Source organism: Lepidochelys kempii, chromosome 6 (assembly GCF_965140285.1).
Source record: "Lepidochelys kempii isolate rLepKem1 chromosome 6, rLepKem1.hap1, whole genome shotgun sequence".
NCBI classification, from domain to species: Eukaryota; Metazoa; Chordata; order Testudines; family Cheloniidae; genus Lepidochelys; species Lepidochelys kempii.
In genome coordinates, this window is record NC_136385.1 from 116,612,411 (window position 1) to 116,756,589 (window position 144,179).

The following is a 144,179-nucleotide window of genomic DNA, read 5'->3' on the forward strand; positions in this document are numbered from 1 at the left end:
TGGCCAGGGCATCACCCCTGGCATATAGTCAAAGCAGCATCGCTGGCTGTTAAATCTGCTGCCATGTGTGGCACTGACTCTGTGCCTTTGGTTCAGCCTCTGTTACCTCTTTTGTGATAGAAACACCTTATCCGGGAGGGGAGTGGTGGACTAGAGGATGGACCCAATGATGGGGTATGGAAGTCCTGCCTTGACTGCAATGGGGCCAGGATTTTGCCTAGTGTTTTTAAAACCTTAATGTATTGTGGGCTCAATCCTGCAAGACGCAAGCAATTCCTGGGTATACTAAGCCCCCTCAGCACCCACTGAAGTCAATGGGAGTTCAGGGTACTCAGCACACCTTGTTACTTGGCACCTTGCAGGGTTGGGCCCTCAGAGCTTGTGCAAAGTGCAATAAGAGTTGACGTTATTGAAGTAAACCTGCTGGAACATCTCACATGGACACTGCATTGAAGATCAATTACTCCCCCTAACATAGCCTTTCTCTGTAGCCTTTCAGCCTTTCAGATTTGATCCTGCACCACTGAAGCCAATGGAAATTTTGCCATTTAATTCAACAGCAGCAGGGCCCTAGGGGCTGTTTGGAAAGCAACTTCAGTGGAAGCTATGCTAATTTACACCAGTTCAGGATTGGGCACCCGAACCCGAGGTGTCACTCGGATAGGCAGAGCCAGACAGTGACTTGGGATCTCTATCTATTTATGAGCTTTGTGACACTCCCACCCTGAAGAGGAAGTTATCTACAGCAAAAAGCAAATGTGAAAGGGGGCAGGAGGGACAAATGTGTTGCAGGAGATTTTGTCTGCTGGCTGCCAGAACAGCAGCTGTGAGCCTGATCAAAAGAAGGCAGAGCATTTTCACAGCAGACAGTTTGCCAAGATGGTAAGTACTTTGAAGGATTATGCTGTCATCTTGTATTTTTGGGAAACAGGGAGATGAATGCACCTTACTAATTTGAGGCACATAAAACAGCTTCTATCTGTTTTATCTGGGGAGGGTGTTTTATTCTAGAGAAAAGAAAAGGAGGACTTGTGGCACCTTAGAGACTAACCAATTTATTTGAGCATAAGCTTTCGTGAGCTACAGCTCACTTCATCGGATGCATTCAGTGGAAAAATGCATCCGATGAAGTGAACTGTAGCTCACGAAAGCTTATGCGCAAATAAATTTCTTAGTCTCTAAGGTGCCACAAGTACTCCTTTTCTTTTTGCGAATACAGACTAACACAACTGTTACTCTGAAACCTGTTATTCTAGAGACTCATCTTTGTAAACGTTTGAAATTCGGAATCTGAAACAGTTCATTTCTCATGGAGAAAAAAACTCACCAGAAGCCCAAGTTGCGGCTCTTTTGTTGCTGTTACTATTTAACAGTCCCTTTATACGACACCATCAAAAGGGATTTTTGAGGAGAAAAACCCAACCCACCTCTATATGACGATTAAATGCCCCAACCTATGTATATCCAGGTAGTCTAATATTAGCCTGCCTGTTGAAATCTGATGAACAAAATTAAATAAGACTTTTGTTCTTTGCACTTTGTCAGTTACTTTCAGCGACTAAAGCCCACCAAAGTCAAACAAAGCTGTTAACGAGTTGTGGTTCCTTATTGGGCTACGACTTCTGCTTTTCTTTTAAGAGTTCTGTTTGATTCCACAATGTATTCCTTTTTTTTTTTTTAATTAAACTTTGGGGCCACATCCTCAGCTTGTGTAAGTAGGTATAGTTCGATTGACTTCAATGCATCCGAGTCAGTGGTACACAGAATTCCCTAATTTGAACAAAATGGGGGTTTTATTCCATGTGCTTTTTATGGCGAGTGGGAGGCTGTTCAGATAATATGTAAAACAGAAATGCTGCTGTCCAAACCCATCTTGTAACTGTTACTGGAAAAGAGAAGTGAAACATGATAATTACTGCTTTTGCAAGTTCTAGATGTTAAGGCATAATGTATCTGTAGGCGCATATAACAGGGCTGCAGTTCTTTCAAGGCATCCTGCCGGCATCAAACAATATGCGGCAAAGAAGCATTTAACGTGGGGGAGTGGGATGTGCTAGATGGCACCTCACAGGGCTTTCCTATATCTGAGTTCTCTGATTCCACCAAGTCCACTCAGAATGGAAGGTTTCTCACCAAGTGCTCTAGCCAGAAGCAGCAGCTGCTCGGATTGCTGCCCTGGGTGGAGGGGGGAAAATGGGGCCTAGCCAGGGCAGCCCCTCTCCCCAGTACCCCATCCCAGACCCAGAACTGTGCAGGGGAGCCCCCCTCCCATTTTGGAGGGACTAAGACCCAGGTGCAGCTGCAAAAACTGCCCCAGCAGGGACCTCTGGACATTCAGAGAACTTTCTACACGCTTGACTGGACTTTCTTTACCCTGTGCTGACTGGCTGCTTGCTCCAGGGCTCCTCCTCTGTTCCAGCTGGGGCTACGGAGTGCCATTTAAAGAGGGGGGAGACATTGCCCTTTCTCCCTCCCTCCCCCACCTGAACCTCTTCTTCCCCTCTCAGGTACATCACCTACCCCACCATCAGCCTGCCCATCCCTTCCCCCAGGCCAATGAGCCCCTACAACCGTCACCTACCAGGAGCCAGAGGCTGAGCCCTTGGGGGACTCTCCCAACTGTCCCCTCCCAAGAGCCCCTGCCACCCCCACTCCACTCCTTACTTTACCCCTCCCTGATGGCAATCCTCGCCTTCGGGTAACAGGTCCCTCCCTCTTCCAGTCCCGTGCCCAGCACTAGGCGGACCTGCGTGGTTTCAGCAGCTGGCAGGGGAGGGCCAGGCATGCGGCACGCTGCCCACTGTGCATGCAGATTGGGACGTAGGGGCCAGCTGCAGCGTGCTCCCAGCCGTGACGTGCACAGCCACTCATTACGAGAGCCTCCCCGCTCATGGCTGCACGTGTGCGCAGCCAAATCCCCAGCAGATTACCTCTCTTGACTGGCAACCGGCACGAGAACAGAAAACCAGCCAGGTGGCAGCCTTTTTTCCCGTGTACCTGCTTACAAATGGTGAGGCCGTAGCCTGGGCAGCGCCCCTCCCCCCAGCTTCGCAGCATATGCCTTGCAATCTCTTCCCTTCAGCCTCACTCCACACTGGCCTGCTTACCCTCTTTTCATCTGGCCTGTCCCCCACACCACCCTTCCTTTCAATGGCCCCTTCCCCTTTTCTTTCCATTTCGGTGACTGCCTCCTAACTAAACCCATGTCCCAAACAATGTGGTGGAACTAAGGTGGCGTTTGCCACCATCACATTGGTCACTCTATATCCCTTCCCCGACGCGGTGTCTGTCTTGTCTATTTAGACCGTAAGCCCTTCAGGGCAGAGATTGCTCAATACTCTGTGTTTGTACAGTGCCTAGCCCAAAGGGGCCCCATTCTTGGTTGGTCTTTAGCTGCTACTGTAATAAACATGATTAAAAATAATAATAACCAGTCCCATAGATGGAATCACAGCTTTCTCTCCTGTGCATGTGTGGGGTGTTGTTTATTATGCGTGGTTGTATTCACTCATTTTATCCTGTCATCTTTTCTTCCTCTTCTGTGTTTCTTGCTCTAGCTTCTCTACCCTTTCATCTTGCATTCTCTTCTTTCATCTGAGTCTCTTCCCTTCCCCAAATCTACATTTCAGCATCATTGCTCCTTGATTTCCCACTGCTTCCTGAGATCTTCTCCTCCTCTTTCCTTCACTCCATCCAGCTCTTGTGAATCAGTCCCTACAGGCAATCAGTGTTGCAGATACTTTATGGCTCAGGGACAGAGGCAGAGGAGTAGAAAGGAGATACAGGGCCAGGATAGGTGCTCATGCCATATTGGTCCCCCTTGCCACTATCATAGCTGAATCTGCCCTTCCTCAGAATGTGCTCTTTGCTTCTGAATACATACAAATGCCTAATATCCCCGTGAAGGCCAAATTCATCCCTGAGGTAACTACAGTGACCTCGGGAGTGAGTTTGACCCTTAGGCATGTGAAGTGATTGGAAAGGCAGGGGTGGATGTGGCCTCCCGACTCCATGGATGCACTATACCGAGTGGGGAGGGCAAAGAGGGCCCAGGCCTGTGGGCTTGTTGCCTTCCTCATGAGGATGAGGAGCTGGGAATGGGATGGGGGCTCACAGAGGGGTCAAGCCTCTGGGGTCACTGCCCTTCTGCAGGGATGGGGAGGGCTCTGCCCTGAGTGCAGACAGGGCACTGTTCCCTGTCCTGCCTCTTCCTGAGCTCCAGCCCCACCACGATGATGCCAACTACAGCAACGGTTGGAGCTGGCCCCGGTTGGGGCGGGTGAGTCACTCCCCACACTACTGACAGTGGGCGCCAAACCTGAGTGGTGCTGCAACCAGATTGCATGCCAGCCACTGCCAGACCAAACCTGAACAGCACTATATGTTCTGTGCGTGCAGCTGAGCCCATGCTAAAGCACCTAGGTGGAAAGGCAACTCCCAGTGTGGCCCCTAACGATTCTTACCCTGCCTTCTGGTGTGAGCTTCAGTGAGTCTAGGGGATATGGTTCTGTTACCAAAGCATCAGGTACCCAACCATGTTTCCACTCCTTTCTGTGACTCCTGGGGGTTGCCTCTGCTAGGCTGGGAACAGCACTACAGCAGGGACACTCTGTGGCTGGAGACCTTGATGACGCTTGCATCTGGGGACAGCATAGCCTGAGCTGTGGGGTTAGCTAGTTTCCTGGAGCATGGCTGCAATGGAGAGAAGAGACTTGCAGATTTCAGCAGACCTACTTGGTCCGTGTCCCAGTCTCTGACTTGAAGAGTTTACAATCTAAGAAGACAACCCCAGTGCACAAGGTAGGGAAGAAGGACAAAATATACAGTCAAAATGTTAGACAATTTAGATTTGAAAAAGATCCACTGTCTCCTCTAGCTTCTGTACTTTGGCATTATTAGTTGGCCAATTTATTTGTAGGCACCATGGTAGAAGTGGGTCTTGAGGAGAGATCTGAAGAATGAGAGAGTCATTTCCTTGCAAATTAGTTACAGGGAATGCATTCCATTTGCAAAGACTGGGCCATGTCATTTTGGTAATGTCACCAAAGTTCCATAGTACGATGATTGTTCTGTACACTTGTCATTTCCAGAACTCCATAAAGTACAACTGCAGTAACCTGGTTTTCTGTGCGTAACAGGCTTTATACAAATGTTGCCATAGTACTTAATTCAGTTTTTTATTTTCCCTCCCGTACATATGTTTCTGTTTTGCAGATTGGAAAAAATGCTTTTAAAAAATCCCTGCTGTTAAATGAGTATTCCTATGTGAAATTAAACTCAAATGACCAAAAAGGCATCAAAATGGTAGGTATTCAAACACACTGTGATGTAGTGAATGAGAACTGAGAATATGTACATTGTAGCAAGATCACTGGGGAAAAAAAAGCAATTTAATATTTTTATTATATGGGTTAGAATTACAAGTTGGCTTTGAGCCTGTTTGCAGCAAAGTCAGTGGCCAAAATCCTCATTAACTTAACCGGGGCCCTGATCGGCCCCACAGTGTGTGACAATATAGAGACCAGTCCTGCAGCCTTTGCTTGTGAGAGTATCGCCCACTCATGCAAGCAGTGCCATGTACTTCATTGGTGCTCAGGTCCGGCAGTGACAGGAGGCAAATAGATAAACAGACAAATTTAGTGGGCCACATCTCCAGCTGGTGTATATCACCCCAGCTCCACTGAAGTCAATGGAGCCCTGTCAGTTTACTCACCAGCTGAGGATCTGGGCCACTGACTTCAGTGAAATTACGTGGATTTACCCTTTAAAATGGCCTACGTAATACAGCGGATGAAATTCATCCGCAAGGCCGATGTACCACTTGGATACTATTTTAAGGGATTAAGCAATTTGTAGAGCCTTGTGTGTATATGTGTCTTAGAATCATAGTCCAGTCCCCTGCACTCATGGCAGGACTAAGTATTCTCTACACTGGGGTGAATGTACTCGGGTGAATGTTCCCCCTGATTTATGTTCCCCCTGTCACCAAGTAACAATCCATTAGAATTATTTTATCCACTCAAACTTGCTCCCAGCACTGTGGCATAGGGGTGCTAAGCCCAGGTTGTCTTCAACGTGGATTTCTTCCCTTGCAAACCCATATTACAATATAACCCATGCCATTCACATTCATAGGGTGGAATCCTCACCCTGTTCAAATCAATGGGAATTTTGCAACTGACTTCAATGAGAGTGGGAATGGACTGTGAGTCACACCATTCCTAAATTAGATGATCTGTCTCTAATCTGTTAGCATTGTTACAGGTCAAAATGCTCATTTTAGGTCGGTTTGTTTTATACAGAGGTTCACCCTTCAACTGATGGTAGCGTCGCAAACATTAGAGAATTTACACAAAAATTAAAACCAAACAGATATTTACACTACAAGTGGTATTTTTAGCTGTTTTCTTAGAGTGTTTAAAATCTAAGATGGAAGTTTAGTAATTGTGCTTATTTCTATTATTTACAATTATTTTTGTTTGTTCACATTTACATCTAGGGCTTATCAGGCATTTTCAAATGAATAAGAAAGGAAGGTCCACACCCTGGAGGTTTTAGAGCCCAGAGATGTTGAATGCCTTCCACAAGGCACCAAACATTCCCAGCTCCTAAGAGTTGCAAGAGGTACTCTCTAGAGTTGAAATCAGTGGGAGTTAGGTGCCTAAATACCTTTGAGGGTCTGGGCATGAGTAGGTAAAAATGATCCTAACATTTATAATTATTGCTCCATTGCTCGATCTCCTTAATATAGGAAAGTCATATAGAGGTCAGTATTATGTTGTAAGTTTCATAATGAGTGTATGGACTGTACCTGTATATAAATAAGTTCTCCAGACATTCTGGTTATGAAAGACACAGAAAACGGGAAACACCAAGCTGTTAGACCAAAATGAAACCAGAAAGAGGAACACTATCGATGTCATGTACTAATGGTTTGCTAAGTTCCACTTTCCAAAGTGACATTTGAACTATAGAAGTCTAAAAACAAACAACTGCCTGAAACCAAAAAATAGCTTTATGTTTCTGACTTGTATTTATATAACTGCAAAACTGCCTGTTGTTTTTTTTCCAAGTTTATAAATATACAAATTATGATTATGACTCCATATTTCAGGCTGCATTACAGATGAATATCTGCTATTCTTGTGTTAAAGAAAAATGAAACATGTCAAATAAAGTTTGGGTAAAGAGAGGATTTTTGGTGTATTGGTATAAAATAAAATTTAAAAAGTAAAATCAGCCCCAAGCTCAGGGTTCTTGATCTGAATGACATATGTGGTGCAAATGAACTGTTTGATAGTAGCTGAAAGCAGAATTAACATTCAGGTACTTGTTTGTAAAGTGATAGGTACCTGGTACAGTATTAATGGCTCTTGGAAGGCTTTTCAGCTATGACAAACCATCTCTAACATGAACTCTCTTCTAGTTTCAGTCTGTACTGGTGATTTCAATAGTTGGGTTTGTTGTCCTGATGGCTATTTACATCATAAAACCAGTCACCATAGATTTTCCAGAGGACAAAGAAACCATTATCAGCAGTTACCAGCAGATGGAGGAGCAAGGACTCTTTGGAGATATCTTGGAAGACAAGATGATTAATGAAGACAATGTCAATAGATGTAATGATTCATGCAAGTAAGCCAGATCTGATGGTTTGTAGAAAGAGAGAGAGGGTATGTCTACACTACGAAATTAGGTCGAATTTATAGAAGTAGGTTTTGTAGAAAGCGGTTTTATACAGTTGATTGTGTGCGTCCCCACAAAAGTGCTCTAAGTGCATGTAGTCGGCGGAGAGTGTCCACAGTACCGAGGCAACAGTCGACTTCCGGAGTGTTGCACTGTGGGTGGCTATCCCACAGTTCCCGCAGTCTCCGCCGACCATCTGAATTCTGGGTAGAAAACCCAGTGCCTGATGGGGCTAAAATATTCTCGTGGGTGGTTCCGGATACATATCGTCAGGCCCCCGTTCTCTCCCTCCCTCCGTGAAAACAAGGGCAGACAATCGTTTTGCGCCTTTTTTCTTGAGTTAGCTGTGCAGATGCCATACCACGGCAAGCATGGAGCCCGCTCAGCTCACTGTCACCATATGTCTCCTGGGTGCTGGCAGACGTGGTACTGCATTGCTACACAGCAGCAGTTAATTGCCTTTTGGCAGCAGACAGTGCAGTATGACTGGTAGCCGTCATCGACGTAGTCCTGGGTGCTCTTTTAATCGGGTGCCTGGGCAAACATGGGAGTGACTCAGCCAGGTCATTTCCCTTGTTTCGTCTCGTGGCGATTCAGTCCTACCGGCAGTGCACTGTCTTTTAACCTCCAGCCAGCAGAAGATGATGGCTAGTCGTCATACTGCACCGTCTTCTGCCGAGCACCCAGGAGATGATGACGGCTAGCGGTCGTACTGCACAGTCTGCTGCCAGCAAGATGTATAAAAATAGATGAAGTGGCTCAAAACAAGATATAGACCAGATTTGTTTTGTATGCATTTTCTCTTCCCTCCCTCCTTCCCTCTGTGAAATCAACGGCCTGCCAAACCCAGTTTTGAGTTCTATCCTTGAGGGGGCCATTCAGTTTCTCGCAAAGCCACCCCCTTTGTTGATTTTAATTCCCTGTAAGCCAACCCTGTAAGCCATGTCTTCAGTTGCCCCTCCCTCCGTCAGGGCAACGGCAGACAATCATTCCACGCCTTTTTTCTGTGCAGACGCCATACCACGGCAAGCATGGAGCCCGCTCAGATCACTTTGGCAATTAGGAGCACGTTAAACACCACACGCATTATCCAGCAGTATATGCAGCACCAGAACCTGGCAAAGCGATACTGGGCGAGTAAGCAACGTCAGCGTGGTGACGTGAGTGATGAGGACATGGACACAACTTCTCTCAAAGCAGGGGCCCTGGCAATGTGGGCATCATGGTGCTAATGGGCCAGGTTCATGCGGTGGAACGCAGATTCTGGGCTCAGGAAACAAGCATAGTCTGGTGGGACCGCATAGTGTTGCAGGTCTGGGATGATTCCCAGTGGTTGCGAAACTTTTGCATGCGTAAGGGCACGTTCATGGAACTTTGTGACTTGCTTTCCCCTGCCCTGAAGTGCAATAATACCAAGATGAGAGCAGCCCTCACAGTTGAGAAGCGAGTGGCAATAGCCCTGTGGAAGCTTGCAACGCCAGACAGCTACCTGTCAGTTTGGAGTGGGCAAATCTACTGTTGGGGCTGCTGTGATGCAAGTAGCCAACGCAATCAAAGATCTGCTGATATCAAGGGTAGTGACCCTGGGAAATGTGCAGGTCATAGTGGATGGCTTTGCTGCAATGGGATTCCCTAACTGTGGTGGGGCCATAGACGGAACCCATATCCCTATCTTGGCACCGGAGCACCAAGCCGGCGAGTACATAAACCGCAAGGGGTACTTTTCAATAGTGCTGCAAGCACTGGTGGATCACAAGGGACGTTTCACCAACATCAACATGGGATGGCCGGGAAAGGTACATGACGCTCGCATCTTCAGGAACTCTGGTCTGTTTCAAAAGCTGCAAGAAGGGTCTTTATTCCCAGACCAGAAAATAACCGTTGGGGACGTTGAAATGCCTATAGTTATCCTTGGGGACCCAGCCTACCCCTTAATGCCATGGCTCATGAAGCCGTACACAGGCAGCCTGGACAGTAGTCAGGAGCTGTTCAACTACAGGCTGAGCAAGTGCAGAATGGTGGTAGAATGTGCATTTGGATGTTTAAAAGTGCTCTGGCGCGGTTTACTGACTCAGACCTCAGTGAAACCAATATTCCCACTGTTATTACTGCTTGCTGTGCGCTCCACAATATCTGTGAGAGTAAGGGGGAGACGTTTATGGCGGGGTGGGAGGTTGAGGCAAATCGCCTGGCTGCTGGTTTCGCACAGCCAGACACCAGGGCAGTTAGAAGAGCACAGGAGGGCGGTGCACAGCAGAGAAGCTTTGAAAACCAGTTTCATGACTGGCCAGGCTACGGTGTGAAAGTTCTGTTTGTTTCTCCATGATGAAACTCACCGCCCCTTGGTTCACTCTACTTCCCTGTAAGCTAACCACCCTCCTCTCCTCCCTTTGATCACCGCTGTCAGAGGCAATAAAGTCATTGTTGCTTCACATTCATGCATTCTTTATTCATTCATCACACAAATAGGGGGATAACTACCAAGGTAGACCAGGAGGGGTGGTGGAGGAGAGAAGCACTAGGAGGGGTGGTGGAGGAGGGAAGGACAAGGCCACACAGCACTTTAAAAGTTTAAAACTTTAAAACTTATTGAATGCCAGCCTTCTGTTGCTTGGGCAATCCTCTGGGGTGGAGTGGCTGGGTGGCCGGAGGTTCCCCCACCGCGTTCTTGGGTGTCTCGGTGTGGAGGCTATGGAATTTGGGGAGGAGAGCGGTTGGTTACACAGGGGCTGTAGCGGCAGTTTGTGCTCCAGCTGCCTTTGCTACAGCTCAACCATACACTGGAGCATATTGGTTTGATCCTCCAGCAGCCTCAGCACTGAATCCTGCCTCCTCTCATCACGCTGCCACCACCTTTCAGCTTCAGCCCTCTCCACTTACTCTCTTCAGCCCGCCACTTACTCTCTTCAGCCCGCCACCTCTCCTTCCGGTCATTTTGTGCTTTCCTGCACTCTGACATTGTCTGCCTCCACGCAGTCGTCTGTGCTCTGTCAGTGTGGGAGGACAGCATGAGCTCAGAGAACATTTCATCGCGAGTGCGGGTTTTTTTCGCCCTCTGATCTTCACTAGCCTCTGGGACGGAGAAGATCCTGTGATCATTGAAACACATGCAGCTGGTGGAGAAAAAAAAGAGGCAGTGGTATTTAAAAAGACACATTTTCTAGAACAATGGCTATACCCTCCCCATGGCTAACAGCGGGGAACATTTCTGTTCAGCCACAGGCAAACAGCCCAGCAGGAACGGGCACCTTTGCATGTCCCCTTAAGAAAAGCACCCTATTTCAACCAGGTGACCATGAATGATATCACTCTCCTGAGGATAACACAGAGAGATAAAGAACGGATGTTGTTTGAATGCCAGCAAACATACACTGCAATGCTTTCTTCTACAATGATTCCCGAGTACTTGCTACTGGCCTGGTGTGGTAAAGTGTCCTACCATGGAGGACACAATAAGGCTGCCCTCCCCAGAAACCTTTTGCAAAGGCTTTGGGAGTACATCCAGGAGAGCCGCAAATGCCAGGGCAAATTAATCATTAAACATGCTTGCTTTTAAACCATGTATAGTATTTTGAAAGGTACACTTACCAGAGGTCCCTTCTCCACCTGGCTGGTCCAGGAGGCAGCCTTGGGTGGGTCCGGGGGGGACTGCCTCCAGGTCCAGGGTGAGAAACAGTTCCTGGCTGTCAGGAAAACCGGTTTCTCTGCTTGCTTGTTGTGAGCTATCTACAACCTCATCAGCATCATCTTCCTCGTCCCCAAAACCTGCTTCTGTGTTGCCTCCATCTCCATTGAAGGAGTCAAACAACACAGCTGGGGTAGTGGTGGCTGAACGCCCTAAAATGGCATGTAGCTCATCATAGAAGCAGCATGTTTTGGGCTCTGACCCAGAGTGGCCGTTCGCCTTTCTGGTAGGCTTGCCTCAGCTCCTTAAGTTTCACTCGGCATTGCTTTGGGTCCCTGTTATGGTCTCTGTCCTTCATGCCCTGGGAGATTTTGACAAATGTTTTGGCATTTCGAAAACTGGAACGGAGTTCTGATAGCACGGATTCCTCTCCCCATACAGCGATCAGATCCCGTACCTCCTGTTCGGTCCATGCTGGAGCTCTTTTGCGGTTCTGGGACTCCATCATGGTCACCTCTGCTGATGAGCTCTGCATGGTCACCTCTGCTGATGAGCTCTGGCCAGTGTGGCAAGCTGCAGGTGACCATGCAAACAGGAAATTGAAATTCAAAAGTTCACTGGCCTTTTCCTGTCTACCTGGCCGGTGCATCTGAGTTGAGAGTGCTGTCCAGAGCAGTCACAATAGAGCACTCTGGGATAGCTCCCGGAGGCCAATACCATCTAATTGCGTCCACAGTACCCCAAATTTGACCCGGCAAGGCCGATTTAAGTGCTAATCCACTTGTCAGAGGAGGATTAAAGAAATCGATTTTAAGAGCCCTTTAAGTTGAAAAAAAGGGCTTCGTCGTGTGGACGGGTGCAGGTGTACATCGATTTAACGCTGCTAAATTCGACCTAAACTCCTAGTGTAGACCAGGGCAGAGTTAATTAACTGATAGAGAAATAGTCATAATGTTAACAACCTCAAAAGGAGGAAGATAGCAAAGCAACATACTGGAACCATTTATAAAGCATCACTATTTTGGGAACATAATTAAATCTTCTGATTACACATCTCATAGGATTACAGAAGCTAGAGCCAGCAAACACTCTCCAGTCATCTTGCCCAGCCCTTGGGGTTCTAATTTAGAATTGTCCATTACAGCATATAGAGAGGCATATTCTTCAGTGTCCTGCATGAATGACTCTCAGTTCATGAATGTTTGCCTCATGATATGCAATTGCCATTGCAGTTTTGAACTTGTGGAAAGTATTCCTTATGACATGCCTTATGAGAAAAATAGCACCACTGTGAAACCCTTATACCAAGCCTGGATGGGTCTCCTCAACATGGCACAGGAAAGAATTCACGTGGCTTCTTACTACTGGTCTCTCACAGGAGAAGATATAAATGTAAATGACTCATCATCTGAACTGGTAAGAGAAAAACAGGAATAAGCTCACATATGATCAATAGAGCAGTATACCTACCCGGTCTGGCTCCAGGACCCTCCATTGCCACAGTTTACCCTCATCTCATACCATTCTCTTGGCCTTTGGAGCTTGACATGACAGAGGCGGCTTAGCCCGCCAGCCAAATCACAAGAAAGCCACGCCTTCTGGGGTACCAAAGTCCAAGCAAACACAAAACCAAAAGAGTCTTCCACCCTGATCTTCCTTTCCAAGAGTCTCTCTTCTCTTCCAAAGCTGCCCTTCCCCTGGGCTCAGCTTTGCCTTCTCCTGTCCTCTATTCCAGTGCTTCTCAAGCTATCTGATGTGGGGGACCAGCAATTTTTTTTCCCAATGTGCACACAGACCGGCAGCCAATGGCTCGCAGACTGGCACCGGTCTGCGGACCACCACTTTGAGTAGGACTGCTATATTCAGTCTTTATTTGCTTGCCCTTGTTTGCAGGGATCACTGCTTCACCTCACTAGGTGGCAGTGTAGGAGAAACCCTTGCTCACCCTTTTCTATGGGTTTCCAGCCTTCAGAACCTGACACAATAGGGCTTTCCACTATCCCGGCTGCCCTGCCACTCCTTCCCATGTCCTCTTCCTATACTATCTGACATCCCAGTACTTCTCTCTCTCTCCTCATGACCCACAGGCTGCTCTTATCCCTTCCTCCTATGATCTTCCTGTCATATGATTTTGCTCATTTCCTTCACCTGGGAGAAGAGACAAGTGGGGCAGAGGTGCAGCTGAGCCCCTACCCTCTTAAAGGGCCAGCTCATCCTGTTATAATCCCTACTACTTTCATCCTCAAATAAAAATGATTCAGAAAATCAATTTGATGTATCAGCAGCCAATAGATTTTGTTGCTGTTTGCATTTCATCTTTGAACTCCAGAAATATTTCAGTTCTAGTGGTTTCTGTGTTTGGCTGTAATGATCTTACAGCAAATGATATTAATTGATAGGAAGCAAAATTGTATTTATAAACTGGTTCAAGATCTTTATTTTGTGTCTTTAGTCCATCTCTAGCTGAAACTCACTTAAAGATAAAACATTCCCATCCTTGTATTGTGTGTGTTTCTTTCAAATGAAGGTCCATATATTTAGAAGGTCCATGCTGTTTATTGTCATAGGGTGAAGATATTCTGAAGAAGTTTGAAAGTTTACTTATGGAGAATGTCTCAGTGTATATTGCAACAAGCCTGCCAACTTTAGCTGTAAATTCAACTGATCTTAAGGTTTTGAAGAAAAAAGGTAACTATGTAATTCACAAGGCCTCTATAGTTCTGCAGTGTTGTAAACATGGACCCAAGTAAACAATGTTGTAAACAAGGACCCAAGGATCCAATCCAGCTCATGTTTAATTTGCAATCAATGAGACGACTCACAAGGTTAAAGATAAGCATGAGTTTAAGTGCTTTGCTGGATTGGATCCTTTGTGTATATTGATATACATTTAACTTTCTGAAAGTTAAGCTTTAGCAAGTATACATATATTATACAAATACTAGAAATCCATATTATACAAGTACTAGAAATCCATACAGGTTCTGGTCACAACAAGAATGATACAGATTATACTCCATTTTCATGTTAATATTAAAATTAAAAACTGTGTTGGGAATTACTTTAGCTAAATCATATTTGTTTACCGCCCCACTTACTCAATATCTTTCCTTAGGGGCTCATGTGAGAAGGGTCAATTTTGGACATTTGACCAAAGGTGTGCTGCATTCCAAATTCTGGATTGTAGACATGAAACACATGTATATTGGCAGTGCAAATATGGACTGGAGGTCATTTTCTCAGGTCAGATGTACTTTATACTGCTAAACATAAACTCACCTCGATACACATGGTAGAGATGATATCCATGGGATACATTTCAGTGGCGTGTGAGAAACGTATTTATCGTTCACATATTTTATTATATTTCTCAATGCAAGCACATGACAGTAATATAAAATATGGGCACATCAGAAAAACAATGTGGGGTGAAGAAAGCCTTTGAGGTGTAAGAGAGCGGGTTTTGACATATGTTTACTCTCTCTGCAGGTGAAAGAAGTTGGTGCTGTGATATACAACTGCAGCTGCTTAGCCAGCGATCTATGGAAAACATTTAGAACATACTGGGATCTTGGGCACGCTAAAGCCACCATTCCCTCCCCATGGCCGAGCAATTATTCCACCAAAATTAACAAGTATAGGCCTCTGGAAGTGCAGTTTAATGGAACCTTGACAACTGCCTATTTTTCTGTAAGCAGTTTAAAATATTTTTTGGTAAACTATGGTAAAACTATTTGCTGGAAATGTCTTATTCTGTATTTTTTCTCTTTCCTCGGGCTCAATTACGCCCTACTCAGGTTGAGTAGCACCTTATTCCACAAGTTTCAGTGAGCCTACTCATGGAAGAAGGTTCGATGCAACATGAGTAAGAGATATAGAACCAGGCCTTGTATCTTCAGATGGAAACATAGGGACAGATCTTCCCATAGGTCACTCACATTATGTAATAACTTACTGCTCAGGTCTTCCCATTCATTTGAATGAGACTACTTTAGGATTAATGCATTACTCAGGGTGAATAAGAGTGGCAAAATCTGGCCTGTAGTAAATAGTGTGTTGCAATTCTAGCCCATGATGGTTTTTAATCTTTCTTTTACTACCTCGTAATGGCTAGTAGATTTGAAATTCCTCATTATATTAGCTATCTGATGGACACATTGAGTATATTCTGGGATTTTGGGTCCAGTTTTCAAACCTAAAAATTGTTTACACCGTTCCCGAACCTGTAAATGAATACAACTCAGGAAATTCTGTATGTGTAATGAAAACTGAGTAGAGGTTAATATAAATCAATCAAAGTTTGTTGAAAGAAAATTTAAATAGTAGGACAGGAACAGAGAAATGTACGATGATCATCAGACTTTGTTTCCCTCCTTTACAGGCCTCTCCTCCTGCGTTTTGCCCAAAGGGTCGTACTCGTGATCTCATTTCTATTATTGATGTTATAAATGATGCAGAAGAATATGTGTATGTCTCAGTCATGGAGTATTTTCCTACAACCCGCTTCAGACACCCAACAAAGTAGGAGGTTAAACCTGGATCAGTCAGTCAACTGTATTCATAACTAAATGTCCTTTGCTTTTGCAGAAATTTGTTCTTACCAAAAATGCAGCATTTCCCCCCTTCAGATATATTAATATTATTTTTTCACCCATGGAGTGAACTGAGACTTTGGACATTCTGCAGTTATGCCATTGCAAAGTGTGTGTAAAACACTACCCTTCTGCTTTGGTAGCATTTCACATTGACTTTGCTCTCACTTCATAGCTTCATAGAAATGTATGTAGGGCTGGAAGGGAGCTCAAGGAGTCATGAAGTCCAGTCCCCTGTGCTTAGGCAGGACCAACTAAACATAGACCCTCCCTGACAGGTGTTCATTCAACCTGTTCTTAAAATCTCTCAGTCATGGGGATTCCACAGTCTCCAGTGGAAGCCTAGTTGTGTTTAACTACACTTATTGTTAGAAAGTTTACTGTAAGTAATTACACAGGCTGCAGGGCAATGAAGGATCAGGCCCTTTCCCTCCAAACCTTACTCAAGGCAAAAGCATAGCAGTTACAAGAACCTAGGGAGAGTAGATTAGCAGAAATATGTTTGGGGTAAAATTTTCAAAAGAAAACGTTGCTCCTCTTGGCATCTCTCAATGGTCTCTGGTCTCCCCTACTTCCTCCCATTATGGTTGCAGTATTAGCTGAAGATTCTTTGCTTTTTCCTCCTACTTTACAAGTACTTCTATGGGCATTCAGACTCTTCACTGAAGCTGTGAACGCCTGCAGAAGGAGCAATAAAAGAAGGGAAGTAGCCGACACTATTATGGTCAGCTAGCGCTCTGTGGACCACTAGCAAATTCTCTCTGGGTTTAGAATTATATAATGACCATGAGCTTCACTCTGAGTAATACAGAAATCTGTTGAGTCATTAGGTGTTTTTTAAAAAGCCTCAAAAACCCTCAGCTGCACTTGAATTAGGAAGTTTATATGCAGCCAACCTCTCTGAGTATTTTAAATTATATCTGTATCTAGCACTTCTGGGTTATCTTTGATAGAGATCATATGTAATTATGAGAGATCATATGTAATAATGTGTGTGTTGCTTCAAGTCTCCTGGGAGGAAGAGATTGAGCCGTGTGTTGCCATTTTAGTTTATGCATCTATCAACAGTCATATCACGTTACATGTGCTCAGGCATGATCATTGTTCCACAATGAACACATGACAGTATGTATTACCTGCAGCCCTAGGCATCTATATAGAGAGATGGGTTATAGAATCATAGAAATGTAGGGCTGAAAAGGATCTTGAGAGGTCATCTAGCCCAGCCCCCCAGCACTGAAGCAGGACCAAGTAAACCTGGACCATTTCTGACACGTTTGTCTAACTTATTCTTAAAAACAATAATGACGGGGAGTCCACAACCTCCCTTGGAAGCTTATTCCAGTGCTTAACTATCCTTTTATTTAGAAAGTTTCCCCCAATATCAAAGTATTATGCAATCACTCACCGACCGGCTGCCTCCTGATGGATAATTTTGCAAATCAGACAGTTCGGAGGAAATTCTGTTTCTATGTCATATATTTGATTTTCTGTCTTTCTCTTCTCCCATTCTTTTTCACTAAGAATATTTGCATGAAAACAGGCTCTTTTTCCCCTTAGGGGTCCATTTATTAATGTTGTGCATTCTCCATTTGAAGCCTTAATCCCCTGTTTATGTTCTCGAGGGCTCGATCTCATACAAACGGACGTTTGAGGTGGGTCCAGGGAATGCAGGACTGAGCCCTTGGACATCTTGGGCAAGTTTCTCTGTGTCAGTTTCCGCATCGGTATAACAGGGCTAATAATGCTCCCTCTCCTCTGTAAAGTGCTTTATAATATAGGGGATGAAAGTGCTACACAGGTGTTAAGAGTTAGTAATTATGGGCCATATTCTGCCCTCCATGGAAGTTGTCATCAGCCTTCCCCCACAGCGTGGCTCATACAAGTGCCAGAAAGAACAGCAGTCTCTGCACTCAGAGCAGGGTCTTTGCTCCTTTGTGGTCTTACAGCATACTAACAGGGACAGGCAGGGGTGGAGAGAAGGTGGTGCCGTGCCCTTTCCTCCATCTCCGCTGGCTGATGGAGTGGGACCAAGTATAGAGTGGGAGCAGCCTCTGTGCACACGACACATCCAGGAGTCATTCTGCAAAATGTCTCCTGGTTTATCCCCAGGGCTTCCCATTGCCTTTGACTCCAGGTAGTACCTTCAAAGGAATGATCCAGCCCTTCATTATTATTGCTATGGTTATTTTGTTATCAATGTGGTGGTAGATATTTCTTGTCTCAATTTTCTCTGAATGTATTTTTCTTTTCATTTACTTTCATTCCAATAGATACTGGCCAGACATTGACAATGCTCTGAGAGGTGTGGCATTCAACCGCAACGTACAAATCAGGCTTTTGATCAGCTGCTGGCTCCACACTGACCCATCCATGTTCCATTACTTGCAGTCACTTCGTGATCTCAGTGACCCACATACCAACATCACCATCGATGTGGTAAGCTAAGAAAACTCTTTTGACATAATGGGCCATCCTTTAAAAAAAGGCAGCTTTCAAGCAGGCAGCACAACTACTTGTGTGTATAAATGTAGACCTGTATATGCAATTGCATGTGCATACAAATTTTATTACAGACCTTGAAGCAATGTCCCTTTGAAATTTGGGCCTAGGTGATGTTATTCAACATTATTCTTAACTGAACCCAGCAACCTCTTCCACTGGTTTGGTTTCAGCAGCTTTCTTGGACATATTATTAGGGTGAAAAACCAGTGAATTATGAAGCATATTTACTAAGGAATGCCACTATATGGATAGTGATTACGTAGTTGCCAAAAGCTTTGGTGGTGTGATGTGATTGCCAGTGATAGACTGAATATACAGCTGGACCATCTTAAGGACCTAGCTCAAGACTGAGCCAGCTGGCACTTGATCTGCAAGGAATCTACTTCCCTGAGGGATTTGTCATGATGATGATGATGATGATATTCTTCTAGGAAGCAATGGCTGTACTTACCTCAAGCAGTTTGCAATATTAGTGCAGAAGCAAAGGAGTCTACAAAGAGGATAGCTGACTCATTACAATTGTTGTGGTAATTTAATTGACAAGCTCAACTTCATACCTTCTAACAACTTTCACAGCATCATCTTTCTGGTGTGGCATGGTTAAGAAATTACACTTTGTCTGATTAGTAGCACCACTTACACTTTTATGAATGGTTTCAGAGTAGCAGCCGTGTTAGTCTGTATCCACAAAAAGAAAAGGAGGACTTATGGCACCTTAGAGACTAACAAATTTATGCATCTGATAAAGTGTTCCAAGAAGGTGTTCCAAGAAGGAGGAGTGCTAGGCAGAGATGGGCTCCACTTAATGAAGAGAGGGAAGAGCATCTTCGTGAGCAGGCTGGCTAACCTAGTGAGGAGGGCTTTAAACTAGGTTCACCGGGGGAAGGAGACCAAAGCCCTGAGGTAAGTGGGGAATTGGGATACCGGGAGGAATCACGAGCAGGAGCGTGTGAGAGGGGCGGGCTCCTGCCTCATACTGAGAACAAGGGGCGAGCAGCGGGTTATCTCAAGTGCCAATATACAAATGCACAAAGCCTGGGAAACAAGCAGGGAGAACTGGAGGTCCTGGCAAAGTCAGGGAATTATGATGTGATTGGAATAACGGAGACTTGGTGGGATAACTCGCATGACTGGAGTACTGTCATGGATGGGTATAAACTGTTCAGGAAGGACAGGGAGGCCAGAAAAGGTGGGGGAGTTGCACTGTATGTAAGGGAGCAGTATGACTGCTCAGAGCTCAAGTATGAAACTGCAGAAAAACCTGAGAGTCTCTGGATTAAGTTTAGAAGCCTGATCAACAAGGGTGATGTCGTGGTGGGAGTCAGCTATAGACCACAGGACCAGGGGGATGAGGTGGACAAGGCTTTCTTCCGGCAACTCGCAGAAGCGACTAGATCGCATGCCCTGGTTCTCATGGGCGACTTCAGTCATCCTGATATCTGCTGGGAGAGCAATACAGCGGTGCACAGACAATCCAGGAAGTTTTTGGAAACTGTAGGGGACAATTTCCTGGTGCAAGTGCTGGAGGAACCAACTAGGGACGGAGCTCTTCTTGACCTGCTGCTCACAAACCGGGAAGAATTAGTAGGGGAAGCAAAAGTGGATGGGAACCTGGGAGGCAGTGACCATGAGACGGTCGAGTTCAGGATCCTGACACAAGGAAGAAAGGAAAGCAGCAGAATACGGACCCTAGACTTCAGAAAAGCAGACTTTGGCTCCCTCAGGGAACTGATGGGCAAGATCCCCTGGGAGAATAACATGAGGGGGAAAGGAGTCCAGGAGAGCTGGCTGTATTTTAAAGAATCCTTATTGAGGTTACAGGGACAAACCATCTCGATGTGTAGAAAGAATAGTAAATATGGCAGGCAACCAGCTTGGCTTAACAGTGAAATCCTTGCTGATCTTAAACACAAAAAAGAAGCTTACAAGAAGTGGAAGACTGGACAAATGACCAGGGATGAGTATATAAATATTGATCAGGCATGTAGGAATGGAATCAGGAAAGCTAAATCACACCTGGAGTTGCAGCTAGCGAGGGATGTTAAGAGTAACAAGAAGGGTTTCTTCAGGTATGTTGGCAATAAGAAGAAAGCCAAGGAAAGTGTGGGCCCCTTACTAAATGAGGGAGGCAACCTAGTGACAGAGGATGTGGAAGAAGCTAATGTACTCAATGCTTTTTTGCCTCTGTCTTCACGAACAAGGTCAGCTCCCAGACTACTGCACTGGGCAGCACAGCATGGGGAGGAGGTGGCCAGCCCTCTGTGAAGGAAGAAGTGGTTCGGGACTATTTAGAAAAACTGGACGTGCACAAGTCCATGGGGCTGGATGCGTTGCATCCGAGAGTGCTAAAGGAATTGGCGGATGTGATTGCAGAGCCATTGGCCCTTATCTTTGAAAACTCATGGTGATTGGGGGAAATCCCAGAAGATTGGAAAAAGGCTAATGTAGTGCCCATCTTTAAAAAAGGGAAGAAGGATGATCCTGGGAACTACAGGCAGGTCAGCCTCACCTCAGTCCCCGGAAAAATCATGGAGCATGTCCTCAAGGAATCAATTCTGAAGCACTTGCATGAGAGGAAAGTGATCAGGAACAATCAGCGTGGATTCACCAAGGGAAAGTCATGCCTGATTAATCTAATTGCCTTCTATGATATAACTGGTTCTGTGGATGAAGGGAAAGCAGTGGACGTGTTATTCCTCGACTTTGCATCCGAGAGTGCTGAAGGAATTGGCGGCTGTGATTGCAGAGCCACTGGCCATTATCTTTGAAAACTCGTGGCGAACCGGGGAAGTCCCGGATGACTGGAAAAAGGCTAATGTAGTGCCAATCTTTAAAAAAGGGAAGAAGGAAGATCCTGGGAACTACAGGCCAGTCAGCCTCACCTCAGTCCCTGGAAAAATCATGGAGCAGGTCCTCAAAGAATCAATCCTGAAGCACTTGCATGAGAGGAAAGTGATCAGGAACAGCCAGCATGGATTCACCAAGGGAAGGTCATGCCTGACTAATCTAATCGCCTTTTATGATGAGATTACTGGTTCTGTGGATGAAGGGAAAGCAGTGGATGTATTGTTTCTTGACTTTAGCAAAGCTTTTGACACGGTCTCCCATAGTATTCTTGTCAGCAAGTTAAGGAAGTATGGGCTGGATGAATGCACTATAAGGTGGGTAGAAAGCTGGCTAAATTGTCGGGCTCAACGGGTAGTGATCAATGGCTCCATGTCTAGTTGGCAGCCGGTATCAAGTGGAGTGCCCCAAGGGTCGGTCTTGGGGCCGGTTTTATTCAATATCTTCATAAATGATCTGGAGGATGGTGTGGATTGCACTCTCAGCAAATTTGCGGATGATACTAAACTGGGAGGAGTGGTAGATACGCTGGAGGGGAGGGATAGGATACAGAAGGACCTAGACCAATTGGAAGATTGGGCCAAAAGGAATCTGATGAGGTTCAATAAGGATAAGTGCAGGGTCCTGCACTTAGGACGGAAGAACCCAATGCACAGCTACAGACTAGGGACCGAATGGCTAGGCAGCAGTTCTGCAGAAAAGGACCTAGGGGTGACAGTGGACGAGAAGCTGGATATGAGACAGCAGTGTGCCCTTGTTGCCAAGAAGGCCAATGGCATTTTGGGATGTATAAGTAGGGGCATAGCGAGCAGATCGAGGGACGTGATCGTTCCCCTCTATTCGACATTGGTGAGGCCTCATCTGGAGTACTGTGTGCAGTTTTGGGCCCCACACTTCAAGAAGGATGTGGATAAATTGGAGAGAGTCCAGCGAAGGGCAACAAAAATGATTAGGGGTCTGGAACACATGAGTTATGAGGAGAGGCTGAGGGAGCTGGGATTGTTTAGCCTGCAGAAGAGAAGAATGAGGGGGGATTTGATAGCTGCTTTCAACTACCTGAAAGGGGGTTCCAAAGAGGATGGCTCTAGACTGTTCTCAATGGTAGCAGATGACAGAACGAGGAGTAATGGTCTCAAGTTGCAGTGGGGGAGGTTTAGATTGGATATTAGGAAAAACTTTTTCACTAAGAGGGTGGTGAAACACTGGAATGCGTTACCTAGGGAGGTGGTAGAATCTCCTTCCTTAGAGGTTTTTAAGGTCAGGCTTGACAAAGCCCTGGCTGGGATGATTTAACTGGGAATTGGTCCTGCTTCGAGCAGGGGGTTGGACTAGATGACCTTCTGGGGTCCCTTCCAACCCTGATATTCTATGATTCTATGATTTGGCAAAGCTTTTGACATGGTCTCCCACAGTATTCTTGTCAGCAAGTTAAAGAAGTACGGGCTGGATGGGTGCACTACAAGGTGGATAGAAAGTTGGCTAGATTGTCGGGCTCAACGGGTAGTGATCAATGGCTCCATGTCTAGTTGGCAGCCGGTATCTAGCGGAGTGCCCCAAGGGTCGGTCCTGGGGCTGGTTTTGTTCAATATCTTCATTAATGATCTGGAGGATGGTGTGGATTGCACCCTCAGCAAGTTTGCGGATGACACTAAACTGGGAGGAGTGGTAGATACGCTGGAGGGGAGGGATAGGATACAGACGGATCTAGACAAATTGGAGGATTGGGCCAAAAGAAATCTGATGCGGTTCAACAAGGACAAGTGCAGAGTCCTGCACTTAGGACGGAAGAATCCAATGCACTGCTACAGACTAGGGACCGAATGGCTAGGCAGCAGTTCTGTAGAAAAGGGGTTACAGTGGATGAGAATTTGGATATGAGTCAACAGTGTGCCCTTGTTGCCAAGAAGGCCAATGGCATTTTGGGTGTATAAGTAGGGGCATTGCCAGCAGATCGAGGGACGTGAACGTTCTCCTCTATTCAACATTGGTGAGGCCTCACGTGGAGAACTGTGTCCAGTTTTGGGCCCCACACTACAAGAAGGATGTGGAGAAATTGGAGAGAGTCCAGCGAAGGGCAACAAAAATGATTAGGGGACTGGAACACATGAGTTATGAGGAGAGGCTGAGGGAACTGGGATTGTTTAGTCAACGGAAGAGAAGAATGAGGGGGGATTTGATATCTGCTTTTAACTACCTGAAAGGTGGATCCAAAGAGGATGGATCTAGACTATTCTCAGTGATAGCAGATGACAGGACAAGGAGTAATGGTCTCAAGTTGCAGTGGGGGAGGTTTAGGTTGGATATTAGGAAAAACTTTTTCACTAGGAGGGTGGTGAAACACTGGAATGCGTTACCTAGGGAGGTGGTGGAATCCCCTTCCTTAGAAGTTTTTAAGGTCAGGCTTGACAAAGCCCTGGCTGGGATGATTCAGTTGGGATTGGTCCTGCTCTGGGCAGGGGGTTGGACTAGATGGATTCCAGAGATCCCTTCCAACTCTGTTATTCTATGATTCTATGATTCTATTCTAAGTGAACTGTAGCTCACAAAAGCTTATGCTCAAATAAATTTGTTAGTCTCTAAGGTGCCACAAGTCCTCCTTTACTTTTATGAATGGGACTCCTTGCTAGTGACCTCTCTGCAAATACACCGAGGTGGTTAGTAGGGTGAAAGTCCTGGCTAGGCGGGGGGGTGCCCATCTTAGTGCAGATAGATGGATAGAGGAGAATAATAGAATCAAGATGGATGGATTTTTAGCAGGGAAGATAACAAATAATGATTTGAAATGTAATTTTTAATTAAAGTAAAAAAATTATAAGGCACTGTTGCTCTTTGCAATACAACTCCCTGTCTGGGATCAGCCCATTCAACTGTACAGTAATGCTCACAATCAATGATGAATGCAGAATAGTAAGACTATTAAACATCTGTCTAAAACTGTATTTAGTTGTCTTTACTGTAATATGATAGCTCTTTCACAGATGGAACATTGTGAAGTACACATTATCCTTACCTGATCGCACTGTCTTAATCCAGTTTTGCTCGCAGTAGTATCACCAGTTTGTCCAAGTTAGTTTTCTTGACTAATAGCAAAATCTGTCTTATAAACCATCTAAAGCTGGAGCTTTTGAAAACATTGTCCTATTCTATTCCATATAGACTTTTATTTGAAAACAAAGAAAGTTTGCAGCATCCAATAATATAATCTATGCTTCACTCCAGTAATTCTATGTATGCATTGTAATTATTTTCCATCCAGAAAATCTTCATTGTTCCAGTTCTGAATCACACAAACATCCCTTTCGGGAGAGTGAACCACAATAAATATATGGTCACTGATAAAGTGGCGTATATTGGTAAGTGTCCTGTTTTGAATATGTATAGTTTAAGACATGATCAGGACTACAGGGTTGGGACAGAGCTGAAATGGGATTGGGTGTCATATCAAATGCTGGCTAAATTTACCATGAAGAGGGCAGAAACATATAGTGGATAGCTTTAGCAAAATATTTGCACTGGATAGAAGAGTAAAGACATGACGGGGGAAAATAATGTAGGGCAAATTCAGCAAGAGATTATTTTGTTGGATTCAGAGTAACAGCCGTGTTAGTCTGTATTCGCAAAAAGAAAAGGAGTACTTGTGGCACCTTAGAGACTTACCAATTTATCTGAGCATAAGCTTTCGAAGTGAGCTGTAGCTCACGAAAGCTTATGCTCAAATAAATTGGTTAGTCTCTAAGGTGCCACAAGTACTCCTTTTCTTTTTGTTGGATTGTGAACCATTAAGAATGAAGTACATGGCCCTGAATGAGCGGAGATTAGTATTATTTTCAAGCACTCGCAGTAATCTCATAAATTGTGTGTTTAGATTCATGCAATGACACTTAGTATTCCAGGGGGAAAAAACGTTATTTTGCTTTAACAAAAGCTTAATGTGAGAAATCCATTGACCAGTTGTTTGTTAAGCAGTATTTCAGGAGTGGAGTGGAGGATATAGGGGCCTCAGACACCCTAAATTATTAACCACCATGTTGGCATTGATGTCTCATTCTCGTATTAGAATCCTAGATGAGAGTAAGTGATGGAAGAGGTCACCAAGTTCACCACCCTGTCAGTGTGGGTTTGTGTCCTATTGAATTATCTTCAGAAGATAGAGGTGCAGTTAGTTACAAAGATAATTTATTTTCTACCCAAAGCACCCGTTGGAATGAATGGGAGATTTGTCTGAGTCAGACCACCTGCCACAGAAACCCTCCGTGCTTAAATTTGGATTTATTCACAGTGCTCAATGCTTTGTGTTATGGTAGCTGTTGACAGAGCTTCAGAAATCACATTCAGCTAGATCCCTATCTTGATGTGGGACATCTAGTTAATAGCATTGACACTTGCAAGTATAGGACACAGTGGTTGTAGGTGTTGTATTCAGCTAGACCCTGTTTTCTTGTAACAAGTAAAGTTCAGCTTCAAACCTTATTTTTGTTTAGTCTTTTTCTTCTGATAGTTTAAAAGCTTTGCAGAGTTTGCATTGTCACTGAGATAGCTAAGGCACTGCGGCCCTGAAAACGGAGAGAGAGAGAGTGCAGAGTGAAATAAATTTACTAGATATGGACCTGAACCAAAATATCAGACCTGGAAACCCCTCCCTCCCAATCCAAACTTTGTGGCTTGCTCCTATTTCTATAATGGGTACATTCAGTGCATCTCTGCCACAGTCTCCATTGTATTAGACTCCTAAAGAGCCTCCAGTTGACACTTAAAGTTGCTTGTCTATATTGGAGCCCTCAGATGAGAAACAGCTGGCCTGATTTTCAAAGATGCTGATGACTTGCAGCTCCCATTGAGTTTAATGGCATTTGTGGTTGTACCACATTTCTGAAAATCAGTCCACTTATATTTAGGTGCCTTAAATATGTATTGAAGAGTCTAACATTAGGCCCCAGGCTTGAAAATTCATCCAATGTCATGTTTCCCATTTGCCTCTCTGCCCAACAAAATATTTGACATAAAATTGTTCTTCCTTGTTAACCATCAATGTTTCTATCCTGTAGGGACTTCCAATTGGTCAAAAGATTACTTTAGTAATACAGCTGGAGTTGGGTTGATTGTCAACCAGACTTCAACAGATCCTCAAAGAAAGAAGCCCGTTATACAGGAACAATTAAAAAATCTTTTTGAACGAGACTGGAATTCCAAATATTCAGTAAATATGGAAGATCTGCATGGGCAGAAAGACTGTTCCTGGGAAGAGGGATTAAGTTACTTATAAAGTTCAACATTTTGCTTTCTGTTTGAAATGTAATATACATGAATACATAGTTTATTTTTTATTATTTGTCAAAGAAATCATTTCTTACTGGTATGGCCCACTACTTAATGTTCTGGGAGCATAGTTCAATGTACCTGTATAATCAAATAATTTGTGGCAGTTAATATGTGAATTATGTGTATGCTGCACATGGTTAATCCATCTTTGTCAAATAAACATTTACCCAGTTTTATGTGAGGCTGTCCAGTATTGTGAGCGATTGTGAAAGAAATAACCTGATCCTAATAGTAGAGATGCAAAGGGAGACAGTTACATTTCCATGGGATCTTTAACTCTAAGTTGCCTGACTGTTGGAGGTTTTACACATGAACATTAATGTTCCACTAATATATGGTTTTCTTGTATGTGTTTAAATATTTGTATTAAAGTCTGGACAGCATTAGGCATGGGCCACATAAGCAGCAACCCAGGGCACAATAAGGACCAGATTTAATCACCTAAAGATGCAGATTCATAGATTACAAGGTCAGAAGGGACCATTGTGATCATCTAGTCTGACCTCCTGTAACACACAGGCCACAGAGCTTCGCCAGAATAATTCGCAGAGTAGATGTTTTAGAAAAATATCCAATCTTTATTTTAAAATTGTCATTGATGGAGAATCCCCCACGACCCTTCAGAATCCCCCACAACCCTTCAGAAATTGTTGCAATGATTAATTACTCTTACCATTAAAATTTTACACCATATTTCCAATCTGAATTTGTCTAGCTTCAGCTTCCAGCCACTGGATCCTGTTATACCTTTTCTCTGCTAGTTTGAAGAGCCCATTATTAAATATTTGTTCCCCATGTAAGTACTTACAGATTGTAATCAAATCACCCATTCAGCTTCTCTTTGTTATGTTAAATAGCTTGAGCACTTTGAGTCTCACTCACTATAAGGCATGTTTTCTAATCCTTTAATCATTCTCCTGGCTCTTTTGTGAATCTTTATCAATTTATCTTCAATTGTGGGCACCAGATCTGAACACAGTATTCCAGCAGCAGTCACACTGGTGCCAAACATAGAGGTAAAATAACCTCTCTACTCCTACTTTAGCTTCTCCTGTTTATGCATCCCAAGCTCACATTAGCTGTTTAGCTTCAGTGTCACACTGGGAGCTCATGTTCAGCTGATTATCCACCATGATCCTCAAATCTTTTTTGCAGTCACTGCTTCCCAGGACAGAGTGCTCTATTGTGTAAGTATGGACTTCATTCTTAATTCCTAGATTTAGGCATATTAAAATACATATTGTTTGCTTACACCCACATTAATGGTCCAGCAAGCTTCTCAGGCAGTTCTTTTAAAACTCTTGGATGCAAGTTATCTGGACCTGCTGATTTAAAAATGTCTAACTCTTGTAGGTGCTTTTTAACATCTTCCCGAGTTACAGTTGGAATGGAAGGTATTTCATCATCATCATCATCCTGTGGGATGACTATATCATCTCTTTTACCCCCAAATATAGAACAGAAATATGTATTGATTACTTCTGCCTTTTCTGCATTATTATTGATAATTCTACCATTTCCATCTAGTACTGGAGCAGTACCATTGTCAGGATATTTTTTGTTCCCAATATACTTTTAAAACTCTTTCCTATTGTCCTTAATTCTGCCAGCCATAGATTTTTGCTTGTGGCCCTTTGCTTTCCTTAACAATTTTCTGCAACTGTGATTTCAAAATTGCCAGTGATGGAACAGTGGTGATGATCTACAATGGATGTGTCATGGGTTCTTTCCTGCTGGAAGCCAGAAGGGACACAAGTAGTGATGGCTGTGCTGGAGGAAAAGAGTCTTGGATGGGTGGGGCATGTAGAGATGCTTCTGAGGAGTTCAAAGACAGCAAGGTTCAGGAAACGTCAGTTCCCCAGCTTCAGGAAAGAAAGGAGCTGGCTATGAAGGAGTCAGAGAGACAGGAAATCAAAGAGAGGAGGCCTGGCAGTTCATAACCACTGGTAGCAATCGATCACATTGGCATTCCTCACAGCTGGAGACAGATGAGGATAGGCAGGCTGTGACCGACCACCAGATAGATAGAAGTTTTCAGTCTATACCAGATAGGCACCTAGAGGCATTTGAAAATCCCACTAGGTGCCTATTTGCATCTTTGAGCACCTAAATACCTTTAAAAATCTGGCCCTACATTTTTAGAGCTGGCTTCAGTCCAGCTACTCCATGCACCTCAGTAGCTAGGACAGCTTGGAGGGGTCTGTACTTTTCAGGGCACCCTTCATACCATTAGGAGGGCAGCTCAGGCCAGGAGTTGATGCAGGTATGGCACAGCTGCCCCACTTCCAGCTCTGAACCCAGCTATGGGATGTGGGGAAGCTTATCCCTTTAAGAAGATCCCCTCTACTACATTGTCCGGCAGCAGAAACCTAAACAGCAAATATTTGTTGTGCTGGTCCTGATTAAAGTAAGACCACATTTACAATGAAACATTGACAGCTACATTTGTTTACTAATGTGTGTTGTGTTAAAGAGCCATCTTTTGCCTTGAATTAGTGTTGGGAACTGATACATCGTATGAGTGATAAGGACTCAGAGAAGCAGATTCAGATCTTAGTAAAACTAGTGAAAAAATTAGTAACTCAGCTGAAATCTGGAGCTACTCCTGTTTTGTCTGAGTGTAAGTGAGCTCTGGATCTGGCCCAAAGAATCATAGAATCATAGAAGATTAGGGTTGGAAGAGACCTCAGGAGGTCATCTAGTCCAATCCCCTGCTCAAAGCAGGACCAATACCAACTAAATCATCCCAGCCAAGGCTTTGTCAAGCTTTGTAAAAACCTCTAAGGATGTCCACCACCTCCCTAGGTAACTCATTCCAGTGCTTCACCACCCTCCTGGTGAAATAGTGTTTCCTAATATCCAACCTAGACCTCTCCCACTGCAACTTGAGACCATTACTCCTTGTTCTGTCATCTACCACCACTGAGAACAGCTGAGCTCCATCCTCTTTGGAACCTCCCTTCAGGTAGCTGAAGGCAGCTATCAAATCCCCCCTCACTCTTCTCTTCTGCAGACTAAATAAGCCCAGTTCCCTCAGCCTCTCCTTGTAAATCATGTGCCCCAGCCCCCTAATCATTTTTGTTGCCCTCCGCTAGACTCTCTCCAAAGAACCTATTTCAGGGCCTAATCCTGCAGGGTTCTGGGTACTCTCAGTTCCCACTGATGTCAAGAGGTGGGAATCAACAGGGATTGTGGGTGCCCTGCACCTTCTAATCTGAAGCCTTGAAAAGGAATATCAATTCACCGTTTGTTTGAATCACAACTGTTCACACATACAACACAATCAAGGAGCACATCAGTAACTTTCTGACAAGCAAAATATTTCCAGTTATGGGGTGTAAAGTCTCAAGACTGCCATTAGACAGTTGTATAAAAATCAGCTGCCCGGTGGTTCCTTTGATAGAAAAGAGTGTTAAACCTGGGGAGGATGCTTTTGTTTGTTTAGAGTCTGGTCGTTTGAAAACTTAATCATTAGCTGGAATTTAATAACTGGATTATTAATAATTTGGTTGGCAGATTCTCACTCAGCCATGCAGTAGCGTGGCCAAGTGTCGCCCTAACATGTGCTTGCCTGCATCCAAGCTACCATCTGCCAGACGAATTGTAGGGCGGCAACTGCACTTGCTCCCTCAGGACACTGAGGGGTGCAGTGATGCCCGGCTCACGGAAGCTAGGCCAGAGGCCAGCCAGTGGAGGGGTTGGTGGATGGGAGGTGAGGGGAGAAGTGGGGGGGCTGGAGGGGACAGGGCAGAGGAGGACACAAGGGGGCAGGTGCTAGGGTGGAGCACAGTAGGGGTAGAGCTGGGGAGGTTAATGAGGTGTGAGGCAGAGTGAGGAAGCCTGCCCCAAATCACTCCCCAGGCTCCTGGCTCCTACTGCCCCACAACAGCCCCCTCCCCAGGCTGTATTCCCCCTCTGCCCACCAAGCCCTCTCCACACCACCAGTCCCTCCACCAGGCTCCTTCCCACACCAGCCACCACTGCTGTCGGCCCCTGACTCCCTCCACTGCCCAGCTCTCTCATGGCTTCCGATTCCCCTGAGTTCCCCAGCACCCCTTGTGCTCCAGGCTCCTCCAAGCCCTCCTTGCATCTGGGGCATTCAGGGACAGTAGATACTGGGTTAACAATGGTGCCAGTGGTGCCATGGGGCCAGGCCCATACTCAAAAGGGGGCCCGGCCCGGCCCACTCCACTTGCGCTGTGCCCCGAGCCTCTGGCTCCTCTCCGCTTCCTGGCCCCTCTCCCACCCACTGCTCGCTCCTCTCGACTGGTGGCCTGGCCAGATGGGGGCGGAGAAGAGCCCTCAGCCGCTGCTGCTCCAAGCCAATGACCGTACACTTCAGGCACCCCGGGCGCGGGGCCCGCCTGTCCCTGCCGCTTTGCAGAAGCAGGGGGCTGGGGAAGTCGGTGCGCTGCCCCCACAGCCCTTGCAAGGAAACTGCTCCTCCGCCCTGGGCACCACCAGCACCAGGCAGGCAGAGCTGGCTGGGAGACGAGGCCACTCTCTGCTCCCAAGCTTCAGCTGTCCTGCCCCCTAGCACTGTGCTGGGTCCTTGCTCTGCACTGGCTCAGCAGGGCTGGTGAGTGCAGCGGGGTGGAGGTGGGGACAGGGCGTGGGGGAGCGGGTGTCTGGGGCTTCTGGGTGTGTGTGTGTGTGCTGGGCAGTGAGGGACGTTTTTGTGTTTTGGGGTGCTAGGCAGTGTGGGGTCTGGTGGGGAGGAGCTGGCCGATGGGGGAGGTCTGTGTGAGTTGGGGTGCTGGGCAGTGGGGGGTCTGGGTGGGGTGATGGGCACTTGTGGTGGGGCTGTGGCTCCAGGGGCACTGGGCAGGGATGGTGGTGTGCAGGGCGCTGTGCATTTGTGGTGGGGGGCTGTCACAGGAGTGCTGGGCATAGTGGGTCTGGGGTGGCACTGGTATAGGGAGTCAGGGGGTGTTGGGCATGGGGGCTGTGTGGCGCGGCATGGGCCCACCCTCAAGGGGAAGGAGCACACTGGCAACACAGGGCCGGGCAGGCCAGTGTGCGTCTGGCGACTGCCAGTTTGTAAACAGCGCCATGCCCATGAATATGTTTGGAGCTGGGCCCAGAAAAGGTTAATCCGGCCCTGTTCAGGGAATAGGACCCTGCCTTCTCACTCCGACTGACACCTTTCAGGGGACCCTGAAGGGGTCCCCAGTGGCTTTTCCCTACTGTTTGGTAATGCCACACGTGGAACAGCACAAAACGTGGCAGCTCTGTGATTGGACCATCCCACGTCACATGAATAATGGTTCCTTTAGGGCCAGACTGATGTTATCCCAGAACATCTTGTTTAAGCTTCGTTTTAAATGATGTGAATGATATGGCATAAATTCTCTGAAGTGTCTTATATATAGGTAAGGTAGGTGATTTCAGAGACAAGGGACAAGAGACAAGGGAATTAACTCCAGCTGAGGTTCTATTTTTGCAGTGGAATCTATGGGCTGAGTTCTACCCTTCATTACCTATCATGGGCATTGCACAGGTGAAAGCAACTGCAGAATTTTGCCCTGTATGGCTGGTCATAGATCCCAAAGCTAATTCCGCCGCTGTACTAAAGGATTATGTTGTAGCTCCAACGTACCACAAGGTGACAGTGTTTGAGAATAATAATTCTGCCCTCAGAAGGCTACATGTTTATGGTTATGCCGTCAGAGCTTTGTTCGTAAGAGATTTATGGTGAGGTTAATGGTGATACAACACAGAGAGTGAAGATGTGATGAAAGGTTAGTTGTTCAAATAAGTGTGGGTTGAATCAAGAATTTAACTTGTCTATAGCTTTTGGGATCCACCTGTCAGAAACTGAGAAGGCTCCAATTTAATTTAGCTTCCCCTCCCAACATGAAAGCTCCTTGAACTCGGCAAAATTCCAGCACTGTCTGTCGTCACACACACTATACAGCAGCTTCATATAAGCCTATAGGTAATGGTGCTGAGTCCATAAAAGTTCACTTTCCTTGCCAAACGGCAGTCAAACTTTTCATATTGTGAAATGAGGGAAACTGGTCTGCTAGATGACACTACTGTCAGTGTCACACATGAGTCCAGCTTTCAGCAGGGCTGAAAGGGCACCAGTGGAAAATGCTCAAGTCCTTTAAAACAGCATTTTAGCCCTGGTCTACACTAGGAGTTTAGGTCGAATTTAGCAGCGTTAAATCGATGTAAACCTGCACCCGTCCACACGATGAAGCCCTTTATTTCGACTTAAAGGGCTCTTAAAATCGATTTCCTTACTCCACCCCTGACAAGTGGATTAGCGCTTAAATCGGCCTTGCCGGGTCGAATTTGGGGTACTGTGGACACAATTCGATGGTATTGGCCTCCAGGAGCTATCCCAGAGTGCTCCATTGTGACCGCTCTGGACAGCACTCTCAACTCAGATGCACTAGCCAGGTAGACAGGAAAAGAACAGCGAACTTTTGAATCTCATTTCCTGTTTGGCCAGCGTGGCAAGCTGCAGGTGACCATGCAGAGCTCATCTGCAGAGGTGACCATGATGGAGTCCCAGAATCGCAAAAGAGCTCCAGCATGGACTGAACGGGAGGTACGGGATCTGATCGCTGTTTGGGGAGAGGAATCCGTGCTATCAGAACTCCGTTCCAGTTTTTGAAATGCCAAAGCCTTTGTCAAAATCTCCCAGGGCATGAAGGCCAGAGGCCATAACAGGGACCCGAAGCAGTGCCGCGTGAAATTTAACGAGCTGAGGCAAGCCTACCAGAAAACCAGAGAGGTGAACGGCCGCTCCGGGTCAGAGCCCCAAACATGCCGCTTCTATGATGAGCTGCATGCCATTTTAGGGGGTTCAGCCACCACTACCCCAGCCGTGTTATTTGACTCCTTCAATGGAGATGGAGGCAACACAGAAGCAGGTTTTGGGGACGAAGAAGATGATGATGATGATGAGGTTGTAGATAGCTCACAGCAAGCAAGCGGAGAAACCGGTTTTCCCGACAGCCAGGAACTGTTTCTCACCTTGGACCTGGAGCCAGTCCCCCTGAACCCACCCAAGGCTGCCTCCTGGACCCAGCAGGCGGAGAAGGGACCTCCAGTGAGTGTACCTTTTAAAATACTATACATGGTTTAAAAGCAAGCATGTGAAAGGATTACTTTCCCCTGGCATTCGCGGCTCTCCTGGATGTACTCCCAAAGCCTTTGCAAAAGGTTTCTGGGGAGGGCAGCCTTATTGCGTCCTTCATGGTAGGACACTTTATCACTCCAGGCCAGTAACACGTACTCGGGAATCACTGTACAACAAAGCATTGCAGTGTATGTTTGCTGGCGTTCAAACAACATCCGTTCTTTATCTCTCTGTGTTATCCTCAAGAGAGTGAGATATAATTCATGGTCACCTGGTTGAAATAGAGTGCTTTTCTTCAGGGGACACTCAGAGGAGCCCATTCCCACTGGGCTGTTTGCCTGTGGCTAAACAGAAATGTTCTCCGCTGTTAGCCACGGGGAGGGGGGAAGGTTGAGGGGGTAGCCACGCGGTGGGGGGAGGCAAAATGCGACCTTGTAACGAAAGCACATGTGCTATGTATGTAATGTTAACAGCAAGGTTTACCCTGAAAGAGTGTAGCCACTGTTTTATAAAATGTGTCTTTTTAAATATCGCTGTCCCTTTTTTTTTCTCCACCAGCTGCATGTGTTTCAAGGATCACAGGATCTTCTCCTTCCCAGAGGCTAGTGAAGATTAGAAAGAAAAAAAAACACACTCGAGATGAAATGTTCTCCGAGCTCATGCTGTCCTCCCACACTGACAGAGCACAGACGAATGCGTGGAGGCAAATAATGTCAGAGTGCAGAAAAGCACAAAATGACCGGAAGGAGAGGTGGCGGGCTGAAGAGAGTAAGTGGCGGGCTGAAGACAGGGTTGAAGCTCAAATGTTTCGGCAGCATGATGACAGGAGGCAGGATTCAATGCTGAGGCTGCTGGAGGACCAAACCAGTATGCTCCAGTGTATGGTTGAGCTGCAGCAAAGGCAGCTGGAGCACAGACTGCCACTACAGCCCCTGTGCAACCAACCACCCTCCTCCCCAAGTTCCATAGCCTCCTCACCCAGACGCCCAAGAACGCAGTGGGGGGGGGCCACCGGCCAACCAGCCACACCGCCACAGAGGATTGCCCAAAAAAAAGAAGGCTGGCATTCAATAAATTTTAAAGTTGTAAACTTTTAAAGTGCTGTGTGGCATTTTCCTTCCCTCCTCCACCACCCCTCCTGGGCTACCTTGGTAGTCATCCCCCTATTTGTGTGATGAATGAATAAAGAATGCATGAATGTGAAGCAACAATGACTTTATTGCCTCTGCAAGCGGTGATCGAAGGAAGGAGGGGCGGGTGGTTAGCTTACAGGGAAGTAGAGTGAACCAAGGGGCAGGGGGTTTCATCAAGGAGAAACAAACAGAACTTTCACACCGTAGCCTGGCCAGTCATGAAACTGGTTTTCAAAGCTTCTCTGATGCGTACCGCGCCCTCCTGTGCTCTTCTAACTGCCCTGGTGTCTGGCTGCGCGTAACCAGCAGCCAGGCGATTTGCCTCAACCTCCCACCCCGCCATAAACGTCTCCCCCTTACTCTCACAGATATTGTGGAGCACACAGCAAGCAGTAATAACAATGGGAATATTGGTTTCGCTGAGGTCTAAACAAGTCAGTAAACTGCGCCAGTGCGCCTTTAAACGTCCAAATGCACATTCTATCACCATTCTGCACTTGCTCAGCCTGTAGCTGAACAGCTCCCGACTACTGTCCAGGCTGCCTGTGTACGGCTTCATGAGCCATGGCATTAAGGGGTAGGCTGGGTCCCCAAGGATACATATAGGCAATTCAACATCCCCAACAGTTATTTTCTGGTCTGGGAATAAAGTCCCTTCCTGCAGCTTTTGAAACAGACCAGAGCTCCTGAAGATGCGAGCGTCATGTACCTTTCCCGGCATCCCACGTTGATGTTGGTGAAACGTCCCTTGTGATCCACCAGAGCTTGCAGCACTATTGAAAAGTATCCCTTGCGGTTTATGTACTCGCCGGCTTGGTGCTCCGGTGCCAAGATAGGGATATGGGTTCCGTCTATGGCCCCACCACAGTTAGGGAATCCCATTGCAGCAAAGCCATCCACTATGACCTGCACATTTCCCAGGGTCACTACCCTTGATATCAGCAGATCTTTGATTGCGTGGGCTACTTGCATCACAGCAGCCCCAACAGTAGATTTGCCCACTCCAAATTGATTCCCAACTGACCGGTAGCTGTCTGGCGTTGCAAGCTTCCACAGGGCTATCGCCACTCGCTTCTCAATTGTGAGGGCTGCTCTCATCTTGGTATTCATGCGCTTCAGGGCAGGGGAAAGCAAGTCACAAAGTTCCATGAAAGTGCCCTTACGCATGCGAAAGTTTCGCAGCCACTGGGAATCGTCCCAGACCTGCAACACTATGCGGTCCCACCAGTCTGTGCTTGTTTCCCGAGCCCAGAATCGGCATTCCACAGCATGAACCTGCCCCATTAGCACCATGATGCATGCATTGGCAGGGCCCATGCTTTCAGAGAAATCTGTGTCCATGTCCTGATCACTCACATGACCGCGCTGACGTTGCCTCCTCGCCCGGTATCGCTTTGCCAGATTCTGGTGCTGCATATACTGCTGGATAATGCGTGTGGTGTTGAATGTGTTCCTAATTGCCAAAGTGAACTGAGCGGCCTCCATGCTTGCCTTGGTATGGCGTCCACACAGAAAAAAGGCGCGGAACGATTGTCTGCCGTTGCTCTGACGGAGGGAGGGGCGACAGATGACATGGCTTACAGGGTTGGCTTCAGGGAGCTAAAATCAACAAAGGGGGTGGCTTTACATCAAGGAGTATTTCAGGCAGGACTTCACGGAGGGTTCCAATAAGAAATGGTGCACCTAAGTTATTGTTCTTATTGGAACAAGGAGGTTAGTCTGGCCTCAGATTGATAAAATGGCTAGATTTACCTTGCTGCACCTTCTCTGTGAGTGACTACAGTGTGACCTAGAGGAATGAGTCCTCTAGACAGGGGAGGGGGGGGAAGCAAATGAGTACAAAACAAATCTGGTCTATTTCTTGTTTTGATCCACTCCATCTATCTTTTACATTTTTGGCTGGCAGCAGACGGTTCAGAAGGACTGCGTGCCGTCCACATCTCATAGCTGCTCGGCAGAAGATGGTACAATACGACTGCTAGCCATCCTCATCTCTTGCCTGCCCTGCAGAAGATGGTACAGTACGACTGCTAGCAATCCGTATCACCTGCCTGCTCACCATAAGACGGTTCAATAGGACTGACTGCAGGACTAAAGAGAATGACCTGGTCAAGTCACTCCAAATTTAGTCCCTGCGCCCATGTCTGCCCAGGCGCTCCCAGCCGACGTGGCCAGGAGCACCTCGGACACGACGATGACGGCTACCAGTCGTATCGCGCACCGTCTGCTGCCAGAAGGCAATGGGTTGCTGCTACTGTGTAGCAATGCTGTACCGCGTCTGCCAGCACCCAGGAGACATACGGTGACGGTTACCTGAGCGGGCTCCATGCTTGCCGTGGTATGGCGTCTGCACAGGTAACTCAGGAAAAAGGCGCGAAACGATTGTCTGCCCTTGCTTTCACGGAGGGAGGGAGGGAAGGGGGGCCTGACGATATGTACCCAGAACCACCCGCGACAATGTTTTAGCCCCATCAGGCATTGGGATCTCAACCCAGAATTCCAATGGGCAGCAGAGACTGCGGGAACTGTGGGATAGCTACCCACAGTGCAATGCTCCGGAAGTCGACTCTAGCCTCTGTACTGTGGAAGCGCTCCGCCGAGTTAATGCACTTAATGCACTTAGAGCATTTTCTGTGGGGACACACACACTTGAATATATAAAACTGATTTCTAAAAAACCGACTTCTATAAATTCGACCTTATTCCGTAGTGTAGACATACCCTTAGTGTTTGTGCTGATTGAGAGCCCAGGAAACTGAAGTCCTCTAACCACAGACAAGGCACTGCCTGGACAGAGACAATGAGAGGCTTCCCCAAAAAGCCCTGGAGAGTTCGCAAGGTAGTTCATTTTCCATTGCTATTCAGGCCTTGGCCTCTGCTGATAATGCCAACAAAGGGACCAGTTATGATGGTGGTTTTTGTGTAAACGCTCTTCCACTTGCACAAGAATGAGACCCCTAACTCATTTCAGATAAGCTACCAAACAGCATTGCATGGTACATTTTCCAGTCACTTTCAATCAGATGCTTGAAGGTGAAGCGCTCCATAACTCATTACCCAACCCTCTGGGCCATCGAGTAACCTTGAAGGCACTCATTTTTCTATACAACTTTATTTTGAAATACAGGTTTGTGTTTAATAAATGTGAGGAAGCTTTAGTGTCATGTAAAAATTTATGTAGATTCCTTAGAAAATAAGAGACAAACAGATAAACGACTTCAACCAGGTTTCACTCCAACTTTTGCTGCTACTACTGCTGCAGTTATCTATGAGCATATTGAGAACAGTCATCTTAACAATTCTGGAGAAATCTTCACTATACTGAAAAGATGCTTTTCTTTGCCTCTTGCTGGAATGGTCACTATTGATGTGACTTATACATCACCTCTCGCTGCTGTTTCTTACTCTATTTTAAAATATTTCTAGGGCATTGTCTGCCTGTAAACCTATCTTTTGAGCTACACAATTGTACTGGAATACACCAGTTTTAACATGTGGAAGGGAAGGGATGCAGTTTCTTCTGGATTTAACAGTTTGGGGGAGTGAAGCGTGGCTGTTGAAGCTGCACCTGCTCTGGTTTTGATGTAATATATTTCATATTTGGGCTTGCGTTCCTCCATTTCCTTTTAATTTTTGCTGAACCACGCATTCTTCTTTTCTGTTTGTTCATTTTAACCCCTGAAACTGCATTTCATTTATCACTGGGTCATACGTTTCTCACAAAGCAGATACCAGACTTCATTGGCTTCCCTGAGCTCTAACTCTCAAATGCTGTCACATTGCAGATGTGTTTTGTTTTCCCTAGCCAACCACTGCATTTGACCATGGGACAGACGCAGGTCTGGCGCGCGTAGGAGCAACTATGCTGAATTCTCTATTGGCCTGGTTTTCAAAAGTGCTCAGCACCAGCTTTCTGAATGGGAGCTTCTGGGCGCTGAGGTTTTTTTTACTGAACTTCCCTTCCTCCCTTAAAAGGAGAAGAGCTCCTTTGAAGATGTGGGTCCATAGCAGGGGTGGGCAAAATACAGCCTGCAAGCTGTTTTAAGCTGGCCCACAAGCTGCACCATGTGGCTCAGCCCCGCTTTGGCGGGAGGACTGGGTCGGAGGATGCACCACATGGCTCAGCCCCGCTCCAGCTGGGGTGCTGGGTCGGAGACTGCACCAGTGGCTTGGCCCCGCTCTGGCCAGGGCGCTGGGTTGGGGGATGCACCATGCGGCTCTCAGAAGCCGCAGCATGGCACTGATCCAGCTCCTACGTGCTCCAATGGCCCCCTCCAGCGCACCAATGGGAGTGCCTGCGGATGGGGCAGCATGCAGAGACGCCTGGCCGCGCCACCGCATAGGAGCCGGAGAAGGGACGTGCCACTGCTTCCGGGAGCTGCTTGAGGTAAGCGCCACCCGAAGCCTGAAGCCCTGAGCCTCTCCACACGCCCCAACCCTCTGCCCCAGCCCTGATCCCCCTCCCATTCTACAAACCACTCGATCGCAGCCTGGAGCACCCTCCTGCACCCCAAACCTCTCATCCCCAGCCCCACCCCAGAGTCCACACCCCCAGCCAAAACCTGCACCCCTTCCCACACCCCTGCCCCAGTCCTGATCCTTCTCCCTCCCTCCCTCCCTCCGAACCCCTCGGTCCCAGCCCAGAGCACCTTCCTACACCCCAAACTCCTCATCCCCAGCCCCACCCCAGAGCCTGCACCCCCTCAAGCACCATAACCCCAACCCCAATTTTGTGAGCATTCGTAGCCTGCCATACAATTTCTTTTCCCCAATGTGGCCCTCGGGCCAAAAAGTTTGCCCACCCCTGGGCCATAGGTTTAATAGACAAGAGTATTTTATCCCCTGTATTTGCTCCACTAGGTGGCACCCAAAACTAAATTTTAATTCCTTGAAATACATTATTTTTATTGGATTAGCAGAAATAAGAACAGGAAAACTGTCTCTTTTACTTGTGAACCTGCCCCTATTGGTTATCAGTTTTATTGTGCCAGCTGAATCGAACTGTTGTAGGAAGTCACGGTCAGAAAGAAAGAAGAGATCTCTTGGGCCAATCTCTGGATGATTTGAAATATCAGGGCAGACCTTGAACTGGATTCTCTTCACTGGGGAACCAGTGCAGAAAGCAGAGTCACCAGGATGATATGTTCACAGCCACCGGCGTTGCTAACCAGAAAAGTTCCTGTGCTTTGTACACAAGCTTTTTAAGGGTGTTGCTTCATTTCTAGACAGAAGTTGCTTTACTACTCAAGCTTGAAGGCCATGACTGCATATCTCACTCTTGCCAGAACTGTGTGTAGTGGGATGGGGCACAACTGTTCAGCAACTCCCAGAAAGAAGTGAGAGTCTTTTGCCAGCGCAGCTATTTAGCGGCGAGGGCTCCCAAAGGCTGCTGAGGCTGCAGATTCATTTAATGACGGAAGTGCCAATGACAACGGCGGATGTTCTAGAGAAGGCACTACCCTTTTCTCTGCCAGCATTGCCAGTGCCTTACCAGGGTTTAGCTTTTGTACTCTGCTTTTTAGCCAAGAGGAAAGACGGTTTTGTGATTAGTGGCTTGGGTCTCAGTGGATCTGGGTTTGTTTTGCAGCTCTGCCATGCACTCCCTATGTGATCTTTGACACATCACATCGGGCCTGGGTCTCGTTTACACTAAGGCTCCTTTGCCATGCAAAAGCAGGGTAGAGTGACCTTGGTGTAAAAAGAAAATTGGGCCCTTAATCTCTGCCTGAGTCCCCCATTGGTGAGATGGAGGTGAGGATAATAATCCTTTCTCCCACCCTTTGCCTACCCTCTCCATTTAGACTGTGATCTCCTCAGGGCAAGAAGTGTCACTCACGATGTGTATGTGCAGTGCTTGGAACAGTGGGGCCACGGCCATTATTGCAGCTGGCGCTTCGAGGGCCTCTACTATAAATAATAATTCATGCAGGGGTTGATGTTGCACTGGTGTTGTGAAAACTTCCCACCTGTCAATAATGTCAGCCTTGACATTCCAAATATCTCCATGTTTTCCTGCAGGCAGCCCCTGAGGGCTAGGATACCTGCCCCAAACCTCTTCATGGCCTCATTCGAAGCCCACCTAAATATTAATTTCTGCTGCCTCACCTACGAGAAGTCGGGGGGTAAGGTTAAACCATTAAAACAGCACAAATAATCAAACCATACAGATCTGTGCATGTCTTACTGAGTGACTGTGTGATCTTTTGGGAGAGACACCCATTTCCTCTCTCTTCTCTTTTCTGTGTGTTTATGACTCTCATTCACTGTGGGGTGTCAAATCAAGATTGTACGTTCTTCAGGGCAGATTGCATTTTCTCTTGTTTTGCCAAGAACTTTTTGGGGTCTTTCAGATAATAACTGAAAAAGACCATGATTTTAATAACAACTGTAGAGTCGGAATCAGTATGCAGCTCGCACTGGAGCTGAAACAGCCTTCTCAAACCTTCCTGATGGGAAGGACAATCTCTTTTGCCTCTTTATTGTTTAGACAATATCTTTCTGTTCTCTAGGTTTGTGCCCCTCTTCTGTACACTGCCTAATGAACTCTTATGCTGGCCATCCCCATTTTCAGTCTCCTTTAGACTGTCACATTAATCTAACTGCTTTCTCTCAAATCCTCCATTTTCTTTTTGTCGAGACTCTCTGTGGGCTTTTCTTTTCTTTACGCTTCACGACTATTCTTCTCCAATCCAATATATTCATTTTTGCTATGCAGCCAGTACTGCCTCATATTGGAAGAGATGGTTCAAGGTCTGGAGCAACAGGTATCGACCCTGCGTTGCATAAGAGAAACTGAAGATTTCCTGAACAGACATCAGGATATGCTTCTATGGGCACAATGTTCTGAAGATTCAGAGCAGGCTGCGCAGTGGGGACAGGAGGACGGTGAAGAAATTTGGCAGCATGTGACCTCCAGAAGAAGAAAGGGGAGCATCCATGTACCAGCAGCGCAGATACAGGTAAGCAACCATTTTCATGTTCTCTCCACAGGTACTAATGCGGAGAGTGGACTAGATGATACATCTGAGGGAAGGGAACAAAAGGAGACTCCGCTGATTGGAAGGCATGAGATGCACTGTCCTAGGGATGGGGGTTCCACGACCACTGCTCCCAAGAGAAGGAGGCGGGTGGTGGTGGTCGGGGACTCTCTTCTCAGGGGGACTGAGTCATCTATCTGCTGCCCCGACTGGAAAAACCGAGAAGTCTGCTGCTTGCCAGGAGCTAGGATTCACGATGGGACCATGGGATGGTGTTCCAAGAAGGAGGAGTGCTAGGCAAAAAGATGGGCTCCACCCAACGAAGAGACAGAAGAGCATCTTCGGAAGCAGGCTGGCTAACCTAGTGATGAGGGCTTTAAACTAGGTTCACCAAGGGAAGGAGACCAAAGCCCTGAGGTAAGTGGGGGCATGGGATACTGGGAGGAAGCACGAGCAGGAGAATGCGAAAGGGGAGGGCTTTCTGCCTCACACTAAGAAAGCAGGACAAACAGCAAGTTATCTCGAGTGCCTATGTACAAATGCAAGAAGCCTGGGAAACAAACAGGGAGAACTGGAAGTCCTGGCACAGTCAAGAAATTATGATATGATTGGAATAACAGAGACTTGGTGGGATAACTCACATGACTGGAGTACTGTCATGGATAGATATAAACTATTCAGGTAGAACGGGCAGGGCAGAAAAGGTGGGGGAGTTACACTGTATGTAAGAGAGCAGTATGACTGCTCAGAGCTCCGGTATGAAACTGCAGAAAAACCTGAGTGTCTCTGGATTAAGTTTAGAAGCGTGAGCAATAAAGGTGATGTCGTGGTGGGAGTCTGCTATAGACCACCGGACCAGGGGAATGAGGTGGACGAGGCTTTCTTCCAGCAACTAACGGAAGTTACTAGATCGCAGGCCCTGATTCTCATGGGAGACTTCAATCACCCCGATATCTGCTGGGAGAGCAATACAGCGGCGCACAGACAATCTAGGAAGTTTTTGGAAAGTGTAGGGGATAATTTCTTGGTCCAAGTGCTGGAGGAATCAACTAGGGGCAGAGCTCTTCTTGACCTGCTGCTCACAAACTGGGAAGAATTAGTAGGGGAAGCAAAAGTGGATGGGAACCTGGGAGGCAGTGACCATGAGATGGTCGAGTTCAGGATCCTGACACAGGGAAGAAAGGAGAGCAGCAGAATACAGACCCTGGACTTCAGAAAAGCAGACTTTGACAACCTCAGGGATCTGATGGGCAAGATCCCCTGGGAGAATAACATGAATGGGAAAGGAGTCCAGGAGAGCTGGCTGTATTTTAAAGAATCCTTATTGAGGTTACAGGGACAAACCATCTCGATGTGTAGAAAGAATAGTAAATATGGCAGGCGACCAGCTTGGCTTAACAGTGAAATCCTTGCTGACCTTAAACACAAAAAAGAAGCTTACAAGAAGTGGAAGATTGGACAAATGACCAGGGAAGAGTATAAAAATATTGCTCGGGCACGAAGGAGTGAAATCAGGAAGGCCAAATCACACCTGGAGGTGCAGCTAGCAAGAGATGTTAAGAGTAACAAGAAGGGTTTCTTCAGGTATGTTTGCAACAAGAAGAAAGTCAAGGAAAGTGTGGGCCCCTTACTAAATGAGGGAGGCAACCTAATGACAGAGGATGTGGAAAAAGCTAATGTACTCAATGCTTTTTTTGCCTCTGTCTTCACAAACAAGGCAGCACTGGGCAGCATAGCATGGGGAGGAGGTGACCAGCCCTCTGGGAAGAAAGAAGTGGTTTGGGACTGTTTAGAAAAGCTGGACAAGCACAAGTCCATGGGGACAGATGCGCGGCATCCGAGAGTGCTAAAGGAGTTGGCGGATGCGATTGCAGAGCCATTGCCCATTATCTCTGAAAACTCATGGAGATCCAGGGAAGTCCCGATGACTGGAAAAAGGCTAATGTGTGCCCTTGTTGCCAAGAAGGCCAATGGCATTTTGGGATGTATAAGTAGGGGCATAGTGAGCAGATTGAGGGACGTGATCGTTCCCCTCTATTCGACATTGGTGAGGCCTCATCTGGAGTACTGTGTCCAGTTTTGGGCCCCACACTACAAGAAGGATGTGGATAAATTGGAGAGAGTCCAGCGAAGGGCAACAAAAATGATTAGGGGTCTAGAACACATGACTTATGAGGAGAGGCTGAGGGAGCTGGGATTGTTTAGTCTGCAGAAGAGAAGAATGAGGGGGATTTGATAGCTGCTTTCAACTACCTGAAAGGGGGTTCCAAAGAGGATGGCTCTAGACTGTTCTCAATGGTAGCAGATGACAGAACGAGGAGTAATGGTCTCAAGTTGCAGTGGGGGAGGTTTAGATTGGATATTAGGAAAAACTTTTTCACTATGAGGGTGGTGAAACACTGGAATGCGTTACCTAGGGAGGTGGTAGAATCTCCTTCCTTAGAGGTTTTTAAGGTCAGGCTTGACAAAGCCCTGGCTAGGATGATTTAACTGGGAATTGGTCCTGCTTCGAGCAGCGGGTTGGACTAGATGACCTTCTGGGGTCCCTTCCAACCCTGATATTCTATGATTCTATGATTCTAATGTAGTGCCCATCTTTAAAAAAGGGAAGAAGAAGGATTCTGGGAACTACAGGCCACTCAGCCTCACGTCAGGCCCTGGAAAAATCATGGAGCAGGTCCTCAAGGAATCAATTCTGAAGCACTTAGAGGAGAGGAAAGTGATCAGGAACAGTCAGCATGGATTCACCAAGGGCAAGTCATGCCTGACTAATCTAATTGCCTTCTATGACGAGATAACTGGCTCTGTGGATGAGGGGAAAGAGGTGGATGTGTTGTTCCTTGACTTTAGCAAAGCTTTTGACATGGTCTCCCACAGTATTCTTGCCAGTAAGTTAAAGAAGTATGGGCTGGATGAATGGATGATAAGGTGGATAGAAAGCTGGCTAGATCGTCGGGTTGAACGGGTAGTGATCAATGGCTCCTTGTCTAGTTGGCAGCCGGTATCAAGTGGAGTGCCCCAAGGGTCGGTCCTGGGGCTGGTTTTGTTCAATATCTTCATAAATGATCTGGAGGATGGTGTGGATTGCACCCTCAGCAAGTTTGCAGATGACACTAAACTGGGAGGAGAGGTAGATACGCTGGAGGGTAGGGATAGGATACAGAGGGACCTAGACAAATTAGAGGATTGGGCCAAAAGAAATCTGATGAGGTTCAACAAGGACAAATGCAGAGTCCTGCACTTAGGATGGAAGAATCCCATGCACTGCTACAGACTAGGGACCAAATGGCTAGGCAGCAATTCTGCAGAAAAGGACCTTACAGTGGATGAGAAGCTGGATATGAGCCAACAGTTTGCCCTTGTTGCCAAGAAGGCCAATGGCATTTTGGGATGTGTATGTAGGGGCATTGCCAGCAGATTGAGGGACGTGATCGTTCCCCTCTATTCGACATTGGTGAGGCCTCATCTGGAGTACTGTGTCCAGTTTTGGACCCCACACTACAAGAAGGATGTGGAAAAATTGGAAAACGTCCAGCGGAGGGCAACAAAAATGATTAGGGGACTGGAACACATGACTTATGAGGAGAGGCTGAGGGAACTGGGATTATTTAGTCTGCTGAAGAGAAGAATGAGGGGGGATTTGATAACTGCTTTCAACTATCTGAAAGGGGGTTCCAAAGAGGATGGATCTTCTCGACTATTCTCAGTGGTAGCAGATGACAGAACGAGGAGTAAAGGTCTCAAGTTGCAGTGGAGAAGGTTTAGGTTGGATACTAGGAAAAACTTTTTCACTAGGAGGGTGGTGAAACACTGGAATGCGTTACCTAGGGAGGTGGTGGAATCTCCTTCCTTAGAAGTTTTTAAGGTCAGGCTTGACAAAGCCCTGGCTGGGATGATTTGGTTGGGGATTGGTCTTGCTTTGAGAAGGGGGTTGGACTAGATGAGTCCAACCCTGATATTCTATGATTCTATACTGCATTTTCAAGGATTTCACTCTCTGCTTTCTAACAGTCTCACATGTGTAGTGCTATTCAATTCCCATGGGGGCTGCTTAGAGCATTTCATTTTGTGGGGCTAAGAGAGTGCATACAACCCTGGGAGTATTTTTAATGTATTTATTGTTAACTATAATTCTCTGTGAGCTTGAAATAAGCCTTGAGATCATTGTCTCCTTCTATTTGAATTGCTGTAAAGCAGGATGTCCTTTTTTTTCCAGCATCACAGTGGTCATCATTTCTGATTCTCTGGTCTGTCCATGATACTCTTCCTTAGCTCTGTTCTAAGCTGTGCGCCCCTGCCTATGGCCATTCCATCAGCCAGGGATCACTGAAGAAAGCAACTTGAATGGTCCCTTGGGGCTGTGTGAGCAGCCAGACACAACTTAAAGAAGCCCCAACGAAGTCCAGCTTGTCCTGAAATAATATGGGTTGTCCAGTACCTCTGTGTGGAAACTGTTGAGAAATGATGGACTTTGTATTGGTGACTGCAGTATGTGTGGAATTCTCCTTTGGGACAGTTGAGAACTCGAGGAGGAGGGGATGAAGAATGTGTTAATTTAGCAAGATATGACTTTGGACTCACCAAATACACTCTAGTACATTCCAGTTTTTTCTTCTGATGCATTTACTTAGACCCTACTAAATTGAATAGGTGGGAACAAAAAAATAATATAAAGAAACTGGGATAAAGATGTGTGAGTGAATATGTGAAAATACAATATGCAGAATTACAATGGTGATTAGTCATTGGCCAGTACCAATGTCTCTTAAAAAAAAAGTTCTCCCCCCCTAACTGAAGTTGCAGCTACATCAGCTTCATCAGAAAGTTAGGGTTACCCCAACCTTTCAAGCAATATTGTATTGTAGTTTTCATAATCAAAAAATGATTACAATAATAATGTTGTTGCATTTATTATCAATACAGTGACTGTACTGTGAAGTGAGAATACATTCAACATTCTAGTAATACATGTACAGTGATGGCTAACATATATGGTATTACCTTTTTGGTCATGTACTTAAGAGAAGCACTGATATAAACAAAAGGTAAATAACTAACTATTTACATCTTATTTCTCTGGAAAAACCTTCCCAGTGATTTCACTCACATATGCGCCCCATTCTATGCATTAACTATTCTGATAAATATATACATAGTGAACTTTCTTACCCCAATTTTTTTTATTCTTCCTCTCAGTTGCCATATTTTATTTTTGTATTTTGAATATGTGAATCAGCAGTATATATTTTTCAGGAATCTGGAGCATTTCCTGAAGTTTTATTTTTTTAAGGCTAAATATTATCCACGCTACTAACTGGGGGGTGGGGGGGGGGGGAAGGATTGTCATATCTACAGTATTATTTCTGTTTGTTCTACATTTTAAAATGATCATGGAATACAAATATTGCTCTATCTAAGATAAAGAAAATATATTTTTATAAGAAAGCAACATCAAGGCAGAAATATATTTAATAAAATAAAATCTAAACAGTTATGTATATTTCTAGTCCTCATAGCACTAGCTTTATATTCATTTTTGCAAATAATCTATAACCTAAACACAACCGGCATGTTATAGAGAATTATATTTAATAAAATCTTTTCACTATCTTTGCTCCATTCAACACTTTATTTTGCATGGTTAGGAGAATTTTATCAGACTTTGATAAAAGTGTGAATGCCTCCTTTTCCTCAGTAGTTGTGTGTTTCTTCTTGGGTACATCTCATGAAGCAAATGTTTCATTGGGACTTACAGTATGTTCATGTGTTTGCAAATGCCAGTGTGGTGAGGAATGATCCACAGACTGTTTTCATCAATGTCAGTTTTAAGTTCTGTTCCACTTTCATTTCTTCTGGAAAACTCTCTGGGAAGACAGCATTTTCCGGCATATGTTTTTCTCTTAGTTTGTTCTACATTCAGATTTTCCATATATGTATAGATCAGAAAAAAATACTCATTTGGTGGTCTTTTCAAGAATACTTTGCTGGCTAGCTCTTTCCCTGTCCAACAAGATTAATTCAGTTCTTGCTGATGATGTCACTATAGCACCAGAAACTTGGACATTAGATGAGGTCCCTGTGTTTTCATTTTCTTCACCCTTAATTGTTTCTTCTTTAGGTGATAAATTTTCTTCTGCATCAAAAAATGTTTCAGGTTTCTCTGATGGACTTTCATCATCTGAAGTTTTCATTTCTTTTAGATTTGTCTCTTCTTCTTTGTCAATGTTCTTAGCCTTTTTTGAAGGGGATGAAAAGCCTAATTTGGGAAATCTAAACCATCCAGTTTTTTCAGTTTGTTTAGAAGAGTCAGTATCTGATGCAGAAGAGTCAACAGGTTGGGTTTCTTCTGGAACTGATTTTTGGACTTCAGGTTTGGAATCTGAGCCTGTGTCATCAATGGAGGAAGAAAACCCAATACTTGGAAGCCAAAATTTGAATCTGCCAGAAGATCTTTTACTGTCAGTTTTTTCTTTTTGATCCTTCATATCTTTTTCTTTATTTTCTGGTATTTTAGCTATTTCACCATCTTTAGAGAGAGGAGATACAGCTATTTCCTCTGGTTGCTTATCAGATTGAGTGTCTCCAAGTTTACTGGAAGGCTGTACTTCAACTGTAAATGTTTTCAGTTTTGGCAAACTGACACTGGAAGATACGACATCATTAGATTCATCAGTTTCACTTTGTGGTTTGCCAGATAATTTAAACTCAGCAGTGTCACTCTTTTGTATTGCTATCCCTAAATTTTCATCAGAAAGTTTAGGTTGGTGAACTTCACTCTCAGACACCTCATGATTATATTCTGAATAAGACTGCAGTTTGACTGGCATGTCTAGTTTAACATGTGACTCAGGTATCTTCACTTTGAGAAGTGAAAATCCAAAAGTAGCAGTTTTAATTTCTGATGAAGGAATCTCAGATTCTTTCACTATCTGAGAGGAGTAAGTCTCATGTGTTTCGATATCAACATGTCCAGATTCAACTTCACCTTGTGTCTTTATTTCTTTACCCTCTGCAAGTGGTCCCTGAATTTGTAGTGCTGCTTTTGAAACCGAAGAGTCTGTGGATGGGAGCTTAACATATTCCTGTGGGGTTTTAATGTCACGGTCAGCCAATGTTGGAATTTTGACTGATGGCCTTTGGATATTACCACCCGCAAGTTCTGGTCTTTCTTTAGGGATCTTAGTGCTTACTTCCAGTTTTGGTGCTTCAATGTCAGTACCAGCACCTTTCAAGTCTGTTGCCACTTTTGATGTTGAAACGTCAGTTTCAGCTGTGGGTGCATTGTAAGTGAAGGCTGGTATTTTTAACTTGGGAATTTTAATATTTACCTCTACACTTTCAGTTTGTTTGTCTGCCTTGTCCTCTGAAATCCTGGTTGATGATTCCATAACGTCTGAACTTGGACTTTGCAGGTCAATGGAGCCATCTGCTTTTTTAAACTGGATTTCCACTATGCCTAGTTCAGTTTTAGGCAGTGAAACATCAGCCTCTAACTTTGGGAGAAAGACATCAACTTCAGAACCCTTTGCTTTTGAATGTAACACTCCAAACTTTGGCATCTTAAATTTAGATGTTTTTATTTTGCTTGCTTCATCTCCATCTTCTGCTTTCACCCTGACTCCTGCAGAAATAGCCTTTTCAACACTTTCAGCTGGAAATTCTATTTCATGGTCTACAACACTTATTTCAGTATCCATTTTAATTCCCGGAGCACCTATCTTGGTCTCTTCAAGGTTGGTTTTAACATCAGCAACATCTCCTGTTCCCTTTGTGGCAGGCCATCCAAATGAGGGTACACTGAATTTTGGCATTTTTAATTTACTTTCTCTTCCTTGAACATCCTTTCCTGTAGATTTTATCACACCCCCTAGCTTTTCAGTTTTAACTCCTTCACCTGCGTGTAGAATGTCCAGCTCTACTTTTGGGAGGACATCTAATTTCTTCTGTGTTCCATCCAAAGCAATTTCAACAGATGGTGCTTTGGCGCCTATTTCTGGACTCTTCAGCTCAATGGAATGTTCTGCTGTTGGAACCTCTACACACTGTGATTTGGCTTTTTGTTCTTGAAGGGTCAGATCACATTTAGGGAGTGTAATGTCAGCTTTTGGTAAGCTGATGTCCACCCCAGTTTTTGAAGCACTAATTTCTGATGTAGAGAGTTCTACCTTAGGTATCATGATTTTTGGAGTATGTGTTTTCAATTGTTGTCCTTCAGCACCGCGTTTAACTACATCAGCATAAGTTTCCATTTCAGGAATGCTCACTTTAATGACTGCTTTTTCTGGAGGTAGTGAAACTTCTGCTTCAAACTTTGGTGAGGTAACATCAGAACTTTTACCTTTGTGGAGAGAAACTCCCACTTTTGGAATCTCTGCTTTAGCAGATTTGATTTTACCTTCCAAAACATCCTTTCCAGCAGCAGATTCAGTGTCCACATGTGGCAATGATGTTGCATATTCAGGAGCTTCTATTTCAGTTTGCATTTCAGCAGAAGGAGCACTTACTTGCGGCTTTTCCAGGCTCCCTTCACTATCAATGTCATCTCTTTTTCCCTTAGAAGATGACCGACCAAATATTGGCATTCTAAATTTTGGCATTTTAAACCAGCTCTGATGTTCTTCAGTCTGAATTTCTCCAGACTTCATTTCATGTTCTCCTTGCACTTTCATATCCTCCACCTCAGGGCTTTGAAAGGCCACCTCTGTGGTTGAAAGAGAAATGGATGGGAGACTAACATCCATCTCTGGAGCTTTAATGTCAGTGATAGAAACTTGAGGCATTTTCATTTTCCCAGTTGAAACCTCTATTTCTGCATCAGAGACATCAGATTTAACTTCTAGTATTGGAGCTTCCACAGCAATGTCAGCAATATCTGTTGTCATTGTAAGCTGGGGAACTCCAGCTTCCATTTTGGGTAAGCTGATCTCACTTTCTGGTCTTTTTCCTTTTGGAAGTGAAATTCCAAACTTTGGCTTTTGGAATTTAGGCATTGTCATCTTCCCCTCAAGACCTTCAACTTTCACTTCTGCTCCATCTACCGCCAATGGTCCTTCGATTCCTGTTTCTGGACTCTTCAGCTCAATGGAAGCTTCTGCTGTGGGAAATTTAATACCCATGGACAAGCTGACATCATCACCAGCAGACCCTGATTTGAGGTCAGCTTGTTGAAGACTCACATCATCTGTAGAAAAGGTGGCATCAACCTTAGGTAGGCTAATGTCCATGTCTGATTTGGGAACTTTGATTTCTGGTTTGGAAAATTCCAAAGTAGGAATCTGAACTTTTGGCATTTTTATGCTTATTTGTGCTCCCTCTTCTATGCTTTTGGTATGACTGCTTTCTATATCAGGTATCTGCACTAAGTCTTCTCCATCTCTTTCTGGTTTAGGAACAGTAACATCAGCTTCCACTTTTGGCAGATTCACCTGAGATTTAGGAACCTTAATTTTGGAGAATGAAATTTTAGGTATGATAAATTGAGGCTTTTTAATTTGGCTTTTTTGTTCTTTTTTTCCTGTAGATATTTCAATAGCAAGATCCATGCTTGGACCCTGATCCTCAGTTACAGTTTCTGCTAGTTTTGTGTCTGTTTTGCCTGATGATACAGTAATTTTAGGCTCTTCGAGAAGTTCTTCAAAATCGGCTTTAATGCTTGCTTCTTTTTTTGGTGACCAACTAAATGATGGCAATTTGAATTTTGGCAACTTGAAATGTCCTTCTTTCCCTTCCATATCTGTATCTCCAGGTTTTATTTCTCCCTCAACTATTGTTGCTTTAGATGCCATATTTGAATCTTGAATACCAATCTCTGCCATTGGAACAGAAACATTGGATTGGAGGTTAATGTCAACTTTGGGTGTCTTGATATCAGCTTCAGGTATTTTGGGCATTTTGATTTTCCAGCCTGAAGATTCTGTTTCTGCATTAGGGATGGCAGATTCAACTTCTACTGTTGGTGCTTCCACAGCAACGTCAATAATATCTGTCATCACTTTTAGCTGGGGAATATCAGCTTCCATTTTGGGTAAGCTGATCTCACTCTCTGGCACTTTCCCTTTACGACGTGAAATTCCAAACTTTGGCTTTTGGAATTTGGGCACTTTAATCTTCCCTTCAAGACCTTCAGCTTTCAGCTCTGCTCCATCCACAACAATTCCAGCTGATATTCCTTCAACTCCTGTTTCTGGACTTTGCAACTCTATGGACCCTTCCGATGTTGGAATCTTAATATCTGGGGCTGACAGGCTGACATCAGCACCAGCAGACATCAGTTTTAAGTCAGCTTGTTGAATAGTCACATCATATGTAGGAAGCTTGACATCAACCGTAGGTAAGCTAACATCCACATCCGTTTTGGGAGCTTTGATTTCTGGTTTTGAAAATTCTGAAGTAGAGATATTAACCTCTCCATCTCCACCGCTTCCTTTCTCTGATATCTGCACTGAAACATCTCCTTCATTTTCTGGTTTAGGACCACTAACATCACTTTCCAATTTTGGCAGAGAGACCTGTGCTTTGTGACCCTTCATTTTAGGAAGTGATATCTTTGGCATGCTGAACTGAGGCTTTTTAATTTTCTCCTTCTCACCTATAGGCATATCACTTTCGAGATCCACACTTGGGCACCAAACCTCAGCTACAGTTAATGTTAATTCAGCTTCTGTTTCTCCTAAAGAAGAGGCCAAAGTAGGCTCCTCAAGGATTGCTTCAGTATCACATGTAACAACTGCTTCTTTCTTTGGTGACCAACGAAATGATGGGAGTTTGAATTTTGGCATTTTGAACTTGCTTTCTTTCCCTTCAATGTCTTTTTCTCCAGATTTTATTTCACTCTCAGTCTTTACCACTTTACTTTCTAAATCTGGGCCTCGAATGTCTACTTTTGTTGTTGGCATGGTAACATCAACTGATGGGAGGCTGATGTCCACCTTTGGTGCTCCATCAGCTTTAGGTATTTGAGGCATTTTGAGCGATGGCAGTTGCATTTTTAAGCCTGACACTTCTGTTCTTGCATCAGAGACTTCACATTTAACATCAAAAGATGAAGTTTCAATAGCAATCTCAGTAACCTCAGCTATCTCTTTTGGTTTGGAAATGTCAGCTTCCATTTTGGGTGTGCTGATCTCAGTCTCTGGAATTTTTCCCTTAGGCAGTGAAATTCCAAACTTCATCTTTTGGAATTTAGGCATTTTAGTCTTCCCTTCGAAACCATCAAGGTTCACTTCTCCTCTATCTATAGCAACGTCAACAGATGGTATTTTAGCAACTATTTCTGGACTCTTCAGCTCAGTGGAACTTTCTGTCACTGCAACTTTAATATCTGTCTCTGGAATGCTTACATCACCAACAGCAGACCCAGATATCACTTTGGGTTCTTGAATACTCATGTGATACTTAGAAAGAGTGACATCATCTTTCAGTAAGTTTGCATCCTGGTCAGCTATACGGGCACTGAGATCAACTTTGGAAAAACCCAAATCAGGAATCCAAATTTTTGGTAAATTAACACTTTTGACCCTTGCATCTTCTCCACACTCAGGAAGGTCCACGCTACTCTCAGGGCCTGAAAACCTCAATGGTATTCCTTCAGCTATTACATTAGCTTCAGTTATAGGGTCAAAAACATCAGCCTGCAATTTGGGATCACTAATTTCAGATATTGGTATCTTAGAAATTGAAACCTTTGGAATTTTAAAATGAGGCATTTTAGATGTCCCCTTAACACTATCTTTTCCAGAACTACTTGGAATTTCAAGTCCAACACTTGGAGCCTGGATTACAGGTCCTGACAGTGTTATCTCTCCTTCTGCCCCAGCTGACGGCACTGTCACCTGGGGCTCCTTGAGGCTTGATTCAACATCTGCTATGCCACCACTGGTCTCTTTTGTGGTGGACCAGCCAAATGAAGGCATGCCGAATTTTGGCATTTTGAACTTCCTTTCTTTTCCCTTAGCATCTTTCTCTGTGGCTTTTATTTCACCTTCTATCTTTACCGCTTGAGCTGTTGCTTCTGGGCCTTGAATGTCCACCTCGACCTTTGGAAGAGAAACGTCTACTGATGGGAGGATGATGTCCACCTTTGGTGCTTGAAGGTCTGCTTTAGGCATTTTGGGCATTTTGAGTGATGGCATTTGGATTTTCCAGGCGGAAGCTTCAGTCTCTAGGTCAGGAACATCAGCTTCCACTGCTAGCGTCGGGGTTTCCACGCCGATTGCACCCACTTGGCCTTTGACTTTTGGCTTGGGAATGTCAGCTTCCATTTTGGGTAAGCTGATCTCGCCTTCTGGCACTTTGCCTTTTGGAAGTGAAACTCCAAACTTTGGCTTTTCAAATTTAGGCATTTGAATTTTCCCTTCCAAACCGGCAGTTTTCACCTCTGCTCCCTCCACCGCAATTTCAGCTGATGGTGCTTTCGCTTCAATTCCTGGACCCTTCAGCTCAAAGGAACCTTCTATTTTGGGAATCTTGACTCCAGGTGCTGAGATTTTGACATCTGCAGGAACGGAGGCTGCTTTCAGGTCAGCTTCTTGAAGACTGACATCACATGTGGGAAGTGAGACATCGACTTTGGGTAAAGTAACATCCACGTCTACTTTGGGAGCTTTGATTTCAGGTTTAGAAAATCCCGTAGAAGGCATCTTGATTTTTGGCATGTGTATTTGCATCCCTGTTGCCTCTGCTTTCCCTGTCTCAACTTCAATACTGCTTTCCATGGTGGGAACTTTCACTTCAAATCCCGCCTCTTTCATTTCGGCTCGTGATTTGGGAAGGGAAATATCTGCCTCTACCTTTGGCAGACTGACCTGTACCTGGGGAGCCTTGACTTTGGGAAGCTTCACACTCGGCAGCTTAACATCAGGCATTTTAAGTTTCCCCTGCTCACCATCTTTTCCTGCAGAAGTCCCGATTTCCAGTTCAGCACTTGGAGCCTGGATTGCGGGTCCTGACAGTGTTATCTCTCCTTCTGCCCCAGCTGACGGCACTGTCACCTGGGGCTCTTTGAGGCTTGCTTCAACATCTGCTACGCCACCACTGGTCTCTTTTGTGGTGGACCAGCCAAATAAAGGCATGCCGAATTTTGGCATTTTGAACTTCCTTTCTTTTCCTTTCGCATCTTTCTCTGTGGCTTTTATTTCACCTTCTATCTTTACCGCTTGAGCTGTTGCTTCTGGGCCTTGAATGTCCACCTCGGCCTTTGGAAGAGAAACGTCTACTGATGGGAGGGTGATGTCCACCTTTGGTGCATGAAGGTCTGCTTTAGGCATTTTGGGCATTTTGAGTGATGGCATTTGGATTTTCCAGCCGGAAGCTTCAGTCTCGAGGTCAGGAACATCAGCTTCCACTGCTAGCGTCGGGGTTTCCACGCCGATTGCACCCACTTGGCCTTTGACTTTTGGCTTGGGAATGTCAGCTTCCATTTTGGGTAAGCTGATCTCACCTTCTGGCACTTTGCCTTTTGGAAGTGAAACTCCAAACTTTGGCTTTTCAAATTTAGGCATTTGAATTTTCCCTTCCAAACCGGCAGTTTTCACCTCAGCTCCCTCCACCGCAATTTCAGCTGATGGTGCTTTCGCTTCAATTCCTGGACCCTTCAGCTCAAAGGAACCTTCTATTTTGGGAATCTTGACTCCAGGTGCTGAGATTTTGACATCTGGAGGAACGGAGGCTGCTTTCAGGTCAGCTTCTTGAAGACTGACATCACATGTGGGAAGTGAGACATCGACTTTGGGTAAAGTAACATCCACGTCTACTTTGGGAGCTTTGATTTCAGGTTTAGAAAATCCCGTAGAAGGCATCTTGATTTTTGGCATGTGTATTTGCATCCCTGTTGCCTCTGCTTTCCCTGTCTCAACTTCAATACTGCTTTCCATGGTGGGAACTTTCACTTCAAATCCCGCCTCTTTCATTTCGGCTCGTGATTTGGGAAGGGAAATATCTGCCTCTACCTTTGGCAGACTGACCTGTACCTGGGGAGCCTTGACTTTGGGAAGCTTCACACTCGGCAGCTTAACATCAGGCATTTTAAGTTTCCCCTGCTCACCATCTTTTCCTGCAGAAGTCCCGATTTCCAGTTCAGCACTTGGAGCCTGGATTGCGGGTCCTGACAGTGTTATCTCTCCTTCTGCCCCAGCTGACGGCACTGTCACCTGGGGCTCTTTGAGGCTTGCTTCAACATCTCCTACGCCACCACTGGTCTCTTTTGTGGTGGACCAGCCAAATGAAGGCATGCCGAATTTTGGCATTTTGAACTTCCTTTCTTTTCCTTTCGCATCTTTCTCTGTGGCTTTTATTTCACCTTCTATCTTTACCGCTTGAGCTGTTGCTTCTGGGCCTTGAATGTCCACCTCGGCCTTTGGAAGAGAAACGTCTACTGATGGGAGGGTGATGTCCACCTTTGGTGCTTGAAGGTCTGCTTTAGGCATTTTGGGCATTTTGAGTGATGGCATTTGGATTTTCCAGCCGGAAGCTTCAGTCTCTAGGTCAGGAACATCAGCTTCCACTGCTAGCGTCGGGGTTTCCACGCCGATTGCACCCACTTGGCCTTTGACTTTTGGCTTGGGAATGTCAGCTTCCATTTTGGGTAAGCTGATCTCGCCTTCTGGCACTTTGCCTTTTGGAAGTGAAACTCCAAACTTTGGCTTTTCAAATTTAGGCATTTGAATTTTCCCTTCCAAACCGGCAGTTTTCACCTCAGCTCCCTCCACCGCAATTTCAGCTGATGGTGCCTTCGCTTCAATTCCTGGACCCTTCAGCTCAAAGGAACCTTCTATTTTGGGAATCTTGACTCCAGGTGCTGAGATTTTGACATCTGCAGGAACGGAGGCTGCTTTCAGGTCAGCTTCTTGAAGACTGACATCACACGTGGGAAGTGAGACATCGGCTTTGGGTAAAGTAACATCCACGTCTACTTTGGGAGCTTTGATTTCAGGTTTAGAAAATCCCGTAGAAGGCATCTTGACTTTTGGCATGCGTATTTGCATCCCTGTTGCCTCTGCTTTCCCTGTCTCAACTTCAATACTGCTTTCCATGGTGGGAACTTTCACTTCAAATCCCGCCTCTTTCATTTCGGCTCGTGATTTGGGAAGGGAAATATCTGCCTCTACCTTTGGCAGACTGACCTGTACCTGGGGAGCTTTGACTTTGGGAAGCTTCACACTCGGCAGCTTAACATCAGGCATTTTAAGTTTCCCTTGCTCACCATCTTTTCCTGCAGAAGTCCCGATTTCCAGTTCAGCACTTGGAGCCTGGATTGCGGGTCCTGACAGTGTTATCTCTCCTTCTGCCCCAGCTGACGGCACTGTCACCTGGGGCTCTTTGAGGCTTGCTTCAACATCTCCTACGCCACCACTGGTCTCTTTTGTGGTGGACCAGCCAAATGAAGGCATGCCGAATTTTGGCATTTTGAACTTCCTTTCTTTTCCTTTCGCATCTTTCTCTGTGGCTTTTATTTCACCTTCTATCTTTACCGCTTGAGCTGTTGCTTCTGGGCCTTGAATGTCCACCTCGGCCTTTGGAAGAGAAACGTCTACTGATGGGAGGGTGATGTCCACCTTTGGTGCTTGAAGGTCTGCTTTAGGCATTTTGGGCATTTTGAGTGATGGCATTTGGATTTTCCAGCCGGAAGCTTCAGTCTCTAGGTCAGGAACATCAGCTTCCACTGCTAGCGTCGGGGTTTCCACGCCGATTGCACCCACTTGGCCTTTGACTTTTGGCTTGGGAATGTCAGCTTCCATTTTGGGTAAGCTGATCTCGCCTTCTGGCACTTTGCCTTTTGGAAGTGAAACTCCAAACTTTGGCTTTTCAAATTTAGGCATTTGAATTTTCCCTTCCAAACCGGCAGTTTTCACCTCAGCTCCCTCCACCGCAATTTCAGCTGATGGTGCTTTCGCTTCAATTCCTGGACCCTTCAGCTCAAAGGAACCTTCTATTTTGGGAATCTTGACTCCAGGTGCTGAGATTTTGACATCTGCAGGAACGGAGGCTGCTTTCAGGTCAGCTTCTTGAAGACTGACATCACACGTGGGAAGTGAGACAACGGCTTTGGGTAAAGTAACATCCACGTCTACTTTGGGAGCTTTGATTTCAGGTTTAGAAAATCCCGTAGAAGGCATCTTGACTTTTGGCATGTGTATTTGCATCCCTGTTGCCTCTGCTTTCCCTGTCTCAACTTCAATACTGCTTTCCATGGTGGGAACTTTCACTTCAAATCCCGCCTCTTTCATTTCGGCTCGTGATTTGGGAAGGGAAATATCTGCCTCTACCTTTGGCAGACTGACCTGTACCTGGGGAGCTTTGACTATGGGAAGCTTCACACTCGGCAGCTTAACATCAGGCATTTTAAGTTTCCCTAGCTCACCATCTTTTCCTGCAGAAGTCCCGATTTCCAGTTCAGCACTTGGAGCCTGGATTGCGGGTCCTGACAGTGTTATCTCTCCTTCTGCCCCAGCTGACGGCACTGTCACCTGGGGCTCTTTGAGGCTTGCTTCAACATCTCCTACGCCACCACTGGTCTCTTTTGTGGTGGACCAGCCAAATGAAGGCATGCCGAATTTTGGCATTTTGAACTTCCTTTCTTTTCCTTTCGCATCTTTCTCTGTGGCTTTTATTTCACCTTCTATCTTTACCGCTTGAGCTGTTGCTTCTGGGCCTTGAATGTCCACCTCGGCCTTTGGAAGAGAAACGTCTACTGATGGGAGGGTGATGTCCACCTTTGGTGCTTGAAGGTCTGCTTTAGGCATTTTGGGCATTTTGAGTGATGGCATTTGGATTTTCCAGCCGGAAGCTTCAGTCTCTAGGTCAGGAACATCAGCTTCCACTGCTAGCGTCGGGGTTTCCACGCCGATTGCACCCACTTGGCCTTTGACTTTTGGCTTGGGAATGTCAGCTTCCATTTTGGGTAAGCTGATCTCACCTTCTGGCACTTTGCCTTTTGGAAGTGAAACTCCAAACTTTGGCTTTTCAAATTTAGGCATTTGAATTTTCCCTTCCAAACCGGCAGTTTTCACCTCTGCTCCCTCCACCGCAATTTCAGCTGATGGTGCTTTCGCTTCAATTCCTGGACCCTTCAGCTCAAAGGAACCTTCTATTTTGGGAATCTTGACTCCAGGTGCTGAGATTTTGACATCTGCAGGAACGGAGGCTGCTTTCAGGTCAGCTTCTTGAAGACTGACATCACACGTGGGAAGTGAGACATCGGCTTTGGGTAAAGTAACATCCACGTCTACTTTGGGAGCTTTGATTTCAGGTTTAGAAAATCCCGTAGAAGGCATCTTGACTTTTGGCATGCGTATTTGCATCCCTGTTGCCTCTGCTTTCCCTGTCTCAACTTCAATACTGCTTTCCATGGTGGGAACTTTCACTTCAAATCCCGCCTCTTTCATTTCGGCTCGTGATTTGGGAAGGGAAATATCTGCCTCTACCTTTGGCAGACTGACCTGTACCTGGGGAGCTTTGACTTTGGGAAGCTTCACACTCGGCAGCTTAACATCAGGCATTTTAAGTTTCCCCTGCTCACCATCTTTTCCTGCAGAAGTCCCGATTTCCAGTTCAGCACTTGGAGCCTGGATTGCGGGTCCTGACAGTGTTATCTCTCCTTCTGCCCCAGCTGACGGCACTGTCACCTGGGGCTCTTTGAGGCTTGCTTCAACATCTGCTACGCCACCACTGGTCTCTTTTGTGGTGGACCAGCCAAATGAAGGCATGCCGAATTTTGGCATTTTGAACTTACTTTCTTTTCCTTTTGCATCTTTCTCTGTGGCTTTTATTTCACCTTCTATCTTTACCGCTTGAGCTGTTGCTTCTGGGCCTTGAATGTCCACCTCGGCCTTTGGAAGAGAAACGTCTACTGATGGGAGGGTGATGTCCACCTTTGGTGCTTGAAGGTCTGCTTTAGGCATTTTGGGCATTTTGAGTGATGGCATTTGGATTTTCCAGCCGGAAGCTTCAGTCTCTAGGTCAGGAACATCAGCTTCCACTGCTAGCGTCGGGGTTTCCACGCCGATTGCACCCACTTGGCCTTTGACTTTTGGCTTGGGAATGTCAGCTTCCATTTTGGGTAAGCTGATCTCGCCTTCTGGCACTTTGCCTTTTGGAAGTGAAACTCCAAACTTTGGCTTTTCAAATTTAGGCATTTGAATTTTCCCTTCCAAACCGGCAGTTTTCACCTCTGCTCCCTCCACCGCAATTTCAGCTGATGGTGCTTTCGCTTCAATTCCTGGACCCTTCAGCTCAAAGGAACCTTCTATTTTGGGAATCTTGACTCCAGGTGCTGAGATTTTGACATCTGCAGGAACGGAGGCTGCTTTCAGGTCAGCTTCTTGAAGACTGACATCACACGTGGGAAGTGAGACATCGGCTTTGGGTAAAGTAACATCCACGTCTACTTTGGGAGCTTTGATTTCAGGTTTAGAAAATCCCGTAGAAGGCATCTTGACTTTTGGCATGCGTATTTGCATCCCTGTTGCCTCTGCTTTCCCTGTCTCAACTTCAATACTGCTTTCCATGGTGGGAACTTTCACTTCAAATCCCGCCTCTTTCATTTCGGCTTGTGATTTGGGAAGGGAAATATCTGCCTCTACCTTTGGCAGACTGACCTGTACCTGGGGAGCCTTGACTTTGGGAAGCTTCACACTCGGCAGCTTAACATCAGGCATTTTAAGTTTCCCCTGCTCACCATCTTTTCCTGCAGAAATCCCGATTTCCAGTTCAGCACTTGGAGCCTGGATTGCGGGTCCTGACAGTGTTATCTCTCCTTCTGCCCCAGCTGACGGCACTGTCACCTGGGGCTCTTTGAGGCTTGCTTCAACATCTGCTACGCCACCACTGGTCTCTTTTGTGGTGGACCAGCCAAATGAAGGCATGCCGAATTTTGGCATTTTGAACTTCCTTTCTTTTCCTTTTGCATCTTTCTCTGTGGCTTTTATTTCACCTTCTATCTTTACCGCTTGAGCTGTTGCTTCTGGGCCTTGAATGTCCACCTCGGCCTTTGGAAGAGAAACGTCTACTGATGGGAGGGTGATGTCCACCTTTGGTGCTTGAAGGTCTGCTTTAGGCATTTTGGGCATTTTGAGTGATGGCATTTGGATTTTCCAGCCGGAAGCTTCAGTCTCTAGGTCAGGAACATCAGCTTCCACTGCTAGCGTCGGGGTTTCCACGCCGATTGCACCCACTTGGCCTTTGACTTTTGGCTTGGGAATGTCAGCTTCCATTTTGGGTAAGCTGATCTCGCCTTCTGGCACTTTGCCTTTTGGAAGTGAAACTCCAAACTTTGGCTTTTCAAATTTAGGCATTTGAATTTTCCCTTCCAAACCGGCAGTTTTCACCTCTGCTCCCTCCACCGCAATTTCAGCTGATGGTGCTTTCGCTTCAATTCCTGGACCCTTCAGCTCAAAGGAACCTTCTATTTTGGGAATCTTGACTCCAGGTGCTGAGATTTTGACATCTGCAGGAACGGAGGCTGCTTTCAGGTCAGCTTCTTGAAGACTGACATCACACGTGGGAAGTGAGACATCGGCTTTGGGTAAAGTAACATCCACGTCTACTTTGGGAGCTTTGATTTCAGGTTTAGAAAATCCCGTAGAAGGCATCTTGACTTTTGGCATGCGTATTTGCATCCCTGTTGCCTCTGCTTTCCCTGTCTCAACTTCAATACTGCTTTCCATGGTGGGAACTTTCACTTCAAATCCCGCCTCTTTCATTTCGGCTCGTGATTTGGAAAGGGAAATATCTGCCTCTACCTTTGGCAGACTGACCTGTACCTGGGGAGCTTTGACTTTGGGAAGCTTCACACTCGGCAGCTTAACATCAGGCATTTTAAGTTTCCCTTGCTCACCATCTTTTCCTGCAGAAGTCCCGATTTCCAGTTCAGCACTTGGAGCCTGGATTGCGGGTCCTGACAGTGTTATCTCTCCTTCTGCCCCAGCTGACGGCACTGTCACCTGGGGCTCTTTGAGGCTTGCTTCAACATCTGCTACGCCACCACTGGTCTCTTTTGTGGTGGACCAGCCAAATGAAGGCATGCCGAATTTTGGCATTTTGAACTTACTTTCTTTTCCTTTTGCATCTTTCTCTGTGGCTTTTATTTCACCTTCTATCTTTACCGCTTGAGCTGTTGCTTCTGGGCCTTGAATGTCCACCTCGGCCTTTGGAAGAGAAACGTCTACTGATGGGAGGGTGATGTCCACCTTTGGTGCTTGAAGGTCTGCTTTAGGCATTTTGGGCATTTTGAGTGATGGCATTTGGATTTTCCAGCCGGAAGCTTCAGTCTCTAGGTCAGGAACATCAGCTTCCACTGCTAGCGTCGGGGTTTCCACGCCGATTGCACCCACTTGGCCTTTGACTTTTGGCTTGGGAATGTCAGCTTCCATTTTGGGTAAGCTGATCTCGCCTTCTGGCACTTTGCCTTTTGGAATTGAAACTCCAAACTTTGGCTTTTCAAATTTAGGCATTTGAATTTTCCCTTCCAAACCGGCAGTTTTCACCTCTGCTCCCTCCACCGCAATTTCAGCTGATGGTGCTTTCGCTTCAATTCCTGGACCCTTCAGCTCAAAGGAACCTTCTATTTTGGGAATCTTGACTCCAGGTGCTGAGATTTTGACATCTGCAGGAACGGAGGCTGCTTTCAGGTCAGCTTCTTGAAGACTGACATCACACGTGGGAAGTGAGACATCGGCTTTGGGTAAAGTAACATCCACGTCTACTTTGGGAGCTTTGATTTCAGGTTTAGAAAATCCCGTAGAAGGCATCTTGACTTTTGGCATGCGTATTTGCATCCCTGTTGCCTCTGCTTTCCCTGTCTCAACTTCAATACTGCTTTCCATGGTGGGAACTTTCACTTCAAATCCCGCCTCTTTCATTTCGGCTTGTGATTTGGGAAGGGAAATATCTGCCTCTACCTTTGGCAGACTGACCTGTACCTGGGGAGCCTTGACTTTGGGAAGCTTCACACTCGGCAGCTTAACATCAGGCATTTTAAGTTTCCCCTGCTCACCATCTTTTCCTGCAGAAATCCCGATTTCCAGTTCAGCACTTGGAGCCTGGATTGCGGGTCCTGACAGTGTTATCTCTCCTTCTGCCCCAGCTGACGGCACTGTCACCTGGGGCTCTTTGAGGCTTGCTTCAACATCTGCTACGCCACCACTGGTCTCTTTTGTGGTGGACCAGCCAAATGAAGGCATGCCGAATTTTGGCAGTTTGAACTTACTTTCTTTTCCTTTTGCATCTTTCTCTGTGGCTTTTATTTCACCTTCTATCTTTACGGCTTGAGCTGTTGCTTCTGGGCCTTGAATGTCCACCTCGACCTTTGGAAGAGAAACGTCTACTGATGGGAGGGTGATGTCCACCTTTGGTGCTTGAAGGTCTGCTTTAGGCATTTTGGGCATTTTGAGTGATGGCATTTGGATTTTCCAGCCGGAAGCTTCAGTCTCTAGGTCAGGAACATCAGCTTCCACTGCTAGCGTCGGGGTTTCCACGCCGATTGCACCCACTTGGCCTTTGACTTTTGGCTTGGGAATGTCAGCTTCCATTTTGGGTAAGCTGATCTCACCTTCTGGCACTTTGCCTTTTGGAAGTGAAACTCCAAACTTTGGCTTTTCAAATTTAGGCATTTGAATTTTCCCTTCCAAACCGGCAGTTTTCACCTCTGCTCCCTCCACCGCAATTTCAGCTGATGGTGCTTTTGCTTCAATTCCTGGACCCTTCAGCTCAAAGGAACCTTCTATTTTGGGAATCTTGACTCCAGGTGCTGAGATTTTGACATCTGCAGGAACGGAGGCTGCTTTCAGGTCAGCTTCTTGAAGACTGACATCACACGTGGGAAGTGAGACATCGGCTTTGGGTAAAGTAACATCCACGTCTACTTTGGGAGCTTTGATTTCAGGTTTAGAAAATCCCGTAGAAGGCATCTTGACTTTTGGCATGCGTATTTGCATCCCTGTTGCCTCTGCTTTCCCTGTCTCAACTTCAATACTGCTTTCCATGGTGGGAACTTTCACTTCAAATCCCGCCTCTTTCATTTCGGCTCGTGATTTGGGAAGGGAAATATCTGCCTCTACCTTTGGCAGACTGACCTGTACCTGGGGAGCTTTGACTTTGGGAAGCTTCACACTCGGCAGCTTAACATCAGGCATTTTAAGTTTCCCCTGCTCACCATCTTTTCCTGCAGAAATCCCGATTTCCAGTTCAGCAGTTGGAGCCTGGATTGCGGGTCCTGACAGTGTTATCTCTCCTTCTGCCCCAGCTGACGGCACTGTCACCTGGGGCTCTTTGAGGCTTGCTTCAACATCTCCTACGCCACCACTGGTCTCTTTTGTGGTGGACCAGCCAAATGAAGGCATGCCGAATTTTGGCATTTTGAACTTCCTTTCTTTTCCTTTTGCATCTTTCTCTGTGGCTTTTATTTCACCTTCTATCTTTACCGCTTGAGCTGTTGCTTCTGGGCCTTGAATGTCCACCTCGGCCTTTGGAAGAGAAACGTCTACTGATGGGAGGGTGATGTCCACCTTTGGTGCTTGAAGGTCTGCTTTAGGCATTTTGGGCATTTTGAGTGATGGCATTTGGATTTTCCAGCCGGAAGCTTCAGTCTCTAGGTCAGGAACATCAGCTTCCACTGCTAGCGTCGGGGTTTCCACGCCGATTGCACCCACTTGGCCTTTGACTTTTGGCTTGGGAATGTCAGCTTCCATTTTGGGTAAGCTGATCTCGCCTTCTGGCACTTTGCCTTTTGGAAGTGAAACTCCAAACTTTGGCTTTTCAAATTTAGGCATTTGAATTTTCCCTTCCAAACCGGCAGTTTTCACCTCTGCTCCCTCCACCGCAATTTCAGCTGATGGTGCTTTCGCTTCAATTCCTGGACCCTTCAGCTCAAAGGAACCTTCTATTTTGGGAATCTTGACTCCAGGTGCTGAGATTTTGACATCTGCAGGAACGGAGGCTGCTTTCAGGTCAGCTTCTTGAAGACTGACATCACACGTGGGAAGTGAGACATCGGCTTTGGGTAAAGTAACATCCACGTCTACTTTGGGAGCTTTGATTTCAGGTTTAGAAAATCCCGTAGAAGGCATCTTGACTTTTGGCATGCGTATTTGCATCCCTGTTGCCTCTGCTTTCCCTGTCTCAACTTCAATACTGCTTTCCATGGTGGGAACTTTCACTTCAAATCCCGCCTCTTTCATTTCGGCTCGTGATTTGGGAAGGGAAATATCTGCCTCTACCTTTGGCAGACTGACCTGTACCTGGGGAGCTTTGACTTTGGGAAGCTTCACACTCGGCAGCTTAACATCAGGCATTTTAAGTTTCCCCTGCTCACCATCTTTTCCTGCAGAAGTCCCGATTTCCAGTTCAGCACTTGGAGCCTGGATTGCGGGTCCTGACAGTGTTATCTCTCCTTCTGCCCCAGCTGACGGCACTGTCACCTGGGGCTCTTTGAGGCTTGCTTCAACATCTGCTACGCCACCACTGGTCTCTTTTGTGGTGGACCAGCCAAATGAAGGCATGCCGAATTTTGGCATTTTGAACTTCCTTTCTTTTCCTTTTGCATCTTTCTCTGTGGCTTTTATTTCACCTTCTATCTTTACCGCTTGAGCTGTTGCTTCTGGGCCTTGAATGTCCACCTCGGCCTTTGGAAGAGAAACGTCTACTGATGGGAGGGTGATGTCCACCTTTGGTGCTTGAAGGTCTGCTTTAGGCATTTTGGGCATTTTGAGTGATGGCATTTGGATTTTCCAGCCGGAAGCTTCAGTCTCTAGGTCAGGAACATCAGCTTCCACTGCTAGCGTCGGGGTTTCCACGCCGATTGCACCCACTTGGCCTTTGACTTTTGGCTTGGGAATGTCAGCTTCCATTTTGGGTAAGCTGATCTCGCCTTCTGGCACTTTGCCTTTTGGAAGTGAAACTCCAAACTTTGGCTTTTCAAATTTAGGCATTTGAATTTTCCCTTCCAAACCGGCAGTTTTCACCTCTGCTCCCTCCACCGCAATTTCAGCTGATGGTGCTTTCGCTTCAATTCCTGGACCCTTCAGCTCAAAGGAACCTTCTATTTTGGGAATCTTGACTCCAGGTGCTGAGATTTTGACATCTGCAGGAACGGAGGCTGCTTTCAGGTCAGCTTCTTGAAGACTGACATCACACGTGGGAAGTGAGACATCGGCTTTGGGTAAAGTAACATCCACGTCTACTTTGGGAGCTTTGATTTCAGGTTTAGAAAATCCCGTAGAAGGCATCTTGACTTTTGGCATGCGTATTTGCATCCCTGTTGCCTCTGCTTTCCCTGTCTCAACTTCAATACTGCTTTCCATGGTGGGAACTTTCACTTCAAATCCCGCCTCTTTCATTTCGGCTCGTGATTTGGAAAGGGAAATATCTGCCTCTACCTTTGGCAGACTGACCTGTACCTGGGGAGCTTTGACTTTGGGAAGCTTCACACTCGGCAGCTTAACATCAGGCATTTTAAGTTTCCCTTGCTCACCATCTTTTCCTGCAGAAGTCCCGATTTCCAGTTCAGCACTTGGAGCCTGGATTGCGGGTCCTGACAGTGTTATCTCTCCTTCTGCCCCAGCTGACGGCACTGTCACCTGGGGCTCTTTGAGGCTTGCTTCAACATCTGCTACGCCACCACTGGTCTCTTTTGTGGTGGACCAGCCAAATGAAGGCATGCCGAATTTTGGCATTTTGAACTTACTTTCTTTTCCTTTTGCATCTTTCTCTGTGGCTTTTATTTCACCTTCTATCTTTACCGCTTGAGCTGTTGCTTCTGGGCCTTGAATGTCCACCTCGGCCTTTGGAAGAGAAACGTCTACTGATGGGAGGGTGATGTCCACCTTTGGTGCTTGAAGGTCTGCTTTAGGCATTTTGGGCATTTTGAGTGATGGCATTTGGATTTTCCAGCCGGAAGCTTCAGTCTCTAGGTCAGGAACATCAGCTTCCACTGCTAGCGTCGGGGTTTCCACGCCGATTGCACCCACTTGGCCTTTGACTTTTGGCTTGGGAATGTCAGCTTCCATTTTGGGTAAGCTGATCTCGCCTTCTGGCACTTTGCCTTTTGGAATTGAAACTCCAAACTTTGGCTTTTCAAATTTAGGCATTTGAATTTTCCCTTCCAAACCGGCAGTTTTCACCTCTGCTCCCTCCACCGCAATTTCAGCTGATGGTGCTTTCGCTTCAATTCCTGGACCCTTCAGCTCAAAGGAACCTTCTATTTTGGGAATCTTGACTCCAGGTGCTGAGATTTTGACATCTGCAGGAACGGAGGCTGCTTTCAGGTCAGCTTCTTGAAGACTGACATCACACGTGGGAAGTGAGACATCGGCTTTGGGTAAAGTAACATCCACGTCTACTTTGGGAGCTTTGATTTCAGGTTTAGAAAATCCCGTAGAAGGCATCTTGACTTTTGGCATGCGTATTTGCATCCCTGTTGCCTCTGCTTTCCCTGTCTCAACTTCAATACTGCTTTCCATGGTGGGAACTTTCACTTCAAATCCCGCCTCTTTCATTTCGGCTTGTGATTTGGGAAGGGAAATATCTGCCTCTACCTTTGGCAGACTGACCTGTACCTGGGGAGCCTTGACTTTGGGAAGCTTCACACTCGGCAGCTTAACATCAGGCATTTTAAGTTTCCCCTGCTCACCATCTTTTCCTGCAGAAATCCCGATTTCCAGTTCAGCACTTGGAGCCTGGATTGCGGGTCCTGACAGTGTTATCTCTCCTTCTGCCCCAGCTGACGGCACTGTCACCTGGGGCTCTTTGAGGCTTGCTTCAACATCTGCTACGCCACCACTGGTCTCTTTTGTGGTGGACCAGCCAAATGAAGGCATGCCGAATTTTGGCAGTTTGAACTTACTTTCTTTTCCTTTTGCATCTTTCTCTGTGGCTTTTATTTCACCTTCTATCTTTACGGCTTGAGCTGTTGCTTCTGGGCCTTGAATGTCCACCTCGACCTTTGGAAGAGAAACGTCTACTGATGGGAGGGTGATGTCCACCTTTGGTGCTTGAAGGTCTGCTTTAGGCATTTTGGGCATTTTGAGTGATGGCATTTGGATTTTCCAGCCGGAAGCTTCAGTCTCTAGGTCAGGAACATCAGCTTCCACTGCTAGCGTCGGGGTTTCCACGCCGATTGCACCCACTTGGCCTTTGACTTTTGGCTTGGGAATGTCAGCTTCCATTTTGGGTAAGCTGATCTCACCTTCTGGCACTTTGCCTTTTGGAAGTGAAACTCCAAACTTTGGCTTTTCAAATTTAGGCATTTGAATTTTCCCTTCCAAACCGGCAGTTTTCACCTCTGCTCCCTCCACCGCAATTTCAGCTGATGGTGCTTTCGCTTCAATTCCTGGACCCTTCAGCTCAAAGGAACCTTCTATTTTGGGAATCTTGACTCCAGGTGCTGAGATTTTGACATCTGCAGGAACGGAGGCTGCTTTCAGGTCAGCTTCTTGAAGACTGACATCACACGTGGGAAGTGAGACATCGGCTTTGGGTAAAGTAACATCCACGTCTACTTTGGGAGCTTTGATTTCAGGTTTAGAAAATCCCGTAGAAGGCATCTTGACTTTTGGCATGCGTATTTGCATCCCTGTTGCCTCTGCTTTCCCTGTCTCAACTTCAATACTGCTTTCCATGGTGGGAACTTTCACTTCAAATCCCGCCTCTTTCATTTCGGCTCGTGATTTGGGAAGGGAAATATCTGCCTCTACCTTTGGCAGACTGACCTGTACCTGGGGAGCTTTGACTTTGGGAAGCTTCACACTCGGCAGCTTAACATCAGGCATTTTAAGTTTCCCCTGCTCACCATCTTTTCCTGCAGAAATCCCGATTTCCAGTTCAGCACTTGGAGCCTGGATTGCGGGTCCTGACAGTGTTATCTCTCCTTCTGCCCCAGCTGACGGCACTGTCACCTGGGGCTCTTTGAGGCTTGCTTCAACATCTGCTACGCCACCACTGGTCTCTTTTGTGGTGGACCAGCCAAATGAAGGCATGCCGAATTTTGGCATTTTGAACTTCCTTTCTTTTCCTTTTGCATCTTTCTCTGTGGCTTTTATTTCACCTTCTATCTTTACCGCTTGAGCTGTTGCTTCTGGGCCTTGAATGTCCACCTCGGCCTTTGGAAGAGAAACGTCTACTGATGGGAGGGTGATGTCCACCTTTGGTGCTTGAAGGTCTGCTTTAGGCATTTTGGGCATTTTGAGTGATGGCATTTGGATTTTCCAGCCGGAAGCTTCAGTCTCTAGGTCAGGAACATCAGCTTCCACTGCTAGCGTCGGGGTTTCCACGCCGATTGCACCCACTTGGCCTTTGACTTTTGGCTTGGGAATGTCAGCTTCCATTTTGGGTAAGCTGATCTCGCCTTCTGGCACTTTGCCTTTTGGAAGTGAAACTCCAAACTTTGGCTTTTCAAATTTAGGCATTTGAATTTTCCCTTCCAAACCGGCAGTTTTCACCTCAGCTCCCTCCACCGCAATTTCAGCTGATGGTGCTTTCGCTTCAATTCCTGGACCCTTCAGCTCAAAGGAACCTTCTATTTTGGGAATCTTGACTCCAGGTGCTGAGATTTTGACATCTGCAGGAACGGAGGCTGCTTTCAGGTCAGCTTCTTGAAGACTGACATCACACGTGGGAAGTGAGACAACGGCTTTGGGTAAAGTAACATCCACGTCTACTTTGGGAGCTTTGATTTCAGGTTTAGAAAATCCCGTAGAAGGCATCTTGACTTTTGGCATGTGTATTTGCATCCCTGTTGCCTCTGCTTTCCCTGTCTCAACTTCAATACTGCTTTCCATGGTGGGAACTTTCACTTCAAATCCCGCCTCTTTCATTTCGGCTCGTGATTTGGGAAGGGAAATATCTGCCTCTACCTTTGGCAGACTGACCTGTACCTGGGGAGCTTTGACTATGGGAAGCTTCACACTCGGCAGCTTAACATCAGGCATTTTAAGTTTCCCTAGCTCACCATCTTTTCCTGCAGAAGTCCCGATTTCCAGTTCAGCACTTGGAGCCTGGATTGCGGGTCCTGACAGTGTTATCTCTCCTTCTGCCCCAGCTGACGGCACTGTCACCTGGGGCTCTTTGAGGCTTGCTTCAACATCTCCTACGCCACCACTGGTCTCTTTTGTGGTGGACCAGCCAAATGAAGGCATGCCGAATTTTGGCATTTTGAACTTCCTTTCTTTTCCTTTCGCATCTTTCTCTGTGGCTTTTATTTCACCTTCTATCTTTACCGCTTGAGCTGTTGCTTCTGGGCCTTGAATGTCCACCTCGGCCTTTGGAAGAGAAACGTCTACTGATGGGAGGGTGATGTCCACCTTTGGTGCTTGAAGGTCTGCTTTAGGCATTTTGGGCATTTTGAGTGATGGCATTTGGATTTTCCAGCCGGAAGCTTCAGTCTCTAGGTCAGGAACATCAGCTTCCACTGCTAGCGTCGGGGTTTCCACGCCGATTGCACCCACTTGGCCTTTGACTTTTGGCTTGGGAATGTCAGCTTCCATTTTGGGTAAGCTGATCTCACCTTCTGGCACTTTGCCTTTTGGAAGTGAAACTCCAAACTTTGGCTTTTCAAATTTAGGCATTTGAATTTTCCCTTCCAAACCGGCAGTTTTCACCTCTGCTCCCTCCACCGCAATTTCAGCTGATGGTGCTTTCGCTTCAATTCCTGGACCCTTCAGCTCAAAGGAACCTTCTATTTTGGGAATCTTGACTCCAGGTGCTGAGATTTTGACATCTGCAGGAACGGAGGCTGCTTTCAGGTCAGCTTCTTGAAGACTGACATCACACGTGGGAAGTGAGACATCGGCTTTGGGTAAAGTAACATCCACGTCTACTTTGGGAGCTTTGATTTCAGGTTTAGAAAATCCCGTAGAAGGCATCTTGACTTTTGGCATGCGTATTTGCATCCCTGTTGCCTCTGCTTTCCCTGTCTCAACTTCAATACTGCTTTCCATGGTGGGAACTTTCACTTCAAATCCCGCCTCTTTCATTTCGGCTCGTGATTTGGGAAGGGAAATATCTGCCTCTACCTTTGGCAGACTGACCTGTACCTGGGGAGCTTTGACTTTGGGAAGCTTCACACTCGGCAGCTTAACATCAGGCATTTTAAGTTTCCCCTGCTCACCATCTTTTCCTGCAGAAGTCCCGATTTCCAGTTCAGCACTTGGAGCCTGGATTGCGGGTCCTGACAGTGTTATCTCTCCTTCTGCCCCAGCTGACGGCACTGTCACCTGGGGCTCTTTGAGGCTTGCTTCAACATCTGCTACGCCACCACTGGTCTCTTTTGTGGTGGACCAGCCAAATGAAGGCATGCCGAATTTTGGCATTTTGAACTTACTTTCTTTTCCTTTTGCATCTTTCTCTGTGGCTTTTATTTCACCTTCTATCTTTACCGCTTGAGCTGTTGCTTCTGGGCCTTGAATGTCCACCTCGGCCTTTGGAAGAGAAACGTCTACTGATGGGAGGGTGATGTCCACCTTTGGTGCTTGAAGGTCTGCTTTAGGCATTTTGGGCATTTTGAGTGATGGCATTTGGATTTTCCAGCCGGAAGCTTCAGTCTCTAGGTCAGGAACATCAGCTTCCACTGCTAGCGTCGGGGTTTCCACGCCGATTGCACCCACTTGGCCTTTGACTTTTGGCTTGGGAATGTCAGCTTCCATTTTGGGTAAGCTGATCTCGCCTTCTGGCACTTTGCCTTTTGGAAGTGAAACTCCAAACTTTGGCTTTTCAAATTTAGGCATTTGAATTTTCCCTTCCAAACCGGCAGTTTTCACCTCTGCTCCCTCCACCGCAATTTCAGCTGATGGTGCTTTCGCTTCAATTCCTGGACCCTTCAGCTCAAAGGAACCTTCTATTTTGGGAATCTTGACTCCAGGTGCTGAGATTTTGACATCTGCAGGAACGGAGGCTGCTTTCAGGTCAGCTTCTTGAAGACTGACATCACACGTGGGAAGTGAGACATCGGCTTTGGGTAAAGTAACATCCACGTCTACTTTGGGAGCTTTGATTTCAGGTTTAGAAAATCCCGTAGAAGGCATCTTGACTTTTGGCATGCGTATTTGCATCCCTGTTGCCTCTGCTTTCCCTGTCTCAACTTCAATACTGCTTTCCATGGTGGGAACTTTCACTTCAAATCCCGCCTCTTTCATTTCGGCTTGTGATTTGGGAAGGGAAATATCTGCCTCTACCTTTGGCAGACTGACCTGTACCTGGGGAGCCTTGACTTTGGGAAGCTTCACACTCGGCAGCTTAACATCAGGCATTTTAAGTTTCCCCTGCTCACCATCTTTTCCTGCAGAAATCCCGATTTCCAGTTCAGCACTTGGAGCCTGGATTGCGGGTCCTGACAGTGTTATCTCTCCTTCTGCCCCAGCTGACGGCACTGTCACCTGGGGCTCTTTGAGGCTTGCTTCAACATCTGCTACGCCACCACTGGTCTCTTTTGTGGTGGACCAGCCAAATGAAGGCATGCCGAATTTTGGCAGTTTGAACTTCCTTTCTTTTCCTTTTGCATCTTTCTCTGTGGCTTTTATTTCACCTTCTATCTTTACCGCTTGAGCTGTTGCTTCTGGGCCTTGAATGTCCACCTCGGCCTTTGGAAGAGAAACGTCTACTGATGGGAGGGTGATGTCCACCTTTGGTGCTTGAAGGTCTGCTTTAGGCATTTTGGGCATTTTGAGTGATGGCATTTGGATTTTCCAGCCGGAAGCTTCAGTCTCTAGGTCAGGAACATCAGCTTCCACTGCTAGCGTCGGGGTTTCCACGCCGATTGCACCCACTTGGCCTTTGACTTTTGGCTTGGGAATGTCAGCTTCCATTTTGGGTAAGCTGATCTCGCCTTCTGGCACTTTGCCTTTTGGAAGTGAAACTCCAAACTTTGGCTTTTCAAATTTAGGCATTTGAATTTTCCCTTCCAAACCGGCAGTTTTCACCTCTGCTCCCTCCACCGCAATTTCAGCTGATGGTGCTTTCGCTTCAATTCCTGGACCCTTCAGCTCAAAGGAACCTTCTATTTTGGGAATCTTGACTCCAGGTGCTGAGATTTTGACATCTGCAGGAACGGAGGCTGCTTTCAGGTCAGCTTCTTGAAGACTGACATCACACGTGGGAAGTGAGACATCGGCTTTGGGTAAAGTAACATCCACGTCTACTTTGGGAGCTTTGATTTCAGGTTTAGAAAATCCCGTAGAAGGCATCTTGACTTTTGGCATGCGTATTTGCATCCCTGTTGCCTCTGCTTTCCCTGTCTCAACTTCAATACTGCTTTCCATGGTGGGAACTTTCACTTCAAATCCCGCCTCTTTCATTTCGGCTCGTGATTTGGAAAGGGAAATATCTGCCTCTACCTTTGGCAGACTGACCTGTACCTGGGGAGCTTTGACTTTGGGAAGCTTCACACTCGGCAGCTTAACATCAGGCATTTTAAGTTTCCCTTGCTCACCATCTTTTCCTGCAGAAGTCCCGATTTCCAGTTCAGCACTTGGAGCCTGGATTGCGGGTCCTGACAGTGTTATCTCTCCTTCTGCCCCAGCTGACGGCACTGTCACCTGGGGCTCTTTGAGGCTTGCTTCAACATCTGCTACGCCACCACTGGTCTCTTTTGTGGTGGACCAGCCAAATGAAGGCATGCCGAATTTTGGCATTTTGAACTTACTTTCTTTTCCTTTTGCATCTTTCTCTGTGGCTTTTATTTCACCTTCTATCTTTACCGCTTGAGCTGTTGCTTCTGGGCCTTGAATGTCCACCTCGGCCTTTGGAAGAGAAACGTCTACTGATGGGAGGGTGATGTCCACCTTTGGTGCTTGAAGGTCTGCTTTAGGCATTTTGGGCATTTTGAGTGATGGCATTTGGATTTTCCAGCCGGAAGCTTCAGTCTCTAGGTCAGGAACATCAGCTTCCACTGCTAGCGTCGGGGTTTCCACGCCGATTGCACCCACTTGGCCTTTGACTTTTGGCTTGGGAATGTCAGCTTCCATTTTGGGTAAGCTGATCTCGCCTTCTGGCACTTTGCCTTTTGGAATTGAAACTCCAAACTTTGGCTTTTCAAATTTAGGCATTTGAATTTTCCCTTCCAAACCGGCAGTTTTCACCTCTGCTCCCTCCACCGCAATTTCAGCTGATGGTGCTTTCGCTTCAATTCCTGGACCCTTCAGCTCAAAGGAACCTTCTATTTTGGGAATCTTGACTCCAGGTGCTGAGATTTTGACATCTGCAGGAACGGAGGCTGCTTTCAGGTCAGCTTCTTGAAGACTGACATCACACGTGGGAAGTGAGACATCGGCTTTGGGTAAAGTAACATCCACGTCTACTTTGGGAGCTTTGATTTCAGGTTTAGAAAATCCCGTAGAAGGCATCTTGACTTTTGGCATGCGTATTTGCATCCCTGTTGCCTCTGCTTTCCCTGTCTCAACTTCAATACTGCTTTCCATGGTGGGAACTTTCACTTCAAATCCCGCCTCTTTCATTTCGGCTTGTGATTTGGGAAGGGAAATATCTGCCTCTACCTTTGGCAGACTGACCTGTACCTGGGGAGCCTTGACTTTGGGAAGCTTCACACTCGGCAGCTTAACATCAGGCATTTTAAGTTTCCCCTGCTCACCATCTTTTCCTGCAGAAATCCCGATTTCCAGTTCAGCACTTGGAGCCTGGATTGCGGGTCCTGACAGTGTTATCTCTCCTTCTGCCCCAGCTGACGGCACTGTCACCTGGGGCTCTTTGAGGCTTGCTTCAACATCTGCTACGCCACCACTGGTCTCTTTTGTGGTGGACCAGCCAAATGAAGGCATGCCGAATTTTGGCAGTTTGAACTTACTTTCTTTTCCTTTTGCATCTTTCTCTGTGGCTTTTATTTCACCTTCTATCTTTACGGCTTGAGCTGTTGCTTCTGGGCCTTGAATGTCCACCTCGACCTTTGGAAGAGAAACGTCTACTGATGGGAGGGTGATGTCCACCTTTGGTGCTTGAAGGTCTGCTTTAGGCATTTTGGGCATTTTGAGTGATGGCATTTGGATTTTCCAGCCGGAAGCTTCAGTCTCTAGGTCAGGAACATCAGCTTCCACTGCTAGCGTCGGGGTTTCCACGCCGATTGCACCCACTTGGCCTTTGACTTTTGGCTTGGGAATGTCAGCTTCCATTTTGGGTAAGCTGATCTCACCTTCTGGCACTTTGCCTTTTGGAAGTGAAACTCCAAACTTTGGCTTTTCAAATTTAGGCATTTGAATTTTCCCTTCCAAACCGGCAGTTTTCACCTCTGCTCCCTCCACCGCAATTTCAGCTGATGGTGCTTTCGCTTCAATTCCTGGACCCTTCAGCTCAAAGGAACCTTCTATTTTGGGAATCTTGACTCCAGGTGCTGAGATTTTGACATCTGCAGGAACGGAGGCTGCTTTCAGGTCAGCTTCTTGAAGACTGACATCACACGTGGGAAGTGAGACATCGGCTTTGGGTAAAGTAACATCCACGTCTACTTTGGGAGCTTTGATTTCAGGTTTAGAAAATCCCGTAGAAGGCATCTTGACTTTTGGCATGCGTATTTGCATCCCTGTTGCCTCTGCTTTCCCTGTCTCAACTTCAATACTGCTTTCCATGGTGGGAACTTTCACTTCAAATCCCGCCTCTTTCATTTCGGCTCGTGATTTGGGAAGGGAAATATCTGCCTCTACCTTTGGCAGACTGACCTGTACCTGGGGAGCTTTGACTTTGGGAAGCTTCACACTCGGCAGCTTAACATCAGGCATTTTAAGTTTCCCCTGCTCACCATCTTTTCCTGCAGAAATCCCGATTTCCAGTTCAGCACTTGGAGCCTGGATTGCGGGTCCTGACAGTGTTATCTCTCCTTCTGCCCCAGCTGACGGCACTGTCACCTGGGGCTCTTTGAGGCTTGCTTCAACATCTGCTACGCCACCACTGGTCTCTTTTGTGGTGGACCAGCCAAATGAAGGCATGCCGAATTTTGGCATTTTGAACTTCCTTTCTTTTCCTTTTGCATCTTTCTCTGTGGCTTTTATTTCACCTTCTATCTTTACCGCTTGAGCTGTTGCTTCTGGGCCTTGAATGTCCACCTCGGCCTTTGGAAGAGAAACGTCTACTGATGGGAGGGTGATGTCCACCTTTGGTGCTTGAAGGTCTGCTTTAGGCATTTTGGGCATTTTGAGTGATGGCATTTGGATTTTCCAGCCGGAAGCTTCAGTCTCTAGGTCAGGAACATCAGCTTCCACTGCTAGCGTCGGGGTTTCCACGCCGATTGCACCCACTTGGCCTTTGACTTTTGGCTTGGGAATGTCAGCTTCCATTTTGGGTAAGCTGATCTCGCCTTCTGGCACTTTGCCTTTTGGAAGTGAAACTCCAAACTTTGGCTTTTCAAATTTAGGCATTTGAATTTTCCCTTCCAAACCGGCAGTTTTCACCTCAGCTCCCTCCACCGCAATTTCAGCTGATGGTGCTTTCGCTTCAATTCCTGGACCCTTCAGCTCAAAGGAACCTTCTATTTTGGGAATCTTGACTCCAGGTGCTGAGATTTTGACATCTGCAGGAACGGAGGCTGCTTTCAGGTCAGCTTCTTGAAGACTGACATCACACGTGGGAAGTGAGACATCGGCTTTGGGTAAAGTAACATCCACGTCTACTTTGGGAGCTTTGATTTCAGGTTTAGAAAATCCCGTAGAAGGCATCTTGACTTTTGGCATGCGTATTTGCATCCCTGTTGCCTCTGCTTTCCCTGTCTCAACTTCAATACTGCTTTCCATGGTGGGAACTTTCACTTCAAATCCCGCCTCTTTCATTTCGGCTCGTGATTTGGGAAGGGAAATATCTGCCTCTACCTTTGGCAGACTGACCTGTACCTGGGGAGCTTTGACTTTGGGAAGCTTCACACTCGGCAGCTTAACATCAGGCATTTTAAGTTTCCCCTGCTCACCATCTTTTCCTGCAGAAATCCCGATTTCCAGTTCAGCAGTTGGAGCCTGGATTGCGGGTCCTGACAGTGTTATCTCTCCTTCTGCCCCAGCTGACGGCACTGTCACCTGGGGCTCTTTGAGGCTTGCTTCAACATCTGCTACGCCACCACTGGTCTCTTTTGTGGTGGACCAGCCAAATGAAGGCATGCCGAATTTTGGCATTTTGAACTTCCTTTCTTTTCCTTTTGCATCTTTCTCTGTGGCTTTTATTTCACCTTCTATCTTTACCGCTTGAGCTGTTGCTTCTGGGCCTTGAATGTCCACCTCGGCCTTTGGAAGAGAAACGTCTACTGATGGGAGGGTGATGTCCACCTTTGGTGCTTGAAGGTCTGCTTTAGGCATTTTGGGCATTTTGAGTGATGGCATTTGGATTTTCCAGCCGGAAGCTTCAGTCTCTAGGTCAGGAACATCAGCTTCCACTGCTAGCGTCGGGGTTTCCACGCCGATTGCACCCACTTGGCCTTTGACTTTTGGCTTGGGAATGTCAGCTTCCATTTTGGGTAAGCTGATCTCGCCTTCTGGCACTTTGCCTTTTGGAAGTGAAACTCCAAACTTTGGCTTTTCAAATTTAGGCATTTGAATTTTCCCTTCCAAACCGGCAGTTTTCACCTCTGCTCCCTCCACCGCAATTTCAGCTGATGGTGCTTTCGCTTCAATTCCTGGACCCTTCAGCTCAAAGGAACCTTCTATTTTGGGAATCTTGACTCCAGGTGCTGAGATTTTGACATCTGCAGGAACGGAGGCTGCTTTCAGGTCAGCTTCTTGAAGACTGACATCACACGTGGGAAGTGAGACATCGGCTTTGGGTAAAGTAACATCCACGTCTACTTTGGGAGCTTTGATTTCAGGTTTAGAAAATCCCGTAGAAGGCATCTTGACTTTTGGCATGCGTATTTGCATCCCTGTTGCCTCTGCTTTCCCTGTCTCAACTTCAATACTGCTTTCCATGGTGGGAACTTTCACTTCAAATCCCGCCTCTTTCATTTCGGCTCGTGATTTGGGAAGGGAAATATCTGCCTCTACCTTTGGCAGACTGACCTGTACCTGGGGAGCTTTGACTTTGGGAAGCTTCACACTCGGCAGCTTAACATCAGGCATTTTAAGTTTCCCCTGCTCACCATCTTTTCCTGCAGAAGTCCCGATTTCCAGTTCAGCACTTGGAGCCTGGATTGCGGGTCCTGACAGTGTTATCTCTCCTTCTGCCCCAGCTGACGGCACTGTCACCTGGGGCTCTTTGAGGCTTGCTTCAACATCTGCTACGCCACCACTGGTCTCTTTTGTGGTGGACCAGCCAAATGAAGGCATGCCGAATTTTGGCATTTTGAACTTCCTTTCTTTTCCTTTTGCATCTTTCTCTGTGGCTTTTATTTCACCTTCTATCTTTACCGCTTGAGCTGTTGCTTCTGGGCCTTGAATGTCCACCTCGGCCTTTGGAAGAGAAACGTCTACTGATGGGAGGGTGATGTCCACCTTTGGTGCTTGAAGGTCTGCTTTAGGCATTTTGGGCATTTTGAGTGATGGCATTTGGATTTTCCAGCCGGAAGCTTCAGTCTCTAGGTCAGGAACATCAGCTTCCACTGCTAGCGTCGGGGTTTCCACGCCGATTGCACCCACTTGGCCTTTGACTTTTGGCTTGGGAATGTCAGCTTCCATTTTGGGTAAGCTGATCTCGCCTTCTGGCACTTTGCCTTTTGGAAGTGAAACTCCAAACTTTGGCTTTTCAAATTTAGGCATTTGAATTTTCCCTTCCAAACCGGCAGTTTTCACCTCTGCTCCCTCCACCGCAATTTCAGCTGATGGTGCTTTCGCTTCAATTCCTGGACCCTTCAGCTCAAAGGAACCTTCTATTTTGGGAATCTTGACTCCAGGTGCTGAGATTTTGACATCTGCAGGAACGGAGGCTGCTTTCAGGTCAGCTTCTTGAAGACTGACATCACACGTGGGAAGTGAGACATCGGCTTTGGGTAAAGTCACATCCACGTCTACTTTGGGAGCTTTGATTTCAGGTTTAGAAAATCCCGTAGAAGGCATCTTGACTTTTGGCATGTGTATTTGCATCCCTGTTGCCTCTGCTTTCCCTGTCTCAACTTCAATACTGCTTTCCATGGTGGGAACTTTCACTTCATATCCCGCCTCTTTCATTTCGGCTCGTGATTTGGGAAGGGAAATATCTGCCTCTACCTTTGGCAGACTGACCTGTACCTGGGGAGCCTTGACTTTGGGAAGCTTCACACTCGGCAGCTTAACATCAGGCATTTTAAGTTTCCCCTGCTCACCATCTTTTCCTGCAGAAATCCCGATTTCCAGTTCAGCACTTGGAGCCTGGATTGCGGGTCCTGACAGTGTTATCTCTCCTTCTGCCCCAGCTGACGGCACTGTCACCTGGGTCTCTTTGAGGCTTGCTTCAACATCTGCTACGCCACCACTGGTCTCTTTTGTGGTGGACCAGCCAAATGAAGGCATGCCGAATTTTGGCAGTTTGAACTTCCTTTCTTTTCCTTTTGCATCTTTCTCTGTGGCTTTTATTTCACCTTCTATCTTTACCGCTTTAGCTGTTGCTTCTGGTCCTTGAATGTCCACCTCAGCCTTTGGAAGAGAAACGTCTACTGATGGGAGGGTGATGTCCACCTTTGGTGCTTGAAGGTCTGCTTTAGGCATTTTGGGCATTTTGAGTGATGGCATTTGGATTTTCCAGCCTGAGCCTTCTGTCATAGGATCAATTTGCTCTGGTGCTTTTGGGACCTCCTTATCAATTTCCAGTCCTTCCATTTTTAGTGTTTTCTTTTGCATGTCAGTTTCCATTTCGTGTAATGTGATTTCACTTTCTGGCTGCTTACCCTTATTGATGCCAATTCCAAACTTTTCTTGTTGTATATGTGATATTTGCATCTGATCCTGCTCCCATTCTTCATTTTTCTGTTTTTCTTGTTTTGTTTTTCCTGTTTCTTTTGTTGTTGTTTTTATTTCTAGACCTTTTATTTGAATAGAACTGTGTTCTAGGTGATCCCTCATTTCTTTATTTGTTATTCCTTCTCCAGGACGTTGTAGAAGAATTTTGGTGGGTTTTTGTTCTGATGAACCTTTTGGTTTCTTTTTTCTGGTCCTTGGTAATGCTTGCGGTATTTGTTTGCTTTGTGTGTCTTTGAGACCAGGTGTTTGTATTTCTGATGTAGGTTTTGATATTTGTGTTGTTATTGGTGGTATTTGTGGTGTTGTAGTAGTAGGTTTAGATATTGCTATCTGGTCCTTTTGTTTTTTAATGTTAATTTCAACTTCAGGGCACTTCTTTGTATAGATTGGTAAGCCATTTTCCATGTCTTTTAAGTCTTTTTTGACATTTTCTTGTATTTCACCTGCTTTTGTTTCATGTGCAGAAGACATAGTATATTGTACAGTTAGTATTTCTGGAGATTCCATGCTGATATCTTCTTTTCGTATTTTATCCTTTTTTGTTGGTGTCACGGTTTTTATTTCTAATCTCTGCTTCTCTTCTGTTTCTGCTTTTGTTCTATGCATTTTGAATCCAATATTAGGGAACTTCAGTTTCTTTTGGCTTCCTTTTTTCTCTTTAGCACAGAATTCTTCTTCTTGTAATTGTGACTCAGTGTCAGTGCTTGTTGGGGAAATATCTTGTATAGCATGCTCATATGCATCTGATGTACTATGAGATCTTCTGTGCCCCAAAATCTTTTTATTTTTCATTGACTGGAATTTGGGCCATGACAATCTCTCTTTTCTGGGTTGTTTTGTTCTTCCCAACCTTTTTTTTACAATTTCCTTTTCCTTGTCTTCTTCTGAAGTAATCTTTTCTGAAATCTCCAGTGTTGTTCCAGGAATTTTTTCATTAAGCTCTTTTTCCTGAAGAAGAGGTTGTTTTTTGTAAATATGAATATAAAATGTGTATAATGTTCATCTTGTTTTGGGTGCAATACAATCAAAAGTTACATGAAATGAAATTATTATATTAAGTTAATAGATGTATATAGCTACCGAAGTCTAGATTCTATAGAAAACATCCTGTCTTGTAGTCAACAGCAACTCCTAAATATATTTTATTCTGAGATTATTCAATTTGCAAAGTGAGAAATAAGATACATTTTAATCAGATGGAAACCCATGATTAGATTCTGTTGTGACAGATGTCAGTGACTAAACCAGTATTGACTATAGGTGCTCAAAAGAAAAGCCATTTTTGTTGACATTTTATATGTTGAAATATTCCAACCATGGCTAATACTGACTTCATTTGGAGCAGTCTCAGATCCCTAGGATACCTAGTTGAACTCTAAAACATTGTGACTAAAAATATCTTCTAAAAATTTGTCCTTACTGTTTGATGATTTTATATTTTCTCTATCACTAGTTTATAGTCGAAGAACCAAATCCCTTTCTCACTCTGGACCTGTTCCTGTTTCCATTCACTGAAATGGAAGCTGGGTCAGACTCTGAGTCCTCCCTTCAACAAAACTAAACTACCATCATATTCAATGTAAGTTTAGCTTGATTAAGGACTTAAGTGAAATACTCCCTTGTAGACAGGGCTTAATTTGGACTGAAGAGGTGCATAGTTTTTGTGCTGGTTTTCTGCATAGGAGCGGATTTCACCCTGAGTGTGCACTGCAGGTTTTGTCCAACAGTATCATAAAGGTAGTAAAGTGAAGCATGTGTGTGTTTGCGGGACAAGGGCCTGTATTTTCCCATCTCCAATGGTACTATATAATGGACCTTTGTAGTATTTTCCTATTCTTTCTAACATGATACAGAAATAATTTTACCTGAGTTATTTTTTCCTTCTTGGGTTGTACTGTAGAATGTATTTTTTCTTGCTCTTCTTTCCCACCAAGTTTTCTTTTGAGGCTGAATTGTACTTTGTATGGCTCGGAATATTGTAGAATCTTGAGTGCATCTTCATATTTGATATTATCAAAAAATATTGTGGTACTTAATAGCTGATCACCTGCAAATGGTACCAGACATTTTATTTTAAGATATCAGTTTGCTATATCATGCAGTTTTTCAGATCACATTTTTCTTGATGATCATATAAACATGAAGGGTCATAAACATATGATGATTATATAAAGCATATCATGATTTGTTTTAATATGTATGCTTTGGAGTTTTATTTGTTTAAATAGTATTATTTATTGTATTATTGTGTATTCATGCACATAATAGTTCATAAAAGGCTTACTGCATATTGGGCCACAGTCTTCATAGATGTAAGTTACTTTTATCTTTGAAATTTAATGAATTAATTGTGTGTATGTATATATATATGTATATAAATTACTGACTAGTTCTAGTGAAGAGTAGTGTATTCCATGATTTGTAGGAAATCCATATTTCATTATTATTTCAGGTACTGAGCCTGCAAACTGCTCCTGGGAGTAAAGTTAAACATGTGTATAGGTGTTTGCAGGACGGGGACCTATTTTTACTAGTAACTGAAAATATGATTGTGTGTGTGTACTTATACACAAACTTTGTGATTTTTATTTTTTATCAAATTTCTAGATAATAGTGTTTTTAAAAAATCCAGAATATCAGACTGTACCTTCTCTCAAACTGAATATTTTCGAAGCAGGGGATTCCTTGAGCACTTGTTTTACAAATATTCCTTCACTTCCTCCACCAGTCACACTAAAACCGCTAGCACCAGATTCCACTTCTGTTTTCAGGGTCACCTCCATAGACGCCTAGATGCCCAGAAAGATGTCATGTTAAAATTCATTGTTAATTCACACCGACCACTTGAAACTATACTGAAATCTTCCTCACACAAAAAATGAGCACCTTCGGACATACTTACCATATCTCCCTCAAGAAAGTTTGCTTAAAAATGGAAACTTATATATACAATATGGGCAAAGTGCTGAACACCTTGACTCCATTCCAGTGGGACTGTGCAAATATTTAAAGTTAAGCAGATGCTTAAGTGTTGTGTTGGATAGGGGCGAGATTGCTCAGCTTCAGTCCTGCTCGGGCAGCAGAAAGACAGAGCTTCAGGGAGGAAGGGCTGGGTCCTCTCTTTAAAGTTCATTTCATTTGCCCCAGTCCCAAGCTGTACAGGCGCCAACTTTCCAATGTGCCCGGGGGGTGCTGGACCCCTGGCTCTGCCTGGGCCCCGCCCCCTGTCCCCACTCATCCCTTCCCCCAAGGCCCCACCTCTTTCTGCCCTCACTCCACCCCCACTCCATTTGGTTCAAGTTGTGTGCATATTAGTCTCATAAAGGAATAATGGACTTAATATAACTTGTATTGTCCAGGAGCGTGCTGGGCAGTACAGAACATATATTTCTGGGGAAAATCTAAGATGGGGGTGGGCGTGTTGGGGTTACTCTGCAGTATAGTCAAAGCTGGTGCGAACCAGAGTGTCACCCACATGTAGCCAGCAGGCTACAGTTACATACACTCAGGGTGTGGCTTGCATGCTGGAAGACTGTGAGCAACCAGGTGGGAGCTACTTTAGCAAGGCATTATAAGGCTCCCAAGGTTGCAGGGCAGGGATGACACAGCTGCTCATCAGTCTGGATTGTACCCTGGTGTGTCACACACACCTGTGAAGCTTTTATACTGTAGAAAACAAAGAGCCTAACTGTAAAAAATTGCTCTGGGGTTTTTACAGAGGTGTGGTATGTAAGATCATACTCTCTCTTTACCCCACCCCATTAAGGCAGGAGCTTTACATTATAACGAAGTTCTTTCCATTGGGAAGGGGAAAATAACAGCGGTGCATACATTCCCATGATGCAGTAATTTCTTGTGACTTACACAGTATACAATATACAAAAGTATACAATAGGAATCTTATTTATTAAGCAGGTTGCCCAAACTCATCTGAATCCATTGCTCTTTCTCCTCTATTTACTCCTGCCATATTTGCACTTTCTAATGAAATTTGCTTTCTGTGTAACCTTTTAAACTCACCTGTGAATGACTCATTTTTTGTTTTTCTGTAGAATATTTTTTGTTCTCTGTCTCTTCTTGTAGCTGGAAAAGCAATTGTAATTATTTAGCGTTCGGCTAAGATAGTATTGTAAAGTTCACACAGAGATTATATGGCCTCTGCCTTGCTCAAAACAGGGCTCTTAGCCTATATTTTGGTGAGAGCTAAAATTCATAATTCACACTGAAGTCTATTACTGTTTTAAAAACCAGAAGCGGATGTCTCCATTGGAGTCTATAATGTTAATTTTCAGTTCAGTGTGTGTGGCTTTAACCACATGATAGGAGCTGTGCAGTATGTTCGGTTTGCTGGCAATTAAAAAAAATAGTTTCAGTTCAAACTGAAAACAAATTTTTTTGAATTTTTGGTGACTTAAAAAGCAAAAAAAAAAAAATCATCCTTTCAGCTCAGTCAAAACACGCCATGCTTCATTTTGTTTTTGAGAATTTTTAACATTTTTAAATATTGTAAATAAAATTAAAAGGCGTTTCAAAATGAGAAATCCTTTTACAGAATATTTTTACAACCAAGCCATTTAGATGAAACCGACAAGAATTCCCATATATTTTGATTTCACATTTTTTTGCCGGAACAAACTGTATGTCAGTCACACTGTGGATCTATCATACTTGTCTAAACATGCATGTCTGAGGTAAAAAAAAAAAAAGGGGGGGGGGGATATCTGAACTATTTTATCTGGGACAGCTACCTCAAAAAAGGGACAATCCCGGGAAACCCTGGGCATTGTGTATAACCCCACAATGTGCAAGGAGGATGAAATGAGAGCTTGTGGGCTCAATCAGCTTTGCCCCACTACACCTGCAGTAGCTGTCAAACTTAGAGGGAGGAGCTAAAAGCTCAGTGGGGTACCGACCAGGAAGGAGAGCAGATGTCTGGCTCTGATTCAGGGGCAGAAGACTGTCTGCATCCAGGTAGTTGTGTTGGCCTGCTGCTAGATAGAGCCTCCCTGAAGGAAGGCAGGATAGCTTGCAACTGGGAGTACAAGGCAGTTGTGAAGGCAAGATGGAGGAAGTGAGTTTCCCAGGCTTCTGCATGCTGGTGGAGGGACAAGAAAACTCCCACAGGGTCAGGAACTGCCCTGCTAGGGGAGTAGAGAAACTCTCCTGCAGCAAAGCCACATGAGTGGCAGAAAGTGCTAAAGCTCTGCAGTGAGCTTGTGAAAGGGGTCTAGAGACAGAGAGAGAGAGAGGCTGACAGACAATGAGCCTTGGACAAGGCTGTGGGAAAGGCTCAAGACAGGTGGAGGAAGGATGTGGTCCAAGGAGGCAGCAGGGGGTCTATGAAGACACACCTTGGCTGCTTATTAAAGGGTTCCTGGACTGGAACCCAGAGGTGAGGGAAGGTTGAGGAAGGTGTGTGGAAAGCCCCCTTACCCCAGGGTTCAGGCTAATGAATCTGGAGCTGGGTTGAAAACCCAACATGAGGTTAGTGAACTGTTGTTTGCTGGACTCTTGGGTTATCCCAAAGAGGGTCGGACTATCTATGCTCCAGCCAGAGGGCTGAGTCACAAGAAGAGGTGGCGCACCTAAATAGCCATTTGTCAGAGACAAGAGAGGGAGGATCCTGTGGCATTCCATGTGGCCACGAGAGATTGCTTCAGTGGTGAGTCACACTCGTACAGTATCACACTAATTAAATCTTTACCCTTTAATTAACCAAGAAATACAGATAATTCCAAAGACTATATTATATAAACTTGATCTTAGGCTTTTTTTTTTACAGGTTATATCTTCCAGAAAGTTGTTTCCTGATACTCTCCACCCCCCCTCCAATCAGGAAAGAATTAGGAAAAAATCCTTTAATGCTTTACATTTTCATATAGAAAACCAAATATTTTCTTAATGTAATGTATATATTACTGATCATGCTTTTTCTTCACAATGAAATGTCAGCTGAATCCTGAAACTCTCCTGCCCATAAATACAAGTAATACGCACTATTTGGTAAACTAAAAGGGCTAGGAAAGGATTGACAAGGTGAGGGTGTGGATTTCAACGTACTTTTCCATACAGGTCCAAATTCTAGTACTACGGAAGTCAATGGGATTTTTGCTAATAAGCCCCACAAGATGAGAATTTAGCTAAAAAGGAATTGAGTGTAACATGAAAACCTTATCTATGTCTTGCCTTTTTGTTAAAATATTCTTCTTCTATGGAATACTCATAAACTGGAGAGGATCCTTGTGGCCTTGGCCGTATGTTTTCTATTGTCACTTCATTGACCTGCGGGAAAGAAATGAGGGGAAATAATGGTCATCATTTAGCAACAGTAGGGAGGCAATAAATATAATATAAAATTCCTCTCTGTGCAAGCCTGATACCGGTGATGGTGGCTGCAGAATGGCCATTTGTTATTTCCTTTTGGGGCAAACATAATTCCTGTTTAAGAATTTGATGTAAACAACAGAGGATATAGTTCTTGGAAACAGAAATGATGCTTTCACAACGTCTTTCTGAACTAAGGATAATTTGAAATCCAAACAGATTAGACAGAAATAATGATCACAAGAGGTTATGACGACTTTCCCCCCTTGCTTTAGGGCTAAATTATGCCCCCAGTAGCCTCAGATGTGCAGTGGAGCCTCATAGCAGTTGGAATTCCTAGGAGGAATTTTGGCTGATTCAGCAAAATTCCTTCTGGGGTCTCTGAAGAAGATCATGCCAGTGGACAAGTTGGACCATCCTTGAAACAAAAATTCAACCACTGTGAAAACGAGAATTTGCTATATCATAGAATATAACTTTTACTGGCATGTTACAAATCTCTGAGAGGGAAAAGCCCTCCCTTTAATGCAAAGAGCCCTACTCTAATGCACGTTACACTGCCCCAAATTCTGTCCTTTGAAATTCTGTATATCTGAACATCAGTTTATCAGAAGGCCAATCCAGCTGTCATGATGTCTCCTTAACAGAAATAATGACACATCTTTGTGAAAAAAAATTGTAAATAAAATATTAATTCTCAAGCTTTCAGAAGTAAACAGTAACATTACTCACAGAATCGTCTTCTTCTGTATCAGCCTCAGCCTCAGGCTCCCCTGGTCTCAGCTGTATGCCAGAACCTGGAAACAACATATGAGCCATCAATCTAGGCGCTGGTCCATCAGCTCAGTGCACAAGGCAGTGTGTTTTACAAATACAAAGTTTACAGAGCAGTGTGGTTATGGAAAGTCACAGAATGGCCTGATATCCAATCTTTGTGGCAGGGTTTCTCAAATTTCATCCTGCTAGTCTTCCCAAAGGTACAAAAAATAGTCACACCTCCACTGATGAAAACTTTGTAAAGAGAAAAGAAGAAAGAAGTCCCAATCCTGGAAAAATACATTACAAGCTGGCAGGAACCTTTTAAATTAATGGGAAGGACTGTGGCCTAATGGCTCGAGACAGGCACTAAGCATCAGGACCTCTGAGTTCTATTCCAAGCTCTTCAATTGACTTGCACGCTCAAAGAGATAGGAAAGCATACAGAAGTCAGGTAGCCTGAAATAGTAGTTCCTGAAATGTGGGAATTGCCTCATGTCGTGGGTGTTAATGCTGAAGCTTAATGATGGCATTTTAAATATCAACATTAACTATTTTACACAAATCATTTTAGCTGAAGCATCTAGCTAATGTGCTTATTCATAATTGTTTGGTGCATTGGAGGATATTGAGACTGGGAGATGGGGGCTGGGGTTGGTTGCTGGAGTAGGAAACTTGGAGTTCCACTTTCCAAGGTGTTCAAGTCACCTCTAACCTTGTCCTCTCAGGGTGAATGAAAGAGGAAGTCCAGAACTTCCTTACTGACAACAGATTCAACTGCCTTGTGGATATGAAATCTGAAACTGCTGCCTACAGCTTCTCAAGGGTTAAAACTCTCTTTCTACCAAAGCCACCACCATTCTGATGCAGTTAGACGCTGGTGATACAAAAATCTGCTGTGAATGGAAAATTTGGGGGCATAGAATCATAGAATCATAGAATATCAGGGTTGGAAGGGACCCCAGAAGGTCATCTAGTCCAACCCCCTGCTTGAAGCAGGACCAATTCCCAGTTAAATCATCCCAGCCAGGGCTTTGTCAAGCCTGACCTTAAAAACCTCTAAGGAAGGAGATTCTACCACCTCCCTAGGTAACGCATTCCAGTGTTTCACCACCCTCTTAGTGAAAAAGTTTTTTCCTAATATCCAATCTAAACCTCCCCCACTGCAACTTGAGACCATTACTCCTCGTTCTGTCATCTGCTACCATTGAGAACAGTCTAGAGCCATCCTCTTTGGAACCCCCTTTCAGGTAGTTGAAAGCAGTTATCAAATCCCCCCTCATTCTTCTCTTCTGCAGGCTAAACAATCCCAGCTCCCTCAGCCTCTCCTCATAAGTCATATATAAAATCAGGTGACTCTAGTACCGAAATAGTTAGCACATGGAATATTATGCTGGTTGCAAGATTTATTTTTCAAATATGATACAACTAAAGCATCAGAATTTGAATTTATTTGAAGCTGCCAGAGAATTTCCAAAGTGCTGCAAATTCAGCACTGGGATATATCAGAGAACCAGGGGGCCTTGCTGTGGAATATAGGTCTAGCTTTGTGCAGAGTGCTTAGGGCCATGATAACCAAAAAGACTCAGCTGTTATTGGTCAGTATCAGGTAGCCATGGCAGGGATAGCTGAACTTATTTAGACAAAATAAAAAGCAAACTAAACCTTTGTCTGGTGGAACCAAATTTCCTAACGTTTGAAGGCTTTCCATCACTTATCCAAGGACACCAGATGTTCAGAAGTGACCAGGGATTTTGAACCCCTCAGTTTTGGGTGCCCAAACTGAAACATCTCTAAAAAGCTTGATTTTTCAGAGGCTGGGTTGTTGTCACTTCCTGAAAACCGGACCCCTTTTAGGTGCCTTGGGTTGGACACCCAAAAATTGAGATACCCAAAATCACTAGTCACTTTTGAAAATGTAGGCCTAATTGATGATAGCATGATAGAATTGCGTATTCTCTGCACATTGTTCCACTAATACTCCCCCACGAGCAAATATTCCTTTTCTTCTTGCCCTTTCTAGTCACTCCTCTTACCCCACCCCCATCAAACCTCATGCTCTATTTTTTTTTTACTTTGTGTTTTTTATGCCACATTTAGGGCCCAGTTGTCATGCATGTGAGTAGTTCTCACTCACAAATGATCCTATTAATGTCAAATAAATTTATGAGCAGTTCAGACAATGGCAAAGAGACCCACAAGCAGAATGGTCCAACTTACTAACCACTCTGAGTGAAGAATCTCCAGGTCAGATCTCCCATGTACAGTCTGATGAATGATAACCAGGATGTGTGAAGGGGCCAGCCCTACTCGTGTATGTTTAACCCTCTATATTGCTAATCTTTGTCTAAGGTGACTTTTTTGTTGCTAGCTCATCTTCATTGGGCTCTGCCCGCTGTTGTTTCGTTTTTCCTAATCTGGTTTTTCTTTGCATGTGAAAAATCATTTAGATAATATTATTGGTATGAAATAATAATACTCAGAAACAGCTAAACGATCTGATCAAGGATTAAAAGCGTCACTTAAAAGAAAACAGAGTTCTTCAAATGTAAATATCCAAAACAATTCTGGGCTAAAGGTTTCAAAGAAGGCGGGTATGCAGGTTGGGCTCCTAAGAGCCTACATCATTTCTATGGGCCTGATTTTTCAAAGCTGCTGAGCCATTATCAATCTCGCGAAAGTTAATGAGCATTGTGAAGGTTCGGCATCTTTGAACATCAATACAATTCTGTTTAAAACATAAATGTGTGTTTAGGAGCCTAAATGTGGGCACTGAAGTTTGAAAATTTTGGCCTGGGAGGGGCGGGGGTGTGGGAGCTTTTACCCACCTGTAATTCAATTAGAGTTTTGTGTGTGCCATGGCTGTAGGCCTGAGCCCCGAGCGTTTAGTTTGGTTGGCTTTTCTAAAGATGCAGCTGCAAATGCCTAGTCTTATGGCGGTTACCGTAAGCCCAAGTCTTCACTATTTTCTTGGACATTTTGTATGATTGTGTTTTCACTGGAAAACAAAAACAAAAATGCACCCACGAGCACAGGTGGCCAGCAAAGTGACTTAAGAGACTATCATTTCAGTCTGTTCGCTCACTTGCTCCTCAGACATGTCAAATGTAGCACTTGAAGTCCTGCCACGGCTAGGTTAATTATAGTGTTGAGTGTGGGTAGTTGGCAATAATGTTGTCATTTGCTACTGGAAGAGAGAAAGGAAAAAATTCTCTGTACAGTCTGTAGGGCTGATTCACCCTGCTGTTCCTCCTGTTTTACCCCAGTATGACATCAGTGATTTCAGGGAAATTACCCCTTTATCAAAAAAGGATCAATGCAGCAGGGAATCAAGTTCTCCGTTTTCAAAACCAGAATGGCCCTATAAACTGTACCTGGTCGGCTTGTTTTGCTGGGCAGAAGGCCACACCTTTTTTTGTCCTATGAGGTGACTGCATGAATTTACACTAGAAGTTCTGACTAAGGTACAATGAAACTATACAAAACATGTTAAACCACATGCTTTAAACAAAGGAAACCTATAATGACTATAGGTCTTTATCACCTGCAGGTCTAGCCTAATCCCTGTGAGGACTAGGCACTAAGACTGGGATGTTCAAAAGGCCCAAGGGAATTAGGCACCTCATTCCTACTGCGTTTCAGTGACAGTTGGGCACTTATCTCTCAACCTTGACTGCTATTTTTAATTCTGATTTTAACTGTCTGTGACTGAATTCTCAGTTCATCTCTTCTCCAGGGCAAGCACAGACAGGTGGGTGGATTGTAGCAGTGATGGAGCAAAGGGAGGTTCCTGAATTTTGCCAGCGATGGGTCAACTGGATGGAGAAACCTGATACCCACAGGTATTTTTCAAATACCTGACCAACCTACAGATGGTAGATATCACTCATCATTCTGACTCATTCAGGGGTATTGTACATCTGACAGGCAAAACCCTCACCTTTCTCTGAACATAGGGGTGTTTAGAGATTCACCAAAAGATACACCAAAATGCAGCCATGTATTTTAAGGAGCAAATCCATCCCCGAGAGTAAAAAGACCTCTTTCTTCAGTTTTGGTTAGTGAGGGAGGGAGTACCCCTGTGCATCTCTTCCTGAAGTACTGCTAAAATTATTTACTCCATGAAAAAATTAGGAAATCCAACCCCATCTCACCCATAGAGAAATGACTTGGGTGATGGAGAGAGGAGGTCTCCTGCACAAATATCCTACCTCTCAATAAACTTTGCACATCCTGCCACTGAGTGAATATGAATCTGTCCTTGCTGCCCTCTGCCTACTCATAGGCCAGTTGCCCTCCAGATCAGTTAGCCTTGTATCCAGCCTCCTTATGCAGCCATCTGGGGCTAATACGTCCCTTTCTGACACAGTAAAACTAGCCCCAAGAATTGACCCAAATTTTTCTTATTTCACAAGACACTAAATGCAAACTTATAAAAATGAGAACTATGCTGATTAGTTTTGTCTTAAGCAAAGTTCTTTTTTTTTATGTCTATAAATAACTGCGCCAAGAAACTGTGATTCATGTGTATGTCATTTTTATGCTCTACATAGCTGTTATGCCAACATTTCATAGGTTTTAATTCTTTGCATAAATCCTTGACAATCAACGCTTTGTCCAAAACGTTTTCATAAACAAAACGGAATTCATGTCTGTAACCACTTCCAATAGCTACTGGACTGATTTCAGAACAGAGGAATTTTTTTGAAAGTAGGGAGTAGGAGTTATATTGAACAGAACAAGTTCATATCATATGACTCCAAATCACATCAGCTTTTTAAAATACATTTTTCTGATGATTTCTTTCTAGTGTGGCCAGCTCAATTTGCCTGGTTTGGAAAACAAAAAAAAAAAAGCAAAACTTTAAAACCAGGTAACCATTTCAATGTTCAAATCTACCAATGTAACAATTTCTAAAAAAGCAACATTTAAATGTCAAATTAAAGTGTGACAGTATCAGCTAATCTAACAGTCAGTCATGCTTGAATTTGTCATTTACATTTAATTAAAATCTAGATTTAATTTGGAGACTGGGAAATTAATTTACAATAATATGCATGTATTTTTAAAGAAAATAAGAAAAAACAAGAAAATTCATATAAAATGTCATTAAAGGTATATTTTAAAAACTTGAATGAATTGCGTGTGTACCAGTCATCATCCTCTCTGTTTTGCTTGCATGTTGTATCTCTTGTCTTTTTAGGGCCTCATCCTGAAAACACTTTATGTATGCGAGTAATTTTGCTCATTTAAGTAGTTCAATTTATGCCTACTCACAGGGTTAAAGTTACACATGTGCGTAAAAGTTTGTACAATCAGCCTCTTTAGGCTTTGTCTTCACTGACATAAAGGTGTTTTTACCACAAGATAACAAATGTGTGATCGTTGTCTCACTGTAAAATCCTAATGGAGACAAGGCATCTGTAGTTTTTATGATGAGGTAGGTAGGTGACGTCCACACTATACTCCCTGCGTGTGGCTGACTTCACCTAGCCCTGGTCTACATTAGGAGTTTAGGTCGAATTTAGCAGCGTTAAATCGATGTAAACCTGCACCTGTCCATACGATGAAGCCCTTTTTTTCGACTTAAAGGGCTCTAAAAATCGATGATTTCCTTACTCCACCCCTGACAAGTGGATTAGCGCTTAAATCGGCCTTGCCAGATCGAATTTGGGGTACTGTGGACACAATAAGATGGTATTGGCCTCCGGGAGCTATCCCAGAGTGCTCCTTTGTGATCGCTCTGGACAGCACTCTCAACTCAGATGCACTGGCCAGGTAGACAGGAAAAGGCCCACGAACTTTTGAATTTCAATTTCCTGTTTGGCCAGCGTGGCAAGCTGCAGGTGACTATGCAGAGCTCATCAGCAGAGGTGACCATGATGGAGTCCCAGAATCGCAAAAGAGCTCCAGCATGGACTGAACGGGAGGTACGGGATCTGATTGCTGTATGGGGAGAGGAATCCGTGCTATCAGAACTCCATTCCAGTTTTTGAAATGCCAAAACATTTGTCAAAATCTCCCAGGGCATGAAGGACAGAGGCCATAACAGGGACCCGAAGCAGTGCCACGTGAAACTTAAGGAGCTGAGGCAAGCCTACCAGAAAACCAGAGAGGCAAACGGCCGCTCCGGGTCAGAGCCCCAAACATGCCGCTTCTATGATGAGCTGCATGCCATTTTAGGGGGGTCAGCCACCACTACCCCAGCTGTGTTGTTTGACTCCTTCAATGGAGATGGAGGCAACACGGAAGCAGGTTTTGGGGATGAGGAAGATGATGATGCTGATGAGGTTGTAGATAGCTCACAGCAAGCAAGCGGAGAAACCGGTCTTCCCGACAGCCAGGAACTGTTTCTCACCCTGGACCTGGAGCCAGTACCCCCCGAACCCACCCAAGGCTGCCTCCTGGACCCGGCAGATGGAGAAGGGACCTCCGGTGAGTGTACCTTTTAAAATACTATACATGGTTTAAAAGCAAGCATGTGTAATGATTAATTTGCCCTGGCATTCGTGGCTCTCCTGGATGTACTCCCAAAGCCTTTGCAAAAGGTTTCTGGGGAGGGCAGCCTTATTGCGTCCTCCATGGTAGGACACTTTACCACTCCAGGCCAGTGGCACGTACTTGGGAATCATTGTACAACAAAGCATTGCAGCGTATGTTTGCTAGCGTTCAAACAACATCCGTTCTTTATCTCTCTGTGTTATCCTCAGGAGAGTGATATCATTCATGGTCACCTGGTTGAAATAGGGTGCTTTTCTTCATGGGACACTCAGAGGTGCCTGTTCCTGCTGGGCTGTTTGTCTGTGGCTGAACAGAAATGTTCCCCGCTGCTAGCCACGGGGAGGGTGGAGGGGCTAGCCACGCCCTGGGGGGAGGCAAAATGCGACCTTGTAACGAAAGCACATGTGCTGTGTATGTAATGTTAACAGCAAGGTTTACCGTGAAAGAGTGTAGCCGTTGTTCTAGAAAATGTGTCTTTTTAAATACCACTGTCCCTTTTTTTTTCTCCACCAGCTGCATGTGTTTCAATGATCACAGGATCTTCTCCTTCCCAGAGGCTAGTGAAGATTAGAAAGAAAAAAAACCACACTCATGATGAAATGTTCTCTGAGCTCATGCTGTCCTCCCACACTGACAGAGCACAGACAAATGCGTGGAGGCAGACAATGTCAGAGTGCAGGAAAGCACAAAATGACCGGGAGGAGAGGTGGCGGGCTGAAGAGAGAAAGTGGCGGGCTGAAGAGAGTAAGTGGCGGGCTGAAGACAGGACTGAAGCTCAAATGTGGCGGCAGCGTGATGAGTGGAGGCAGGATTCAATGCTGAGGCTGCTGGAGGATCAAACCAATATGCTCCAGTGTATGGTTGAGCTGCAGCAAATGCAGCTGGAGCACAGACTGCCGCTACAGCCCCTGTGTAACCAACCGCCCTCCTCCCCAAGTTCCATAGCCTCCTCACCCAGACGCCCAAGAACGCGGTGGGGGGGCCTCCGGTCACCCAGCCACTCTACCACAGAGGATTGCCCAAAAAACAGAAGGCTGGCATTCAATAAGTTTTAAAGTTGTAAACTTTTAAAGTGCTGTGTGGCCTTGTCCTTTCCTCCTCCACCCTCAGCACCCTCCTGGTGCTTCTCTCCTCCACCACCCCTCCTGGGCTACCTTGGTAGTTATCCCCCTATTTGTGTGATGAATTAATAAAGAATGCATGAATGTGAAGCAACAATGACTTTATTGCCTCTGCAAGTGGTGATCGAAGGGTGGTGGGGTGGGTGGTTAGCTTACAGGGAAAAAGAGTGAACCAAGGGGCGGGGGGGTTCATCAAGGAGAAACAAACAGAACTTTCACACCGTAGCCTGGCCAGTCATGAAACTGGTTTTCAAAGCTTCTCTGATGCGCACCGCACCCTCTTGTGCTCTTCTAACCGCCCTGGTGTCTGGCTGTGCGAAACTAGCAGCCAGGCGATTTGCCTCAACCTCCCACCCCGCCATAAACGTCTCCCCCTTACTCTCACAGATATTGTGGAGCACACAGCAAGCAGTAATAACAGTGGGAATATTGGTCTCGCTGAGGTCTGAGTCAGTAAACTGCGCCAGCGCGCCTTTAAACGTCCAAATGCACATTCTACCACCATTCTGCACTTGCTCGGCCTGTAGTTGAACAGCTCCTGACTACTGTCCAGGCTGCCTGTGTACGGCTTCATGAGCCATGGCATTAAGGGGTAGGCTGGGTCCCCAAGGATAACTATAGGCATTTCAACGTCCCCAATGGTTATTTTCTAGTCTGGGAATAAAGTCCCTTCTTGCAGCTTTTGAAACAGACCAGAGTTCCTGAAGATGCGAGCATCATGTACCTTTCCCAGCCATCCCACGTTGATGTTGGTGAAACGTCCCTTGTGATCCACCAGAGCTTGCAGCACTATTGAAAAGTACCCCTTCCAGTTTATGTACTCGCCAGCTTGGTGCCAAGACAGGGATATGGGTTCCGTCTATTGCCCCACCACAGTTAGGGAATCCCATTGCAGCAAAGCCATCCACTATGACCTGCACATTTCCCAGGGTCACTACCCTTGATATCAGCAGATCTTTGATTGCTTTGGCTACTTGCATCACAGCAGCCCCCACAGTAGATTTGCCCACTCCAAATTGATTCCCGGTAGCTGTCTGGCGCTGCAAGCTTCCACAGGGCTATCGCCACTCGCTTCTCAACTGTGAGGGCTGCTCTCATCTTGGTATTCATGCACTTCAGGGCAGGGGAAAGCAAATCACAAAGTTCCATGGAAGTGTCCTTACGCATGCGAACGTTTCGCAGCCACTGGGAATCCTCCCAGACCTGCAACACTGTGTGGTCCCACCAGTCTATGCTTGTTTCCCAGGCCCAGAATTGGCGTTCCACGGCATGAACCTGCCCTATTAGCACCATGATGCCCACATTGGCAGGGCCCATGCTTTGAGAGAAGGTATGAGGTAGGTCAAACCTTGGCTGCTGATGAGAGAGCCCCTGAGCCAGGTCCCGGAGTAGAGGATGGGCCCAGGTCCCCCTACCAGCAGCTGATGAAGTGGCACCAGCAGGGCAGTGAGCAGGAAGACTTCCTGAGCCCATTTGCTAAGAAGTACTCTGATACCCCGGAAGTGGGGAACACATATGGTGACCTGGCCGAAGAGCCGAATCATGAAGAGGAGGCTGGAGTGAGAGAGGTCTGCAGGGTGAGAGGATGGTGGGAGAGAGACTACCAGGGTGCAATGCCTGGCCGGAACTAATCCCCAGGATGGCCAGCAGGAGGCGCCACTAGCAGTGAGTGGAGCCTGTGACAGAAGACCTGCATAATTAGCATCTCGGAACGTTTTAAACAAGCTCTTATACCAATAAGCCATTCCAAGATGTGCATTAGTAGTACACTGGTGCAAGCACCTCACATGCATTTGGCTCCATACCTTTAGTCACCCCAGATGTGTGCCTATTAACTCACACACTTGAGGGGTTGATTGCTGTCAGTGAACAACTCTGTAATTCTACATATTTTTATTTGAAAACCCTTTTTCAAAATATGATATTGTGGCAATCGGTGCAATGTATTCCTCCGCTCTGAGGAGTAGTGTCTATTAAAAGCACAAGTAAGAACAGTTAAGAAATGTTTTTAACTCCTTTTCTCCATTATTTTTAGTATATGAGCTATTTGTTATTTTTTCTCAGCCCGTTTTCTCTTTCTTTAAAGTGTCCTTCCTATGTGAACTCTTCCTTTTTCCTTCTAGAAGCCCAGAAGCCTAGCTGCGGTTTGTGGCCCAACGGCCAATTTCAATTCACTGTCTCTGACGAATTCTAAATTTAGGATATGAAACAGTTCCTAGGTTAGCTCCTGATTCAGGAAAACACTTGCGCCCACGCTGAACTTTAAGCATGTGCTTGAGTTTCACTATTGTCAATGGGATTTAAACACATGCGTAAGAGCCCTTCTTGGATAGGCAGGTTGTCCTGAATCTGGACTTTTTGTTTGTACAATAGTAAGAGGGTTAACTGTAGCTGAAAGGGCATTTTGTGGTGGAGGTTATGATAATGGCAGTTCAAACTTGCTACTTTTTCTCTTTCAGCCTTTCACCAGCCCCTTAGCTGCATCTTTTCACCCATTCCTCCAGCATTCCCTTCCTCTGCCCTTATTATCTTTATTCCCCATTAACTTAATGGGCTTAGGGATTGTTTGTGTTTCAATGGTGAGATCCTCACAGAATGCCCTTTGGGGAGTTGGTGAATAGCTGAGACAGCCTCCAGAAGGTTCATGTGGCCAATCACAACAGAGCTTTGGACAGTCAGTCAACCACCAGCCTCTACTAAACTAGTGAATTCTTGGGTTTGGTCTACCTAAAGTTCTCATAATTGGAAGTTGCCTAAATTGGAACTTTTAATTTAATTAAAAAGCATCACAAACAAACCAAACCAATGTTAAAACAACAGTGAAACAGACCAACCTCATCATCTCTCCTACTCTACCATTTTCTGAGCAAAAGCATGAATCTGCAGTATTTAAACTACTCTCAGCTCTTTGGGTTCCTTTTCTGCACATTCCAGAATCTACTGTAATAAAGATTCATGAATCAATAAGCAGAACCACTTTCTTTTCCTAATTGCATCACGTGGCTGGACTAGTCAGCATTTGCCAGTCCATCTGCTAAATATGCTGTGCAAATGGTATGTACAGCATAAAAATAGTTATCGTACTCATTGTAATCAGCTGCCTAAAATATTCCAATATTCCTCCTGGTGTTCCCCAGAGCCCACTTTCTTTTTTTTTTTTTTTTTTTTTTTTTTTGCTCAAGTTACAAATGGAAATGATGACCCATTGCTACACTGAAGAGTAAAAAAGCCAACACTTTCATAAGCTTCAAGATCTATTGTTATAAAAGAAAACCCCTGTAGCTTCCCTTAATGAAACTGCAGTCTTGAAGGGCCATGACATGACTGATTAGTGCATCTGATTCAACTGATATGAAAACATCTTAGCTACCATTCCGCTGAGAGGGTTTTTTATTTAAAGGACAATGTTGTTTGAACACAGGAACACGAACAATAAAATCTGTAACCGCAGAGTAACTCAGTGCCTGCCTGTTAGTATTTCCTCTTCCCAGTGGGATATTTTGCTTGAAAGAGAAACTGGGGAAAACTTCCTGCTTACCATGGGTGTCGTTCCCATTTTCATTAGCGGTGCTCGTGGCTATGCACTGGCATGAGCCTATGACATTCCAGTATGAATTTCCCCAAAGTTCTAGGCTGTTTGGATACACGTTTGGGTTGGGGGTGTCTTGGTTGGTCAGGTCCCCCTCCTGAGGCAGTCAGCAATCTCAGCTGTTAGGGAAACATCTTTCTAGATTCACTTGCTGAAGGTAAAATGTATTTGTGAAAAAAAACAACAACAATAAATGGCTTTTCCTGATAAAACTATAATGAGCTGTAAGCTGTATAATGTATGCTTATCTGGCTTTCATGTGGTATGTGTATGCCTGAAACTGAATACTGACAGGTTAATCGGATATTGTAATATGCGTATCTAGGAAAGCTCCGGAAATGTCTGCCAAGAACTGTGAGGCTCATTTTCAGCAGAGATTTCCTAGAAGATTCCATGTACTGTATGACTGGAGAATAGGATCTTTTTTAAAAAAAAAAAAAAAAGGGGGGGGGTGGGGGAGAAGTGATTATTAATGACCTTGAGATGGAAAGTGGGGACTGTAAGTGGGGCCGGGGGTAGGGGTATGGCCGGGGGCAGGGCTGGAGCAGGGAGGGGTTAGAGCTGGGCTAGGTGGTGCTCCCTTCCCACCCTCTGTGGAGGCTGGCCTGGGCCCTTCCACTCCCCTGGATATTCCTCTGTGCTCCAGTTTGGGGACCACTGGGTTGGACTGACCTCTGGAGGATCTTTTATTTTTATTTATTTATTTATTTATTTATGACCAATTCACCTAGGACACCCAGTCAGGACCCCTTTGTGCTAGGTGTTTTTAACAGAACAAAAAGACAGTTCCTATCCCAAAGAACGTACAGCTTATAAAACATTTTCTTTGGGCTTAACCAACTATCAGTGAAAGGTGAGATAGAAACATGGAAGTCAAAGCAGGATGGATATTCACACTACTCTAAGTACAAGATCTAACAAACCAAGGGTGGAAAGAGGGGTGGATGATTTTATTAATGATTGTGTTTTAATTGATATGCCCTCTTCACAAATAAAATCCCCAGAAAAGGCATATTGCTCATGAAAAGAACTATTGTTTGCAATGGGAACCAGGAATTTAATATGCTCACTCAGGAACGAGCTGTTTCCTGGCACAGTGGCACATCTATACTGTATTTTGGAAGATAAACTTAACAGACTTAGAGGACATTTTGGAGCACGAGAATTAATGTTCTCAGGCTGGGCTATACACAGGCTTTCTCAGTGTGAGTCATATTTTAAACAAGGACAGTATGCTAGTGCGGGTTTTTTCCGACCCCTTTTTTTTCTTTATTGTCAAAATGAAGTTTCCCAGGTCCTGGGTTAAAGTGTTTCATCAAACAATCTCTAGAACGTCCATTCCTCATCACTTGGCTGAGGAATACTGCAGCATGATTACACTTTCTCTCCTGATCTCTATAGGAAATGCAGTTTGGTGGGGCCCACAAAACTCTTATGTTTGCCAGGATGAAATCTCTGTTATTAATAGAACATTTTCAGGCTAACACCCAAAACTAAAATTGTTTTCCAGAGGTAATGTAGCCTTTGGCAACAAGTCCTTCAGCAAAAGTTTATTAAGGGAATATCCCCACATTTGCAGGACCCTCAGGAGGCTATAACCAATGAGTGAGGAGTGATATCCCAAGAGACATAAAGACCACCCAGTCATAGTAAGTCTTTGAATATGTCCCTTCTGGTTCTTCCCCTTCTCCATTGGTTTGAATACAGCTGGGAATGGCAGGATGGAGTCAATCTACCCAATGTTTTTGTGTTTTTAATGGCCACATCTCATTAATGCTAGGGCTTGTTCTGATTTCTGCTTTGTCCTAAAGGGTTAGGAATAATTTCCCTGGATAAATGGGCATCCTGTGCTCTCATGTTTTTTTGGCTTGGACATACAGGAATTTTCTATGACATTACTCAATCTTTGTATGTGATAGGATTAGGGTGACCAGATGTCCCGATTTCATAGGGACAGTCCCAATATTTGGGGCTTTTTCTTATATAGGCGCCTCTTACCCCCCACAGTCCGTCCCGATTTTTCATACTTGCTATCTGGTCACCCTAGATAAAATGGGATGTTAAAATGTGTCTTCCTTTCTGTATGAATTCTCTTGGTGTTTTATAGTATGCCATAATTATAGTGATAACCATAAGGATGTCAGGATGATCTTCTAATAAGTCAAGTTACCATCAGTTATGGTAACTTCTTTTTAAAATTATGATGCGCCCATTCTCACACCTTCACTGCCAGCATGAAAGCACTTTTATATTTGTTTCAAGTTTCAAATCATATGTCCCATCTTATGACTGGTCCAAAATTCATTGCCAAAATTTGGAAGGCCAGAAATGGATTACAGCCTTACCTCCCAAACAAGGCATATCGTGAAAATGTTCAGAATCAGTTTTACCACAGGTGATACTCAAGAGCCAGCTCTTGTGAGGGCAAACCTGGGAGATGGCTCATTTCTTGCAGGAAATCAAGCCTATATCAACTTGAACAATATAAAATTAACATGTCACACATTAAATGGATTAAATACTGGCTAACTGATGGGTCTCAAAATATAACTATAAATGGAGAATTGTCATTGAGCAGGACTGTTTCCAGTGGGGGTCCTGCAGGAATCAGTTCTTGGCCCTAAGCTATTTAAGATCTTTATAAATGACTTAGAAGAAAATATAAAATCAGCACTGATAAAGTTTGCAGATGACACAAAAATTGGGGGAGTGGTAAATAATGAAATGGACAGGTCTTTGATTTAAAGCAATCTAGATTGCTTAATAAACTTGGTGCAAGCAAACCATATGCGTTTTAATACAGCTAAATATAAATGTATACATCTGGGAACAAAGAATGTAGCCCATGCTTACAGGGGACTCTATTCTGGGAAACAGTAACTCTGAAAAAGATTTGGGAGTTGTAGTGGATAATCAGTTGAACATGAGCTCCCAGTATGGCCAAAAGAGCTAATGCAATTTTGGGATGCATAAATGGGGAATCTCCAGTAGCACTGAAGAATGTATTTTACTGCTGTATTTGGCACTTGTGTGCTCACTGCTGGAATGCTGTTGTTCTGGTGCCCATAATTCAAGAAGAATGTTGTTAAATTGGAAAGGGTTTAGAGAAGAGCCACGAGAATTATTAAAGAATTAGAAAACCTGCCTTTAGTAAGACACTCAAGGAGCTCAATCTAGTTAGTTTAACAAAGAGAAGTTTAAGGGGTGACTTGATTACAGTTTGTAAATACCTACATGGGGAACAAATATTTAATAAAGGGCTCTTCAATCTGGCAGAGAAAAGGTGTAACAAGATCCAATGGCTGGAAGGTGAAGCTAGACAAATTCAGACTGGAAACAAAGCGTGAAGTTTTAATGGTGAGAGTAATTAATCATTGGAACAATTTATGAAGGGTCGTGGTGGATTATCCAACACTGACAATTGTTAAATCAAGATGTGGAGGTTCTTCTAAAAGATCTGCTCTAGGAATTATTTTGGGGAAGTTTTATGGCCTGTGCTATACAGGAGGTCAGACTAGATGATCACAATGGTCCCTTCTGCCCGTGGAATCTATGCCTGTGATGGGATATCCATCCCACACAAGGCAGAGTAGGTTAAGTACGGTTAATTAACTTGATTGGCTTCAACTGAGGGAGAGCCAGGGATTGAAAGACTGATGGAAGATGAAGCTCAGCTGCGCAGGTGAAGGCTGGGCTGGTATAAAGCCAGAAGTTGGCAGCAGAAAGGGGTGATAGGGAAGTAGTCTGCAGTCACTCCCTGGAAGAAGGGAGATATGTCCAGGGCTATGGCATTAGGTAGTCTGCAGTTATTCCCTGAGAGGAGGGAGTTTTGGCTGATAAACTTGCAGGAGCCCAGAAGATAAGAGCAGAGAAGTAGGAAGGAGTCCAGGGAAATAGCAAGTAGGTCAGGGCACAAGCAGACTGCAGTTGCTGGACATAGGACTGGAACCCGGAGCGCAGGCCATGCCTAGGATCCCCTACCAGCTGCTGGAGAAGTGGCACAGACTGGGCAGTGGAGCCAAAGACTGCCTGGGACAGTTGTCCAATGGGACTTTGATACCTTGGAAGGGAGGATTATAGTGACCTGGCTGGAGGGCTGAGTCACAAAGAAGGAGTACACCAAGTCCTAGAGAGAGAGAGACCATGGGGTGAGGAAAGGGATATGGGACTCAAGTGGAGCTAATCACCAGATGTGGCCACAAGGAGGTGCCCAATGGTGAGTGGAACTCTGTGGCAATGCCCTATTGAGATTTTTTGTATTTTAGGCAGGCCCTCAGGGCCATGTACCCTGTGTATGAGCTTAGTGTCTTACCAGGCTTGGGAATTTTGGAATTACAAGGGAGTTATAACTTGTCAGAACAACTGACTGTCTAGTTATTTTGGTTAATTACGTTGCAGCCTTTTTTCGTTAAACTGATTCTCATTAAGCTAATCCTTGATCTGTGTCACAAACCAGTCTATCCAGGTAAAACTGAGTCTCTGCCTTTCCTTCACAATGTAGTAGAATAATTCCCTAATATACTGCCTTCTAGATAGCCGTGAATTCAGCATTACTCCTCTAGAAAGGCAGGCAGGTGGGTATCTAATGTGAAATAGGTTTCAGAGTAACAGCCGTGTTAGTCTGTATTCGCAAAAAGAAAAGGAGGACTTGTGGCACCTTAGAGACTAACCAATTTATTAGAGCATAAGCTTTCGTGAGCTACAGCTCACTTCCTCAGATGCATATCGTGGAAACTGCAGCAGGCTTTATATATACACAGAGAATATGAAACAATACCTATTCCCACCCCACTGTCCTGCTGGTAATAGCTTATCTAAAGTGATTTCCAGCACAAATCCAGGTTTTCTCACCCTCCACCCCCCCACACAATGTGAAATAAGATCCCTCAAGCTTAAGCATGTTATCTATACTGCATTGTTTTGCATCTCCAACCCACTGAGCCAAAGAATCCAGCTTTTTTTTACAGTAGATTTCCTGTTTCACTGTCAAAGCTCAGCCTGGTTCCAATTTAAATATTGATCAAATAAAAAATGAATATATTGCTTGAAGCGTACTAGATTGGTAGCCCTGGAGGCTGTAGCTCTGTCTAACTAGAGAACAAGTACAGCATGATCATGGCTTTAAGCTTCCACTGTCCTCTTAATAAGAACCTGTCCTCTTAATGTGATTCAGCACTGACCTGGAGAGGCGACAAGGTAATGCAACTCATTCTTGTCCTCTCTATGGCCATAAAACCAAATCAAACCCAACCAAGCAAACACCCTCTCTTCCCCCCGCCCCACCAGTTAACACCAGTTCTAATGGTGTTTGCTGTGGCGTGGACATTTGTCCAGTAGGAATAATACTGACAGCATCAATTCATATTGCATATGAAACCAAATGTAGCACATATGGACTTTCCATCACTGCCACCCATAACTGGATTTGAACATATTAGTCAGGTGATAATACTTTGCACACCATTGTGGTATCTGGGAACATTCCCTTTCAAAAGAGGAATGCAATCAAAACATTGTAGCTTTTGTACAACCATTTGTAAAGATTCATAAATATCTGCCCTTGGAAACTGCTTTGTTATTTGAGGAAAGCAACTTGTTTTGATCTTAAACATTACAAAAGAAAAGACTTGTAACTTAAATTATTCAATTTAAGAGCAATAATGAGAGAGTCTGAGTGTGGGGGGGAATGCAACAGAAATTTTCTATGGGAAAATATTTTATGTCACTGACAAAGTTATTAGTTTCCTAAATTTAAGTTAGATAAAAATCTTTTCTGCCAAGAGACCAAAGCTGTAGCAACATAATATTTGGCACAGAACACCTTGCTTTATCTGTATGCACTTCAATGGGGAGGAAACTCTTTTAAATTCAGAAAGTTTCCGGAAACTGTAAACTCTGGGTTCACAAAAGGGAATCCAGATTTACAGATAAATCTAGATACAGCCAGATTCATCCCTGGTACAATTCTGCTGACTTAAACAAAATTGAAGTTTGGTTGGGTTGACCTGAAGGGGGACAGATTTGCAAATACTCAGAACCCTCAATTGACACCAATCTTCAAAAAACCTCAGCTAGTATTTAGGCACCTAAATAAGCACCAAATTGTCAAAAGAGGAGAGCACTCAAAACACAGCTCTCCTGAAAAATCTTGACCATTTATTTTGGTTCCTAAATGACAGCTGATCTCTTTTGAAAATCTGGCCTAGTTACACAGGGGGTAAACTTGGCCCAGTATGTTCTAACCATGCGAGGATGTAGTTTCACAAACTCATCTTTATGTATTTGTTAAATAATCATAATCTGTTTTCTGAATTTGCAGTTACATTGTTGGAAATTAGATAATTATCTTCAAGTGATTAGAAAGTACATTTAGGATCATAAGATCATGGCTGTTACAGAGGGACAGACAGTGCTGGAGCTTGAAGATCACAAATTTAATTTATCAGTTTATTATAGTTTTTTGCAAAGTCCATGTGAAACATTGTGCGGGTATTGTAAATAATGTAATGTTCTTTACCCTGCACCTCTCCCTCCCTGCTGCCTGGACACAGTGTCAGCATCATCAATCCAGCACAGCTGGGGCACCCAAAAATAACAAACCAATGTTCACACACAACAGAGAAAAATACGGTTTAGTTAAGGAATCAGATTTCAGTTGTATGTTTCCCAAGGGTTATTATAAACAATAGTGAAAATAATTTTTAAAGCTATAAAAAAATATCTCCTTGATAGTGTCTTGGGTTTCCTTTTAAGTCTCCTATAGTAGAGAACATAATTGCACTGTACTTTCTAGCTCCAGCAGGCGGTGAATGAACTGAGAGGGGTGGAGTTGTTTCAGAAATCTAAAAAACATCATGTCTTGCCTTGCATTACTAATCCTAACACTGATGTATAATACTTCCAGCAGTACAAAGCAGTTCTATTAAGTAGAAAATAATGGCATCTTTGTCGAAATGCGTAGCTGTCTTTTTATCATGTAGCTTGGCAGGGAAGACTATTCACATGTAAAGGTTAAACACATTTTGTGAATTAAAATAACTTCAGAGTGCATTCTTCCTGGAGCTATATAGTTAACATTTTCTTCACAAAAAAATGTAGTCCCGTGTTCAGAGGTAATATATACAAGAGCTGTGATGATTTGGGGAATCTATGTACAATTCATGAATTCTGGTTGATTTTACATTACTGAATGACACCCTCTGCTACCAGGGCCATGGCATGTCTCTCCCAGACCAGGGACAATGGAGAGTCGTTAACTTGAATGGCTCCCATTCAGATGGAAGCACCTTAGGACAACACGGTGGCTGAAACTAGAACTAGTTTTCTCTAGCTTCTCTGAGGGAAGCTTGGGTTGGGAGCAGAAAAGGGGAAACAAAGAAACCAGGGTTAGTGGTAGGACCTTGTAAATAGGACCCGCTCAAATTCATGGTCCATTTTTGTAAATTTCATGGCCACAGCATTTTTAAAATCTTTAATTTCATGGTTTCAGATATTTAAATCTTAAATTTCATGGTGTTGTAACAAAACATGAATCTGTATTTAAAAATGGCAAAATATAAACATGTAAAGCCCTTAAGGCTCAGCGTCTCTCAGTCTGGGGTCCTGACCCAAAAAGGGGGTTACAAGGCTGCTTTCAGAGCTGGGAGGCTGGAGAGCAGCCGCTGCAGGCTGGGGGCCTAGCTTTGAAAGCAGCGCTGCTACCAGCAGCAGCACAGAAGTAAGGGTGGCAATATCGTGACCCTCCCCGGCCCCCCCCCCAATAACCTTGAGACCCCTCCTTTTGGGTCAGGACCCCCAGTTTAAGAAACGCTGTGTACTTTTACCCTCTGTTATCAGGTATATTTATAGTATAGGATAAAAGTACACAAAAGACCAGATTTCATGGGGGAGACCAGATTTCACGGTCCGTGATCCATTTTTTACTGCTGTGAATTTGGTAGGGTCCTACTTACAAGCACAGAAACACTCTCAGAATCAAAAAAGGAAGCTTGGGGCAAGAGGGAGGAACAAAGGGGCATGTGTTTTTGTAGCAGAGGGACTTTTCTGACTGAGGGATCAATTCAGCCCAGGGCAAGACCAAAGGAAACTGATTCGGAAAAGAAAGAGAGGGAGACTCCATGATTCAGAGAAGCCATGAGCTGCAGGAGTGGGTATCTGGACACTCTAGAGAACTCTGCCTTAATCCCAACGAACTCTCCAAAGTGGTAAGGAAACTGAGGCAGGGAAATGTGTGGACATTTCTCAGTTTGCATGAATCTGCATCTTTTTTCGGCTATCTAATGTAAAGAGTAATTGTTTTAGATTCCCTTTTTGCAAACCTGTTGGGTTATGTGAACATAAGAACAATTATTGCATGTCCCTGACGAGTTAAATGGTAAACTAGCATGTCCACAAGATTTGGTGCTCTGGGAGGGGGTGTGTGTAAGCCACTATGGTGTCTTCTGGGGCTCAGCATTCATCCTGAGAGCCTAGGGCAGCTGGACTGTGTGGCCCCATTTCCTTGAAGGGATAACAGACAGAGAGCCTGCACCCAGGGAGTGTGCTAGAAAAGTCAAAGAAAGAGACAGTGCTGGAGCCTACCCAGTCTCAGGCCTGGTTTACACTAAAAAGTTAGGTCAACCCAGCTATGTTGCTCAGGGTGTGCCCTGAACAACGTAAGTAAGCCAACCTAACCCATGAAGACCTAACCATAGGAAGAATTTTTCCATCAACCTAGCTACCACCTCTCAGTGTGGTGGGTTACCTACATCGACAGGAGAACCCCTCCTGTTGGCGTTCATAGTGTCTACACTGACGTACTACAGCAGCGGAGCTGTGCCCCTGTAGTCTTTTAAGTGTAGACAAGCCCTTAGGCAGCTTAAAGAACAGGGGGCTGGTGTGTTCGGACCCAAACACAACTTCTTGGTGAGCAGGGGGAGCTCAACCAGGAGCGTAAATTAGACTCCTTGTCCTGATTCTGATCTTGTCGTAAATCAGGATTGACTCCACTGAAGTCAATGGAGTCACACCAATGTAAGTGAAAGGAAAATCTGACCCACTTAGACTCAGACTCCTTTAGACTCCTATTTAACAGTGTGTGGGCTGGAGTTTCCACTACCTTGCACCTTATGTAGTCATTTACCCCTGTTCAAAACAGATTTACACCCACTGTGCACAGTTGTAATGACTACACTTCACTGCAAGGCAGTGGAAAATCAGGTCCTTTGAGCGGAAGAGTGGGTAATATACTCACCAAGGAACTGTAAAGTGTAGGTTATAGGAGAGGGTGGCCTACTTTAACTTCTTCCACCCTGCCTTACTCCCTGGTTTCAAGGAGGCATGATCGGCAGGCATGCGAACATAGCCATGACCGCAGCTTCCTGTTCATTAACTGCAGTGAACAGTTCCTTTCTAAAGCGAGGCACATGCTGGTCCCTCACAAAGGAGCAGCAACATGCACTAGAGGTCCTCGCTGCCAGCTGCACAGTGATGGCAAGAGGTCTGACACCCTCCTGTCACCAGCATTGCTCCTCTGTTCTCCAACCTGCAACTGATGGAGGGGAAAAACAGTCCATCCAGAAGTCACCCTTGAGCTGCTCCCTTAAGGAAGTAGAGGAGGCGCAGTCTCTGACTGATCCGTAGCTGTCTGGCGTTGCAAGCTTCCACAGGGCTATTGCCACTCGCTTCTCAACTGTGAGGGCTGCTCTCATCTTGGTATTATTGCACTTCAGGGCAGGGGAAAGCAAGTCACAAAGTTCCGTGAAAGTGCCCTTACGCATGCAAAAGTTTCGCAGCCACTGGGAATCGTCCCAGACCTGCAACACTATGCGGTCCCACCAGACTGTGCTTGTTTCCCGGGCCCAGAATCGGCGTTCCACCACATGAACCTGACCCATTAGCACCATGATGCCCACATTGCCAGGGCCCCTGCTTTGAGAGAAGTCTGTGTCCATGTCCTCATCACTCTCGTCACCGCGCTGAAGTCGCTTACTCGCCCGGTTTCACTTTGCCAGGTTCTGGTGCTGCATATACTGCTGGATAATGCATGTGGTGTTTAATGTGCTCCTAATTGCCCAAGTGATCTGAGCGGGCTCCATGCTTGCCGTGGTATGGCGTCTGCACAGAAAAAAGGCGCGGAATGATTGTCTGCCGTTGCTCTGACAGAGGGAGGGGCGACTGACGACATGGCTTACAGGGTTGGCTTACAGGGAATTAAAATCAACAAAGGAGGTGGCTTTACATCAAGGAGAAACAAAAACAATGTCACACAGTATGGCCCCCTCAAGGATTGAACTCAAAACCCTGGGTTTATCAGGCCAATGCTCAACCCACTAAGCTATCCCTCCCTCTCGTATTTCAGGCAGGACTTCATGGAAGGAGGGGGGAGCAAATGAATACAAAACAAATGTTCTTTGACCATGGGATGGTGTTCCATGAAGGAGGAGTGCTAGGCAGAGACGGGCTCCACCTTACGAAGAGAGGGAAGAGCATCTTTGCGAGCAGGCTGGCTAACCTATTGAGGAGGGCTTTAAACTAGGTTCACCGGGGGAAGGAGACCAAAGCCCTGAGGTAAGTGGGAAAGCGGGATACCGTGAGGAAGCACAGGCAGGAAGGTCTGTGAGGGGAGGGCTCCTGCCTCATACTGAGAATGAGGGGCGATCAGCAGGTTATCTCAAGTGCTTATATACGAATGCACAAAGCCTTGGAAAGAAGCAGGGAGAACTGGAGGTCCTAGTGATGTCAAGGAATTATGACGTGATTGGAATAACAGAGACTTGGTGGGATAACTCACATGACTGGAGTACTGTCATGGATGGTTATAAACTGTTCAGGAAGGACAGGCAGGGCAGAAAAGGTGGGGGAGTAGCACTGTATGTAAGGGAGCAGTATGACTGCTCAGAGCTCCGGTACAAAACTGCAGAAAAACCTGAGTGTCTCTGGATTAAGTTTAGAAGTGTGTGCAACAAGAGTGATGTAGTGGTGGGAGTCTGCTATAGACCACCGGACCAGGGGGATGAGGTGGATGAGGCTTTCTTCCGGCAGCTCACAGAAGCTACTAGATCGCACGCCCTGGTTCTCATGGGTGACTTTAATTTTCCTGATATCTGCTGGGAGAGCAATACAGCAGTGCACAGACAATCCAGGAAGTTTTTGGAAAGCGTAGGGGACAATTTCCTGGTGCAAGTGCTAGAGGAGCCAAGTAGGGAGGGAGCTTTTCTTGACCTGCTGCTCACAAACCGGGAAGAATTAGTAGGGGAAGCAAAAGTGGATGGGAATCTGGGAGGCAGTGACCATGAGTTGGTTGCGTTCAGGATCCTGACACAGGGAAGAAAGGTAAGCAGCAGGATACGGACCCTGGACTTCAGGAAAGCAGACTTCGACTCCCTCAGGGAACGGATGGGTAGGATCCCCTGGGGGACTAACATGAATGGGAAAGGAGTCCAGGAGAGCTGGCTGTATTTCAAGGAATCCCTGTTGAGGTTAAAGGGACAAACCATCCCGATGTGTCGAAAGAATAGTAAATATGGCAGGCGACCAGCTTGGCTTAACGGTGAAATCCTAGCGGATCTTAAACATAAAAAAGAAGCTTACAAGAAGTGGAAGGTTTGGACATATGACCAGGGAAGAGTATAAAAATATTGCTCGGGCATATAGGAATGAAATCAGGAGGGCCAAATAACATCTCTCGCTAGCTGCAGCTCCAGGTGCTAAGAGTAACAAGAAGGGTTTCTTCAGGTATGTTGGCAACAAGAAGAAAGCCAAGGAAAGTGTGGGCCCCTTAATGAATGAGGGAGGCAACCTAGTGACAGAGGATGTGGAAAAAGCTAATGTACTCAATGCTTTTTTTGCCTCTGTCTTCACTAAGAAGGTCAGCTCCCAGACTGCTGCGCTGGGCATCACAACATGGGGAATAGATGGCCAGCCCTCTGTGGAGAAAGAGGTGGTTAGGGACTATTTAGAAAAGCTGGACGTGCACAAGTCCATGGGGCCGGACAAGTTGCATCCGAGAGTGCTAAAGGAACTGGCGGCTGTGATTGCAGAGCCATTGGCCATTATCTTTGAACACTCGTGGCGAACGGGGGAAGTCCCGGATGACTGGAAAAAGGCTAATGTAGTGCCAATCTTTAAAAAAGGGAAGAAGGAGGATCCTGGGAACTACAGGCCAGTCAGCCTCACTTCAGTCCCCAGAAAAATCATGGAGCAGGTCCTCAAAGAATCAATCCTGAAGCACTTAGAGGAGAGGAAAGTGATCAGGAACAGTCAGCATGGATTCACCAAGGGAAGGTCATGCCTGACTAATCTAATCGCCTTCTATGATGAGATTACTGGTTCTGTGGATGAAGGGAAAGCAGTGGATGTATTGTTTCTTGACTTTAGCAGAGCTTTTGACACGGTGTCCCACAGTATTCTTGTCAGCAAGTTAAAGAAGTACGGGCTGGATGAATGCACTATAAGATGGGTAGAAAGTTGGCTAGATTGTCGGGCTCAACGGGTAGTGATCAATGGCTCCATGTCTAGTTGGCAGCCGGTATCAAGTGGAGTGCCCCAAGGGTCGGTCCTGGGACCGGTTTTGTTCAATATCTTCATAAATGATTTGGAGGATGGTGTGGATTGCACTCTCAGCAAATTTGCAGATGATACTAAACTAGGAGGAGTGGTAGATACGCTGGAGGGTAGGGATAGGATACAGAGGGACCTAGACAAATTGGAGGATTGGGCCAAAAGAAATATGATGAGGTTCAACAAGGATAAGTGCAGGGTCCTGCACTTAGGACGGAAGAACCCAATGCACAGCTACAGACTAGGGACCGAATGGCTAGGCAGCAGTTCTGCAGAAAAGGACCTAGGGGTGACAGTGGACGAGAAGCTGGATATGAGTCAGCAGTGTGCCCTTGTTGCCAAGAAGGCCAATGGCATTTTGGGATATGTAAGTAAGGGCATAGCGAGCAGATCGAGGGACGTGATCGTCCCCCTCTATTCGACATTGGTGAGGCCTCATCTGGAGTACTGTGTCCAGTTTTGGGCCCCACACTACAAGAAGGATGTGGATAAATTGGAAAGAGTCCAGCGAAGGGCAACAAAAATGATTAGGGGACTGGAACACATGACTTATGAGGAGAGGCTGAGGGAACTGGGATTGTTTAGTCTGCAGAAGAGAAGAATGAGGGGGGATTTGATAGCTACTTTCAACTATCTGAGAGGTGGTTCCAGAGAGGATGGTTCTAGACTATTCTCAGTGGTAGAAGAGGACAGAATGAGGAGTAATGGTCTCAAGTTGCAGTGGGGGAGGTTTAGGTTGGATATTAGGAAAAACTTTTTCACTAGGAGGGTGGTGAAACACTGGAATGCATTGCCTAGGGAGGTGGTGGAATCTCCTTCCTTAGAAGTTTTTAAGGTCAGGCTTGACAAAGCCCTGGCTGGGATGATTTAATTGGGGATTGGTCCTGCTTTTGAGCAGGGGGTTGGACTAGATGACCTCCTGAGGTCCCTTCCAACCCTGATATTCTATGATTCTATGAAATCTGGTCTATTTCTTGTTTTGATCCACTCCATCTATCTTTTACATCTTTGGCTGGCAGCAGACTGTGCAGAAGGACTGCAAGCCATCCACATCCCTTGGCTGCTTGTCAGAAGATGGTACAATAGGACTGCTAGCCATCCTCATCTTCTGCCTGCCCGGCAAAAGATGGTACAATAGGACTGCTAGCCATCCATATGCCTGCCTGCTCACCATAAGATGGTACAATAGGACTGCCTGCAGGACTAAAGAGAGTGACCTGGTCGAGTCACTCCTAATGTAGGCCAGGAGCACCTCGGACATGACGATGACGGCTACCAGTCCTATTGTACCGTCTGCTGCCAGAAGGCAATGGGTTGCTGCTGCTGTGTAGCAATGCAGTACCACATCTGCCAGCACCCAGGAGACATACAGTGACCGTGAGCTGAGCGGGCTCCATGCTTGCCGTGGTATGGCGTCTGCACAGGTAACTCAGGAAAAAAGGCGCGAAACGATTGTCTGCCGTTGCTTTCACAGAGGGAGGAAGGGAAGGGGGGCCTGATGACATGTATCCAGAACCACCCGCGACAAAGTTTTTTGCCCCATCAGGCATTGGGATCTCAACCCAGAATTCCAATGGGCAGCGGAGACTGCGGGAACTGTGGGATAGCTACCCACAGTGCACACTCCGGAAGTCGACGCTTGCCTGGGGATGGTGGAAGCACTCCGCCGAGTTAATGCACTTAGAGCATTTTGTGTGAGGACACACACAATCGACTATTTAAAAACAATTTCTAAAAAAACGACTTCTATAAATTCGACCTAATTTCGTAGTGTAGACATACCCTTATAGAAGTAGTGAGACCAGATGTCCCGTTTTTAAAGGGACAGTCCCATATTTAAGCCTTCCTGCAGGCGTCCTGACTTTTTCTTAAAAACAGGCAAATTGTTCCATATTTTCTGTCTCCCCCCCATCAGTACTGGTGGGTCTTGCTGCTGACCAGATCCCCGCTTGCCAGCCGCCCTGCCACCAGCAGTGATTGCAGGGTTGGGGGTCCAGTGGCCAATGATGGGGATGGGTTTGCAAAGCTGTGGTGGGGCGAAGATGCAGTGCATGGGGCTGGACACTCCTCCACTGGTCATCAGCGCAGCCCCGGCTGCGTGCCGGCTCTTGGCCAGCCGGGCCTCCCTCCCCCCACCCCACCCCAGCCTGTTTCTGGTCGGCACTTGCTGCACAGTGTGAGCTACGGTGGCCGGTGAGTGTGGGCAGGTGCCAGGCAGCAACCAGTTACATGTTGTCTCTGCTGCCCACTCATCCGCCCTTTACATGCTCCACCTCTCGCTGTCCTCTCCCTGCTTTGCCCCTTCACCCCCCAGTCCTGCTGCTCCTCCATATCCACACTGGTAGGGCATGTCCCGCTCCCAGCACTGTGAGGAGAACCAGCCCCTGGTCAGAGCACTCAGTTCACCAACAGCCTGGCCAGCAGGCTCCTTCTTTCCCCCACTGCCTCTGGCTGGGCTGGCCAGGAGAAGCCAAGCCCTGCATGTGCCAAAACCCCGCACAGAGCTGACATGAGGAAGCCTCTCTGCCCTTTAGATAAGCTGTAGAGTGGTGAGGGGTGGGGTGGGGATTTCCAGCCTGTTCATCCCTTGAACCTGCAGGCTCCACAGCAGCCCCCTCGGCCCTCTTAACCCCCTCATGCCACTCCCCCACCATGGGTCCTGCCCCCAGGGAGCAGGGAGGCTGCTCTGTACCCTGGATACCCTCTGCTGCTGAGCCACCTCTCTGTCCGAGTTCACTGAAGCCCCTGCCACCCGCCCCAGTCAGATTCCCTGGTGCACAATGCATCCTTAGTGCTTAACCCCTTCCTGCCCACGCTGTAGCTGGGAGACAGGAAGCAGTTGGGTTGTGTCGATGGCCAGCAGCAGCCTGGAGGTGTTGGCTGCCTTTTGACACTGTGCAAGTGTGTGGGCAGGAAGGGATAAGCTGCTTCCAGCCATGGGGTGGGGATGGGGGTGGGGTGCGCAGAAGCGATAAGCTCTGCAAAGACAAGAGCCAGGTCATCTTCTCCCCCCGCACCCCCACTGACTTCCCCTGCAGCTGGAAGTAGCTCACGTCCTTTCCCTCCTGCACAGCGCCGAAAGGCTGCTGCTGGCCACATTCTGGTGTGAACCCTAGCAGAAATCTGGGGAGGGGGAGCATGTGACCCTGCATACTCCCCCCACCCCCACCCCCACCCCCCACATGTTGCCTCAGGAAGATGCAGCACCAGGTACTGGTAGAGGTGGGTCCGTCCTGGGGGCCCAGCCAGGTATAGAGGGCAGAGATTGCTGGGCAGGGAGGGTCGGGTCAGTCGGTCATACTCCCCCACCTGTGTGAGAGAGGGGTGTGTGTGTGTGTGTGTGTAAGACCTCTCCCTGTCTGTGTGTGCGGGAATAGGAATTTGTGTGTCACCCCTACCTGGGTGAACCCTAAATCCTTAAGATAAGAAGATAAATAAAAAGAATCCAGCTACGCAGTATTTCTTTTTAACCGGGGCTCAGTCAACTCGATGCTAATTTGAACGTTTGTACTTCATAATTCTGATTGTTTTCCATTGAACCCACTTGAATATGAGTAATTTTACCATTTGTCCTGTATTCAGCATAGGGAAATATGGTCACCTTACTTAGAAGTAAACTTTCCAGTGGGCCTTCCTACAGCCTTCATGTGTGTGTGCAATGCATGTTGTACATATACATGTACAACACCTGCACACATGCTTGAAAAACGTTGACATCTGTGCACACACTTTGAATAGTCTACTGCAGCCGCAAGCGGGCTCAATGAGTTTTATAAGTGCACAAGGGAATGAGTTTATGAGTGCACAAACTCAATGAGTTTTATAAGTGCACAGTTTTATAACACAAGGGAACCGGTAGCTGTTAAGCTGTTGAAATTCCATGCAGAGATGTTTTCCCCATGTAGATGCATGCACACTTTTGCAACCACATGTATGAAGGGAGCAGTCTGAAAATGTACCCATCCGGTTTCCAGTTAACATGAGAATCTCCCGGCTGAACAGTTCCAGCCCAAGGATGCTGGAAGATACATTTGACATGCATGTGTTCCTTATTAAGTGAAGCTGTCAGAAAAAGGGAAAGGTTTAGATTCCAGAAGTGGTGGAGCTAAAGAGAAGATAAATGGTTGGGCTGTGGCATTACCAGAGAGACCGTCTCTAGCTAAGTCATGCTGCCCCTGCAGCTCATCATTCTTCACTTCTCACTGTAAGGCTGAAGATACTCTTTTCCAAGCATGTCTGCAGTGAGATTAAACCACCGATTGCAAACCACTTTCCTTTATACCTAATCCGTGTGCTGCAGTCAAATTAGAGAGGAGAATACAGCAAAGAAGTGGGATTAATTTCACTCGTTATGCCCCTCTCCTTGTTTAATGTGTCTAGGACCATATTCTGGTACTATGGTGTAAATTCAGACCAACTCCACTGATTTTAGTATAACAGGGTTGAATTTACATGGGTATAACAGCAGAATTTGGCCTGTGATCTTTAAGGTACAGTATCAATTAAAACCCCTTTAATTTCACTGTAGAATGTTTTTGCAAATTTTCTTTAAGATTTTTACTCAAAAAGCATAAAAAGCCCCACGAGGGTGCTGTTGTGTGGCAACAGAGTACCACATAAATTAAGCAAACTCTGGGTAATATCTCTAAAAATATGTGTTTATAGCTCCCTGCCAGTTTCTGACTAATGCTTTTGTTTGTTGCTATAGTGAACCACACATGAATCTGACAGCCAAAAGCATTCTTATGACTCACCTTCGCTCCCTGGGGGGCTGAAAAATGGAATTACAAAACAATCTGAGGAGACTGTGGGAGGAAACACATTTTTTGGCACAGGATCCACCAACATTAAAAAGAAGAATACTGAGAGTGGAAAATTAGGAAATGGGGAACGGTGTGGCTGGGTTGACTTTAACCTACAGTGATCCAAACAGAGCCTCTGTCTAAAATGAAACCTGGCAAGTTGTCTTATTTGTGCAGGGAGTAGTACTGGGAGCTCTCCCCAGGCATTACGGGATGGATCCAAAGCCTTTGGAAATCAATGGCCGCTTAGGATCAGACCCCAAGGCATTCACAGCCTGCTCACTCACTTTTATCTGATTCAATGACACATAAGCCAATGGTTTTAATTTTCTCAGTTTCTGTTATTATTATTTGTATTTTGGTAGCATCGAGAAACCTCTACCAAGATCAGAGTCCCATTGTGCTTGGCGCTGTGCAAACACAAAGTGAAAGACAGTCTCTGCCCCCAAGAGCTTACCATCGAAATGGACGAGGCACACGGCGAAAGAGGAAACGGTGCTGATGTGACTTGCTCAACACAGCAGCTCAGCGGTAGAGTCAGGGACAGAATCCTGGTGCCCTGCGTCACAGTTCAGTGAATGCATCCGATGAAGTGAGCTGTAGCTCACGAAAACTTATGCTCAAATACATTTGTTCAAATAAGGTGCCAAAAGTACTCCTTTCCTTTTCTTCCAGGCTATACAAATGTCAGGGTGAGGTATTATTGTCTATAGAAAAAAATCAACATTTTTCTATTGACATTAGATATCTGACCCCAGCCTGCATGCTGCCCCTTTGTCCAGAATGTTTCCATTATCAAAACAAAAGGTCTCATCATTTGGTGGAAAATTATCTGAGCTCCATGTATAGCTCTGTTGAGAGAGATTCCAACAGAGTCTGATCCCAAGCGGCCATTGACTTCCATGTAGACATTTGGAAGTGTCTGGTTGTTTTTTTTGTTTTTTTTTTAACTAGTGAACACAAGATAAATGGCTGGGATACAGGGTAGCACTATAATTTGAAATGTACATTTCATGGGACTTCTATGGTAGCTGCTAATCATTTAATTACATAGGACCAAATCCTCCACTACCCAGATTTCATTCTGTCGAGCAAAGCTTCATTGGACTCCTGTGAAACTGATATTATGACACGTTAAATACTAAGGGGAAGCTACATGATCATTTCCATCCTGTACCCAGTAATAACTACTGAATTTGTTTAAGGCTAGCTTTTGAATCTGTTGAATTTTTGTGAAAATATTTAAAGTTAAAGTACTTTGTTCCTTAACTCTTAATTGAATTCATTTATAGGTAGGGCCCTACCAAATTCACTGTCCATTTAAAAAATAGCATTTTAAAAAATCTTGAATCTCATGGTTTCAGATATTTAAATCTTAAATTTCACAGTGTTGTAACTGTGGGGGTCCCACCCCAAAAGAGACTGGGGGGTTGCAAGGCTATCCTGGGGTAGTGTAGGAGGCTTCGCGTAAAAGCCGCAGTACAGAAGTAAGAGCAGCAATACCCTACTTCTAATGGCAGCACTGCGTTCTGGGCTCGGTACCTGGCCAGCAGCCACCACTCTCCAGCTGCCCAGCTCTGACGGCAGCACAGAAGTAAGGGTAGTAATACTGTGGCCCCCCTACAATAGCCAGATTTCACGGGGGATGCCAGATTTCACAGTCTGTGACACATTTTTCACAGCCAAGAATTTGGTAGGGCCCTATTTATAGGGCAACTAAGATGAGACATCTGAGCCAGGTACAAAATAAAGACCAAACACCACACGCTAGAAGGCAGTGGTTTATCGAACTGTGGACTGTCGCTCACGACAGGACTCTGGAGCACTTACTGGGGGTCTGTGGAGAGCTGATCGGTCATAGGATGCTGGCTCCACCTCTCCACTTTCAGCTGCTTCTACAGGAGGCCAGGCTTTTCATTAAATGTCTGAACAAATGCCAGCCCAGCAGGCACCATGCTGGGACCGAGCATCTGAAAGCACCTTCAGGTGACTGAAGCCACCAGCATAACAATAAAAAGAGCTCAATATCCTAACTCTATTTATTTATCCACGTCAACAACTGCTGTGGTTGATGGAGGGATGCCGTATAGTCAGGTCTAGGAGGGGAGATGGTCTGTGCAATCAAAAAGGGGGTAGAGGTGGTCCACTTGTGAATGGGTGACAGGTGGTCCGCAGAACAAACTCTTGTTCCCTCCTGGAGAGAGAAGCGCAAGCAACTAGCCTAACATCACTGTTATTATTATTGTTCCTTAGATCTTATAGGGCACTTCTCATTCATAGCTCTCAAAGGGCTTTACAAAGGAAGATAAGTATCACTATCTCAGTTTTACAGTGATGGAAACTGAGGCAACGTAGTGAAGTGAATAGCACAAAGTTTCAGAAGAAATCAGTGGCAGAGCCAAGACTAGAACCCAGCTGTGTTGGAGCTCACGGCTAGCTCCAGAGGACCACACTCTCTCCCTCAGCTCATTGGGGAAAGGAAATGCTTCATATTCACTCTTCCAGGTCTTCCGCGCTCTCCCTTTGTCAACAGAAACTGTACCAACCAAGCCTTGAGAACACAATTGTTTCCAACGCTGGCAAGGAAGTCAGCTAGCATTTTTATTGAATCCAGCCCTAATAGAGAGCTAGGAAACCATCTCTTTTCCAGCTATAGAAAGAGTCCTCTAATTATATATATAAAAAACTGAAAACAATGTATTTACTCAAATAATAATTAATACCTAACTGTTATATAGCATTTTTCCTGAATAGATCGCAAAGCGCTTTACAAAGGAGGTCAGTATCATTATCCCCATTTAGAGATGGGGAAACTGAGGCACGGGCGTATCTTGCCAAAGGTCAGCCAGTGATAGAGCCAGGTATAGAACCTGGGTATTCTGAGTCCTAGTATAGTGCTCAGTCCAGCTGACCACACTGTCTCCATTACTATTAAAACATTCTTGTGGAGATTTGATGAGTTTGTGCAGCGCCTAGTACGCTGGAGTCCTGGAATATGATGAGGGTGTGACAGTAGTAATAACAATGATAAACGATAACCTTCACTAGGAGGGTGGTGAAGCACTGGAATGGGTTACCTAGGGAGGTGGTGGAATCTCCTTCCTTAGAGGTTTTTAAGCTCATGCTTGACAAAGCCCTGGCTGGGATGATTTAGTTGGGGATTGGTCCTGCTTTGAGCAGGGGACTGGACTAGAGGACCTCCTGAGGTCCCTTCCAGCCCTGATATTCTATGATGTTATCATTGATCTAGCTCCCTTTCTTTCAAATCCTACTGGATCAAGATTTGGTAACAATGCCCTAGGATTTATTATATACAATAACAAAAAATCTTCAAAGCATTTGTGTTGTACTGGCAGGGGAGGGGGGGGGCCACAGCAGTGGGGCACTGGCACTGACCTCAGTGAGGAGTTCTCCTTAAAAACTGATAGTCCAATCAGTGTTAATTTTACATCCCCTTTAAAATACAGCATAAGACACAGTGTCTGTCTAGGGGGTCACTCTCACAGCCTTCCCAGGAGCTATGGATGTGTATTTCTATTGAGACATGTTGGTATCTACTGCTTCTTCAGCGCCATACGAGATCCTCAATATATTCCTGTCTGGGTAAGCCTGGATATCTGGGTGATCATCAGCTAGGGTATTCTATTACTTGCCTCCCTTTTTTCCTTTCAGGGCAAATGTCATTTCATTGTTACTGCCAGTCACTATAAGAATCAAGAAATGCTGGACAGACAGGTTTGGTGGTGCTGCTGCTGTAACTTCATTGCCTGTAGCTCTGGCAGAAGGCTATTTCAGAGGAGCTGGTCAGTAGCTAAAAGGGCAGATGCAGGTAACAGGCATTTTATCACCCCCACCTTTTTGCTGGTGTTGACAAAAACACTTGACACTGAAAGCTGCAGATCACGTAAAATGCTTCCCTTACAAAAATCCTGCACTCCTGATTTCTCTTGAACAGAGAAGTCAGTGCTGCAGAGGTAGCCCTCGGGTCTGACATTCTGCTCTTCTATATGACAGCCCCACGTGTAGCAGGATCAGAACACTGATACTAACTTCTACTGTGTGGCTCTGAGAGGAGAAACTTGCACTAAGGGATTTACTGAATAAGTGCAGCTGTTGCTTTGCCCCAAGCAGCAGGGGCCAACGATGACTAGAAATCACTAAGCGTTCTTGGAAGCCCCACAGATAGTAAAACAAACCCAACACCTCCAGAAAAGATTTTTTCTGCTAAACCTCTATTTGCTTTTTTTTTTTATATCTCACCCTCCCATCCTCCACCTTCACCCATTTGTCTGTTTTATCCACCTTTCTGATACTGGGATGATAAATTCTGTGGGGCAGACACTGTCTTGTTATATGTCTGTACAGCATCTAACAGTATGAAGGCCTTGATCCTTGTTTGGGGCTCTGAGAGGTGCCATCATAATATAAAAAATCAGTAGAAAGATGTAATCGGAATAAGACTATAAGCAATCTGACTATTGCTTTTCTGTAAACAATAACAAGCTTACTAGACCCCAGATTTGACTCCTCCTTCCTCACAAGGACATTTTCTATCTTAGATTTTTAACCCTTTGAAGAGTCTTTATTAGTCCTTCCTTCAAAAATAGGGCTATAGTCCTGGCTCAGTGGACAGAGACTGGGGTAGGAGTCAGCAGACCTGAATTCTAGTCCTGGCTCTGCCCCTAGCCTGCACGGTAACCTTGGGTAGGTTATGTGCGTGCTCTGTGCCTCAGTTTCCATATCTGTAAAATACGATACTGACCTAATTTGTGAAGCGCTTTGAGATCGGCTGATGAAGAGCACTAGGTCAGAGGTAGGTAGTATTATTAGCACATAGGCAGGCTCTCCTAGTACCAACTCATGATGCCCAGGTTCCCTTCTTTGTGCTTGAAACTGGTGTGCTTGAAACTGACTAGACTCATATGTGTTTCCAAGCAAGCAAGTGCATCAAAATCTGATCACTGCTAATCTCAGAAGAACAGAGTCCGCACAGCCTGCTTGTTGTTGGCATGTCAGCCAGCCCAGGTGCTGGGCTGTTACAGCCATTTGTAGCCCAGTTTTGGAAGGAGTGGTGTTTGTTCACTATTATACACTTTTAAAAGAGAAAAAGGCGGGGGGAGTCAAATTTTGATTGATTTGGTGGCACCTAACACCTGTTTTGCACTCACTTTGCAGTGAGTAAATTACCCTGCAAGGTGCAGGGCAGGGGAGAATCTGCCGCACTGTGTGTATCTCTGGGAGCACTCATTGGGGCTTTGCAGTCCTCTCTCCACCCTACTCTGAGGCTGTGCTTTAAAGCATCAATACAGCTGTCAGTTGGTGTTTTAAAGCACCTGAATTTACTTGCAGTTCCCCACCCACAGGAGTGCTGGTAAGAGGCAGAGCTTTGTTTCCTTGTCCCAGTCATATGGCTCGGTCAGTGTTACAGAAGGACCACGCACCCGTCATGTGGCAGGGGTCAGTATCTGCAGGCTCCAGCGATAACTGTTACAGCTGCCATTTAAAAAAATAAATCAAATTGTAAACCAGCCAAAAAGTCCAAGCACAGCAAACGTGGCCAATTAATCAAACACAAACGGAGATGTCAGGGCAAATGACCTGAACCTCCTGACTGATGAGAGAATTATGTTGCTTCTTATTGGTCATGTGTTAGTACATATGGTCTATGAACCTCAAAGGCTCTCTGATCACATGGCCACCTCTCAACAGAGTTCCTTCTGCAATGGCTTGTCTGACTGCTGAGGTGGATCCATTGCCCATAGACTGCTGCTTGCAGGCTTTTCCAGTGTCACTGACTGGGATGTGTTGCTCCTGTCAGCATTCTCACCGTCCTCAAGAAAGAGAGACCAGAGTTATCTTTGGCTGGGTTTAGAAGTTTTCTGTTCTTCTGGGAGTGCTCCTCACAAGTAGTTATGACATGTGACTTTGGTGTGCATGAGATAGCTGCTGCTTTGGCAAGGCGCCAGATGCTTCTCTGTTTGAAAGCAAACATGCTTGCCAACTTTCAATGGGCGTAACTATTTGGCATTCTTACTGCAATGCTTATTCTCTTCTGGTTTCCTGGTACGCTCTTCTGTATCCAGCGTTAGTTGTCTTTGACTCGGGAGTTCTGTGTGCAGAACTTGCTGGATTGGGCCCATAATAACCTTCTTTTCAGATGTTGCATGAGTTTGAAATCTCCTTCAAGAGCATTGTCAGAACTGAAAAAATTGAACAACTTCTCCCCCCAAAACCACCTCGCCTCAAGTCCCCCTTATCTATCTAATTAAATCTATTTCAGAGGCATCTAATTTTATAATCTAATCCTGCTATGAGATTCTATGAGATTCCTGCATCACACATTTGCACACATAGTGAATTCCTCCTGTTGGTAACACAGCTGAAAATACATCTGCCATCCAGCGTCCTTCACTGCTGCTGCTTGATACTTTGCTGTGAAATTGTTTCTCATAGGGTTTGTGGCCCACCCTTTAGCAGGAAGGAGTGTTTTGTTTTTCAATCGGCAGATGTGTACCTTGCTGCATTCACATTTAAATTGCAGTAGTGCCCAGGAGATTTGACTAAGTTGGGGTGTCATTGTGCCAGACACTATGCAGACCTACAGTAAATGACAGTACCTACGCGCTACTGCATCTGTCATCAGCCACATTTGGTAGCAGCTGCTATGGTAAATGTCATAGATTGTAAGGCCAGAAGGGATCGTTGTGATCACCTAGTCTGACCACCTGCATAACAATGGCCAAAGAACTTCCCCAGAATTAATTCCTGCTTCAAGTCCAACAGCTGTGGTTGAACTGCAGTAAAGCTTTTAGAAAAGCATCCAGTCTTGATTTAAAGATTGCCACTGATGGAGAATCCACCACAGCCCTTACTAAGTTGTTTCAGTGATTAATTACCTAAACCGGTGTCAGTACTTCTCCTTAGAATTCAGTCTTAGGAACCTACAGATCACTGCTATTCTACAGCCATCTGTGCTGCTGTCCTGCCTCCCCTTCCTATATTGAAATGTCACCTCTCTTATTTCCATTATATGGTTTTTTATGTTCTAACATTCCCTGTATAACAGGACCTTCTAATAAGAATACCCTTTGAATGTCCACGCTCCCATCCATACTGTGCTCCTCACTGGTAACAGTATGGAAATATTGCTCCAGTCCTCTGCAGGAGGAGTCCTGTGGACTAAAATGGATTTGTGCAGCTGTGAAGTGGGTAATTCTGCTGACTCGGGATTCATAGTCCTAGGTCGGGAAGAGGAGAAAAACAAGGCAGAGAGCTCCTTTGCAAACAAAAGACTTGGCACGCCCAGTGATATTTGCTGGAAATAACTGGCTACTACAGAGCCACTTTCTGCAGTAACCTCCTCTTACAAGAGTCACATCGTTAGTAGCTGTATATAGTAGAGTCTCTATTTACTTTCCTAAAAATAAATCAGTATATGCAGGAGGTTACCCACCCCTGAAACAAATCTGCAAGTGCCAGGCTTCCTTTTGTGGCTTTTTGGTTTTCTTTTGGGTAAACAGAGTTTACATATTTGGCCCATAAAACAAAATTTACCAATTAATTTGTAATTGGTGTCATAACATTTGAGACGTCTGATTTCCTTACATCAGCCATTACAATTATTCCAATCAGCTTCTCTTAAACCTCTAAAGAGGGACAATTTTTAAAGTGAAGGTTGATCTCTCCTGAGTTAACTTTATCCAATCCATTTCGTTCATAAATTCCTGCCAGACTGACTGACGCAGTTGTTAAATCCATTATGGATATACAATCCAAATATGGATCTAACTTAACACTGGTTTACTAAGCGGTATCCCTACATTTATGCCTTCCACAATTGTCCCATGCAATGTTTCCATCCAGTTCTCAGCAAATCACCAAAGTAACTGAAATCTCCCTCTATGAATATTTTGTGTGAAATATTTCTAAACAATATCTTGTTTTCGACTGCTTACCCTATTATAATAGTTAATTAATGGTCATATTATGCCCCAGTGCAATCGTGTGTTACGAGGTTAATAGAGACATGTCACCACTCACTCTTATTTTTTCTCGCAATGAATAGCTGTCAATATGAAACCTGATTTATAAAAAGTTAGGCTCACAATTGCACACCTAATTTGCACACCACTACCACAACTGTGTAAATAGTCATGTCATTACTCAGTCTGCCAATACAATGGGGGCGGAGTAACTGTTTACTTTAGTTAGGCACAGAATTGTATGCACATTTTCCTGCACAATTACATGCCTCTTTTTTTTCATAATCAGGCCCATAATGTGCACAATGTCAACTTTAACTAGTGATAGGAGACACAGTTCAGATAAAATAATAATCAATTCAAACTTTCACCTAAAGCATGAACCACACCAAAATCTGAGCTCAGACAATGTTTAATGACATTTTTGCATGCTTCTCTAATCTGCCTACAGCTGGTATTAGAAGTAGAAATAATACAGGAAAGGCTCAGTCAGAACCAGAAAATGTTAGCCATCTCATGAGAGAGCTGCTTCTTTTGAAATTTCTGGACTGGTTTTGTTTTTTTTTCTGACCTTGGACTTTCTAATAAACTTGGGTACATTTCACATACAGATATTTTTGGATGCTTATCTGAACTAAATGGACACGTCAAACCTTTTTGAGGTTCACTTTCAACTAGTTTTAACCGCATTTGTTGGATAGAACCAATACTTAAAAATGATTAACTACTACTTCTAATTCACTTTTCATCTTCAGAATGCTGTACAGCTATTAATTAAATAGTCCTCACAATGCAGGTAAGGGACTATTACAGTTCCCACAGGATTTCAGTTCTTGCACGTGTACTTGGAGAATTCGCTTTAGTCTAAGACTCATATTCTTCACCACTGCCCTTCAAATAATTCTGATGGGGCTGGATGGCTGGAGCAGCATGAGATCCAGACATGGCAGAGGCAAGGAAAGACTGGGCATCTGGGCACTGGTGGAATGGTAAAGAACTTTAGATCAGCACTGGCTTAGGGTGAAAGGTTTGGGAGCAAGGGATTTAGTTGGGGGTTGGTCCTGGTTTGAGCAGGGGGTTGGATTAGATGACCTCCTGAGGTCTCTTCCAACCCTGATATTCTATTATTCTATGACAGTTGGAAAGAGAGCATGTGAGGGGTCCAGGGAGATTCTTAAGGAGAAGCTGAATGAGGCTGCCCTTCCAGGGCTAGTGCAGAACCACAGGGGTAGGGAGTGGGCAGGAAAATGGGTAGCTGGACTAGCTGAATACATCAGATTTCTGGAATTGTGACTGCAGCTTGCAAGGTGCTCTGGTACAGCGGGTAATACTGATGGCCATGGGCACTGTCACTACTTCATTAAGCTAATTTAGGTAGGGGGAGGTGGCCAGATTGCCTGGCTCCTGGTACTGAACAAGGAGAGAGAAAAGTTTAGCAGATTGATCCCTAACTCTGGAGGAGAGGGAGGCCAAGCTAGAACCACAATCAGAAGGCACCTCAGAGGATTCACCTCTCAACAGGAGGGTCCTTAGCTCTCAGCATGTGGAGCAAGGACGAAGGCAGAAGCAAGGTAAAGACGTACTTTAAAACCAGATAGCTGCAGTGATGACATAGCTGTTACAGTTATGCTGTTTGTATACTAAAGTTACAGCCTAATGCTACCCAAGTTAAGTGGAGGGCATATTCATTCTGCTGTGTGGACAGCAGAATGGATATTTACTATCTCCTTGGACCATTTTCTAATGTCGAGTGTTTTTCAGTTGACTTGGCAATGATATTAATCTGATTACTTTTATTTGCATTTGGGCAAAAAGATTTACTTTCTACAGAGACTGAGAAGTCTTTATTTGGCAGATGAAACCAATCCCTTTGATACACCTACTATGTCATGTGTTTGTGTTTCTGCTCTCTTAAGTTTGGCTTGCGATCACGCGCTGTCATCGTGGGCCTGAACTTGCTCTGCTAATCGTCAATGGGAGTTTTGCCATGGGGAGCAAGATAAGGCCCCGCACCAGTTCCATCCTTTATTTTTTCTGCATATGAACCAGTCTGGATTATTTTCAGCAACCATTAAAGCCATTTTTCAGAGTAGCAGCCATGTTAGTCTGTATCTGCAAAAAGAAAAGGAGGACTTGTGGCACCTTAGAGATGAACAAATTTATTTGAGCATAAGCTTTTGTGAGCTACAGCTCACTTCATTGGATGCATGCAGTGGAAAATACAGTGGGGAGATTTATATACACAGAGAACATGAAACAATGGGTGTTACCATACACACTGTAACAAGTGTGATCAGGTAAGGTTAGGTATTACCAGCAGGAGAGCAGGGGTTCGAGGGGAACCTCTTGTAGTGATAATCAAGATGGGCCATTTCCAGCAGTTGACAAGAACGTCTGAGGAACAGTGGAGGGGGGGGGGGAATAAACATGGGGAAATAGTTTTACTTTGTGTAATGACCCATCCACTCCCAGTCTTTATTTAAGCCTAAGTTAATTGTATCCAGTTTGCAAATTAATTCCAATTTAGCAGTCTCTCATTGGAGTCTGTTTTTGAAGTTTTTTTGTTGAAGAAGTGCCACTTTTAGGTCTGTAATCGAGTGAGCAAAGAGACTGAAGTGTTCTCCGACTGGTTTTTGAATGTTATAATTCTTGACATCTGATTTGTGTCCATTTATTCTTTTACGTAGAGACCGTCCAGTTTGACCAATTTACATGGCAGAGGGGCATTGCTGGCACATGATGGCATATATCACATTGGTAGATATGCAGGTGAACGAGCCTCTGATAGTGTGGCTGATGTGATTAGGCCCTATGATGGTGTCCCCTGAATAGATATGTGGACACAGTTGGCAACGGGCTTTGTTTCAAGGATAGGTTCCTGGGTTAGTGATTCTGTTGTGTGGTGTGTGGTTGCTGATGAGTATTTGCTTCAGGTTGGGGGGCTGTCTGTAAGCAAGGACTGGCCTGTCTCCCAAGATCTGTGAGAGTGATGGGTCGACCTTCAGGATAGGCTATAGATCCTTGATGATGCGTTGGAGAAGTTTTAGTTGGGGGCTGAAGGTGATGGCTAGTGGCATTCTGTTATTTTCTTTGTTCGGCCTGTCCTATAGTAGGTAACTTATGGGTACTCTTCTGGCTCTGTCCATCTGTTTCTTCACTTCAGCAGGTGGATATTGTAGTTGTTAGAATGCTTGATAGAGATCTTGTAGGTGTTTGTCTCTGTCTGAGGGATTGGAGCAAATACGGATGTATCGTAGAGCTTGGCTGTAGACAATGGATTGTGTGGTGTGGTCTGGATGAAAGCTGGAGGCATGTAGGTAGGAATAGCGGTCAGTAGGTTTCCGGTATAAGGTGATGGTTATGTGACCATCGCTTATTAGTACCATAGTGTCCAGGAAGTGGATCTATTGTGTGGACTGGTCCAGGCTGAGGTTGATGGCGGGATGGAAATTGTTGAAATCATGGTGGAATTCCTCAAGAGTTTCTTTTCCATGGATCCAAATGATGATGTCATCAATGTAGTGCAAGCAGAGTAGGGGCATTAGGGGACGAGAGCTGAGGAAGCGTTGTTCTAAGTCAGCCATAAAAATGTTGGCATACTGTGTGGCCATGCGGGTACCCATAGCAGTGCCGCTGGTTTGAAGGTATACATTGTCCCCAAATATGAAATAGTTATGGGTGAGGACAAAGTCACAAAGTTCAGCCACCAGGTTTGCCGTGACATTATTGGGGATACTGTTCCTGGTGGCTTGTAGTCCATCTTTGTGTGGAATGTTGGTGTAGAGGGCTTCTACATCCATAGTGGTGTGTGGTTGCTGATGAGTATTTGCTTCAGGTTGAGGGGCTGTCTGTAAGCAAGGACTGGCCTGTCTCCCAAGATCTGTGAGAGGGATGGGTCGACCTTCAGGATAGGCTATAGATCCTTGATGAAGCTTCAGGAAGATCACTGATGGACTGTAGTTTCCTCAGGAAGTCAGTGGTGTCTCGAAGATAGCTGGGAGTGCTGGTAGCGTAGGGCCTGAGGAGGGAGTCTACATAGCCAGACAATCCTGCTGTTAGGGTGCCAATGCCTGAGATGATGGGGCATCCAGGATTTCCAGGTTTATGGATCTTGGGTAGCAGATAGAATATCCCAGGTCGGGGTTCCAGGGGTGTGTCTGTGCGGATTTGTTCTTGTGCTTTTTCAGGGAGTTTCTTGAGCAAATGCTGTAGTTTCTTTTGGTAACCCTCAGTGGGATCAGAAGGTAATGGCTTGTAGAAAGTGGTGTTGGAGAGCTGCCTAGCAGCCTCTTGTTCATATTCCGACCTATTCATGATGACGACAGCACCTCCTTTGTCAGCCTTTTTGATTATGATGTCAGAGTTGTTTCTGAGGCTGTGGATGGCGTTGTGTTCTGCACGGCTGAGGTTATGGGGCAAGTGATGCTGCTTTTCCACAATTTCAGCCCTTGCACGTCGGCGGAAGCACTCTATGTAGAAGTCCAGTCTGCTGTCTCGACCTTCAGGAGGAGTCCACCCGGAATCCTTCTTTTTGTAGTCTTGGTAGGAAGGTCTCTATGGGTTAGTATGTTGTTCAGAGGTGTGTTGGAAATCTCCCTCTTTGGCTCACGGCTGTGGATCAGATTGTGAATGACCCCTTAGTCACTGCTTGCCCTCTGACAATAAAGTGTCGATTCCCTTGACTTCCCTTCTTGTGGCACCTTAGAGACTAACCAATTTATTTGAGCATTAGTCTCTAAAGTGCCACAAGTACTCCTTTTCTTTTTGAGAATACAGATTAACACGGCTGCTACTCTGAAAGAAGGCACTGTCCTTCCGTGACTTTATTTGCCCACCTACAGCCTTCGGTGGACACAGCTACATTTGAGCTGGGAGGGGTGCAGCTGCGTGGGCTAGTCCCTCTCCCCCCCGCAATCCAAGCCCACCTGACCCAGGGGGTATGTACTTGGCTGGCTGGCCTGAGCAGCCCCATGCTGCCACAGACATGCTATTTTTAGGTGCTAGCTTGAGCATAGCTAGTTCAGGTACGTCCAGGTGAGCTTGGTCCTGCCCCTCCCAGCTCCAGTGGAGCCAGACCCCTTTTTTGAAATAGGAAGGTCATGAAGAAGAATTTAGCACATGGAGGGCCCCGTCCTTTCCCTTGTCCTTTGTTTCCACCGCTCGCGGTAGTAAAGCCCCGCCTTACAATACCTGGAGAATAAAGTGTACCTGGCTATTGAGTGGTCTTAGGTGTCCTCCCCTCTCACACCTTCACTCTTCCTGTGTAGGGGCCAGGCACTGCTGCCGTTCACAGGAGGGATCCCTCTCCTCACTTGTCCCAAAGATGGAGCTGAAGCATCCTCCTGACCTCTTCCAACCTGCTGGGCCTCCAGGCTGAGTATCCTAATCTCCATCTGACCTAGCCTCAGAGCAGGCAGAGGGAGCTAGGTGCTACCTAGTCCCTCAGTACTAGGGCCTTTTCTGGAGGGAGAGGAAGTGTTGCAGGCATTAGGAGCTACAGGGAGGGGGATGGGCCGCTGTTGTTGGGTGGCCTGGACAGGGAAGTGGAGCTGGTACTGGGACCCAGAGAGGAAGCAAAGCATCGGAGCTCCAGTTTTCCTGCCTTCGGCATAGGTTGGTCCTGCCTGAGCTATGGGGCTATCCCTGCTTGTAGGGAATGTCGGGTCCCCACCTTCAGGCAGAGCTATCCACGCTTCTGGCTAGAGGATTTCTTGGTGGAAGGTTGCAGCATTATGGAGCCATTCTTTAAATGACCCGGTACTGTAAGGCTGAACCTGCAGCCTTAGACCCCGCAGCAGCATGCTAGGTTGGTCTTCCTGAGGGTGACAGCCCTGACTTTTCCAAAGTGCGTTTTGCTGGATATATATCATGGACTGATTTTATAGCACACAGAAATATACCTATATATGATACACTGTAGATTACTTTCCAACCTTTAAAATGCCCCCCTTTCTTCCCGGAGGGGTTATTATTTCAACTCCCTAGTGGGTTTTTTTTTGGTTCTACAGTACAACAGAGACCCCTTTTTTCAAAGTCAATACATTCAAGAACAAGAGCTTTGGTGATTCTTTAAAGACTCAAACCAAGAAGTAGAAATTCTTATTGCTTTGTGAAGAGCAGAATACTTCTTGGAATAAATAATTAAAGGCCAGGTTCTGCCAACTTTATTTACATTGAGTAATATTGTGCCTTTATAAACAATGGCACCTCTTACAGAGTGAAGCACTGACTCTATATTTCAGAGTAGCAGCCGTGTTAATCTGTATCCACAAAAAGAAAAGGAGGACTTGTGGCACCTTAGAGACTAGCAAATTTATTTGAGCATAAGCTTTCGTGAGCTACAGCTCACTTCATCGGATGCATGCCGTGGAAAATACAGTGGGGAGACTTATATACACAGAGAACATGAAACAATGGGTGTTACCATACACACTGTAACAAGAGTGATCAGGTAAGGTGAGCTATTACCAGTAGAAGAGAGGGAGGAGGGGGGGAACCTTTTGTAGTGATAATCAATGTGGGCCATTTCCAGCAGTTGACAAGAACGTCTGAGGAACAGTGGGGGCGGGGGGGGGGAATAAACATGGGGAAATAGTTTTATTTTGTGTAATGACCCATCCACTCCCAGTCTCTATTCAAGCCTAAGTTAATTGTATCCAGTTTGCAAATTAATTCCAATTCAGCAGTCTCTCATTGGAGTCTGTTTTTGAAGACCTAAAAGTGGCAATTCTTCAACAAAAAAACTTCAAAAACAGACTCCAACGAGAGACTGCTGAATTGGAATTAATTTGCATACTGGATACAATTAACTTAGGCTTAAATAAAGACTGGGAGTGGATGTGTCATTACACAAAGTAAAACTATTTCCCCATGTTTGTGTCCCCCCTCCGCCCCCACTGTTCCTCACACGTTCTTGTCAACTGCTGGAAATGGCCCACCTTGATTATCACTACAAAACGTTCCCCCCTCCACCCCTGCTCTCCGGCTGGTAATAGCTCACCTTACCATACACACTGTAACAAGAGTGATCAGGTAACACCCATTGTTTCATGTTCTCTGTGTTTATAAATCTCCGCACTGTATTTTCCACTGCATGCATCCAATGAAGTGAGCTGTAGCTCACGAAAGCTTATGCTCAAATAAATGTTAGTCTCTACGGTGCCACAAGTACTCCTTTTCTTTTTGACTCTACATTATAGACAGACAGCTGGATTTCATTGCAGTATTGAGCTCCATGTTCAGCCAAAAGTGAATAAAGGCATGTTGACCTCATTTGGGGGAATTCAGGTTGATCTCCCAAGATGATTAAAAACCTAAAATATTCATTGTCTCCAAACCTGGAGAATTATTACTAACAAACCTTACAGACATCCCTTCTGATTGAAAGACCTTGCCATCTTTCATACTAAACACAGCTGTACAGTAGACTGGAATTTAGCCATCTTCAGTGAATTACTTTTAAGTGCAGAGTATACAGTCAAACTGACTTTAATAAGATTTACACAAACCTAGTAGTTGAGTGTCCTTTACCAGAGTGCCACACCAAAAATAGTAAAATGATGAGATCAAAGAAAGTTTGTTTATGCTATTTCAGCTAAAACTCTACATTATCCAACAGAGAAGCTAAAGCCAGCATAGAATTTATGAACACTGTAGCAGGACTAGTGCTGTTCTATAGTTTAACTTTTAAGGTTATTGCAAATAAATGTTTCAATCCCGCCTGTCAGTTTAAAGAGAAGAAAAGATCAGCAGCCCAATAAAAAGTCCTCAAGCATGATGCATTTTTGTGGTGCAGATTAAATTCCTAAAACCCTGTATATACAAGGAGTATGCTAGCATAAAGTTTTGGGAGGAAACTCTCTTTAAGACTGTGAATAATTTATATATGGTTATTCTTTAGTATAACAACCTGTACAAGAAAAACAATAATTACAGTTATCATGACACCAATCATGATAATTATATGGAGTAGAATTAAATCTTCAGAGTGTCTTGTTTCACAAATCATAGAAAAGAACTGTTACTTCTGTGGTACAGGCCCATCCATCTGCTGTTTTCTAATTTGAATATTTTCTCTTTTCTATCAAAGATTTTAAAACTGCCAGATCTTTCTACCAGTAGCCACAGATGCAATGCTGCCCCACTTCAAATCCCCTGGCATTGAATTTAGCGTTATGTTAATCTGATCAAAGATCTTTAAGGTGCACAGTAACTGTGTTGATGGGACTATATAAGAACCTAGATAGGTAGACAGACAGCTCTTAGGCAGGTTTTATTTGCAGGTTTTGCTGGAGCAATCTCCCATAGGAAAGATATCTGAGATCCCATTTGCACCAGCAAGGTTGTGCATCTCTGTCTTTAAAAGCTTTGGGGTTGATTCTAGCCTCATATACTACCAATATATAGGGTGCTTAGTGCCAGGCACATATATTATGATTCTATGCTTATGGTATTTATTATATATAGTGCACATATAACAGTATCCCTCTTGTGGGAGCATATTATCTACTGTAAAATTCAACTGTATGCATACAGTGGAAACCACACATAGAAGAATCATCTTCATGATAAGACAACTTCACTTGCAAGCAAATTGCAAATTGTGGTGCACTGAAACAATATGGGAGTAGGATTTTAACTCAGTATAAACAGTTTCACTATGTCCTAGTTCACTATGAGGGGTTTCACTGTAAAGTATATAGAGTGGGGAGGAGGGAAAGAAATGTGACTGAAATACACAAGTTGTTGAATCTTAAGATGTGTGCAGGACTCAAAACTGATCATGCACTGAAAGCTTTTGATATCTATATGCATGAGTGCAAAGTCACCTGTATCAAGAAATCAGATCAGAACATTCTCAATCGTGCTGTGAACTTGCTTGCTAATTTGTAGCACGGCTTCTCCAGATGCAAGAACAAGACAAATCAGATGTGGAAGCATCTAACTCTCCATGCAGCCTCATGTGTTATATTTGGGTGCTCCTTATTTTAAGTCTCAGCTATTTTCCTCCCGCAGCATCAGCAGATTTCTGATGGTCGGTAACGTGCATGTCTGTGTATGTTTCACTGATCAAGTGCATAGCTGGTAGCATGGCAACTTTATGACCCTCATTATATCAAAGCACACACACAGCTACAATTCTAATTTAAGATCCCCTTCATTTATTGCAAACTGCATCATCAAAAGAGAGAGGGATGTTTAAACAAACTTACCAAAAATAACTGAAGTTCTCAAAAGTTGCCCTGAAGTTGAAATAGCCCAGAACACCAATCCAGAACCTTCCCCCAAGCTCTCGCTCTTTCTCCCTGTCTCTCTATTGCATTTGGAATAAGGGCAGTGCAGAAATCCAGCAAAACAATTTTCCTTCTATGTAGACTGGGGCGTTTCTCTACAGTCAGAAAGGGAGTGGCTGAGCCCCGGTGAGGCTTGTTGCCATACCCCAAGCCAAAGAGTGCAGTCGCAGATTACACAGCCTGTGAAATTCAATACCCGCTGTACTGAAGCAACAGCTGTAATGCTTCATTTAGGGCAGGACTGAACTCTGTGCTTGTTCCTTGCTAGGAACTCACACTGGGGTGTAGAAGGAAAGTGGTGTGTGGATTTCAATACATGCTCTGTCTTTGTACCACTGTGAGCCTACGACTGCAAGCACTTGTATGTATACAGGGTGGAGAGACAGCACAACTTCCTTGTGACTGAAAACACATTGGTTAAGAGAGAGAATGCAAATCAAACATCTCTTTTCCTACGATCCGTTCCCAGGCATAACTGCGTCATTAACAATACATTTGTACTAGATATAGCTTCTCATACGAGCTCAGTTCAAACACACAATTCTTTTGATATTCTTTTATTGTCAACAGCTTACTACTCTTAAAAATTGAGCACTGAAATGAACAGATCTGGCTGCATCATTTGCTTACCCCACTTATGTGGTACTGTGACTTAAAGCTAGGGAGTGCCATTATATTCTTACTGCTGTCTTGGCAATGTGTCCGGATACTAATACATGAGGAAAGTTGTTTAGCATTGGCAAAAACTGGTTTGCTCAAGTTCACAGTTCCTCCCCACTCCTCCTGTTCTCTAATTCCCCTCTCCCCAAGAGAAGTCTTCGATAACATGACAGCAACTATTACGCTTCCAGAAATCAAGGTAAAAGAAATGCAATGCATCATTGTTTCCTCCAAAGATTTGTACTAATTTTTGCATTCTCTAAAACATGTACGGGCCATGGGGATACTGCAAAATGCAAACTGGAAACAAAGAGAGAGTTGGGAGTGTCCCACAATGTGTCCAGCTACTTTGCCAACACGCCAGAGCAGAACTGGAATAGGTGAAAAATATGCTAGTGAGGGGGAAATGCTGTGTTTGCAGGGTTGCTTCATTTCACATCAGGGCAGATGCTGTACAGTTTGGCATTTTTAGAGCTTTAAAGATGTTTAAACATGAGGAATTCTCTACACTAAATATTCTTTGGACCTGAGTTTATAAAACAGAGGTGTGCCTAATCTGCACACACATTTCTTGCATCTCCATGTGGCAAATGTGAACAGGATAAAACAAATTATGTTGTTTATATAACACCGCACGTGGCACTTTATAAATCAAATAAAGGCAGAGCGCCAGGTTGTTAAAGGTATTTATGGACCAAGAGTCCCTGTCCTAACAAATTTGCCATCGAAACCAAAACCACTACAGAACGTGCAGGTAGCAAATGCAGGAAGAGTTTAAGGGAGGGGAGGACCAAGGGTGAGGCTATGTGGATGCTTGGGCAAGCAGTGCACCTGTCAGTCACACCTGTCTATTACATAGGGTATATCGCTATGATTTATAAGCCTCCCTAAAGTAATGTGTTTTTATGTGAGGCCTATGGTACAGAGGCAGCATGAAGATGGTCTCAGGCATCGGGGAGAAAGAGCATGGGCCCAAAATCTTCAAAGGTATTCACAGAATCCAGGGCCAGATGGAACCATTGTGATCATCTCGTCTGACCTCCTGTATAACACAGGCCAGAGAACTTCCCCAGAATAATTCCTAGAGGAAAAATATCCAATCTTGATTTAAAAATTGTCAGTGATGGAGAATCCTCCATGATCTTTCGTAAATTAATTACTCTCACTGTTAAAAATGTATACCTTATTTCCTGTCTGAATTTGTCTAGCTTCAACTTCCAGCCACTGGATCCTATTATACCTTTTCTCTGCTGGACTGAAAAGCCCATTATTAAATATTTGTTCCCCAGGTAGGTACTTGTAGACTATAATCAAGTCACCTCTGACTTAGTCTTTCTTAAGCTAAGTAGCTTGAGATTCTTGAGTCTATTACTATAAGGCAAGTTTTCTAACCCTTTAATCATTCTCATGGCTCTTCTCTGAACCCTCTGCAATTTATCAACATCCTTTTTGAACTGTGGATGCCAGAACTGGACACAGGATTCCAGCAGCAGTTGAGCCAGTGCCAAATATAGAGGTGAAATAACCTCTTTACTCCTACCTGAGATTCCCCTGTTTATGCAGACCAGGATTGCATTAGCTTTTTTGGCCACAGTGTCACAGTGAGAGCTCATGTTCCTCTGATTCTACACTACCACCCCCAAATCTTTTTCAGAGTCACTGCTTCCCAGGATAGAGTCCCCCATCCTGTAAGTGTGGCTACATTCTTTGTTCCCATATGTACACATTTACATTTAGCTGTGCTAAAACACAGATTGTTTGCTTGCACCCAGTTGACCAAGTGAGCCAGGTTTGAATCCGTATTTAGTTGCCTAACTCCATCTGAACTTGATAAGAGTTAGGGACCCAATACCTTTGAAGATCTGGGCAACAGAGTTTTGGTGAAGTTAGCCGAAATAACAGGAGCGAACTCTGGAAGATGAGAAATTGAACAAGGGCTCTTTAATAACTAGCTAGTTTCTTTCCTCTCCATGCCCAACACCCGAGGAAGAGCATTTGTACTGTGTCATAAGCCCAGCCCAGTTCCCACAGAAATATCCCTTTGTCTGGATACCATGCACCTACCCTTTTCTTATGGGTGGGTGAATCCGATAATATGGTTACTCGTTGGTATCGCAGGCTGAGCTGGGCATTTCAATCCTTGGCACTCGCTGTCTGGAATATGAAAATGTAACCTCTGGTGCAGCCTTTCTGACTAGCCAGTCAGGAGGGTGTTAGCATGTGACAAAGATTTCTCACATCAGACTGCAAAACTAAGAATCGCAAACTGACAGAAGTCAAAGATGGATCAGCTGGATTCAGACATTTGACTCTTTGGAGCCAACCATTATATGTTGCCTATTTTTGACCTGACTGGCTAGTCAAATTTCAAGGCCCTGGGGATGTTCTAGGTGGGAGTAAAAATGGATGGAGACTAATATGTTATTTGATGCTGTCTTGTTTATTAACAAGGAATGTACAAAATTCCTGCTTCTCTTAGTGCCGGAGGAACCAAAGGCAAAAGAAGTCATTTCTTACCTTACAGCCCCAAGTCTCTTTCACCATAGCCAGACCCAAAAGCTCTTTCTCTAGCTTTTTCCAGGATCACAATGTGCTTACAGATTGCTGCTGCTCTCTCTCTCTCTCTCTCTGACACACACACACACACACAGAGTTGAACCCTCTGCCTACATAATGCTGGTTTCTGGGGACTCTGTTAGGTCTTGTTTTAGGTATGACCCTTTAACTCTTACAACTATCTTAAATGAAGGGCGTGTTCACACATCAGTTTCAATATGGTTTTAAGTCAACCCATAACAAGGATTAACCCAGATCATAATACACACACATATATTCACAGTATTCTAGCAGGGACCTGATGGCATTTGTAAAAGCAGCAGTGTGCATGCTTTCCCATTTTAACAGTCTATTCCAAGAACATTTACTAAATATTTTGTTGCAGAGGTAGATTTCCTACTGAACACAGGAAAAGAGATTGACAGCTCTGTTGACAGAAGCAGGCTGCTTCTCCAAAACACAAATGAACTTGGAGGGAATGAGCATATTCTGTATTAAGGATATTTGGGGATATATATATATATATATATTTTTTTTTTACATCAATTAGTATTTTGTTTCTAATTTGATTTCAGAGTTGAACAGATGGCCATCAGTGCTACACAGATAATCCCACTACTTCAACTAGTTTATTGCACTGGTTTAATAGATACAGTAGAACCTCAGAGTTACGAATTGACCAGTCAACCACACACCTCATTTGGAACTGGAAGTACACAATCAGGCAGCGGCAGAGACTAAAAAAAGCAAATACAGTACAGTGCTGTGTTAAACGTAAACTATTAAAAAATAAAGGGAAAGTTTAAAAATAAGATTTGACAAGGTAGGGAAACTATTTCTGTGCTTGTTTCCTTTAAGTTAAGATGGTTAAAAGCAACATTTTTCTTCAGCATAGTAAAGTTTCAAAGCTGTATTAAGCCAATGTTCAGTTGTAAATTTTGAAAGAAAACCATAGCGTTTTGTTCAGTTACGAACATTTCAGAGTTACGAACAACCTCCATTCCCAAAGTATTCGTAACTCTGGCTACACGTAGGACTATGCTATAGTAGAATCTCAGTCTATATTGCATTGTTCTATTGGTACTAAACCATTTTATATTATCGCTAAAGCATAGGAGCATTAAGAAAAGGAGACTTCAGATGATCGAGCAGCACAGGTTTATGTAATCAATAACTTCCCTACTGAGTCATGATTACTCCAAACTGGTCACAACTAATTCCCTTAATGATTCCAATTCTATAGAAGGTTTCAGAGTAGCAGCCGTGTTAGTCTGTATTCGCAAAAAGAAAAGGAGTACTTGTGGCACCTTAGAGACTAACAAATTTATTTGAGCAGAAGCTTTCGTGAAGTGAGCTGTAGCTCACGAAAGCTTATGCTCAAATAAATTTGTTAGTTTCTAAGGTGCCACAAGTACTCCTTTTCTTTTTGTGAATTCTATAGAAGTGGCCTATTCTGAGTTTACTCTGTCAAGCTGCTCTAATTTAGGGTTGGATTCTAGATAAAGCTTTTAAAATGTCTCTTTAATTTTGAGACATCTGTCAAGAAAATGTTAAGAGAAACTCTTTGCAGCATGCAGAGGCAATGATGAAAGTTCTTGGCTTCTGCATTTACATGTCAGTGAGATTTGTTACATGATCTGATCTTTCCTCTCCCCTTCTCTGCCCCTCTTCCAATAGCACTTTCATGGCTCACTCTTACAGATTTGTTGTCTTCACTTAGGTTTCATGGGAAGACTAGAAGATGTAAAAGAATGACGAACATTCTATATGTAAATTTCATTATAATACCAAACCCCGCATGGACTAATCTGGTGTCAGATGTGTGTAACTTCACTGATGCCCCTGGATTTACACTAGACCCAATGGGAAGTTTCTCCAATTATCTTTTTTTGTAACTAACTAAATAAATAGAATTTATAATAAAATAACCTGTTAGATATTTGCAAAAAAATGGAAACAACATGGTCAGAGAGATAACAAAATATACCACATTCAACTTCTAAGTACACATAATGTCATGTGAAGTATGTGAATGTTTGATTCATTCTTTTCAGAATTGTGGACATTTGGACATTTTGACGGAAAAGATGAGAAAACTCTGAAAACCTAGATAGATAGACAGTGTCACGCTTACAGGGCTAGCTACATTTCTGTCCCTTTCCTGGTCTCTCTGCATACCCTCAGTCATCAGGCCTCATGCCTTTATCTGTCTGGAGTGGAATTTCACAATTCTCCAATGTCTTAGACCAGCCCTGGACTGTAGTGCCCTATGCATCAACTGTGCTTAGCCAGCAGAGCTGAGGTTCTTTCCTTTGCGAGTCTGTGACCAGAGGTGTACAGTGATTAGACAACCAGTGTATTGTTCATTTTAACAGTAGGACCAAAGAATTTAGAGAAAAAAGGATTTTAGAAAACAGTGTACACTTGTCTATCATACCTAAAGGCTTACCAGCCCCTGATGGTAATCTAGGTAGGCCTAGCTTCTTCAGATGTCTCAGCGGATGCCTCTATTTCAACCAGCTGCCCTTGAATAACTTCCCCCTCTCTTGAGAGCAAACCCCTTTTAAAAATGCTATAGTCCCTTTGTTCTTCTGTGTCCCCTGGCTTTGGTCCTTCTAGACAAAACTAATCTGGTAGGCTCAGCAGAAGATTGATCACAGTCCTCAGAGCCAGTGGTTCTGCCATTATCCCTTAACAACCCTCAATGTTTGCTGAGGAGTGGCTTATCTTGAGCCATTCTTTTCCTGCTTGTTTTTCCTTACAGCCCTCTATTAAACTACATCAATATATCTATACACTAAAGATCCCAAATACTGGGTCAACCTACAGTCTTCATGAACTATTACAAAGCAACTCCACTTCTGTCACAGATAGATAGGAAGGAAAAACCAGAAGCCATTCTGCAGGCTGCTTTGAGGAAATAGAAATTAGTCTCTATATTGAATGCATGTACAACTTTTAAGGCTACTGACTAACAAGAGTACAATTCTCAGGCTTCAGGTAAACTGTACCAAAGTTGACTGGAGAGCGCTCGGCGGTTGATTTATTGCATCTAGACTAGACGTAATAAAAATTGACCCCCGCTGGATCGATTGCTGCCCATCAATCCAGTGGGCAATGTAGACAAGCCCTAATTGAAAGTCAATGGGATTTAGAACACCAAATGCATCAGGCAGTTTTGAAAATTGGACATAGGAAGTCACTTAGGTGCTTTTGAAAATTTTACCCATGAACAAGAATGGTCCTAGTTTACTGTGCATGTTACATTAAAAAAACTTATTAATTTTAGTACTAATAACCACTATACAACACATGTACTTACTGCTACAATACTAATGTCTCCATATCAGCCTCTCTTGTATAAAATCAACCAGATGGCATGTAGGCATATAATCTCACAAACCATGAGTGTTTGTGTATAGCAAGTTAGGTTTCAATGCTGTCTCCCTCAAGAAGTCTTATTGTTGGAGATCAAGGGCCTGATTCTGATGCTGGTAAACTCAGAGTAATTCCAGTGTAATTAATAGGTATATAATTCAATGACAGTGGTGTCACTGAGATCAGAATCTGGTCCCAAATCTTCCTGCATGTCCTCTCCTTTATATATGTCTCTCAAATGAGACTAAAATCTCTATAATTTCACCTAATCACTCACTGCTCTGCCAGTCAGATAAAGCCACAGATATTCAGATCTCTGGGAAAGATAAACTAACATCAAGATGTCCACAGTACACAACTTTAAGCATTAAAAGCTTAATTAAAATAAATAAAAACAGACACCTGTATCATAAAGAGACAAGATGATATATTTTATTGGACAAACTTCTGTTGGTGAGAGAGACAAGCGTTCAAACCACACAGAAGTTGGTCCAACAAAAGATGTTCCTTCACCCACCTTGTCTCTCATTTCCTGGGACCAACATGGTTATGACTACACTGCATACCTGTATCATAAGACAGTCAAAAGTCCTTTTCTGGCATAAACTAAACCCAAAATATATGTTTGGTGCTGGTTGTGTTATCCTTACTAATGAGTAAAAACCAAAACGCAAATATTCAGATTATTAAGCAATGTAAACACAGAGTATACAAAGCAGCGAGCTAGAAATGAAACAACGAAGTGTGAACATTTCTGGAATGACCCAGAAATATCCTGAAAGAGAAGAGAGGAAAAAATGATCTCACATAGGACAGTCTCTCTCTTTGTCCTGTCTTGATTCTCTCTTTTACTCTCGGTCTCTCATTCTCCTGAATTCTTGGACATTAGAGCACCAGGAGAGACCCTCAGGAAACCAGAAAGACCAGATCAGAGTGAACCAGAAAAAGGAGGACAACTGGATCAACTGACATTGCAACCATGGCAACAAATTATTCTGGTTTATGGTCAAAGCTCCTGCTCAGTAATGAACCCCCGGCCCTATGGCCCAGTTGTTCCAGGCTCTTATGTAGATGCCCAGTGGCCCGAGAGGATCAGCTCTTGATTTAAAGAAACTTCCCAATGCCTCGAAAGCTCCTGACCTGGATTAGGGAAGAAATCAAAGTCCCATTGCTCATGGAAGTGCCAGGGCTGCTTTCTCAGTGCACCCATGGGGTGCACATTGCCCCAGAAGGGGCAGGAAAGGGAGAGGGGGAAGTGGGGCTATGGTGTGGTGACTCTCCATACCTGAACGTAGAGCAGGCCATGAACACCACCAGATGGTACCAAATGTAATCCCCATACTCACCTGGGAGCATAGGGAGCTCCCCCAGTGGTGATGTGATCCTGTACTGCCCTCAGTAAAGGGCTGTGATTAAATGGCATCATTTATTCCATAGTATTTTTTTCCTGTTTCCCCTACTTGTCCCATCTGTCTTAATTCTTCAGGCAACTTGGGTTCAGGATTCGCTGCCTGGAATCCCCACCTAAAAGCTATCCTGGCAAGCTGAAGATGTAAGCAGACTTGCACTTGGGAAGAGAAAATTGATGAGGAACTGAGGGCATCACAGGAAAAAGAACATCCTCTTGCAGGAAATAGACCAGAATGGGATGGCTCCCTACAAATGTCCCTACCCAGAGTAACCTAAACAGCAGTGTTCAAACCACTGAAATAAGAGTGGTGCAAGACAAAGGATTTCTCTATTTTGCACAATGTCATTAATCAATATAGCATTTGACTGCCTCAGCTCTTTTCTTATTACAAGTTCCTGACTCGAGCTGGTGAATATTTTTGAAATTTTGATGAAATCTGAGGGGGAAAACCAAGGCATTTTTTAAATAAAACTCTCGGTTTTTTTCTGTTCTTTTTGTCCAGCTACACAGGTGCTTGAAATGTTTTGATTCTTCAAGAAAAGGGTAAGAATTCTTTTAAAAATTCATTAAATGTTTTCCCGCCTTTTTCTCCAACCAGCTCTCTTTTTGACCAACAGGCTTTTTCTATCGAATCAACAGTTCCAGGGACTTTGTCACTGGTATTCCCTGATCATATATCAAAGTAGAACAGTGCATAGCTAGGAGAGAGAGATGCTTTTCTTTTGAAAATATGTTTAACATGGTGCAACCATCTGGAGCCAGAGCATGGATGTATTCAACAAAACAAAAATAATTATTTAATGAGTTAATCAAATTAAATAAACACACATTTTGAATGTTGGTGGCTTTACCTTGATTCTTCAATCAACACTAAATGTTCTTCTGAAAGATGTGCTCTAGTTCAGAGGTTCCCAAACTTTTCTTATTGTGTACCACCTTCCAGATCTACCAGCTGTGCACGTACCCCTATCCGCCTCCTTATTTATACTTGGTGTGTTCTTCTTAACACTACCTGTCATTAGCCCTCTGTCCATATTTCACTGTTACTTACAGATATAGTTCTAGTGTTACCTATACAACCAAAACAAAAACCCTGACTAAGTTCTGAGCTCAGCTGAACTGAACAGTTGCTGGGGAACTGAACCCATGCTGTACGGTGATTGGAGGGGAGGGCTCTGTACATCTGCATCGCCATGTATCTGTGTTTTCTCACTGGTACATCTTCTACGGTAAATTAACTACCGTATTTTATGTAACAAATTCCCATGGAATTTTACAGCTTCGTCTGAATAGCCTATTATGGAAATGCAATAAATAAAATAATTGATAAATAAAATCCACCCCTTTTTTGTTTTTCTAAACCATTGAAGCTGTAGCTAGAGGAGCAGGAATAAGGTAAGCATCAAATGTTGGGATTGAGCTCTCCTGTCCTTCGCAAGCTTTACAAAGAGTTAAACATTTTGCTTCTTGCGCAAGTAAAGCTGTTGACAGTGGTACGGCTGCAATCAGCTCATATGACAAAGACTATAACCACAAGTGGAAGTGATTCCGAATTAATCCTTCTTTAGTCCTTTCCCTAAATCAAAAGATCTCAGCAAAGAAGGGCTAAACACTGGGGTTCCCATGAAATCTATAGAGGACATGCTGACATGAAAAAGGCAAAGGGATAATTTGGGAAAGAAAGAGAAAACGATTGGGTTACCCTGAGAGGGGGGGTCTCATCTGGATATGGCATTAGCAGTGGAATAGGTGCTATAAATGCAACAAGGGTGAAGTTGATCCCCATGCAGAGGGCGAACATCAGGCTGCAGCCTTTTATTTTATTTGAAGTGGATTTTGTAATGTGGTATTACACCACCGTGGATTCGGCCTATGCACCACTAAGTCCCAATTAGAATTGGACTTACATGTTTTTTTAAGTGGTCCCTTGTGGTGGCTCTCTGACCAGGGGTGAATTTCATCCACAGTGACTACTTTCGGAGACAGCTTTAGCACAGACCCTAGGAGGTGGTACCCTTGCCTGTCACTTATTACTGGATCACTAAGGCTCATAGTTTTGCTCTGGTTTTCAGTCATAAGTTGGTAGACTTGGCAATTGGTGGCAAGGAAGGAACTAGCACCTGCATGAAGAGGGGCTCTAGAAAGCAAGGAAAGTGAGAGAAATTAAAGGAGCACCTTCTAACTGAGAACAGCTTAACACAGCTCCATTTCACTTGTCCAGGGTGAGACTCCCCATAGGCTCACCCAGTAGAAGGGCTTTGTATCCAATGCTTTTTGGGTGTGAGTGTGAACATGGCCTAGGCAGGTGGAAAGATTCAGGAAGTGACAATAGGACTTATTGTTCCCGTTCTGAAGTCAGTAGTTCAGGTAGGATTTACGCCTTAATAAAATGAGTCACCTCATCGGTGTCAAGTGTCTGCCTGGTATTCATGGAACTGGGTAGATTCATGTGTCAGCGAACCTTGATGTTTTAGATCTGGCATTCACTGCTCGTGTTAATTCTCTGTGTATGCGACATCCCTGGGATGTGGATATGATTTTAATTAATTAGATTTGAGGATTGGAGGTGTCTTGATTTCCTGAGAGCTGAAATTTATAATCAAATGGTGTGAAATTTATCCCAAAGCCCCATGCCCCACTTAAGCCCTCAAAATAGAACTTGACTTGACATGGGCCAAGGCAGAGACCACCGAGCCTGCAAATAGTGGGGGGGGGGGGGGGCAGAGTGAGGGCAACCAGCTTCAGCAGTGTCACTGAGTATGCTCAGTACACGCCAAGCAGCAAATCTGGGGGGAGCACCTGACACCTCCCCCATACCTCTCCCACGCATCGTCTCTGGGTCTTGGGCTGGCCCACTGCATGGGCTGAATATGACATACTGTAAATGAATTCTCTAAGATCTGTGATGGCGAGGAACTCACTTTTGGAGGAAGAAGCCAGGGTGATAGGATCCTGTGCAAGATAGCTGAGAACTACACATTTCCTTGCTTTCTGCTTGTTAGGTTTGATTGGACTGGCTAAGACATGGCCCTAGAGACCAATCTGTGGGAAATGGCAGTTGCAACAAAGTGTCCAGATAGGATTGCTTGCTCTGCAATAGATTTGCTGATGTTGGCTTGATCCTGTGAGATTCTAAGGTACCCTCAGGTCCCAGTGAAATTGATGGAAGTTGAGTCTCTCAGGATGTGCTCAGTATCTTCTAGGACCAGGCTCTTAGAGTCCCATGTCTGCTCCCATTTAAGTCAATGGGAGTTTTGCCTTTAACTTCAATGGGAGCAGAGTGGAGCCCTCTGCTTTCTTTGCCTCAGCTTCTCCATCTGAACAATGGGGAGTACAATGCTTATCTACCTCATTCATGTTTTTAATGCACTTTGAGATCCTCAGAAAGAAGGTGCCATAGAAGAGTAAAATATTCTTATTGTGATTAGCACTGAAGCACAGCTGGTTGCTATGTATGCAGACAGAAATTCTAATGATTTTAGATGCTGCTTGCCATGAGAGTCATTTCGAACAGCGTAAGTAGAAGGTCCAGGATGTGATTATGACTAGAGTTAAAAGACATGATTATGTGTGATAAGTAAAATGCACTGGCTATCTGCCAGAGCCACAGAACAATCATAGCGTCCGGTGGATTGAACTGAATCCGTGTTGTTTGAA

At 44.9% G+C, this 144,179-nt stretch overlaps 2 protein-coding genes across 3 annotated transcripts; one reads left to right on the top strand and one right to left on the bottom strand.

The window, feature by feature from the left end:
• Positions 1-770: 770 nt before the first annotated feature.
• On the top strand, positions 771-26,734 carry PLD4 (phospholipase D family member 4). Of its 2 annotated transcripts, none has more exons than XM_073349820.1 (11): positions 771-882; positions 5,215-5,304; positions 7,427-7,635; positions 12,544-12,727; positions 13,879-13,999; positions 14,427-14,554; positions 14,801-15,001; positions 15,693-15,832; positions 18,177-18,342; positions 24,509-24,605; positions 26,298-26,734. In XM_073349820.1, the coding sequence occupies exons 1-11, from the start codon at positions 880-882 to the stop codon at positions 26,513-26,515; spliced, it is 1,557 nt and encodes a 518-aa protein (XP_073205921.1). In that variant the 5' UTR covers positions 771-879; the 3' UTR covers positions 26,516-26,734. The 2 variants fall into 2 exon arrangements, with proteins under 2 accessions (XP_073205921.1, XP_073205922.1); XM_073349821.1 differs by lacking the exon at positions 771-882 and adding an exon at positions 6,500-6,624 and having other exon boundaries at positions 5,218-5,304.
• A 19,947-nt stretch (positions 26,735-46,681) lies between these two features.
• Positions 46,682-83,680, bottom strand: AHNAK2 (AHNAK nucleoprotein 2). Its single transcript, XM_073350356.2, has 7 exons — positions 83,630-83,680; positions 82,257-82,398; positions 81,475-81,656; positions 80,471-80,557; positions 62,466-79,285; positions 55,513-61,991; positions 46,682-55,038 (listed from the first exon to the last, which is right to left on the bottom strand). The coding sequence occupies exons 1-7, from the start codon at positions 83,642-83,644 to the stop codon at positions 47,729-47,731; spliced, it is 31,035 nt and encodes a 10,344-aa protein (XP_073206457.1). The 5' UTR covers positions 83,645-83,680; the 3' UTR covers positions 46,682-47,728.
• Between the last annotated feature and the right edge of the window lie 60,499 nt (positions 83,681-144,179).

Coding starts and splice junctions, on each gene's coding strand:
- AHNAK2 (XM_073350356.2), bottom strand. Junction 81,657..82,256: donor AATATTCAGTTTGAGAGAAG/GTACAGTCTGAT, acceptor TACCATTTGCAG/GTGATCAGCTATTAAGTACC. Junction 61,992..62,465: donor AAAGCTCCCAAAGTAGACGT/GGATGTTACTTT, acceptor ACTCAAAATGCC/CAAAATGCCTAAAGCAGACC.
- PLD4 (XM_073349820.1), top strand. Junction 18,343..24,508: donor CCAACATCACCATCGATGTG/GTAAGCTAAGAA, acceptor TTTTCCATCCAG/AAAATCTTCATTGTTCCAGT. Junction 24,606..26,297: donor TGATAAAGTGGCGTATATTG/GTAAGTGTCCTG, acceptor TCTATCCTGTAG/GGACTTCCAATTGGTCAAAA.